Source organism: Diadema antillarum, unplaced genomic scaffold, assembly GCF_040938485.1.
Source record: "Diadema antillarum isolate AM-2024a unplaced genomic scaffold, OU_Dant_1.0 seq00000860_RagTag, whole genome shotgun sequence".
NCBI classification, from domain to species: domain Eukaryota; kingdom Metazoa; phylum Echinodermata; class Echinoidea; order Diadematoida; family Diadematidae; genus Diadema; species Diadema antillarum.
In genome coordinates this window covers 104,739-248,917 of record NW_027271730.1, presented here as the reverse complement: position 1 = coordinate 248,917, position 144,179 = coordinate 104,739, and the positions used below count along the sequence as shown (strand labels likewise).

The 144,179-nt window shown below is 38.9% G+C and overlaps 1 protein-coding gene across 3 annotated transcripts; it reads left to right on the top strand.

Moving 5' to 3' along the window:
* The first annotated feature begins 29,930 nt into the window (after positions 1-29,930).
* On the top strand, positions 29,931-126,585 carry LOC139740541 (uncharacterized). 3 transcript variants are annotated; one of them, XM_071651130.1, is made up of 9 exons: positions 29,931-30,071; positions 45,009-45,070; positions 70,030-70,347; positions 74,876-75,154; positions 76,593-76,763; positions 95,358-95,423; positions 118,372-118,434; positions 120,326-120,412; positions 126,116-126,585. In XM_071651130.1, the coding sequence occupies exons 1-9, from the start codon at positions 29,942-29,944 to the stop codon at positions 126,335-126,337; spliced, it is 1,398 nt and encodes a 465-aa protein (XP_071507231.1). In that variant the 5' UTR covers positions 29,931-29,941; the 3' UTR covers positions 126,338-126,585. The 3 variants fall into 3 exon arrangements, with proteins under 3 accessions (XP_071507231.1, XP_071507230.1, XP_071507232.1); XM_071651129.1 differs by lacking the exon at positions 118,372-118,434 and adding an exon at positions 79,594-79,692; XM_071651131.1 differs by lacking the exon at positions 118,372-118,434.
* Positions 126,586-144,179: the final 17,594 nt, after the last annotated feature.

Genomic DNA, 144,179 nt, shown 5'->3' with positions numbered 1-144,179 from the left:
TATCACTAACTCACATTTTAGAACTATTTTGAAGCACTTCAAAAGCTGGGTATTGGTTTCATCTGCAAATGGTAAATAATGCTTTTAACTTTCTTTTCATTTGCATTACCCTTTTGTTCGCACTCTCCAATCAAGGACTGTTATTATGTAGATAATTTGAACCACTCGCCCCGTGCACCCCTCTCCCTCACCGCTATCAAATTTGTGCAGCTCGTCTTAGATTGTTGCCATTGGGAATGGATGTCTGTCTACTGCCCCTCCAATGAACTACTTCCTATTAAACACTTTTCTCTCGTCTTATTTTCCGGCTTACCACAAAAAATATGAAAGTATATAAAGGCAAAAAGAAAAAGCGTTGCGTGTTGAAGCACTTGACATGATGACTTTGCATTTCGACACTTTATTCAACTAACACGAAAATCATTCTATCATTAGTTTCGTTGGGATGCCCTGTCTCTTTCCAGGGACTTTGCAGCACGCAATGATTTCCTACTCAAGACAGAAGAAAGCAATCCTGTGGTTTTGAATGGCTCCACACGTAGATTACGCCGTTTTGATTTGTTTTTATTTTTGTGCAGATGTTAACGTACATAAATGTTACTAAAAATCGGTTTTGCACATTTTCAGTATCTACCTTCTGCACTCGTCTAGTTGTATGCCACCTTGATGTGAAAGTTGTTGATTGCAATGGAAACGGCGCAAGTGTTACTTCGATTTTCTGTTCTTTCTAAACGCACTGAAAAGTTAACTATTGTGATTTGACTGTTCGCTTGTCCTAAATCATTAGAATCCGAACACCCGACTTCTCCAAATCTCTCAACAGCACTACCGTTTCACCGTCTTTATACTGTCTTTTAGATCAATTCTATTTGTAGGGTTTCCTAAAAGCTCTGCCATTATACTCCTTCTTCTCTGATACGAGACACATAAAATTGTCCTGTTAGGCATCTATAAAATGACCCGAGTGTTGTAATGCCAGGTTATTTTTGACCTCTATATACAGAATGGTCATTTCCTGTAGGTTGCATGGGCATTGTGAGAAGATGGATGATTGCTCTCGAATTTTTCTGAGAGAGCACAATAACTGAGATCTCTGGAAATTATTCTGTTTGACGATCGAGCCTGCAGGATGCCTGGCAAGTAATTCTTACATAACTCGTACTGATGTGTGTGTGTTGTCAATTGAACGAGTACAAGAATTTTTGTGGGGAATTTCCATGTATCGTTCATAATATTGACCGCGCGCGATGACACGTCCATCGATCATGCACAACACCTCTGTAATTGAAGGAGCAGGCGACGGCGCGCTGGTCACTAGCGGTCATTACGAGCAGTGCGCCGCGGGAAGTGGGAAGGCGGCGGTCTCGAAGAAAGGAGAAGGGGCCGTCATGAGCGAAGGGCTAAGAACTTGGACACAAGTATCGCCGAGGGCTTAAGTATTTCCGATGACGTCAAAAACATTTTGACACCTCTCTCTTTAACCAATAACACTCCATCATGCCCATACATCACCATAATGAAATCATCACCCCCCCCCCCGCTCTCTAGTTGTGTGGTATATCATCAGCTCCGAAACGTTTCGAATTTCCAAGTGTAATCATTTGTTGTTTTTCCACCAAGAAGCAAAGAAAAGTATAAGAGTAACAGATATGCCTCTAGCTCATTTCTTAACGGAAATGTCGTGTTATTATGCAGTCTTGAAAGTTGAAGACTGCAGACTTTGGTCAGCAGAAAGTAATAGCCAAAGTCTTAAAAGTGATGGAATTCAGAATTCCAGTATAGCATGTTAATTTGTACTGCCTTGTTATCTTGAAGAGTCGAGAAACAGATCACTTAATAGTTTTGCATTATCTCCCGTCATTTCCAAAGTCAAGACAAAAACGCTCTCCTCAAATATAACCAAAGGCAACATGCTGATTCACTCGTCATGTAGGCCCTATATAATGCTCCCTTCCGATGATGCGTAATTGTATTAGTGACATCAATGCATACAATTCAAAAGAATATACTTAATTATAAATAAATACTTAGATACATGTACAGATAGTGACCAAAACATCTTACATTGCGTCACATTAGAATAACAAAAGAGATACACATGATAATAGACGAATGAAATATTATGAAAGTAACTTTTTGTTTCTGTTTTATTGGGGGTGTTGAAGACGAACAGACGGAAAAGGAAAATACATCTGTTGATTAAAAGGCCTATAGGTTCATGGAAGCCGAAGGTTAGTAATTTTAGGGGCCTTGCAGTGGGGAAAGAAATACACATCCAACATCACATACGAATATCACCAGACACACACAACCACCATTGCACACACCATCTCTCTTTCTCTCTCTCTCTCTCTCACACACACACATATAAAACAAAAACAACACGCACGTGAATTGAGAGATTTGGAAGGGATTGATTTCATCAGTCATATCTCTTAACAATGATGATCACTATTATCATAAGGTTTGTGATGAAACTAGCATTGCAATTATTGTTACCTCCATGCTAACATTGAAACGTTGACTGACATCCTAACTTCGGCGCTATCAATACACTTTTCCCTCGTCAGGGTACCCTCTTAATGATAACAATTATGATAACAATCAGTGGGCACAATGTAGGTATATGCAAGTTTTAATGTAAAAACTGCCTTTCCACTCGTGCCGATCGCCTTCCAATCGCACTTATTTCTTCATTTTCCCTCCCTTTCTTCTTGCGGATGTTTTGTTTCGGGCGTTCTTTCCCACGTCCCCAGGGAAGGCGTCATGTGGAACGTATGCGTGGTATGGGGAAAGTGGCGCCTCCCGGTATACGGCCAGTCGTATGGCGTCGCGATCGTTGGAGCACGATGACCGCAACTGTTTGGGCCAGTCTCTTTCTTTTCTTCCTTGTATTTGTTGTTGTTGTTGTTGTTTAGGTGGGGGGGGGGGGGGTTCTATTTCTTAATGAAGACACACTCATGTCACAAATACACGCTCGTCGGAACACCCAACCAGTGGATAACTTGTACTCGCATCACAATGCCACTTTTGTAACTATCTTTTTTTTTTCAAATAAAAGTTGATAACAGGAATAATACTTGACGAACAATATCATTGATAAATGACTTACTTTACTACGTCATATTCCACACCCATCATACTTCACAAGGGAGTAATCACTTTGGTTATACGCAATTGTCATATTGTATACTTCTGTCGGAAATGAAATAAAATGAAATGAAATAAATGAAATGAATCATTATGATCTTCGTATAGAAATACAAATACATAGTTAATTATGATAAAGCCTTTGAAAATTGATATTTCATTTCATTCATTTTATTTCCGACAAAAAATTCGATGAGCGCAAACATTTACATATACATACATTACAAAATCAGTACTTACATTATTTACGTGATAAAGAAAAATAATGTGAACGGAAACACGATTATAATTTATGTGAGGTGACTGTTATCACAGTATCGGGAAAAAAAAGTTGTTGGAAATATAAAGATCATTGTATCTTGATTGTAATAAATTCCTTAAAGATCGAGTTTTGTGTTTGTGTGTTTCAGTTAGTTTTCATGCTTTTTTTTTCTTTTCCCGTAAGCAAAATAAACAGTTGATGAGAAAGTGGATCACCGATGCACGTATAGGACTCCCAGCTCCCAACACTAGGAAAGGAGGTTCGAGGACATGGTCAGACGTTAATCAAACGACAAAGAACGACCGAGAAAATACTTCAGTCACATCGATCATGTCATAGCGACGAAGTGGTTTCGAAATGAACGACGTATATAGTGAAATGAACTATTGTTTCGGATGGTTGCACCACAAGAAGGTCTGGACTTCCGAGTGAATCGCGCCTTTTGGTATCGATTCCCGATCTCCTCCGATCTAAGGTCACGAAGGATGAGGGGCGCCTCGCATCGACTGGATACCGCCTTGGGTCGATGAAGACGAGACATGATTATTCGAGCAAAAGGAAATGAAAAATCTCCTCCTTTTAGTATAAAGAATGAAACAAGCATGAGTGATGAAACAGCAATTTTTTTCTTTCGTTCTTTCCTTATTCCGCCATTTCTTTGTATTGCTGTGAACTAATTTGAATAGAATGGATTCGAACTGTTGCACTGTGCAAATTGACCGTTTATTGGCTTGTTGAATGTGCTCCCTAGGCTAACTAAATTCAGCTGACACCACTCATTTTGTTCAGAAAGTGACTTCTGTATACCAGAATAAAAAATTAAAATAAATATCACAGTTCTTAGAACTGAAGAAGCTTTAGAAAAATTATGTTTTTCTTTTGTTCGGTTGTCAATTCGTAATGCTCGGTTGTTTTTGCTTGTCTGTTTTTGATTCTGTTCGCATGAATCTATACAGGAATCGCTGGGGTGGTCTTGTAAAGGGGATTAGGGAGAATTATTACTCACTGCCAAGACTGATTTGTCGTAGCCGATGAAGATGCGGTGAATCATTATCGATTGATGACGTTGTATTCTTCATCCAGCTTAGAGAGCTGCAGTGACGCGGGTCCCAAATGATTTCCCCTCCGCAGTCAGTGGGATGGGATGAGAAGACCCCAACACTCAAACAAAGTTCCGCTCTTCCAGTTTTTGTGGTGGATCGGATGAAAACCCGACGGTTACAAATACATATACAAAAAATGCGATAAAAACAGTGATTCAGATACCGTTGTGCTCATTTCCCACTTGCAGTTCACGTGTGACTGTCATGAAATGATAATAAATACTCGAGGCAGTACAGCCTACATCTGAAAATTCATCAGCGTGAACAAAAAAAAGAAAGAAGAAAAACAAACAAACAAACCAAACCATACCAAACCAAACCAAACCAAACCAAACCAAACCAAACCAAACCAAACCAAACCAAACCAACCAAAATAAATTAGAAAAAAAAACACTAACAAGTCTCGTATACTGATGTGGGAAGAGTTGATTCATAGGGTTTGTTTTGTATACATTGTTTCACTGTTTGTTTTGTAAAAATAAGTAACTTTATCAATGCAAAGAATCACACGCTCTTTAACAGTGAACGCCTTAAACCCTCATTACTCGAATGTCAAGATATGAAATTAATAGTGTATGATACTGAGATAACAAACTGAGATAGTCATTATCTTTAATTCACCGTTGCAAGATTCTTGAATTGCCACAGAGCTGTGACACAGAATCATGTTAAGTCTCCCTGAGTGTATACAGGACCACCCTCAAACGGGAAAATCTAGAGTCCAAATATAAGTTAGTCTGATCAAAAAAAGTAAAATATCACGAGTTCACTGATAAAAATTTGACTAAAATCGGATGAAGAATAAGGAAGTTATGACATTTTGAGGTTTTGTTAATTTCTGCAAAACAGTTCTTGCTCAGTGGATATGAATATGCAAATGATTGAGCTAACCATGTCATACCCTCCCAATTTTCCATTGATCGTGTACAAAAAAACTGACAAAAATTCAATTATTTCTGTCATTGAGGTGTGAAACCTGAAAAATCAGCGAAACTTTGAAATGTCATAACTTTCTTGTTTTCACCCGATTTCGATAAAAATTTTACCGTTGAATTCTAATATTTTACTCTTTCTTATCAGACTTACTTATATTTGGACTGCATGGATTTCCTCTTTAAATTATCAACTACCACTCCATGCTCTTTATACGAAAGAACATTAGTCTCCCTTGATTCAGAGCATTACTGGCAGGATGCAACTTTTACAAAATCAGCCCTTTGATTGTTTTCTGAGATTTCTCTGTTCGCTTTTGTTTGGTTGTTTTTTATTGTTTAATAAAAGAAGAGAGATGAAGACAGTACTTCAGTTACCATTGTGCTTATTTCCCACTAGTAAGTAGTCCGTGGAAGTGGGAAGTATAAAGCATTTGTTTAACAAATATACCACAAACATAACAAGAAATTGAATGAGTGAATTGTCGAATACAACTAATAAGAGAATTGAGATATGCGAAATGTGAGGAATCCACATAACTATAAGCATTGTATGGCGTGGATTCCCAGAAGTTGATTTTTGTTTTCATTCTTACATGAAATTTAGAGTTGAAAAGGATGACAAAATAAGAAATGGAAAAATGCAAACTTCACGATTATGTGCAGCTCGTATCCCTCCTGTAATATAGGCTATTGTTTTGCGGCGTTTGTTTGGGAAAATGTATCCGTGCTATATGACCAGTAGCCTCAATGGATGTGTGTATAAGTATGAGTGATTATAAAACCATATCAATTTAAATTTCTTAATTTCATATTTCATAAGAGGTTTCTCATTATCTCACACAAAAAGTTTGAAACCTGAAGCCTCATCTCTACCAAAGCTATGCCATTCCTTTAATATCTTATTTGAAGTTTGTATTTCTTCTTTACTTTAAAACAAGTACTGTCCACTACCATGTAATTACATCAGTAACAAAATTCACCATCAATGCCACCATTGCAGAGTATGCTTTTGTTTTTCTCATTTATGTTCAGTCGTGTACATATTTTTATATTTGAAGTAGACATCGTCAAAATAGGGGTGATGTTCCTAATATTCCAAAGGATTGTTAATCCGAAGATCAAATAAAATTCGTTGTTCCCAAGGTCCGTTATTTCGAGACACACACATTTTCTATACTTACCTAAATGTGTTCGAACATTAATTTGTGGCATTATTCCGAAAATGCGAAGAAGGTGCGTACTAAGGTACGAACCCTATTTCTTTTTCGGATTAACGAGTCTTTGGAATACCAAACCTTAGGAATAACGAACCTCATTTTATTTTCAAAGTTCAAATTTTACAACTCAAAGTTTACATTTTTACACAGAAGGAACGATTCCTGTAGAGGAGAGCATATAAAATTTGGCGTTAACTAAAGTCTAGTACCTACAGTTCGGAAGGTTTGTTTCGGTAAAAGTGTCGGTTAATATGTACCGCTGGGCTGTTTAATTGATATTGTACTGTTTAACGTCTTCATTATTTTGTTGGCGACCTTCACGAAAGAGATGATGGTATTCATGTGTTGCGTGTAGGCTTACTGATGTTCCTTTAAAAAGAGTCAGAAAGATATCGCCCAAAGACGGAACAACTACAATTAGTGGGATCCACAATTTAAAACCATCTCTTTTTAGTGGGCCCCTCTATTTCTATCCTCCAATTTAATATCTATCACCCAAATGTCTCATCTCGTCATGCCCCGTCAAAAGTATACTGCACCCCGTTTTTTTATTACATATGTTGATATTTCTTTATTTTTATTCATATTGAGCGCATATTACATATGTAATTATGTTGAGATGGAGAAAAAAAAAACAAACTTCAAACTAAACTTGGACAAACTGAAAGGAAACAAAAACATACAAAAAAACCACAAGCAAACAAAAAACTAAGTCGTGACTCAAACTCTTATTTGTTTCAGTGGAGCTGCGCGTCTTTCAGCGCGGCCGTGGTGTGTGAGACGTGGTGGGTATTCCAGCCGCCCAGTTGGGAGCAAATTAGGCGGAAAGCCCACAGACGTGGGGCCAAACGAGCCTCCCGATATTTTGTCATCGCACGCATGTCGACGGCGGAGGTTGACGTCCTCCGCGGCGTTGGCACACAGCTGCAAAACATGCACAACATCGACTGAATTATTCACAATCATTTCATGTTATCGTTATCATTATTTACACATCAATATCATAATTATCGTCATAGGTATAGCGTCATTATCATAATTGATCATGGTTATTTCATCGTATGGTCCACAACTTTCACCACCGCAACTGTTAAGCTGCAGCAATAGTGCCAGGCATTATTTTAGTATCCATTTTTATCACTATTATTATTGTAGTTGAGATTATCATTATCATTATCATTATCGGTATTGTATCATTATCATCATTACTATTATCAGTAAATAGTACCTAGTTACCTTGTTTTTAATAATATTCGAATTACATGCGCAGAACCGCCTTATAACTCTGATGTTACACCTTTACATCTCCAAGATAGGCATGCCGATACACTTTGTATTGCAAGAAGCAAAGTTCCCATTGATAATTTTTAGTTCGGGAGATGTGATACACTGTGCTACCATCAGCACGAAGCTCAATTACCAGCCTTGGCGACGATCGGAAGCTAATGAGAAGTTCAAATGGAGACCCACTGATTTAATGTTAGCCGTTCTCCGCGATGGGAAAGCTGAAGTAGATTACTCGAGTACAATCCCTCCTTTTACTTCAACTTGCATAAGATGATATCATTTATGCTGACGTTTTGTTGACAGAGCAGCCTCATTCTTATACTCTTTTTATGATGATGATGACGACGACGACGACGACGATGATGATGATGATGATGACAATGATGATGATGATGATGGCGATGACGACTGTAAGAAAAAAAAAAGAATCGGATTCGCATCATAAAGATGACATCCTGCATGACTAGAACCTTGTTCAGTATGCTGTATACCCTAAAACGCTCAACTTTCGCCGAACACTTCTTTAAGCCACTCTCAGAAGTTCTCTCGACTATCGATAATCGAATGTCAAAAAAAGAAGAAGAAGAAGAAAAAAAAAAAAAAAAGAGAAGTAGTAACCATGATTGGGTATGCTGTGAGATAGTAGTACTTCCGACGAATCGCATTCTTTGGCTAATATCTCACATTTTCGTCGTTACCCAACTGAAATCATACGTTCTTTCACATGTATAAGGGTAAGTTCTAGAGCAATTCAATTCAGTTCATTTGAAAAAAAAAAAAGAATCAAGTCATGTATGGCGAATGTTAATCTCAATCACGATAGACTTCCAATCAAACATATAAGCCTACAATCTCCGTCTTGACTGATACCCACAAGGTTTCCCCATGCAGTGAAACCGACCTTGAAATATTTCTTCACGAGATAGGGCCTACATGCATTAGGAATATAATATGTGTACAACTACATTTTGGATCCATATCTTGAACTCAGCAGTTCTCTTGAACGGGTTGTCATGTCAATGGCATCCGTCATTTCGCTCAGTGTTGGAAAGTACCTCGGAAATATTAGTATTGCGCTTGGGTACTTTGAAAGCGGGTAATTTGTAGCCGGTTGTATCGTAACGTGTGCATGATGATTAACTACATAAAAAGACAAGGAAAATAAACTAGGGAAACAGTGTCTCAGTAGGCCGGCTTGTAAAATCAACATGTCGAACCATGCCTCGTCTGTATGTCTATCTGTCTGTCTGTCAGCGTTGATGTATTATCACCCGTCATATTTTGGTCGCGCGGTTAGGAGTTAATTGTCCGGCTACAATCAGTTTGCGAACTGGAGCAGGGGGCTGACGGGCGATCGCCATTCCGCGGCTGTCAGGGACCCCCGACGCGGCGGCTCCCGAGTCAGGGGCAAAGGGTGGGTGATGGGTGTACATGGGCGTGTCGGCAGAGAAATGGGCACGAAATCGAAGTCGTGAAGTATTTCATGGATGTTTGTTGCTGCAATGTGTGTGTGAGTGTGTGTGTGTGTACGTCTGTGTGTCCTGGTATGCCTGTGTGTGTATGTGTGTGTTTGTATGTGTGCATAATTTATCTCAATATATTGATAAATTACATTTCTAACGTTATCCTATCGATCAAAGACAGGCAACACACACACATGTGACGTAAATCATTCATATTCAACATCATAGCAATGGAATGTAGTATAACCACGGAATACTCCTTGGTATAACATTTACGGGTACCTCTCATTGTACTATTACCATCTCATGGAATCCTTATGCAATATTAATTTCGCCAAGTATGGTAACGTCGTGATTACGTTCTTTGTATAAGAAAGTGTGAAACAGGCGAATAGGCATGTTATCGTCACAGACGAGAAAATGCATCTGGACGAAATCGAAATTAGGAGGAACATAACATGTTTTCCAAACCTATCGAGTGAGTTTACGGCTTCACAGTGGTTTGATAAGCGAGCTTTATGTCTGCGACGCGAACGCTAAGACGACGCTCATTAGGACAAAAATGGTGGTCTGCCCATGCGCGAGGCAGCTGTTTCCATTGTCCAACCCGAGAGGCTGCGTCGTCTTAGTGTTCGCGTCGCAGATATAAAGCTCGCTTTTAGCAAAGGTGGCGCGTTAATGCATCAAGTAAATCGTGATTTTGAAATGAGGCTGTCAGTGGAATGTATAATGGTATAGCTCTTCAGACTGTATATCGGTTAATGCATTAACAAGGGGTGGGAGATTTCTTTTGCGTTTCCCGTGTATAATAGAGAACTTAGACGAAGACTGCAATGTTAAAGAAAATGGTATACACATCTTTTCTTTCTTTCTTTTTTCATCAAACAAACACACTATCAGGCAAACAACCATACTCAAGACAAGCATTACTGAAAACAGTCTTCAAGATCTTTACTCGTAATGGCGTTGATAGATGGAAATGTGAGAAAGAATGCAGACTTCAGAATAACATATACAATATGTACGATTGACACAAACATAGGTTAAGCCCTTCGTGTCCGTTTTGGAGTATTCTCGGAATGAGATCTATGGAGATTACGCGTTAAAGGAGAAAAATATCAAATGGTCTTCAATGGGTTAAAGGCGGAATGAGCTGGAAGGGGGAGAGTTTCCCATCTCCTCCAGCTTTCGCCCGTGTCTGCGCCGGCTGAAGACGCCACCAAGTCCTCATTACCCGGCATGCATTTCAGCAGCCTTATCAGGCAAGGAAATCAAAGCCGTGTTCTGTGTACTGCCCAGGGCAGGAATTAACACCCGCCGAAAGATCTCGTTGTTTCCAGGAGCCCTAAACTCCCTCGACTCGAAACTATTCCGACGACACAAATTGATGTAAAAAGTACGCCGAAACAAGCGGTCGCGTTACCACGACGTGTATACGCGATACCAACAACGGCGCAATGCGAATTCTGGGCATATTTCTACTTAACCCTACAAAACGATTTCATCGCCGATAATGGGTGTATCGGTGATAGCACAATGTAAAGTAATAACACCGTATCACGCATGCAGCAAAACGGCAACGAAGGGGACAAAGAGAAAGAAGAACACTCTATAGTATGCCAGGCGTCGGAGAGCAAACGTTTGCCTCATTTCTGCTTTACATGGTTTGACAATATTGTCCCTTGGAGAACGATTTTGTTAGCGGATCGAGTTACAAGTGTCGACAGTGGTTCATGTTCGGCAACATTATCATGATCAATGCCCCGGATTCAGTCAATGATTCACGCACATCGTCTCCAAACTGGTGTCGGCGCGAGTTCCGTGATTCGAAATCCTGAGCAGCGCAGAAATATTAATTCTCCCCTGCACGCTGCGGCATGCTATAATATGGTCGGTCGCCTGACTTTATAGTTCTTATACCAGAGAGCTGATGGTTGATAGCAAAATTCTCGACGGTCATATTTTGGGATTGAATCTCTTAAAAGAAATACCAAATAGATGGTTTCTCTCTGCCTCCCTGCTCCTACCCCCCCCCCCCCAATCGGCATTAAATCTATTCCCTTATCTGTCCAGCTCTGTCTCTGTATTTCTTGAATTATTGATTAGTCTTTCAGATCATAGTTATTTCTCTAGTGTCTGCCATAGATGTATCAATGTACGATATACGTGTATTATTGGTTGTACGCATGATTGTGTGTATTATGTGCCTGCGTACGTAATTATAATGATCATAATTATGTGTGTTTATGTGTGAATGTATATGTATGCTCTCTAAATTCCGTGGATTGAAAGTCAATCTAAGATTGTAGTCAGGGACCAATCCAAAATTGGATTGAAAGTTTCAATCGAATAAGACTGAATACTAACTCTATTAGATTGAAAACTTCAATATGACGTTTGGATTGGTCCCTGGCTACAATCTATTTCAATCTAAGGAATGTAGAGTGTGTGTGTATGTTTATATATATGTAATGTGGATAGTACATGTATCTATGTTTGTATGTTTGTATATACGTAGGCTACATACGTACCAACGTATTATGAATGCATAATATGTATGTATATACGTATATCTTTTACAAAATACTGTACCTATGATTTTGTCGCTAATGCTCCGACACCATCTATACTCCAGTTCAATTGATTGGCGGATGACGTCATCAAAGGTAGGTCTACTTCCACCAGTCCCCCATCTATCTATCAGTTCTTAAAGAGCATTGGTTGCTATGATGACAGTGTGGCTTAAGTGTTTGGTGAAACCTCTGCAACTGAAAGAAATTATTTCCTTTTAAATTTGTTTTGTTTTGTCATCAATGATTTATTGGGTATAGAAAAAGTAGAAATATCAATAACACATCATATCTTTTCAACTGAAAAGCCTTGCACTTCATTCAATTACGTTACTCCTTGAAGCGAGAAAGGAAGAAGAAATGCAAAAAAAAAGGACACAAAATACTAAGCCAACCACACATCCATATGTATGTACATGATCATGATTTTATAACAAGGATGATATCTATGTCTGCCTGTGTCCCTTTCTGTATAATGCAAAATAGTCCAGTTCCTTTTTTGTAATACTCTGCCTAATTCCCTGAAAACATCAAAACATCATACAAGAGGGATGATAGGAAGAAGGAAATGATTATACTCGCGGACGGAAATGTGGAAACGATGACCATCTCCCCAAATTGCTTTCAAACTACCAAGGGGGCTATGAAGCTATATACCAATGAATGGTTATGGGGGTTAATCGGATGAGAACGGACGCTATTCGCATTCACGATGAAAAGAGTGAGGGGCTAAACAACCAAACCCCAACTATATATACATGCCAATCGGATTTGGGGCTGAATGGACGCACGGTCATTGGGGCACAACAATATGATTTTGCGGCTTCCTCTCCCCTTTCTCTTTAAAGAGGAACAATCTTAAATCGATATATATATATATATATAATATATATATACATATCATATCAAGTCAAACTCGGTGAAACGTAATAGCAAAAAAAAAAAGAAAAGAAAAGAAAAGAAAAACAAAGGATTCAAACAAGAAAAAGAGACAACATAACCGGCATAAACACAATGTATTCCAAAATCCACGGAGCATGGAGAAAAAAATAAGAACAAAATGTTTCTATGCCGATCGAAGCTTACAACGAGCTGTTTACGTGTCATACAACATTTTCATGCAGAATTAATCACAAGCTCTGTTTACTACTTGTATTTCCTTTTTTAATTCAATGACAGGTCGGTCCATTTCATATTTAATTCTAAACAATTTGATCCTACTAAGTCAGTTGTATTAATTCAGTTTATCTCAAGTAAAAGTGATTTTTTTTAATTTTTTAAAATCACATTTTGCAAGTTCCAATCTAAAAACTTAGAAAAGCGATCAAACTTTAAAGGAGGCGTAAGAGCCCGTCCTTTTTTCCATCTTTCTGTTTAAAAAAAAAATTATGTTTTTATGTCGAATTTGAAATCAAGAGTGCACACAGATATTCTGTGCATTTTATTTGTTTTTCCTCTAGTTCGAGGGAAACATACGTCAAGCCTCAGAGAATAGTAGAGAACATTCCTGATTTTTTTTTAAATGACTGTTAGGAAAACATCAACATCGCGTGTAAGCAGCCATGAAAGGTCTTGACGGCATGATGGTGAGAAAAAATACCTAACAAACAACCCTGCGCCCTATACGTGGTAGCTAAAAAGGTGTACTCATCAGAGCTACGCTATTATGAAGCATGAATACATGCCTGTTTTCCACGAAGACTGAAGAAGGGAAAGGACTATGAAAAAAAAGGTCGCTCTAGGGATGAAATGATAAGCTGAACATGGCTTCTTTCTTTGCTCATGTTGTCTGTACACGTTCACTAATCATCTCACGATTAAACTTTGGAGGAAGCTCAAGAGACCGCTCGAGCGGTATATCTTTCTAATTATTTCATTGTTTAGCCGTAAATCAAGAACGCGCACAAATATTTTGTAAACATGTTATGTATTTTTGCGTCTTTGGTTCTAGGGAAACAGTAAGCCTCAGAAAATCTTATGCCCATAAATAGAATGATCATAGATTGTCAGGATTATTTTAATGGATGATCGCAGTGAGGAAAACATCAACATCGTGTGAAAGCAGCATGAAGTGACTTAATTGCATGTTTCATGGAAAATGATTTAAAAAAAAAGAACAATACAACCCTGCTCTATTATTGCTAAAAAACGATAATCACGGCTGTTGTGAAGCCCTTGTATGTCTGCTATCATGGAAGGACTGAAGAAGGGCAAGGCCTATCTGAAAAAAAAAAAATGGCATTAAGGGCTTTTTACACTTGTGTTTCTTAACCCCGGACTTTCTCTGACCCAGGACTATCGTTAGTCCCGTACCAATTTTTTCAGCTTTTTACACTCGCCAATTAGTCCCGTACTATCTCTTGTCCGGGGCTAAGGAGAAAACTGACCTTTTTACACTCGTATTTCTTAGCCCCTGACTTTCCAAACCACATGAATATTCATAATTACGCTGTGTACTGTACACGTACACGCACGCACCGGCAGCACTTGATTACCTCGTTTCTGATTGGTCAGTGAGGGTCGGACTTCGTCTCCGTCGCTTAGCCCAGGATTATTTTTTCGTTCTGTTTACACTCACTTGCTTGGCACCGCAATTGCGGTGCTAACCCCTGCTATTTTGCAGGGCCAGATAGTACCGTACTATCGGTGGGGCTAGCCCACTTTGGCAAAAACGAGTGTAAACAGAAAGTGGGCTAAGGATAGTCCCGTACCAACGGTGGGGCTAAGGCCCCCCCCCCCCCCCTTAGCCCCACCGTTGGTCCGGGGCTAAGCAAAAATTTACAAGTGTAAAAAGCCCTTTAGTGAACTGAACTGGTGCCCTAAACACGACTCTTTCTTGATGTGCATGTTTACCAAGAATCATCTCCCTGGACTGCCTGATGTTGAATTGTCTTGAAGTGCGCTATGCCAATAATTTTCTCTATTAAACATTCAGATATTATTATGAATGAAGTATACTCACAGTTATTATGAAGTTTGTATTTGGCTGATATCAGCTCGTATGCTGAGCTGTTATAGCATTCGTTATTTGAATTATCCAGAAAGAGGCAAGAATGGCAAGGACTATGGATAGATGTCGCTTTGAAGAACTGATGCCTGCATGCGCTGAACAGGTCTTCTTCTTCGTTCCTATCTAAATATTCATCTGACGAGTCTGTCTGTTTTGTTGTAAGGTCGTTCAAGATTTTTTTTTCTCCGACCGCAGCTGATACAAAATCCAACAAAACACCGAGTGTGACCCCTAACTTCGGAATTGCCCTCTCCCAATAAGAGAACAATATTATGTTAAAAAATTGAGGTTTTTATCGCAAAACGGGTAAGCACAATCTTTAAACACTACACTTTTAAAAGCAATGGATCTTTACAAACACAAGGCGCACATCTATACTGCCTTCCTGTACAGCTAAAAAAACCTACAACCCCGGTTTAACATAAACATGATAATCTATAATAAATATTGACATCAAGATCATATTGTATTTGTAATAATGATCGAAGATAATAAACCAATTCATGAAAGGTTAGCGTCATTTTTCTGTAACCCATCAAAACACATTACGAGTACTATAGTAAAACGTAAGGTGAAACCCGAGAAGCATAGACTTGTCAAACCAATATAAGAACAATGGTCTTTAAAAGCAAGCCATGAATTACTCTGCCTCCGAAGGGGAGAATGTAGTAGAGGTTGTTAAGGCATTTCGATGAAGTGAGCGCGCAGTTCATCAAAGATGAAAGGAGATGCAGATAACGCCGCACTTAAACGCTGATTAAACGGCGGCTTCTTTAACTTTCGCTAATAAAGTGAATTAATTGAGAAAGTTGCTCTATTAGTTCTTGTAATCCGTCCAGTCTAAACCTCCTTTTTTGTTTAATTCCTCAATTTTATCTCTTGGGCAAACAAAGCACCGTGTGGTAGTCCTGGACTACCCACGTATGCGTGCATTGTAATGCAGAGATTGGATCCGCGGTGCAGTTTACAGGAGTAATTAATGAAGGAAACCACTTCAGATCCTTTTCTCTTTTTTTTATCGGTCGGCAACTTCAATCGAGTTTACCCCAAGTCCACAAGTATAAAGAGAGTGTGTCTTTGGCGAAAGTCGTAAAAGTTCAAGCTTCTTCATCTGCGTAACCAGCGTATAAAGTATTAATGCATTCTCATCACAAAACTTTCCATTCAACTTTTTTTCTACCTCTACAAAGGGGATTTAGGCCGCAGAAAACAACACAGCACTTGCTAGCAAAGCCCTCCCCGTGTTCATCTTTGTGTCTCAATATCCGCCAAAGGACCTGCTTGCCCCTCGATATCGGATTATGGGTGTTCCTCTGAATGAGAGATTAAGGCGAGATGAAGTTATAAGGAACGTCTCAGATCAGATTTTATCATGGAAGCCCTGCGCCTTCTTGTGTGCTGGGTCTTTTAATGACGGTCACGTCTGTATGGCATACAACCCCGTTAACTGGCAGCCAATTGTGTGTTTATGGGGGCGATTAAAGGAAGCAAAGTGGTTTTTCATAGGCCGTATCATTGACCATACAAGCGTTAAGATCCTCCCTGAGCGATAGTATGCGGCCACATGAAAGGCATACCGAGCAGCGCGTAGACGAGCGAGAACAATAGAAGGCCAATCGAGTCGCAGAATTCACCGCCTTGTTGTTTATTCGCGTGCGAATCATTTTATTCAATCTCCAACGATGTCCCTTCATTATACTGGTTAGTTTGCCTTACCCCCTTGTGTAAGCTTGTTATGAACAGCGACTTTATGAAGACAAGATCAAGAGGAGGGGGGGGGGGGGGCTGATGGAAAGAGTGTGTTTGAGAGAGAAAAAGAAATAGGGAGAGAGAGAGAGAGAGAGAGACGAATGAGATGAGAAAATCACTGCTGAATAGTAGAAGTGAAGTTTGTTGTAGCTCTATTGTTGACATGGAAACAACTGCTGCTGAAATCCACCACGGTCCCCGTGGAATTTCCATCAGCCTTTTATGGATCCCTTAATGAACTCGTTTCCCTCGCAGTTCTATCCTCCGTTCTATTGACTGGGTAATTTTAGTAGATATACGGAGCATAATTATAGAAACCTTGCTCATCAACGGGGAGTTATCACCCCAAGTGTTTTGCGATAAACTCCTTGATCACCCTTGATAACGCGATCTAAATCTTTATCACGCAACAGCGATTATTGTGCGACTTTCAGGATATTATTATAGGGATCATTGTCCGGTCAAAAACAACAGCAGCAGCAGCAGCAGCAACAACAACAACAACAACAACTAGAACCGGAATTTGTCAACACTGACAAATTAGGTGATCCGATCTGTTCGGAAATCAACTGTTTGAGTCTCCTGATCCCAATAGGCATGACCATACCGGTTTCATCTGTGTTTAGTGGACATTGGCCGTGTGATGTTTGGATTCTCATTTAGAAAAGGAAGTCAGATCTGCCATCTATGGTACACAATTACGTGTACACTAACGAAGATACAGAATGAAGTATATTTGACCTTTGACCCCACTTTCCACGGACAAGATGACATCTGAGCAAAAAGTGATATTTTGTAAAATGATCCTTGAAACATGGTCTTTACGTGTACAAAATATGTTAACGAAAGAACATGTATTCACCAAGATACAAGATGATACATTTATGACCTTTGACTCTAATTCACATACCCAAGATGGCGTCCGATCAAGTAGATGTTATTTTATGAAATAATGTACTTGACATGACCTAAACATGTGCAAAATATGGTGGTGATAGGGCATGTTTTTCTTGAGTTATTGCAAAGAAAATTGCAAAAAGAAAGGAATATGAAAATACATCGAAGATAAGCTTTAATTTCAACCAAGTTTTTGGACGTGATCCCGACAACGTATGAAAAATTGAAGGGCACATTACGATAGCCCAAAGTCTCAGCTACAACATATCAAAATGTTGGAGATATTCACCGAAGCATAAGTGAGCTAGTGCTCGATAGAGATAGTAATGTCAATTTTCATTTCCATAAAAACTGCACTCCCATAGAGATTACACGTAAACTGGTCAAATTTGACAAGGTTACTTTCAATCCATTTTTACGAGGTGATGCCGTCATTTAATCAGCATTATGTTTAACATTTATGAAAGAACATTTCATAAGCTACAACATATTGAAATTTGGGTGAAAATTGGCAAAGGATAAGTGAGATAATCTCGAGTGAACTTGAAATTTGATGACGTCATTTTGAAAATTTACTTTTTTTACTTTATTAAGAAATTTGATATCTTTCAATCGTTTTACCAGCATCGTCAACCCATGAAATAACATGTCCAACTCATCAGCTTTTAGAATATGTAAAGAAAATGGGGGGTTACCTTCCATCCTGACGAGTAAAATCGGATTTAAAATTGGCGTTTTTTGGGCATCGTTGCACTGTATATCGCCATTGACGCGCGCGCGGAATTTCAACTTTGACGGGCCGGTATGACGTCATATTGAGTCGGATTGACTTGAAACTTGGTAGAAATATTCCTTGACATATTTAGGCATCCGATAAGTGTGAAAAAAACGGGAAATTTCTATTGCGTATGAGCTGTGTGTGCGAATATGTGCGCGCGCGTACGCGTCCGTCCAATTTTTTCAATTTTTCAAAAAATGCTCTAAATGGTCTGAAACGTGTGCAAAAAAAATTGAGCTCGATTTGAGCATACAAATATTTCAACGCGCACGTACGCGCACGTTTCAAGAAAAAATGTGAATTTTGAGAACATGAGTAGAATGCGCATCAGTTGAAATATATGTGACGTAAATTTCATTGAAAAATTCTATTCCATTAATGACATATGATTGAGAATGTGTTTTCATATAATGACGTCATAGTGACGTCACGATCGACCAATCACAATGATACATTAGATTTGTCGTCTTTGGGACATGATACATAATAAATGGTATGAGTTTGAAGTTGATACTCTGAGTACTTTGTGAGTACGTAGATACACAACTTTTGTCCAGAAATAAAGAAAGAAGAACAAAGAATCCGTACAGATACAGGTGATCCGAGAGGATACTCGGATCACCTAACAACAACAACAGCAACAACAACAACAACAACAACAACAACAACAACAGCAACAACAACAACAACAATAACAACATCAACAACGACAACTACTACTACTTTCACAAGAACGACAAGAACTTCAACAACAACAACAACAACAGTGGCGTAGAAGGGGAGGGAGGTAATACTATAGAGTTACTCAGTTTACTCAAGAATTTGCAAATCATAATTGATTTAAGATTTGACAATAACCAAATGTTCACCAGCAACACTATTTTCCTTCTCTCTTTTTTTTTTAAGTTTTGAAACCAAAATGTTTAGACGTAACTCTTTACGCTTTGCTCGCTTAGTTGCTGCAACCGTTGTAAGTGAAAGTATGATTATTGACTCCTCAACTCACTCCGTCTTCAAATTCATGATATTCTTCCGTCGAGGTGTTTTCATTGCAACTGATTGACAAATTGCCCTACATCGACGTAAATAAGCACTGAATTGATCAGTGTTCTGGTAGTAGCCATGATAAAAATCATGAGGGCAATTTGTCAATCAGTTGCAATGAAAACACCTCGACGGAAGAATTTCATGAATTTGAATAATTACGCAGTACCCGCTGCATGCTATAAGGTTTAGAACCAACACTTGCTGTCGGGCAAAAGCTCGGTGGTCTAGTGGAGATGACGCCTGTCCGGTGATCAGGAGGTCGTGGGTTCGAATCCTGCTCGAGTATGTACGCCCATGATTTTTTATCAATCACTCCGTCTTATCTTGCAACTTGATGACGAACTTAATAAGAACTCTGCTTTGTATTACCGGTGATTCAGTCTATAAAACTTCAGTGCCGATAAGATCATCGCAGTTTATCGTTGCTCCCATGTGTTTGATTCGCGATTTTAATACGTTGTGATTAATTTTTCGGGGGATTAAGTAATGCAAGCTGAGCTTTTGATAGGCTCCCCATGCACTTTGTTTCTTACAACTACTAGTAATTTACCATTTGTTGCAAATGTACAACTTATGTTTATCTGTTTCGATTATTTTTTGTACGTCAAAAAATAAAACTCAATTATATGTTTTTTTCTTATTCTTGTGAACACAAAGTGGAAATATAATTCAAATCAGTCAATAATGGGTGTAGACTTGATTTGATTACATGGCACTATGAAATAAAAATGTAATAGTGGTAGTAATACAGTAGTAATGGTTAATATTATAAAAATTATGCAATTTGTAGCTAAACGGTTGAATTGCAGAATTTTGTACATCCAGTGGAAAATGATCATACAATCATTTCAGTGATCAAGATATAAAATCATACAGTTATCATATTAATAAAAATTGGATAAGACAATAGTAAAGCGAATGAAATTTCAAACTAAGACCTAAGTCAATTATTCTTGTAAATTATACATTGACACCTATGCAGGCAAATTAAGTATTTCATAATCATATACGTGATTAAATATACACATACTTATTTTGATAACTAATGGTAGAATTCATCGTGGTTGGCTATTTTTGTATTAGCGCCATGTGACACAGTGCAACAATCTTTCATGCTCTTCTTTCATTCTCTTCTTCCTCTTCTCTCTCTCTCTCTCTTTATTGGTCTCTTCTATACTCCTCTCTGTCTTCTGTTCTTCCGTTGTAATTATGATACTTTTCCATCATCTTTTTTTTTGTAACACATGGGTTACACACACCTACATCCATCCACACACACACACACACGCGCGCGCGCGCGCGCACACACACACACACATTATTGTTTCAGTTCAGTACAGTTTTATTTCTGTATTCCATTCAATACACGACATAATTATTGTATTTTCATACATCAATAGTTACATTCAGACGGTGATCCTTAACCTCGAGGGCTAAATTTGAGTATAAGCGCTGGCTTTCATTCGTGATGTGCTCCCTCCTTTGTTTAATGTAATGAAATGTATTAACATTTTCCATGCAGGAAAAGAAATGATTTAATATGAAGTGAAATTCAGTTGACAAAGTAACATTTTTTTTTTGGTGAAAACCCGGGACGGAAGCCATAAATGACAATGTTTTACGTCGCAATCATATGTCTTCATTAGCATCATAACTGTTTTATCTTATAGGAGACCGTTACCAAGTAACTGTCAAATCAAGATGATAAATGAATGCGATGAATCCTTAGTATACAGATCGTAACAAGGCGCATGCATCGCAGACACAATTATACGATTTCGTCTGGTCCAGTTGCGGCCTACTATATAATCATGTGGGAGCGGGTGTGTGTGTTGGGGGGGGGGGGGAGAGGAACAATGTGCACTTTTTTCCATAACTTTTTTTTTTCATGTCACTTATATGTAAAACATTTACCTTCAAAATGTTTTGAATATGTCGGTTTTTGTTTTGTTTTGTTTTTTAATGCCAAAATGAAATAAATATTCGATCATTCAGCATCTTCCATTGTCTGATAGGTATGTGGTTCCATTTGACTGAGGTAGGCCTATTTGATCCATGTTCATCGTGTCACTGCCGGCAACCAGGGACAGCCTGGTGGTAGCGTCGCTGCCCGGAAAGCAGTTAGATGACATGTTCGAGTCCCACTGGTTCCTTTTTTTCCGACATGTTTGTTAATTTACAGATCAGCAGTTGCGATCTTAACAAATTTAATTTGTAGAGGGAGACAAAGTGAAGAAACTCGCACCTGAACCTTCACCCGTCTGAATGATATCTTTCTTTCATCTAACGTAGGCCTATGTTGCGAAGGCAAGTGGTTGAGCGTTGGTGAAGTCCACCTATAACGTTAGCTAATCGGACTTCACCATTATACCTAACATTCCTCTTGATGCGCTCCCCGCCTTTATTTGTTTCTGACCCTTGTCATTTCCACGTGCTACTTTTCACATTCTCGCGTGAAACTAGAAAAAGCCATCACTCCGTTAAAGCGAGATGTCTTTGTATCGAAATATTACTTCACCATCGGCCGAGCTTTTAACGTTAACTGTAGAGATTACTGCGCTTAGGGGAGTAATTACTCTTTAATTAGCACCGAGACACTGATTTTTATTGTGTACATACCGCGCGCAATAGTTTTGTCTGTTTTATTTCTTTTCTTCTGCCGGTAAAGAGCACGCCACCATACCAACTGACTCGCTTGCTCTGCATATTGACAAACCGCTGTCTTGTTTGTACTCTTGACAAGAAGGAACACAATAGGTGGGACTAAAGAAAGTTGTTGCGCGAGGGTCGATGGCAAAGTGTGAAATAACTCCTCACAATGGAGCGGAAATGTCTTCCTTTGACCGAGCACTGTCCTACCGAGGGACCCAATGGGTGTCATTCCCGATTTTCCTTTTTATTTGTCAGCCAAAAATCAAAAGAGGATGCAGGTGTTCAAACGTTGATGATTTCTTCGTCGTTTCTTGTCATTTAGGCGCTAATGCACTGCCCTATTCGCCTCCTCGAAACTGAATAATTTACATCATGTCTTTTCCCGCAAACTGTGTATTTATTGGCTTTTGTATTCTTTACATTCTCTAAAATTTCTTACGGTCTTGTAACGTCGACGAACGCTTTGTCGATTTGCCAGTATTTACAGGTTATTTATTATATAGTATACTCTTTTATAGTGGAACCTTTATGATGATACAACCGTATTGTTGTGGTTGGGCCAATGTTCTGCTCTCTCGATCTTTTTTTTTCTTTCTTGTTTGTCTGTTTCGCCTTGTGAATTCAAAACTTAGGTGAGTTTCGTGCTGTATTCCAAGAAGCCTTTAGGGGGATGCCTTTTGATTATAATTACCAGGGAACAGCCGCAATAAAAGTCTTCTGAAGGACGTTTTCCCCCTTTTGAAGAGAAAGTGATTTTGAATGATGATCAAAGAAACAAAAGCAGCACATCAATTAAAACCAAAAACGAACAAGAACCTGAAATCAATAAACATCAAACAATAATATGACTTGTCAAGTAAACTTTTATTCGCAAGTAATAAGTCCATGTAATGTTGCTTCATTGTCAGACAGTACACTGTAAAAAACATCGGTGTTAGATTCAACACCATGGGTGTTAAATCTAACACCGATCAATCTTCAATAGAGAACCACACCCACAGGTGTAGAAAATGTATTGTGACGGTGTTAAAAAGTGTTCACCTGGCACTTCGTGGTGTTAATTTGACACTGTAGCTGGTGATATTTTTGACACTGCGCTAGAGTTAATTCATTAATGACACCGCATGGCGTTGATTTGATATTGGCGGTGTTAATTTCAATGGTATAACACCCGTCCAGCTTCAATAGGAGACCACACCAACTGGTGTTACTGTGGTGTAAATTTGTTTACACATTTTTTCAAAAATCAAGTACTTTATTGGAAAATTCTTCATCGTCTTGTTGAAGTTCAGAATTAACAAGAAATTCAGTAACTAAGAAACTATCAAAAAAACAATTTGATATTTTGAAATGACACCCGGAGGTGTTAATCTAACACCATGAATGAGCACCGGAAATTTAGCACCAGCTCGGTGTTTCATATTTAACACCGGACTTTTTGCAGTGTACTGTCCGCTGACGTCTTCTGATATTTCATTTCATTTGTTTCATTTCCAATAATAGCAAAACAGCATATCATCTGCGTGTACAGTATTATACGAAATCAGTGAGACCCATTTCTATAAAAAGGGGAAGTAATTATATATGTAATGAAATTCAGTCACATATTGCGACTTCACTGTTTGAAAGAAAAGTTTTTAGAAATCACTCTCGCAGACCTGTCCATTTCCTTCATTTGCAAAAATTATTGTAACGCCACTACTGTATATTTATCAGTGATGCTATTCTCATTCATCCTCCCAGACAGATACCTTAACAATAACGAAAAAAAAAGGAACTTTTCGTGACGCGGACGTTGAGAGGAAAAATTGATCTTGCGTGGTCTTATAAGTATAGCTTTTACGAAGCGTTCTGTGCCTCTTTTTTTTTTTTCGTCCGCTCAAATTCACGACGCAGAGAGCTACTTGCACTGATGGGGGCGCTCATATCATAAGCTGCATCTTCGCGAAATCTAAAGCTGCCCGCGTCGCAAATCAAAAAGTTCCCTAATATTTCTTTAAATGTATGATGAGTATCTATCCATCTGTCTATCCGTCTATTTGTTTAACGTGTATACCACGCACACACACACATACACACACACACATTATAATAGTGGCAGCAATGGGTTATAACTGAACATGGTGGTGTGGTGCATCTTCAATTCAATTCAAAGGTTTTATTTTCACTTCTTTCAACAGAATGTACAAAAAATATAGATTCGACATGCGTTTGATGGAATGATACATAGATAGCAAAGAATAACATGATTTTGTCAATACTCATTACAAAATTAGGCATTTTTCATACAGACATGTTTATACATTCTGCGAAAAAAGTGGAAGTACCCACTCAAAAGACTATGCTTGTACAACGTGGGCACCTCACAGGAGGAAAAAGAAAAAAGGTGAAAACTTAACTACAAGTGTGCGGGATGAAAAAAGAAGTGGAAAAGGGGAAAGGGAAGAAGCAGAAATACAAGTAAAGAGACGAGACAACTAAGAACAAAAAGCCTAGATCAATCGGTACATTCAAGATCAAACCAACAGAGACTATTAGCCATATTAGAAGTGTAGAGCGTTGAAAGCGACGAGAAAGTGATGTATACAATTGTATGGAATTGCTGATAGCAGAACACATTATCTGTTCCGTGAAGGCACGTAAGTTTGCAATAAGAAAAACAGGGGATGCGATGCGGAATTCCGCACGGGAGATGTAGCTGCGATGTAGGAGTTGCAAGCCCTTTTATTAGGCTTTCGGGCTAATTGCCCTTCGTCAAAATCTACAATGACAATGTGCAACGACAACATTCAGCCAAAATTTACCACTGTGTAAGATGAAACTAAACTCCGATAATTTTAATTATACAAATTCTGTACATAAATTAAAAAACATACTAAGAATCTTCTGGAACAATTATATATATAACAATAGCCAGGTGACCAGTATCGTGTTGGCTCTGACAAACACAATATCGTGCCTATAGGCCCTAGTTAATAGAAGAACGAGAAGAGCGAGATCGCATTGTGGCAATTCAGATTTTTTTGTTTGTTTTGTTAATTGGTCCAATATGTTCTTTCGTTCGTCAATTTTTCTCCGAACAGTAAATTTATTTTGATCTAGTTCTTTCAATTCTTCTACTCAAAAAAGTGATTTGGACTTCCCTTGTTTTCATAATTGTTGTCATCATGAGACGGTCACCGATGTAATATACTGGATATTATTTTCTTTGGTTTGGTAGTTGGTTATATTGACAAAATGTTCCTTAAAAACTTATAGTGATAAAGGGTAATTCACGTTTTTGATATGCCTATCAAAATCCATTCTTATCTGCACCGCGCGCGCGTTTACGCACACACACACACACACACACACGCACACACGCACCAATACCACCACCACCACCACCACCACCACCGCACCGCCACCACTACTGCAAGGACCGACAATTAGTGAACACACGAATGATAAACCAAGGAGATAGGCTCCTTGATTGAACCAGGGAGGTGGGATGAGTTTACCTCCCTGATTGAACTTACGTAAAAAGAGAGACAACACAGACACATGCTGCACACGCCCTCTAAAAAGCCCATCCAGATGATTATAAAGTAATGAGGGCGCTATCAGTGGCAGCATCACGGTATTAAGCTCTACCAAGGAGGTCCGAGAACTTCAGTTCAACTGGCTGTAAGAAATAATTATTCATACGGCTGTCAGTTTTCTATGGATACATTAAAGAATTTCATGTTTGTGCCTTTGGTGTTCGATGTTTGAAGCTGCCATCGTTCTGAGCAATCTGAAATTTAATTTTGAGCTTTAATGTAATAATAATATATTTCGCTTGTTTATTCATTGAATGAAATTAGATTTCCCTAATCTTAAAACCTGCAAAATGAAAGTCAATCCTGTTTAGAAATATCTGCAAAAGTGTATATCAGAGCTGCATGTTGTGAAAGTGTTTGAAAGTATCTTCTCCTGGAAGGCTGATTTTATTACTTTTCTGCTTAATCCCGACTAAGAAAACTGATACTGCACTTACTTTTAGTAGGCCTATATCCTAATGTTCTTTGTGAATCAATATGTCAGATTACCGCCCGAACATTACCGCCCAGTCGACAAATGTCGATTTTCATTTCACCAATCTTTGCGCAATGTCTATTCGAGTATCCCCATGTATTTACTGTCATGGTTCAACTTTTATAACTATAGGGATGGCGAAAAGTAGTTATCATCATGAAGGTACATGTATATCTTTCCTATGTAGAGAGTGGCTGGTCTTCATGCAAAGAAACACGAATTAAGTATTGTCTTCTTATCTGTGTGGTGGAATTTGGCACTTTTTCAAATATTTTTTAGTTGCTAAAGTGTTTTTTTTTTGTTAATTCGTTGTTCTTATCAGTATTGTGCACTATATCATAATAATTGCTATTTCCTAATATGTCCATGCATCATTTTTTTTTTGGTTGTTATTTGTCTATGGATGAGAATCATAAAATTCATGAAAATGACATAAAATCAAATGTGTCTACATAACTATCAGTGGCGGATCCAGAGGGGCGCACCGGGCGCTAGCCCTCTCTTTATTTTTCGTTGAAACAAAAGAAATCAAAAGAAAAATGAGGAGGGGGCGCTTGCGCCTCCCTTTAATTTTGTAAAGGCGCCTCCCCTTAACGGAATTCCTGGATCCGCTTCTGACTATAATTATTATGCTGTCTTTATGAACGTGAATTTCCACGTTTATATGTTTTGCTGTTGGCAGGTGTGTTATCAAGGAAAAACGAATCTTCCGAACAACGCCAGAACAAGCCAGCAAACGGATGTTTTTGTCTCGAAAAGAAGAAAGCTTTTCGTCATTCTATAATGAAATACATTGTGAAAAGTTAATGTACATAAGCAACCTTTGGCAAAGGCGAATCAGGTGCGACCAATCTACTTCAATGAAATCCCCTCATCAAGAGGAAAAGAGGATACGATTTGTGAGACAAAGTGATGATGATATACAAAAAAAAAATCAGGCCTAACGATTCATTGCGAAATGTTAAAGGAATGGTATAGTATCGATTGAGGTGAGGATTCAGCTTCGTTTTGCGAGATATTTAGAAACCACTCTATGTATGTAATGCTAAAGAGCATACAAAAAGGGGAATTGAAAGTTTATTTCATGAAAATCCGTTTTGAAATGATTGAAATATCCAAAAACAGGGTAAAACAAAGACATCCTAATAAAAAGCTTGGCCTGTCGCATTTCATCGTGATCTCTCTTTTTTTTTTTTGATGTCTCAGGATCTCAAGACCAATTTTGAGGAAATAAATTGTGAATTCCTATAAGAATTAAAAGTTCTTTCATATTTCATAAAAGGTTTCTTTCATCACAATCACAGACACACACACAAGTTGGAGCAGCCCCATCTAAACCAAAACTGTACCACCCCTATTAAATGTAGGCCTATAGAATAGCTTATCTATTGAAGATTGGAAACCCATGAGAGTTACTAGCGTTCCCCTTATAATGTAAAGCAAACATCAATATATAGTAAAAAAGGACAAGTGTAAGAGGCAAAACACTCTGTCCCTCGGAAAGGACGTAAAATGGAGGTCCCGTGTTTGAGAGAGTCACAACTAATGCACGTAAAAGATCCCGCTTCATTCATTCATCGCAAAGAGCAGGTGTTTAACCCCGTGAAGTGGTCCCACCTCACATCCAACTGGACCCCATGGAAGACCAGCTTAGCGAAGCTGAATATGGGCTATGCAGCCATCTTCTCAGATGGAAAATGAACAAAACAGAACAAATGATAGAACCGTCGGGACAATTACATTTTCATATATCTCATGAGCATAGGCCCTAACTCATCATTACATTAAACTTCACAAATAATCATGTAGCCTGCAAAATACATTCATTCATACTTCGAAAAAAATTGTTGAGTTTTGTTTTGATGTTGAATAGGGCTTATTTCAGAATTAAAAAAAAAGTACAATTTAATTTTATAGGGCCTAATTTATCGATTCATCATTGATCGTCCCATATTATATCACAGCAGGCTTAACCGTGTTGCACGTGTAATGATAATTAATTAATTCATTCATTCATTCATTCATGATGATAATGAATGATAATGATAATGATAATGATAATGATGATGATAATGATGATAATGAGAATGATAATGATTATAATAGCATTGTTATTAATATCATTATCGTGACAAAAAATAATAACAATAATAATTATGATAATAATAATAATAATAATAATAATAACAATAATAATGCATACATACATACATATACATACATACAAACCCTATCACACGCATCACAATGTTATATACAAACTATACACAATAATGCTATAGCGCGATTGTCTGATTATTATAATACTCAAGGCGCCTTATACATCCAAGCAAAAAGACTATAAGTACATGTACTATAAAAGAAGAATTATTATCAATGATTATTCCAAGAAATTTGGTAGAATCAACCATAACTTGTTAAGTCTCATTAATACTTACAGGAGAAGGTATATTGATGCTGCATTTACTAAACATAATAAACATAATTATTCTTGGAAGTATTTATAGTGACATTTAATTGCTTTCACCCATTTCAGAACATTACGGTAGTTAATTCAGAATTCAAACTATTCGAGAGTGTAGTGCAGTTCTGGGGGTGTTTCATCAACGTTTAGCAAAATCCTTGGTTTTGATTGGCTGAGATGCTCTGGTCACTGACTGTTACTATGGTGATTCAAGTTGTCAGCGCTGACAAACGTTGATGAAACACCCCCCTGGTGAGACTAAAATACTTGTTGTGTCATCAGCAAGCGAGTGAAGGAAAGCGAATAACTCCATTTCGGAAAATCATTTACAAACAGCAGGAACACCAGTGGAGTGACCCCTGAGGTACACGCCACATGTGATAGACTCTCTGTAAGATTTGTGACCTTTAACGACAAATTGTCCCCTGTTATGCAATGAAACGAACATGCATTGTAATCAGGAGCACCGCACACATTATATCCTGCAGCAATCTGTAACGTAGTACAAAATTAAATGACCCAGGGGTACATGAAAAAGAAGATTTTGTTATACGAAAATTAGATTAGAGTGTATAATAAATCATTGCTCGCATCATTGTATTTAGTTATACATGTACAGTATTACTTTTATAGAGCTGCAAACTTTGAATCGTTGCCTCGCCATGTCTTTTGTTAGTCACATTAATATCACAGAAACATGCAGGGTATGCTGAGTTGAGGGGAAGGTACATTCCAATGTCTTTTGTTAAACATTTCAGTACTTCTGAGGAATATTGGTTTAGAAGTTTTTTTGTTTGTTTTTTGTGGGCGTTCCCAAGTAATCTGAAGAAAAACGGAAGAAAATATGCACGTGTAATTAAAAATATATGGAATGTTTCTAGATATCGTTTCACCGCAAAAGTGAGGTATCATAAATCAACACAAATCAACATGCATTTGGATTTCAGGGCCAACAACGGGAACATCAAGTACGCAAGCGGGAACATCTTTAACAAAAAATGTCTCGTAAGTCGTATGCGACATATAAAATTATTTTTTCTTTAAGTAATTGACGGAATCCCAGTCATGAATTATTCTGTTAATCCATTTTTGTCTGTAAGAGCTGAAGCACATTTTTCTTCTTTACCACTGGCGGATTGGCAAGCTTCTGGAGCTGTATCATCATGGACGGTCTCAGCAGAGCACAGTTGCGCAAGTGAGCTGCGATCGCGTGCAAAGGTACAGGTGGTGGGTGAAGGCGCGTCTAGTACATGATCGTACAGTACGTACAGTACATAGATTTGGCCGCGATCACAACAAACATGGCCGACGCGGAAGAGGAATTCTCCAGTGATGCGGTACTTAAATTCCTTCTTCATAACGGCGGACGGGCCACAAATATAGAAGTTGTGGGACACTTTGCCAAGTACTTAAATGACCAAGAAAAGAAAGGTAAGTTCTGTGGCGAAAAGTGTGTCATAGCCATACAATGTCGAGTTGGAGAACTTGTCTGGTACCATTGTGTAGTCCCATATACTCAAATGTGTGTGACAACACCAGACAATTTTTTTTTTTCAATAGTATTACTAGTCTAGATCTATTAGTATTAGTATTAGTAATTTGGTAATCATGTAGAAATGCACACCTACCGTTCGCTTCGCCGTTTGTCAATAAAATTTTATGCAGCTATTGGAGATGCTAAATTGAACCATATCAGAGAGTTTTCATGGAATTAGAAAGCCGAAAAGGTAAGAAAAATGAGAAATCAGAGTTGAAAAGTATGTGGGTCGCGAACATAGTCTCCGATAAGTAGTGCACCGATTTCGCGAGAACGATGTCAACGATTATGATTCTGGTAGTCTCTAATTAGCCGCTTAATAACAATATCGAACTTGACTTGTGCAATACGTGTAGCCCCTACTTTCTTTTTCGTTTTTTTTTTTTTACTGTTAGCTCACCTTAGTCGAAGGCTCAAGTGAGCTAGTATTGTGATAGTTCTTTGTTTTCATTGCCACTATCATGATTATCACTATTCAAATTATTGATAAGGTACATATCATTCATACCAGGATTTAGACATTGATCCTTTCTTTAAATATTGTGGCAAGTATTAATTTTATCATGACAAAAGTTGATAATAATAACTTAATTTGAATAGTGTTGAAGGGAATAGAATGAAGTTGAAGGAAAAGTGGAAGAAAAAGGTTAGGCTATTTATTACGGTATTAGAAAGGAGAGAGAAAGAGAGAGAAAAGAAGATGAGAAGGAAATTGAATTCAAAGGGGATTTGTTTCTAGTAATCTACATACTTTATAGGCCTAATTTAAATAATAAATTAAGGAGAATAGTATTACGAAAAGTGAATGTTATGTTATACAATCATGTATTAACGTTAATATTGTGGACTTCTCATAAAGTGCTCATTTTACCTAAAAAGAAACAGAATATTGAAATTGAAATAGTAATTTGTTTTTAATTGATAGGTTCAACTTATACTAGAAAGTAATTGTCTTTATGATAGTATTTACTTTTTCCATTTCATTTTTTAAATTATGTATACAAAAACTGCAACCCCAGTATTTGCTTTTGTTTTGTAGTAAAAATCCATTTGATTGTGCAATATTCATGATGGATAATTCCCATTTTTTCATATATCTGTTACCACGTTTACTGAAATTTTGTACACATATTATCTGTCCATCATTTAGTCAGCAAAAAATGTTGACAGATATACAGTCACACGCAGGAGAAAATTAACTAAAACGATAAAAAAAACCCAGACACATCAAGATCACTTTCTTTCTTCCACATTTTACTCTCGAGCCGACGTAATTATTGTGGTTAAATACCAAACAAGCGGCTGTATCACACACTACAACGATCGATTATCATCGTTATATCGCTCTTCCACATAATCGATCATCCATCATGCTACGCTGACACAGCCGTCGATCACATCGATCGGCGTACTTTTGAGTCAAAATTAGATACTTTACTTCTGTAATTGACTATGAAATTTCATGAAACCGTCAGATATGGTCCATCTTGACATTTCTGATGGCTACAATAAGTTTTCATTAACAAATTAAGGAAGAAAATGGTAGGTGTGCATGGTGTGCATTTCTACATGATTAGTAATTTGATAAAGGAATGAATGGGATCGGACCGCCTATTTGTTATCAATGGTAAGTGCCGGTAATTCAAGTGAATGTCCATGACAAGATGTACATACACATTGTTAATTAAGAATATGACAATCTAGGGGCTTAGGGGCCATGCACGTCATTGGCACGTCATTGTGCACAGTCATAAACTGATGAAAATCAGAAATGACACCAGACGTCGACCTATCGACCTAGGCTCTAATTAATGTCAGTTACCGTATTGTATAGAAATCTAGTTGCCACTTGTGTGTATTTCCTATGCACTCCCGGGTTGGCGAACTAAGGATAGGCACTGAATTAGTTCGCTGCTGATAGCGTGCCACGTATTTTATACCCACACTCCAATGTAGGCTGCATTGTGCATCATCGCGTTTGAAAAACTTTGTTAATCTACCACCTGAAATCCACACCTGAAATCCATTCGAAATCAAATTTTCAAAAACATTCTCGCATTAAAAATGGTTTTGTCACCTGTTACATATGGTAAAATTTGGATTACAATTATTTGTGTTTTTATGAAGGAAAAAGATGAATTAGGAATGTCTTTTGAGAGCAGTGAAAATCCGTCGCCCAGCTGATCTCCGATCGCGATGCGCGTTACATGCGATGTGAATGTCCGGCAACTTTAGGTAGTGGCAACTTAATGGTAATTGACATATACATGCTACAGACACAGCCTAGGCCTGCATTTAGAAAGTCTGTTTACGTAGCTAGAACCCTAAGTAAAGAAGTTAACTACACTACTTACTACTATACAAGTCTAGACCATCTACAGTTAACAGAATTGCAGAAAGAATTGTTGTCCCATATTCCAGTCCATTTACCTACCAATACCATGTACTTAAATGCATGGTTCTTGTTTTTCCAGCTTCTTAACCCATTCTTTCTGTGATTCTCTACGAACTTTCAATGCCCCCAAACAAGATCCCTTTTGCCCATCGACAAAGAACAGACAGGTTTGTAATCGGCCTGTGTGAAAGCAGTCAAGTGGTTACCTTTTCATGGTCAACTGCACGAGCCATCAAACAATGTAAATTGATACCAATCATAATCGATTATATTATGAATATAATGTGTGCTTGGCTCACACTGAGTCACAGATTGTTTTGTTATGGGGTATAACCTGACAAGGGCACCCGAATGGGGTCAGTGAAAGTCAAAATCTAGTGAGCTCAGCCGTGATTTCCACATACTTACACTTGTACATCTTCATACAACTGAGAGTTTTGCAGCAAAACAAGCACACTGTACTATGTTGGAAAAGGTTAATTACACCATCTTATGCAATTTTGAGAAAGAAAAAGAATAGAAACTGCAATTGTTTATAAAATTAAAGTAATTTTCCAACTCCATATATATCATTCAATACAAACAAACATGAATTAGGGCCATGGATGCAGACACTGTTGCGAACATTTTTGGAGCCTGGTTGGCCTATACCAGTTTCCTGTCTATGAGTTGACGCTATGGGAACCTTGTATACCAGGTTCCTGCAAGGATCGGATTAACAATACCATTGCCAACAAACTATGGCCATTAGTCATGAAATCATTTGCTATAAATATTTCAGGATGCATGCAGAAGTTGCATAATACCAATTTGCTACGCATCGCCACTTTCCGTATATGAGTGCATGCATGTATGCTTAGTGCATCTGCTTAAGTCAGATGAAGCGGGGTTCCCACTATCACGATTGACGCCATGATTGAAATCGTGGTCTTAATCGTGAAGCAATGGTGGTGATCTTATTAGATCGTATCAGATTGTATCAGATCTTGAGGTCAATCATGGCAATCGCGTTAATCGTAGAAAAGTTTTGGACGGTTCAGAAATGTTCAATGATGAACACGATTATTTTTTTATCGTGATCATCGCATCAGATTGTCTTGGATCGTATCAAACGCAGCAAATCTTATCTAATCGTGCACCACATGATTACTTAATCGTGTTGATCGGGATCGACTTTTCCACTTTCCTTCTGCTTATTCTAATTATTTTTTTTGCACATTTGCCCTTATTTTTACTCGCAAATCGTATATATTTTGTATTCCACAAGGTTGTGTAAGGGAGGGGTGGCACAATGAAATATAGAATAACAACACCGTTGAAACATCAACCAGAAGCAGAATGTTTCACATACCCCACAAATTAACTTTTGTGACTTTGAAAAGTGTTAGTGATCATTGTCGTGGATGTAATGTCACTCGTACATGACTATAAAGATCACTGTCATTATTTTTCACATAGCTGTTAGTCGAGAAGTGTAGCAATACCCCTACGAAATAATTTTGCTTTTTTTTTTTTTTGTTAAAAAGTGACATTATTTTAGGGAAGTTACCTTTCTGTTGTGTGTGTTTGTCAGTTTTGTTGAACACTGTTCAACAGAACAATAAATCAAGCCAAAGCAACCAAGCTTTCAATACCCCATGAGATATCGACATTTTGAAATAAACATAAAAATGCATATACAGATCTACATACTATGCTAATATGAAATCAAACACACAGCAGTGCTATCAGTTCGGCCAACTTTCTTATATTGAGAGCGTATACACATATTATGTTAGCATTCTAAAAGATCCCATCCTCTTTTTAGCTTCAATGTCATATTTTCTTCATGTATTTCAAAGGAAGGTGAAAACATTTATTTTGTCTTTATCTTTTTTTCTGGGGAAGATGGGCAATGATCTGATAACCCGTATTCGTTTTGTTTTTTGTTTTTTTTTGTTGTCGGGGGGGGGGGAAGGTGAGCACGTCGATTTAATAATCTATTAATTTCTTTAGGTTAAATTAGAGGAGGCACTATCTGAGGATGTGGCTGGCCTAGGTGATGCTTTCTATCTGATGATAACGTAATCGTCATTCGCAAAAGGTCACGTTGTCATCATCCTCAACCTGTCAACCCTTGCCAAAACCAATGGTTGTGGATAGTAGGACTAATCACTGGATGCAGAAGTTAGGGAAACAATGAAATCTATCGTCAGCCGGACTATAATATTCCCATTCGGGTCCAATCGCACCTTAAATGGGAGTCGCTTTTGATCCCGATTTTGAAAGATATCGTATCTTATCTCAACAGCCCGCATTGGTTGGCAATATTCGTATTGGAATGTATCAGAACGTAGCTGCACCCACCAAATTGGGGATCCCGATCATAATGATCGTGGTAGATCGACACCAATTATGGACTCAATCGGGACAATCCTATAGGATCGTATTTGAACGTGAGACCAGATCGTGACAGATCGTATTGCTTGAAATAGACCAATCGGGGCCATATCGCATTCAAGCGAACCAACACGTATTGACTCACATAACCTCATATCCAAACGTGAAATTTCAGACGAGTTTAACGAAACTTCCACGATCAGTTATGAACGTTCAGTTGTGGCGTTCGTAATAGATTGTACGATAGTGGGAACCCCGCTTAAGCCATCCACTGTTTGATAAGTTGTCAGGATAACGAATACATTGTAGGTGGCATCTCTGATACTCCTGAGCTATGGGACGATTGCTCTCCTTGATGGATTGATATTTGTGTGTTCTCTCGTTCACTATCTGAAACTCAGAGTGACCTAGAGAGGGAGAGGGAAAGAGAAAAAAAGGACACTAAACAAGTTTATTGAAGAACGAGGGGGGGGGGGGCTGGGGGGATTGCCACATTCATCCCACATCACAGTTCAGGAGCAGTGCAGCTTCTGATCTTCTTCTTTCTCTGGAAAAGCGCCCAAGGTTATAATAATATGATCCTACTCTTTGCATGGACCTACACATTTTGTTGTAAGTCCATGCTCTTTGTAAGGAATGAATGAAGTAAGATCATGGTTGGGTTTTAGCGTGCTTGGTTTATGACTCTCACACATACCCAGATGCTGCAAGGTTTTTCTTCATCCTGAAAATTCACATTCGGTAGTCACACTGGCACACAAACACAGCCTAGGAATCTAGACAATGCAGTTCTTGCACCCCCATCCTCAGGACATAGTGGTATACATGTTTTATTACAGTGTAAATTTAACATCTTTCTGGTGTCATTAAGACCAAGGTCAAAGGTGTCACTTCCATTGAGGCTACCATCTTTGATATCCAGGTTTTGCTTCCCAACTTTGGATATAATTAGCTTTAACGCAAAACCATGCACATACTGATTGATCACTCACATTACAAATGTATAGTACACCAGTACATTGAAAGCGTCATAACCTTTTCATAAGATTTGCATCGCAACAAAGTTTGCAAGTTTCTCCTCAACTTTGGAGACTGCATTTCTAGCATACAAATGCCTCTACAAAGTTTCATGGTTTTTATTGAAAAACAGAATTCCAAAAGGCCTCATACATTGCGGTCTCAGAATAATGTGGCACCAGGGATTCTATACTGTGGCATACAGTCTGTACAAAGAGTTAGTAAACCCCCCCCCCCCCCCCCCCCCCCCCCCCTCCGTTAGGAATCATATGCGGCAAAGCTAGTAAAACCTTATACCAGTATAAATATGAACACTCACAGGCAGGAGCATATATGCAAAGAAGTGGAAAAGAAGTTGGAGAGTGCTCTCCTCTGGTACACTTGTATCCAAAATAAATAATTTGTTATCACCCAAATTAACTACTTTGCTCGGTGATGCCAAGCTGTATGAAGTGGAACTAAGTCATGATTTGTTTTGTGTAGCTGCTTGTGAAGCAATGATTGCTCTGAGGCAAGAGATTATGAGGCCAGTGGCTATTATATCCCCTGTGAAGGATTTTACTATGTGAAAAATTATGTACAATGTAGCTTAGACACCACAGAATAATTCAATTAATGATGTGCTTGAAGGCGGTAAATCAGTAATTTTTGTGTTATGAAAATGTTATGTTGCAAAAAAACAAAAAAACAAAAGATGTAGAGAAAATTGATTATGGCATTTAATCATGATGTCCATACTGTTCATGATGTATGAAGTTTGAATGGACCAAATTGAAAAGTATGCTAAGTTTTGAGATACCATCTGCTGTGAGGTATACATACCTTGGACAGACTGCAAAAAATGTGATTACTGTGACAGTTTTGTCAGCCAACTTAATGCACATTCACCACTAAGTCTGAAAGTGATAAAAAACAGTGTTCAATAGAAATTTAAGGACAGTTATCTTTTCTTTTCAATATCATTCTATTCAATTGTTCACATTTGCAAGAAATGCTTATACATTTTTTTTTCTGTTTTACCTTCATAAACTCTATCTTGATACATGTACATAGATGTCAGTCCAGTGTATCATATATTCGCCCAGAAATGTTAGTTTTGGCATAAATTCTAGAATATTGCTTATTTGAAGCATTTTTAGGGTAATATTATCTCTCATTAAAGGGTTCTTAAAGATCATATTGTACAGGGAGTAACACACACTGGAAACAGAAAATAACCCAACGTCCCTGAAATGTATCCTTTTACCATGGATTGATACCCATAAGATTCAATCATCCTCTGAAATCTCGATGGCTATGAAATTCCTCACCAAACTGATGGACATGTCCACTGTCCATGCGCATGTTATATCCATTATAAAATTCAAATAATGTCTGCTAATGTTTCTAATGTTTGTTTTAACACAGCAATTATTGATTTCTGTAACGAAGAAAATTAACGTAGTGCCGTTTGTTTATGCTATCACCAAACGTTAATTATGGAAACCTTCCTTTGGTATGTTTACATAGTAATTGCTTAAATCATACTTCATGATTTGGTACAACTGTAGGAATTGTCAGTATTTCTTTTTGTTTTCAGTACATCCTTATTGTTATTCTGTGAGAAATGGTACCTCTTTGTTTTTTTTTCATGTACACTGTACAAATGTAGGTAACTGCCATTTACAGTTTACAAATGTACATATCTGTGATATCCACTTTACTACAATTATCCATAGCTATGAGCTTTAAATACAGTACATTAAGCACTGTCATGCCTTAGTTTCTGAGAGCTCTATCAGTAACACGTACAAATAGAATTTATTCATTTCCTGTATGGCAGTTAAAAGGAAACAGTCAGAACCAGAACGTGGTGGATGTGCACGCACTGATTCTTCAACTACATTGTATTAGTGCATGTCAGTCAAAGTATTAAACATTCACCACAAAGCTAGTCTAGAAATGATATTTAAAACACAGTGTTCTTTGGAAATGTAGCACGCTGTTCTTATCTTTTCTTTCACTTTAGAAATAATATATTTTCAGTGAACATTTATTTTACCTTATGTTATTACACAGTTGTATGTAGGTGTTAGTCCAACCAAATATATGCTCGCCCCAAAATTTAATAGATTGCATGTTTGAAGCAATTTTAAGGCAAAGTTGATATCTCTCTATTAAAGTGCCCCCAAAGATCATATTGTATGGGGGGGGGGGGGGATAATACACAATGGGAATGCGACATCCCTGATATACTCCCTCTTCCTGTGGAAATACATATTATATATTGTGTTATCAAAATATATTTCTGAGTATTCCATTCTTGTTCTGATCTGCATGCAGACCTTTGACAGAATTTGTATTTCACCTGTCTTAATTCTGAACTAGAGTAACCCAACTGAGCAAAGTTCTACTTTCTGTTGGAAGGCCGATGGCTGTAGACAGTTTACGACATGTTCAGAATATTACTGAAGGGGACACATAACAAATATGCAGTGTGATCTTGTCACGTCCATATTTGAGGAAAGTTTGAATCTGAAATGAAATTTCCCATTGGATTCATCAAGCATGTCATTTTGCATGCAGATATGTCAAAAAGCTGCCATGCTCACATACAGCGTAGCGTTAATTAGCATTCATTATTTATATAATATGTCACGTGTCAAATGATAAATTCATTGATTGTGAAGAAAACAAATGTATAAGAGAGAGAGTTGCAAGATATATATTGTATCTGATTATATTTCATTCTATTTATTAATTTTTATTTATTTATTTGATTATTTACTTATTTTACTATTATTATTTATTTATTTATTTATTTATTTATTCTTTTTTTTTGGGGGGGGGGGGAGTGTTTGTGCGCATATGACATTTAGTCTTGAATGGTTCATCAAGGATATTATGTTTTGGCATACTCGGGAGCCTCTACAGCAGATACAGTCTATTCATGTATTTATCATATTGCACAACCATCGTCCTTCTTATCTTTAAAAATGAAGTGAAAAACATTGTGTAAGAAATGTCACGACCATGTGATCAGTATGGCTTCTTTTTTGTTTTCTTTGAAAGGTTTACATCACGTAATGAATCTGACGTACAGACATCCAGATAATTGCAACTTTATAGAATATTTGTGTATTTTTGTTCAGGTGATATCATCAAGGATGTTATGTTTTGGCATACAAATGTACTCGAGAGTTTCTACGTCAGATACTGCACAGTCTGTTCTTTTAATCATGTTCTGGAATGAGCCATTTCTTTGCGTTAAAAAGGAATTGAAGTGCATTTTGTAAGAAATGTAAAGTCTATGTGACAAATATGGCTTCTTCTTTTTTTGGCGAGGGGGGGGGGTGGGGTTTCTTTGAAAGGTTTACATCATTATATCATGTAATGAAGCTGACATACAGACTTCCAGACAATTACAACTCTAGAGAATGTTTATGTATTTTCATGCAGGTGGTTGCACAATTGCTGTTTGATGTGATAGTCTTTGTTCAAGACTCACTACACCTGTATGTGAGCTCTGCTGTCATAAACGAGAGCTAGATCCGAATCATAGATTGAGGAAAAAACCTGTGGGGAAAATCAGAGCGAGAATTCAGATTGGATAAATGTGTGTCTCAACTGTTCCTGGATAAATTTCACTTTATCAGGGACTCCCCTGCTGTTGAAGACCCACCACATTGTTTGGCAAATATTTTATTTAGGAGCGTCCTGAGAATTCAAGACTTTCACATTCAGATTAATGAGTAAACCCAGTATTTGATTCATCTGCACTTCAAAAGTGAAACCACTTTATAGTTGAGTCACGTCTGAACGTTTGGGCATGTCCAAAACTTGTCATTTCCTTACACAAAACGTGTGCTTTAAACAGAGCTAATTTTGTGTCTCCTGTTTGTGAAAAAAAAAGAAGAAGAAGAAATCTGCAAAATTAGTTTGAGTTGCAGAGGGTAGATTTAATAGAGGAAGAAATAAAACCCTGCTATTGCAGCACGGAGCAGCGTAGATATGGGCAATTCCATGAAAAATGTTACCCGAGGGTGGAAAAATGAAAATCAAGAAACAACTTTGTTTTACCCTGGAAAGTATTCAGGAAGGGTCATATCAATCTGATATGATGAAAAAATTTGGTACAATTTGGAAAAAATGTAATTTTTTAGATATTGAAATTGTGTGTTTTTTCTAAGATATTGCAGAAAAATTCAGTATAATTTGCATGTAATTCTTCTGAAGTAGAAATTTTCCCTATAAAATGACTTTCAGGCAACCATTTTTATGCTATGATAAAGCTGATGACTCATTTTTACATCATCCTTCTTGGTATCGAAAGAAAGTAATTCTTACTTAAAAGATGAGCATTTCAATTTTTTGAATTTCCACCTCTTTCAAAGTGTAATGTCCGTAACGTTTTAGATGTAAAAGTTCTTGTAACACACTGTGTTTTGGTCTAATATTGTTCTAAATTCAAACGCAAAGCTAAAATGTGATATCACACAACATATCCACACAGTTTTTCGGGAACCTGCATAATTCCTTTTAAAAAGCGTTACGGACATTACATAACCAATGCGTTACGGACATTACACATTTGTGGCAAAAGTATTAGCTACATATGATTGTTAGGAATAGTTTGGATTCTACCCTAAAGTATTGATCTGTCAAAATGAATGCCCTAGCCCTTGCATGAAAATTGATTTGGGACTTTACTCAGCAACGAGTACAGTGTTTCGACAAGATTTTGACTAAGAAATAAGATTGTAGAGGAATGCAGAAGATTAAATCTTCTGCATTCCTCTACAATCTTATTTCTTGTGTCTGCTTATAATTCTACCATGATATACATGAACATGGATGGATGCAAGCTATCTTACAGCAACAGCACATCAAGTAGAGTAATTATACTGTGATGGCAAGAATGTATGTTAAAACATTGTTAAAGAAGAGAAACAGTCAAAAACATCTGTGGACAAGGCCTTTTACACAATGTATGGTCAGTTGCAGTCTGACTTCTCTGTTAAAGAAATACAGTCCAACCTCAATATCTAACCATGTCGTGAATGGTAGCCATCTGGATAAAATGATACCGCTGGATAAGGGAGATATGCTCATATGTAAGCAAATTTTGTAGTATATTATTCATTGACTATTCAATATTATAATTTACATGAAAATGTAATGTTTTTATTATTCAATAATGTGGAAATCAAATGGAATGTGAATGAAATACACTTCCTCATTATTCCTTCTAGCAACAGTATTTTGGTTGGTAGAAATATAATGTTGTACCATAGCAATTAACATTTATGTCCTGAATCACAATTACTTTGTAAAGAGAAAAAAGTGTTATGTACTTTCAGTCATATTTTGCACCGAATTATGCAAAGAAAATCATGTGCCAGTCCATTCGGGGATATGGATAATAGAGCAATCCACAAAAGTGATTGCTGGATAACTAAGGTTGGACTTTACAGTGTATGTAATGAGGATAGTCCATTGATTATGGAATTTCTGAAAAGACAAGAATCCATGAATATTTCTTTGAGTGTAGTGAAGGAGAGCCATTTTTAGAAACAGGAAGGAATCATAGTATTAGATCCTCTCCAACAATTGGTCAAGAACACCTTTCTTGCTTCCAATGTGATTTGGAAGCAGAATAAACAACATTCTCCAAAACAGACTTTTCTGACCCTGGAAAAGACTGATTGTATGTCAACAAACTGTAGGGAAAAAAAGAAAGTAAAACTATTTAAACATTCATTGTGTACAAATACATACTGAGCATTTGTTGAACCATTATTTCATGTGATTTTGATTATGAATTAGTTTTGATTAAAATAAAAGTTGTTTATTCATGCAGAGTTATGCTCAGTGATGGCTATGTAGATGTGAATAAAAAGTGTAATGTCCGTAACATTTCTTTAAAATTACATTTTGAGTAATTAAAAGTTTGAATATCATAATAGAAAGTCAAAAGGCTGATCTATATGCTATTTATAGATCACAACTGTATTTCAGGCATTAAATAAGTTGATTAAATTCCAAGATGATAGAAAAGTCCACAAATTGTTAAAGTAGGGCTCCATACTGATCAAATAGTCCTCAAATTGGCAACACCTGAAATAAAAGATCTCATGAAAGGGCTATAGTAGCTTTGTCCAATGTGTATTGATTACCATCCAGTGAAAAGGATAAAAAATATTAATACTTGCATGTGACTCCTGCCACTTAATGAAAGTGGACAAATCTGTAATGTCCGTAACGCTTAGAATGTAATGTCCGTAACGCCACAATTATAGCTCTAGGAGGTACATGTGCCATCTATTTCACTAAATTTGATTTTATTTTCTTTAAACATTTCTTTACCTTCCAATTTATTCCTACATTGGTCTAATTATGTGCTTAAACTCACAGACTTTTCAATGATTGTATAGGCATGCAAAAAGTCATGTCCAAAAAATGTAATGTCCGTAACGGCCAACATTTTATGCAGTAAGTGCCATATGGTGTGGTGAAATGGATTGAAATTTTCACTGTTTATGATTTAGTCTCATATGTGAGTGATTCCATTGTATGAGTTCAGAATGAAAATATTTTGTTATCTTAATGACCTTTTGAAGTTGCAAATTTTGTCTGAAATGTAATGTCCGTAACGCTGGAACTGCCCATATATATAAAATATCCCATTCATCAACTTTCGTGCTGGCCGGACATTGCAGTGTACAGACAAGCATGCAAAGGAGGGTCACTCGAAAGTGAAACACATTTCCCTTCTCTTTCTCAGATGTTCTGTTTTGGGCTTGTTGTAGCAACTTGTGGGAGTTATCCGTTTGCTTAGTTTTTATCATCTTCTGACCTTGCATGAGTTGTTGTTCAATCAACAAAAATAGATTCTAATTGTGAATGAAAGCTATTCATTAGTGATACTGTGCAAATCCAAGTTGCTGTTGATATCAATCTTTGAATCAGTTGCTAGACAGAATACTGATATGACAGACTATGTAGAATATGCATTCAGGATTGAATAGATCAAAAGAGTGAGTGTCTGTAATAAGCGTCATCACCCACATTATTACTTTTCGGTATGAAAAAACCTGTGAAATTTTTGAGACTCCCATGATTTTTTCGAAGCGCTGTTAGTGGTCACAGGTTGTGTGCGCACATGTAATTTGAATCTTGATTCTAATGATACATCACTGGAATCATGATTCAAATGATACATTTTAGCCATGTGCTTGCAAACTGGAATCGCGGAGGGTGATTTATTGAATCATAATTCCAGTCGTGATTCAAATGACGGTCCAGAGGTATTTTCTACTATTTCCAGTCACTCTTCTCTGGGATTATGGAACGAAACAGTCATATGTACAGATTGACCTCTAAGTCATGTTTTGGGAGGCAGAGTGTGTGTAGAATATTGTACATATACAGCATTAAAGATGATATAAAGTTTTGGTACCTCAAAAGTTTCCCTTAATTTCCTTGTCTTAGTTTGTGTGTCAGGTTAAAGTACCTTTCATATAACTAACACTGTGAGACTTACTCGCCCCAAAGTGCTCTCATGTCTTAGTAATCGTGCAATAATGGTTTCGTACCAGAGCCGCCGCCGTTTGACGGCGAGGTAGTACACGTATTGTACGAAACCATTATTGCATGATAACTGCGACCAGCAGCGTGCATCCCCATACAAAACACGTGTACGCATAGCTAACTGCCACCAGAACTTCGCATTGTAGCATTCAGGATCATGACAGATTTAGTATTGCGGGTAAATATCAACTTAAAATCCAAACATTTCTTCAATATGAAGACTTACCAATTAAATTGAAGTATTGAAAACAGGCTTTGGGCAACGTTTGGTTCTGCCAATAGCCCCTTTCTGTTCAAATTGATGACTGAATGTGACTCGGTCGAGAGGACCTTGGGAGAGCTACATAATACACTGAATACTACGGCCAGCGCATGCGCACACATCACATGCGCACAAATTTCAAATCCATGAACGGATAAGATATTTGTGTGCGCATGCGCTGGCCGAAGTATTCAGTGTATAGCTCTCCCAATGTCCTCTCGACCAAGTCACATTCAGTCATCAATTCGAACAGAAAGGGACATTGGCAGAACCAAACGTTGCCCGAAGCCTGTTTTCAATACTTCAACTTAATTGGTAAGTCTTCAAATTGAAGAAATTTTTGGATTTTAAGTTGATATTTACCCACGATACTATAGTCTGTCATGATCCTGAATGCTACAATGCGAAACCCCATTACGCTGCGTATGGGGCTACTGGTCGCAGTTAATTGCATGATTACTATTAAAGACATGAGAGCACTTTGGGGCGAGTAAGTCTCACAGTGTCAGTTATATGAAAGGTACTTTGACCTGAAACACAAAAATTCAGGGAAACTTTTGAGGTACCAAAACTTTATAATATCTTATAACTGGTAGTTGCCTTCCCACATCTATTTACTTTGAACATATTGATTATTGATTTGTGCATTTCATTCTAGACGGGATGTGTCAAAGGTCATGTGGCCGTGGTCAAGATTAAACTTTTCTTTAAAAATGACTTTATGCCATATGGGAGTCAAAAAGCTAAAGTACTAGCTGTCAAGACCTAAGTGCAATTAAGTCTGTGCTGCCAACACCTCAGTATGAGTGCAAAATGTAGGCTACATGTATGACAGAGCTGCAGTTGGAAATGTATTATTGAATGCTTCGAAAGAGCAGTAAACTATGAACATTGAGATATACAGCGTACCATTTTCAGTTTTCCTGTAGACAGCAGTGTAAGTAGTAGAAATGATTTTGGAAGCAGTGTGATAGCATGGCGATATCGAGTTTTACGTATGGCTTTCAAGGGACAGCATAATTTCCAGAACTTGTGTGTGCTCGAGTGTTTCTTGATCCATTTGAACATCATAACACAGCTGGATCAGCAAATAAAAGGGAGAGGTTTTTTATGTTAAAGCTACAGAAATGATTAACAATATCTGCTCTGAATTGATCTATGTGGGAAGTTGAATAATATGCATGTTTTTTTTTCTTTTCTTTTCTTCAGTTCTGAACAGACAGAAATTCAAAGATTACATCAATGAGGTGGCAACAGTGAAGACAGAAAAGGTAAATTTTGTATTCCTTTTGAAAGAATCATAAAGAAAGGTAGTGAATTACACATATGAAAATATATGAGTGGAGTGTGTGAGCTGAATGAAATATTGATTATTTGAATGTGAATGGCACCAAGCTGATGTGATACGTGTACTGCACACTTGAATGTTAAAAGTGAAATACATCAAACAGGCATATTCACATGCACAAAATTTTCTTGGCTAACAGTTTGGGTCTGAATGTATCCCTGGCCTGTGTGTGTATGTGTGTGTGTAAATATCCCTGAACGACAATACCTCGTAATCATTGAGGAGCATTCTAATGACTACAGCTTGGCGAATGTCGGTGATGTAATCAAGTCCACACATGTACAGTATGCAGCATTCCCATATGGGGGAAGTCAATTTGAAGCCTGCATTCGGTGTTCCAGATCTTTGTTGTCGTAGGGGCTCAAGTATTTGTGCCATTCTGCTCTTCTGATCTTGAATCAGTGAAACACAATCTTTTAATTTCCTCCAAAGAAATCATGAAGCGGGTTTGTGTCTGGAGTAATGGGCAGGAAGTATTGAGTTACACAGGCCACATGAACCACAGCTTCGACATCTGATTGAAGTATATGGGGTATTAGAGTTATCTGTTGCGAACTAACAGGGTATAGAATTTTTGTCTTTCAAAGAAGTTATGCGTCCCTTGACACGCTCCCATACGTGAGGAGGGAAAGAGAGAGGGGGAAAAATGACGGGGATGTGTATTCCAAAACAAAGAAATAGAGGGAGACAATGAGGAACAGAGTTTTGAGAAAGCATGCCTTCAAATTTTCTTGGTTTAAGCCTCCTGTCCGTTCAGACTTATATCACCGAACAGCATTGAAAGCCGGGAACAGCCAACATTCGATCCCAGCTGATGATTTCCCTCTTCCTTGCTCTCCTGGACCCGTTGTCAAGGAGTCGCTTGGAAGCATGTCACAACAGATCGACTCCTGCGTGTCTTGTCCGCCCCCCCCCCCCCCCAGTCCTACTCGATGCCAGGAGCGTTCTCTCAACTCCACCTTGCACCCTCATGCACCCTAGGAGAAGAAGCCCTTGGCCCTCACTGGCCCAGCTGCCGGAGTGTCTCCCGCGTGAATGGGAAAGACAAATTGCCGACACTATGAGTGAGCGTCAGATATGGGTGTGGCTTTTTCTTTTTTGGTGTGTGTGTGTGTGTGTGTGTGAGTACGGCCTGAGGTTGTCGAAATCACTAGGTAGATGAGGGATTTGAGTCCTTTTATGCAATGGTGTTGGTTTTGCGCATTATGTCACAAATGGTGAATCTACCCCTTCACTTGGCAAAGATTCCAAATACCTCTACAATACAAACTTGAAGTCTGTGTTCAATAGGCAAAGTTGTTAGAATGACCAGTCGTGGACTTGATGACAAATTTCAAGATTGGGACTCAATCGAAAAGAATGGCTTCATTCTCTTGTTCTCTCTCACTCTGATTTCTCCTTGAAATGCTGAGTGTATGATGCAATATGCTGATATTCGCAACATAAAAACAGAAGCGTTAAGGCATTTTTCCCTTGAGAACATGTACATGTACACTGTTCCTTGTATCTTCTTTAAAGGAGAATAAAAACTGAAATATATGTAGATTGAGTGAATGCAGTGATATTTAATAGCAGCACACATTAGGGAAGTTTGAGGGAAATCAGAATGTCCATTCTAAAGTTATCAATTTTTAAAGTTTTTGTTTCGCCATCGCTGAATGAGAAGCACTGACCGCACAAACTGTTAAAACAAGTAGTCTTCTCTTGCAACGATGGCAGCACCGAAACTTTAAAAACTGTAAAACTTTTGAACAGATTGTCCAATTTTCCTCAAAACTCACTGTATGTTCTAGTAATGTTGCTGCATTCACTCAATTTACGTGTATTTGGGTTTCATTTCCCTGTAATCCGTTTCATGAACGATTCTGAAATCCTTGGATGATTTCCATGTGATCCAGTGGGTTACCATAGGGAAGGGATTCACACTGACATTTACACTGATTACCCGTTTATACAAAGCAAAAAGGGAGTTCTGAAGCCTCCTACATTGTACAGCTGTATAGCAGCTTCGAGCAGCCTTGCAGCTCAATATGAACTGAATTTCATTTAAGAAGATCCTGTCAGGTCAGGTTCTGAAGCCACCTATATAGGGGGTGGTTTCAGAGCCTCCTGTAACAGCCTCAAAGAGCATTGTCTGCAGTATAAAAGTTAGGGGGTTCGAGAAGCCACTTTCTTTGCCGACCTGAAAGTTATCTCCAAAGTTCATCATCAGCTAATGTAAAACAAACCAGTCATTGTGACCAACTGCCGCTGATAAACGCTGTACAACTTGCACTTTTGAGGTCAATCACATTTGTTGACGTTATGTATGAAAGTCAAAAGCCCACACCACGTATTGAATGGGAATTTGACTACCATGGGAACGGAGCCAGTCGGGCCTGCTTTGGGCAATCCAGCCGAAGCAGTGTAAACAGACAAGAGACCACTTTTTTGAGCAGGCTTTTGAACCTCCTCGAGGAGTCTCTGAAACCCGCCTAAGGCATAAACGGAGTGTGAATGTACATTCATGCTGAATATACAAGTTGTGCAATGTCAAGGCACATTATTATTATTATTTTTTTTTTTGACAATGAATACCAAGTTTTGCAGAAATTTGTTTTCAGTGAATGAAATCATCCTGATGTATTCTTTATCTCATAGCCTTCAAAGTTAAAGAAGAATTGAAGAAGAACAGAAATATTCCTGGCAGAAGGTACCAAGACAAATATGGCCGTGCATGATATTATAAGGACATTGTTCAACGGTGAGTTGGCTCAGTCAGTAGCGCGTCTGCCTCACGATCACGCGGCCCGCGTTCGAACCCGAGTCTGGACTGAGCAATGTTGTGTGTAAACATACCGTCCCCTCTAGCAAGAGGCAAAACACTCTGTCCCTCGGATAGGACATAAAATGGAGGTCCCATGTATGAGAGAGTCACAGCTCATGCACGTAAAAGATCCCGCTTCATTCATTCATCGTAAGGAGCAGGGTGTCTAACCCGGTGAAGTGGTCCCACCCCACATCCAACTGGACCCCATGGAAGACCAGCTTAGTGTAGCTGAATATGGGCTATCCAGCCATCTTCACGGATGGAAAATGAACAACAACAATATTAGTAAATGTTAGTAATGAGATTATCAAAATATTGTCAATGCCAAATTTCTTGAAAAGAAAAAAAAAAACCCTCTTTCTGCAGAAATTTTCAAGTCACATTTGCTAGTTTTACAGACAATCCTGAAAGGTGAACACACTCTACTGTACATGTAGGTACAGGCATTGTGTAGTCATGCAAACTAATTGGTCAAAATTCAATCAAAACTGCTTTCTTAGGTCGGCAAATTTGGTCGACCATGAAAACTAGGAAACATCCTGTGAATTATTCTCTCTTGTGGATACTGCGAACATCTCTTCAATACATGACATCTGTGAAAGTTTTGATGCACATAATGATATCTGGACCTTGAAAAAAAAAAAATCAAATAAGTTTTCCGGGACCTGCTATTGTGTCACTCTCGCCACAATTCTACCGCCGGAGGACCTCCCACAATGCTTTTGGCATTGTGTGTGTATAGAAAACGGCCTCCGACTTTAAATGCATCCATGCTGAAACAAAACATTTTGACTAAAAGTTGAAGAGTGTTCCCTGTGTGAACTAGTGAATCATTCCTCTCCCCTTTCTCAGCCCTAACCCTCTACCCCCCCCCCCCCCCTCCCCTCCCCTTTTGCATATATTGCGGTATGTGCAGTGATCCGGGCCACTCCGGGCCCACAAGAAATGATATCAATTTCCTATTGAGATCATTCTGAATCTGACTGGGAGCTCGGTTCGGCAAGTGCTCTGCTTCTGCCGTGCGCCCATGCTCGTGTTTGCCAGTGTAGTCCTTCCCCCCCCCCCCCCACACTTTTTTTTTTGTTGTATCAATGGGAAGAGTTGAGTAATAATGGTGGTTCCCTCTGCAAAAATTCCGAAATTTTGGTTGCCATCAGGGTCACTTCTTTTTCATTCTGCATTCTCACTGTAAAAAATTTCAAAACTTTTGGGGTCCCTATAAAATTTGTCAAGAGCTGACGTGCATATCAGTACATGAATGATATGCTAACTATGTCACAATGCCAATTCAATATACCAGAGCGCACTGGTTAATTGTAAGGTTAGAGTAAAGATTAGGGTTGGGTTTAGGTTTAGGTTTAGAAGTTTGGGTTAGGGTTAGGTTTAGGTTCAGGATTACGATTAGGATTAGGGCCACGGGGAGGGTCCGGGGTAATTACCCAGGGGATAATTGCCCTAGACCCCTAAATACAAGTACTAGGCCAAGAAATCTTTTCCTTGCAGAGAATTTAGTACTGGGATGAATTAAAAAAAACAACAGATAAATGACAAAAAACAATCAAGCAAACAAGATCTTGACTATTACTGTGAAGCAAAATATATTTGCAGCATGAAATTTTTTTCAGACTGGTTTTTTCGCAGCATGATATTTTTGCAAATTGCCTCTGACATGCAATGCATATAGTTGAAACAAGAACTTTCATGTGGACTCTAATTAGCGAATCTTGGCTCGGAAAATTAGCAAAATTAAAATGCATATGAAATTTTCTTTGTTTTACGGTAGTTATCAGCTATAGCAATACTACCTAATTCAGTGAACATTTGGGAGCAGTGATTTAAAAAGATGTTCAAGATATCACGTTTGACGCATACACTTGTATGTGTAGGTCTGTTGTATCACAAAACATCCTACTATATAAAATTTTCGCAATAAAGCCTAAAATATAAGAAGATATTAGCATTTTTCTCAATAAACCATAAAGTCTGTAGATGGTTTGGTCTGGAAACATTTTTTTTTTTTTAATAGCTATTCACATTTTGTGTATTGAACAATACTTGATATCGACTATATGGATTCAAATTTTTACAGTGGTTGTTTCTATCCATAACTCACATTTTTAAAGTATTTTAAACACTAATGCTGGGGTTTTTGTTTCATCTGCAAGTGGTAAACTATGCCTTTAAAATAATTGGCACAGCTGATATTTGTTTTAGATATTTTGAATTTAAAAGTGTAAACTATCATACATGTACAGTATATGTGATACAATACAAAATATTTCAGATAACCACTCAAAAACTGGCATCGCAGATTGTGTATGATGTGAGTTGACAGATTATTGATGTAATTTTCTTGTTTTGTTTACATTTTTAAATGCTTTTTTTTTTTGCGTAAAAGGTAATACGTATGTCAGTATGATATAAAAATGTGGATACAACATCTGTTTGCTCAACAGGGTACCTGCATACTTTGCATCCTTATATCCTCTTTCATATTGATGAGAAATAAAAGTATGTATATTGGAGTTTATTACGGCATACATGTAGCTAGGAAACAATCCAATATTGTAATTCAACCCCCAAAGTACAGAGTTTGATCTGTGCAGTGGTGATATTTTTCAGAGAGTACAAACCTGTTTTTGTGATCAGGGAGGTGAGACGAAACCTCCCTGTTGTGATGTATCCAGCACAGTGCTATGAAGAAAAAAATTATTTCCTTTGGAGAAATTGTGAAATGCCAGATTTTATTACACAACACAGATTCCATGCAGTTTCCATGCCAGTAGTGTCACTAGTGATGGTAACACTGGCAAAAAATTAAACTTTGAGAACACTTTGCGAAGTTTGCTCGTTCGTCCAGACTGGCGGCCAAACTTTGCGAAGTTTCAGTTTTAAGTTTGGGTCACTGGTGCGTATGTGCAACAAAGAAGAAAGTGCATGCTGTCTGACAGCTGATAATTGTTATGTAAGTAGTGCACTCACATATGTACGTCCCAATGAGTGCGCACTTCGGAGGCACAGCGCACATAGGAATCAAACTCATTTCAGCTGCTTGCATTCAGATTGAACAAACTTTGAGAAGATTTCCCCTAGTTTCAGTGGAATGTTTTGCAAGAAGTTTTTGGGAAGTTTGCAGTCACACTAGGAAAAATTTGAGAACTTCTAAGTTCAGAAGTTTTGCGAGGGTGCCCGTAGCCTTTTGTCAAGGCCCTCTCGCTGTATGGTGAAGAGAGCCCAGCTGAGTGGGGTTGCGCGAGGGCTTTTTGAGATCTGCTTGGCATCCTTTTGTTAGCCCTTTGAATTACTGACTTTTGCTCTGCGATTTCAGGAGCAAAAGTCAGCCAATCAGCGTGTCTGTCTGCTCGAACCCGATTTGAATACAGCGAATGCACGCCACAGACCTCCACGGGCAGTCAGTGAATGCGAATAGGCATGATAGAACCAAGGCTGAGGATGTGAGGAGTGCGCCATTCCATTGGTCGACTGGAACCCATTAATATGAATATTCAGTAGGGTTCATGTGTCATGAATAATAATGTGTGAAGCAGATCTCAAAAGGCTCTCGCGCTGTCGCGCTCGGCTGGGCTCGCTTCGCTCGCCCATTACAGCGGGAGGGCCTTGACAAAAGGCTAGGGTGCCCATGGCTACTGTCACCTGAATGAGGCAGGTTTAAACTAGAGGACACCATCACAGATATTCAGAGAGTAGTGACTTTTTGTTTCCTTTTTTTTAAATGATTAGCTTTCTGGCCAGGTTGGATCTAGAAAAATGTTGCAATGGATTCTGCTTTGGATGAGACTTCCCTGCACTGCTTCAAATTCCGTGATCTCCTCTAGTGTGAAGTCTTGACCTCAAGCAATCTTAGGAACATGAATGTGTTAAATTTTTCCTGATAGGTACAACATGTGCACCTTACGCTGTACTGTTCATTTGAAAGAACAATAAACGACTGCAAGAAATATGATGCAAAAAGGTCAACTTCTCTCTTTGATTCCACATTCCTCTTTGTTTCATTATACTGCCTCTTTTCTTTTCGCTTTTCTTTGCTGATTTTCCAGTGCACAGGTGTGTTCAAAGTTTAAAAGTGCAGCTTCCCCTCTTGTGCAGACCAAATGCGACATAGGTAGGCTATTTGTGGTACGCAGCAGCGCTCGGTACCGAATTCCGCAAAGGTCTAATGCCGTCAACGTGTAGCGAGTGATTCATGGGAGAGGTTCCCCCCTGGCGGGCGATCGGAGACTATGTCAAACATCAGAAAAATAATTTTGCACCATGTAAAACAACCTCACCTCTGGGCAGGCGTTTCGCTGAGTGAACAAATAGTTATTGTACAAAGAGATCAAGATATTGGGGTTATTGCATTCTTTCCCTGTAAAAGCCTTTCTTGGTCTTATTCATACAGCTTTTTGTTGCTGTTGTTGTTGTTGTCGGTGTGTGAAGGAGTGTCTAAACTTCCCGAGTGAGATTAGCCCTGGAGATCGAACGCCGAGATACGGGGGGTGAGTGCTCGAAGATCAGACGTAAGAGATGGGAGGGAAAGCGAGTGTAATTCAAGCTGAAAAGCAAGTGATTCTGTTTTTCCTACGACTTTGATTTGTCGTGTTTCTCTTGTGTCGTCCGTGACGGGGTCCCCCAGCTCACTCATTGTTTTCGGCCTTCCTGACAGAAATCATAGCAGGAAATTTAATTGCCCCCGGCGTTTTCATGCCGTCTCTTGCCAGATCACACCAAGCAAAACGTGGCATTTATTAAGAGAGGTGAAATGGTATCTGGACAGGGGGATCTGTGACATATAGGTAAATTGGCCCCTTATAGGTGTGTACATGTGTGTATTAAACAGAAGTGCTTCAAACTGCCATGAACTCTAACATTTGCCGGAGCTGTGAGAGACACACATTTGATGATCTAGATCAATTTGCCGCAGTTTCTCTTTCTTTTTCCTCTCCTTTTTTTTCTCTTTGTTTTTCCACACGAACTGGTTTTCTAGGTGATCAAACGGTCATTTCTTGTACAGGTTTCAATAGATAATCGCGTGCAGACTGGTGAAGTTTTACTTCTGTCGTTACAATCAATTATGATATCAGATGCGCAGAAACAAACACTCCCACGTCTAGTTTAGAATAATGTGCGTACCGATCGGTTGTCAAACAATCTGATGAAAGTTTTCTTGGTGGACTTTCGTTTTTCTGTTTCGCTGTCTAGAAACGATGATGAAATTTCTTTTTTTTTCATCGAGGAGTGGTCGATAGACAAGGGGGGAGGGGAGGGTGGGCAAAACCAACTGTACAATGTAAGTCATGCTGCTCTGAGTTTGAATTGATGTCTTGCATCTAGAGTGTGCTGAATTTGGAAGAAATGGCTAGCAGTGCCCTCCGTGAGGTCCAGAATATCTGCTGAGTATGCGTGTTTTTACAAGTGAAAGCCAAATTCTTTGTACACAGTTCTTTGTTTCTTCAGAGGAATCCAGGGACCACAACCACAACTGTGTTTTGCATCTTTCCTGTAATGTATCTGGATACAACTCAAATTATCGTGCTACAATGTATTAGCATCGAGTGTCATCAGCACGATCATCTCTTTCTTCTTTTCTCCTTCTTGTCTACAGATTATACATCTGTATAATCTCCTCCTTTTCCTCCTCTTCTTCTCATATTTCATCTTTATCTTATTTTCTTGTGTTCTCGCTCTTTTCCTTCCACTTTTATTAGAATTTTTCCTTTCCCTCTTCATCTTTGGCAGCTTCCATTTTCTTTTTCATAGTCTCTTTTGTTCTTTGTGTAACTTTTCCATCTTCTTCTGCCTCCTCTTCCTCTTTATCTATTTTCTTCCCCTTTCTCATCATTATCTTCTGCATCTTTATCTTCTTTGTCCTCTTCCCTATCTTCTTCATCTTCATCATCATCATCATCATCATCATCACCATCATCATCTCTTTCGTCATTCTTGTCTTCTCTTTTTCTTGTTTCTCTGTCCTCTTCTTAACCCTCCTTCTTTTATTTTGTTCTCCTTCTTCGTGCCTTTACCTGAAAGCAGCATGTGTTTTCATGTTGTAGTTCTATCAAATAGAACACTTTGCATTTTACGGTGCTTGTTTCACCTGTAGTCTGTCCAGGCCCACGTGTGGAAATCAGTACCTGGGAATTCATGAGATAGACCCCGTTTACAGTGCAGGGCTGGGCCGAGCCGCGGCTGAGCCCAGCCTCAATTGCGGGGCCGAGCCCCGCAATTTTGTCCGTTCACACTGCCGGGCTGGCCGCGCTCTTAATTCAAACCTTTCAATACTTTGTCGTAGTGGCGCTCTGCTCGTAAACAAATGCAATTTGGTATAGTCTGGTTTTCAGACCCTTTACCAACTGGATTCCGTGGCGACAAAGTCGCCGTTCGGGCAAAGGCCTTTGACGAAGGAAAAATTCTTTGCAGGACAAAACCACCTTAAACTATACTAGTTTTCGACGTTGAGGGGGTTAATATCATGAATAGCGAAATAGTACGGGCAGAGGGTCTGGAAGCCAGACTAAAATTGGCCGCGCATTTGGCCCAGTTTGCGCTTACACCAAGAAGAGGCTGGGCTCGGCCGTGGCTGAGCCGTGGCCGAGACCACCTCCAGAGTGTGGCCAAATGCGCGGCCAATTTTGGCCCCGCATTTGGCCTTTTGCGTGTTTACACTGAAATGAAGGCGGGCTCGGCCGCGAACGGGCCGAGCCTCGCACTGTAAACGTGGTCTTAGTGTAGTTCCAAAGCTAGTATCCTAAAGGTCTTTACTTCTTCCCTGCTGATTTTGTCTAAAATTGTTTAGCAAAGTTTTCTTTTCGCAAAAAGTGTGTTGTATTGCAAAATGTCAAAACCCCGAGTCACTCTGCTGTTGGAGGTTTGAAAGCAGTTGATCCTTCATATTCTGTAACCTCATCCTTTTACATTTGTCACTGGAGCATAGTAGAGCTATGTCAACCCCAAAACATCACCCTTTAGAATAATCAGTTTTAAACAATCAGGCATGTCTCTGATGGCAACTCACTATAGCAGTAACCTGTCTATAAAGGCCATCTTCAATATATTCGTGTGCATGTGTGTTTCAGTGATCATTTTCCACAGGTTTGAGAGTACAGTGTAGGATCACTACTATGCGTAATCAGTGAAATATTACATTCATGGAAGTAATCGTAGGATACATGTAATTACTGAACAACTTTTAAGATTGAGGGACCCTGTTCTGGAGCATTTATGATTGATACTATAAAATGTACCATTTTAATACTGCCTGTATGATTCATGTAAATTGTAATTAGCCAAACATCTCTTTCTATCCCTCCCCTCCCTTCCCTTGCCCCCTCCCCCAACCTATGTGCTCTACACAGTCATGCTAAAGAGAGAAAGGAAGAGTAGTTTGGAGCATAATCTTCACATCATAGACAACTCTGTGTCATTCATTTGCCTGGGGCATTCATTCATTCTACAGCACATTAATTGTGGGATCAGAAAAAAAGCCCGTAATGATTTGTACGACGCAAAACCACTCACCGGATCACTGTGAATCAGAGAAGAAGTCACTCCTTTCACTCATGAAAGTCCAGAAAAGTGATGAAATACTAGATAATTTGCCAAGACAGCATAATAAGGAGCACATTTGAGCGCAATGTTGTGGCTTTATGAACAAAAAAACCATCGTTTAGGATCACTTCCTCCCTGAAAGCCCAACCGAAGGCGCTGCTGAAACAGTTGTTAAAGCCACGGTAGGATCCCCCAGCGAAAATCCTCAGCGCCTCCCAAATCTGGAATCACTAAGTCCCGTGCCACTATCGATAACCTTAGAATTGGAGGTGATGTTTTTATTGCTACCCTGAGATTAGGGCGCCTGTACCGGGAGTCCCGTGGAATCAGTTGTATTTGGGGGGACCACATCTTGCACAAATCTCTCCCTGTTCCTCCCAAAGACACAGGGCGTTAAAGGCAGGCTTTTTTATCTCTGCCGCGAAGGATGGCGGCTGGCTGGGGCATGTCTCCTCACGAAGTATCGAGGGTTCGGAATCAGAAAAAATCAAAATCTAAACAAATCACGCCCCAACGTCAACAAAACAAAAACCAACTTTTATAATGTCAACCGCAAAGCATTGGGGACTCCCACTAACTCCAGTCAGAAGTTTTGCAAAGTCAGAGTAAGTGACTACAGAGGAAAAAATCATTACAACTACAGACAGGCCTATACGTAAGTGAACTTTTGTGCTTCCCATGCCAGCTGCTTGGGTGCTGGTTTAAAGTCGGCATCGGTTTTGTGTACATCTGGAGCAACTGTCATGTATCTTTGCTTATGTGCACAGAGCATTTCATTCGAATTCTGGTTTTAGATGGGGTTTTCAGAATTTTTGCCTTGTTTCCTATAGATACCCAGTTGACCGTGCAATAATATCATTACGTGTACATCACTGTGATATCAATAGTCTTTTGCAAATAAATTCATGGAATGTATGTTTGCTGGAACAACAACAACAACAACAACATGAAGAAGCAATGACAATGAATTTATTAACAGACAGAACAAATGTCGCATGCATGAAGAAAACAGAGAAAATCAGAGGTGCTCTTCAATCGTTACAGTCAATTTTACTGAAATTAAAAAAAAAGGAAAACAAAGGGAAACTGACCAGAAATGAATTTAATTTATGATTTATTAGTGGAAAAGAGAACGAATTAAGAGCTCTTTTGTCACCGACAATGACACAAATATTGCAGATTGTACTGTAAGTCCCATGTGTCTGCAGCGTGCAATTTATAATGTCTGTAGACGTGTGTTGACCAAGCCATCATACTACAATGTATGACTGTATAATGGATGATGTCACACACACACACACACACACACACACACACACACACACACACACACACACACACACACACACACACACACACACACACATTGTACATTTTTTTATGTGAAATATTTGCATGGTATGCTACTACAGAATCTTATTTTGTTGGGTACAAATCTTGCGTCGCGAACTCCTCCCACAGTTTTTGATCAATTTTTATGAAATTAGGTACAGATGTTCATCTGAATATGTTAATGTGCAAGACACATATTTCCGCAGTGGCAAAAAGTGTGTTGCCATGGTAACGGCATGTTATTGGTAAAATATAGGGCAAAATGCTTCATGGCAAAACTGCTTCATCAGTGTTCTTCCAATTCTCATGGAATTCATATTGAATGTTTGTCTTAGGATATAGGTCAGTATGACACATTTCTTGACAGTGACAAAAAGTATGTTGCCATGGTAACAGCTCACATATTATGAGCCAAAATGATGGAAAATTTTGTGTTGCAAACTACTTCCTCAGTTTTTGCCCAATTTCCATGAAACTTGGTAGAGATGTGTGCCTTTGGTTGTAGATGTGCAAGACGCATTTTTCGACAGTACCCAAAAGTACGTTGCCATGGTAGCGGCATATTAATGGCAGAAGATCAAGGAAAGATCTTGTTTATTTTATATGATGCAGAAATCAAGATTTGACAGAATGTTTCATTTGCACATTGCATTTAACCCCACTGTAACTAGAGGGAAGATTATCCCAGTGATAATCTGCAACACCTTGAGAGAGTGACTGTGGCGGGGTTAATTGTGTACTCCCTCCACCCAGTTTGGGGTGCCCACAATGTGTGCTCATTCCTGAACCTGATCTCCACAGTCATCGATGTTTTTTGACGACAGGTTATGTTAGACCTTCGCTCAAACTCGGGATTTCCCCTGGGGCTTAACATTCTTCTTTCTTATCCCTCAATCCCCCTCCCCTTCTGTACCTTTAAAAAAAAAAGAGTAATTCTTGTTTTATTTTCCCCACAAATGGGTTTCGGGACCTTTAACGACAGTAGTGCAGGGTGTGTCCGCCATAACACGAGACATCCATTTTTTTAAAACATACTATATTGCAAATACCTCAGCATGCGTCAGTTTTGGAGGTTGAGGGGGGAAATTGGAATGGGCACGCGAACATGCAAACATTGTGCGGAGGATCACGATCGGGGAGACGGTACTAGATTACTGGCATTGGAATCGTGTGATGATGTGTGTGAAGAAAATCATTCGCACATTCATCATGTACCACAGGGTGGATGTTGGAACATGTTTCCCCAAGCACACCCACGCTGCCCACTTCCTCCTACTCCCCCCCCCCCCCATACATAGATACGCCCTCAATATTAAAACGTTCGATAGGATAAGTCACGCCACAACAGTTTATTGGTAACATGGGAACAGCCCTAGCTGATAGCATGATAAGAATTATTTGTGCTAGTGTTGCAATGATCAGCATGACAAAAGCCAGCATATTGCTGTTAATGATTAAAGTGAAGCACTACTTTTAACCCATTGAGGACGAGTCCCGAGTATATTCGGGCAAGTGTCTATGGGAAATGCGTGTTGTAGCAAAATCAGTCCGTCCTCATCGGGTTGAAGGCTATTAAATTACTGCTACTACTTCTGCTGCTTTTTGTATTCTATGTATTTCTGCTGATTACTACTACTGCTTCTTCTACTACTATTGTTACTGGTACAACTGCCACTATTATTGCTACTACAACTTGTATTATTTTGACCGCTACTGTTACTATTACTACTACTACTACTACTACTTCTACTACTACTACTACTACTACTACTACTACTACTACTACTACTACTACTGTCTACCACAGGTACTATCATAAGACTGCTTTCAATCCATGTCAATCATGTCATGAAGTATATACATTGTATGACAACTTGCTTGTAAGAACACTCACATTTTGTACTTTTTAATCAATACATATACTGTACTATGCATGTGACCATTTCTCATCATACCGCAATGTCTACTACCTTTGCTACTCTACATCTGTTTATATTGTTGCTGCTATCACTACTCCTGTTACTACTAAAGTACTGTCAAAACTCTACCGCCACTACATGAACTTCTTCCACTACTACTACTACTACAATGTAATACTAGATGTACTGCTACTATTGGTACATGTACTACTGTACAGTACTGCGCTAAGGTAACAGTGCACTTATGAAGGCCTCTGTGTCAGTTCGCGAAAACTACATCTCGCGAAAATGTCTGTGACCTCTTCATTGGCGAAAATATCTGTACACGAAAATAACAGCATATACAGTACATTATGTCTAACGATAGTAGTATGCACATGTATGTAATGTAACTTTCCATTAATCCATTCTACTATGAATCCTCCCCCCCCCCCCCCCAAAAAAAAAATGAAAAAAGAAAAAGAAAAAGAGGGAAAAACCTGATGTCTTGGGGGATGTAGTTTAGGTAGATAAATGGATAGAACATGTGCAATTAAACTTCTGGCTTTTAGATGTGATTTTGATAGAACTGTGTATTGAATTGAACAAAAGTGAAATGAGAGAATAGGAGACTGGGGCGAGCCGAGAGATGTGAGCTCATGCATCTTTGACAAATAGCTGGAGCTAATTCGAGGGGACAGTGAGGGAGGTTTGAGAAAAAGAAAAAAAATAGAAGAGAAAGAAAAATATCCAGAAAAATGAAGGGGAAAACCAAACATCAAGAGTCCGATTGCCTAATATGATCCAACTCCAATCGATAAGGTGATAGAGAGTCCAACAAATTGCAAACTACTGCTCCGCAGGAAGTCACATTGCATCATGGGAGTCGTCAATCATCCGTGTGTGCTCCATCATCCAGCCACCTGCATCCAGCCCAACCCCTCCCCCTCCCCTCTCCCTCCACCAAAAAGAAGTAAGATAAAAACAGAAAGAGAACAAGAAGGGAACGAAACATCGGAACAGGGAGAGAAAACGAAAAATGAGGACCGGCGTGAAGAGAGGGGAAAGCTCAGAGAGAGGACCGGAACATTCCTGGGGTCTTAGCTCGCACCTGTGGAGCGAGAGAGAACGATTGATCATCGGCGGGGAAACCGTCATATCCCAGCCCAAAAGTGACAGAGAGAAATTAGCTCAACACATTGGCGTTTATCGTTGGCATGTATGTTCGTGCCCCCCTGCAGAGCGCCCAGCCTGCATATTGCCGGTTAGTTTTGGAGCACGCATCCCGCTCCCCCTACCCCCTCGATACTGTTCCCTTCAGATCGTGCTCGCTGGTGAGGCGAGGGTTGCAAAAATTGCTCAGCGCGGCAATTTTTCAAATTTGTACACGTCAGGGATTTACATCTGTAGGAGTATGTCGCCCAGAAACGACGGGGACTCCTTCGGTTTTCGCGGCACTCCCATGAGCCTCTGGCTTCGTGACAGCTCCTCGGAACGGACAAGGGAGGAAGCCTTAATTCACAAATCCATCTTTCTGTACCCATCATTCCATGTGACAGTTGCCATGAAATCATAGGGAGCAATGTACTTACAGCTCTGCAGCACGAACAAGTCATGACTCGGGAGCAGCGATGCTATGTGGGGTGTCATTCTACTTTAATGGGGATGCAAGGCACAGGGACTTCCGCGGAATGGCTTTTTTCCAACTCCAGAGGGCGATTTTGAAGTATGAATGCATGATATTCATCAAAGCATACGTCAGAACACAACATCAGAAGAGCAGAGAACAATATTTGGTGCCTTCATTTCCTTGGTATATCCTGCATATTACAGTTGGACTTATTTTATATAGTCAGAAATTTGTCTGCAAGTCAGCTCTACCAGAAAAGTACAGTGCAGTACTATGCAATTGTTTAATGTGTGTGTATATCTCAATTCAAATGTGAGTGGGAAAAGGAAAAAGAGAGAGACCAGGGATGGGATGGGAGGTAATAAAGCACAGTAATATGGATTTATTCTATGCAATAGAACAATCTCACTCAATGTTTGTGTCTTTACAACTTCGTGATCCCGGAAAGCAGTAGATGATAGGTTCGATTCCCACTGGTTCCTTTTTTTTGACCTATTTGTTAAAATGTCTCTGCAGTTCCGATCTTACAAATTTCATTTGTACAGAGGGCAGACAAATTGAAGAAAACTCATACCTCATATCTTCACCCCTCTGACTTAATAATAATCCCTTGCTTTCAACTTCGTCATCATTGGATGAGCAAGTCTCAGTTTTTGACTGGTTGTTTCCAAAGTATGTTGCTGTGCACCTATTGGGCCGAATGCATAAACGCTAGCAATTGCTTGTGCTAGCCTTTTACTCGAATCCGTATGCATAAAAACAAGCAATTGCTTGCAAGCAGAAGCTTTTGCTAGCAAGCACAAGCTATTGCTTGCTGCCTGCAAGCAATTTCTTAGAGACCAAGCATTTGCTGAAAAACGTATGCATGAAACATACCATTTGCTAGTTCTTGCTAGCAATTGCTTACGATTTTCCAAGCTCTGTAAAATGAGCTTGAGCTTTTGCTTAACCGAAACGTTCCCTTTTAAGTATCATTTTCATATTTATGAAAGAAAGAGCACACTTGTGAAGGAGTGGTATAAATCTACAAGAAATTACTCATAAGTAGTGTAAGAAACTTATTCATTTCAACAACGGGAATGTCCAGTGTTTAGCACGCAAAATGTGATGAAAAACAGGTAGGATGTCTGACTTCGGTGGAGAGCGAGGAGACCTCTCTCCACGTGCGATCTGGCAGATCCGGGCTGCTGTAAGCTGCAGTGATGGGAATCAACCAGTAATACGTGTGTGTGTATAGATGTGAGTGTATGTGTCTGTGTGTGCATTTCATAGCTCTTCTGCTATGTCAGGAAATGTTTCCACACATACATGCCCTTTCAAATACATGCTGCCACACTCGCCTTTGTTCTTGTGTTCGCACAGGCGTGACATCCCTTTTGTTGAAAACGCAAGCAATTGCTTGTGCGGGACAAGCAAAAGGTATTGGCATAAGCAAAAGATTATGCATATGGATTTAAGAAATTGCTTGAGCTAGACCTTTTGCTAGACGAGCTTGTGCTTTTGCTTGAAGCAATTGCTTACCAGCAATTGCTTGTTTTATGCATTCGGCCCATTGAGTGGAAAAGTTTGTGACATATTTTATTTTACAGAGTGAGAAATTAATACAGTAGAGTGTGGAAGGGTTGATGGTTAGCTCTGCCTATTTGGAAAAACTGAAGGAATCATTCTTTTTATTCTATCAACTTTTCTGTGAAATGGCAAAGCTTCAGCATAGCCCAAAAAGTGTTCTTATACCTTTCTGGATATTAGTTGTGACCCTGCACCACAAAACAAACAAAAAGTCGCCAGACATGAATTTTTAGTTAAGACCATATTCTGAAAGAGCAGACTTTAAGCTTTAAAATGATGTATAACTCAAATCAAATTGACTCTCCTAACCTATCAAATTATTGGAAAGAAAGCACAAACTCAGGAAAAGTGTGAACTGAGAAAAGAGGCTCTGAAGTACAGTGTCTATTCAAGTGCTTAATCTTTACCAAACCGTGCTGGCTGTGCGATGAATGGGACAAAAAACAGGAAGTAAACCACCAGAGTAACAACAATGAAGGGGTTATCAGATTAAACTGAAATTAAGCATGCCTTATTAACACATTCTGTCCATAATTAATCCCAACTTTCAAAGCAGTAGCACTATCTTTTCAAAAGTTATTAGAGTTGAAAGTGAAGAGTGTGTACAAGGTTTTTCAGAAATGAAAAAGGGACTCTAAAGACACGCCTAATCACACCGTATTCTACCAAAAATGTTCGTGATAAACTGCTAAAAAACACACTTTCCCGCCCATTTTATGATACCAAATTTTAGCATAATGTAAAAGAGGACTTGCTCTTTCAGAAAATATGAAAAAGTCAAGATCGGCTGGGTTGACCCATTTCACTTATTTTCAGTCCTCACGCAAAATTAGTGTGTGCGACTTTATGTTCGTTTTGTGGTGCACGGTCACATAAACATGTATGGATATATATGTATATATTCTGTAGGTTTGTGCCATAGCACTGAGCTCAAACACAGTCCAAACATTGAAGACCTGCTAGCAGTAGGATTCATGAGTGGTCAGATTCATCCACTACCCTCTGGGGTACATTAACCCTCTGTCTGCCACATCTAATTCCTGTCCGTATTGTAAAAGGTTTGTGTGTGACATTTGTGCACATTTGATTCGTTGGCACAGAAGGGGTTAAAGAAACAAACAAACAAACAGGAATACATGTACCACCTGTCTGTGAAGTTTCAAAGCGTGTGCTCATCTTTAAAGGTGCATGGTCCCGGTGTTTTAGTCAAATGCGTACACGGGCGCACGGCGCAAGTTTCCTATAGAGACCAACGCTATCAACTCCTCTTAAGCACTTACGCTTTGGCCCACTTTCCCGAGTCCGAAGAAGTCCAATTCACTGTAGTCAGTGGTCCGATCACAGTTCGGCTCATGATTCGGCTGAGGGGGAGGACAGCTTTAGCAAACCTCTTTTGTGATGTCATCATAACAAGCACATAGGCGCGCACCCTGGCATTACTACAGACTGCGTGATGCGCAGAGAAGACAACGAAGGCAACGTTACTTAGCATCACCTACGCACTTTACTCTTGATGACAGCTCAACTTCGGTAATCTTTGTATCAATGCTGACAGTGATCGGCAGTATCATCAACAGCGCCCTCTACACTATAGGGACTATCCACCTTTAATCCGTTGAAGACGAGTCGTGAGTATACTCGGGCAGGTGCCTATGGGAAATACGTGTTGTAGCAAAATCAGTCCATCCTCCATGGGTTAACGGTCAACTCAAGTCAAGATCCTTTGACTGTGTGTGTACTAATACAGAGATCAGTGATAAAGCTATTTGCAGATCGATACGGGGATTCTCGAAAATATCTGATCCTGGCCAGCCTTCCCACTCTGTATGGTATCCCCACTCTACCGGGTCTTACGGGACTCTTTGAAATTGTGGAGGCTCAAATTCAAGACTTGTCTTCCCTTGCAGACAGAGCAGTATGATGATACTCAAATGCATAAAAAAAAGTAGAAAACCCAACACTGATGCATGTATAGAAAACATGAATTTAGGCCACCATTGCGCAGACACCCTTGTGCTAGGGGACCTGGTATACTGGAGGAAGAATGGGTTAAATGAAAAGTATTGCCATGTGTACAGTATGAACAAATACAAATGTATTTCTCTGATATAGAAATATTCTAAGAATTGTGGAATTCAGGTGTTTTTTTTTCTGTGGTTAATGATCTCATACTGTACATGAAAGATAAAGAAAGAAGTCCTGTGACTAAATGTGTTGGATTTGTGACACTCTGCTGTATCATTCCTTTCTGGCATGGCTATGAAGTGTGCACAGGATCAGAACTTCCAAGTCCACAGAGGGAATGAGCTATTAGCTGGTGTCACCTGCCCATGACAGTTAACTTCCTCCTTCAGTTTCCGAATACTTGATTGAAGTACGATGAAGAAGTGAAACACAGAGCAATGGATCAGGATCACCATTAAAACTATGAAATTTTGGCGCACAGAATTTATCACTTTCAGTGAGAAATGAAAACAGGTGTAAACGGCCACAAGTCGGTTGTTGGAGCATCGGTCTTTGGACAGATTCCTTGATCTAGAGTGGTTTGATCGCTTTATAATAACATGGCACCCCCACCCTCAATCTCTGATCACCCTCGTTTTGATGCACTTGATTTTGAAGTCTGCTAATTAGCGCATCACATGTTTTCCATCCTCTTCAAATATGGGAGAGATGTTGTCGGTGCCCCGACTCTTGCCGCGTAATTTGCTCAAGGTTAGGTTCAGTCGTGCGTGCATGCTTTGCGAGAGAAGGAGAGGAAGGGGGCGAAGCGGTGCACATACAGGCAGGGGTGAGAACTGGCTTGGCTGCACGAGGGCAGGGGGAGGGGGGGATAGGACCAAGTCGGGGGACAAGCCCAGCGATCTTCTCTGGCCGCCCATTTGCGGGCTAAGTAGTTTCGACAGCCTACAAACGAGGCCAAAGTGCTTGTATCCCCCAGACTTCAATTTGTGGGCTGTGAAGATGGGCCCGGGAGCTGTTCGCCGGAGAAACGACAGGCGTGTTCGCACTGGGCTCCCGCGAGCGCTTTATATGAAAGCACTGCGCCATCGGTACGATCACGTCTGGTATGTTTCTGTTGTATAGCACAGGCTGTATCTTCATGGCGCTAATCATAACTTTGGGTAATTATGATATTTCCTTGTTATATCATATGTAGCAAAAGAATCATGTGAACTTTAAGTCTTGAAAGATGTTCTCCATTTCAAAGATGGACCACGGGTGAGTTTATTTTCAGACAGCCTGTATTTTTGGTAGACTACTGAAGACAAAAGTGAGGTCTTAGCAACTGAAAATGTCTCTAAAATCACTAAATGTGGTGACCAGCACCCTCAAAATTGTCATACTGATGTTTTCGTTTTGCGCATGTTAAATTTCTATAAGTTTTTTCTTTACAATCTTGGATGGAGGAAAAAGCATTTTGTCTTGTCGTGGAGGCGGAGTGAAATGCTATCATCCATTGAGTTCAAATTATGTGGTACAGAGTACATGTACATTTTGTTGTAAGATTAATGTGTCATGCACCAAAAAAAAAAAAAAAAGAAGAAAAAGAATAAAGATAAGCATGGCATTATAGACAGCACAGCCACTTGACTGAGATGTCCCATTGTAGATCACATGACCCACGATGAGAGTCCGGCAAGACTTTATCCGTTATGCCTCATGTACTGTGCCTTGATTTTAGATTGTGGTTTTTTTTTCTGTTCTGTGATTTCATTTGTCATTACTACAGTACCTGAGTAAACTTTGACAGATCAGCCAAATGTTTATACAGTATAGATCTCTTCTGCAGCAGTTTGAATATGCACTTCTATGAATTGTCTTGGTTGTGCTCACTCACATGCGTAGATGGAATCTGTACTTTACTTTGATAAAGGCAAAGTATCAAAGATGAAACAGGCTGTCTCATTTGCTGTAAACGTCCATATTTTCGTGCAATTAATTTTTCTTGCTGAGCAGATCAAAAACATATTCTCGGGTTTTAGAATTCACGCTAGCCGAAAGTAGCACGAAATGTGTGAAAATTAATGTACCGCGAAAATTTCACATTTACAGTAGATCAAGTTGTGAGCATCTTACGCCGTGGCGGAGAGAGAGAGGGCAGTGTGAACGCTCAGTTGTTTTTCCCATGGTTCCACGCCAAGTCTGTGACAAGTGTCAAAGGATTTGTCATACTTACGAGAGAGTTCCTCTCGACTCCACCCAGTGGACGTTGCGCCCGCTTCTCTTCCCATTTCGCTCTCTCACCCTCTCGATTCCCCCTACCCCCCTCTCCGTCTTTCTCCTCCTGCATTTTTCTCTCATTTTGTGCGGAGTGTTCGTCGCCGGAACAGAGCGGAAAATGGAGAGTGACAGAACTGGTGGGCCGAGATGACATTCGTTTTACACGTGTAAAGTTTGCTTTGAGGATTATTGGAACAGGAAGTGGCATATTTGCTCGCCGAAATTGCATACCCTTCAGCTGTCTCTTTCCTTTAGCCCCCCTCCCCCTCCCCCTCCTTCATCCTATCCTCGATCCTGTCCATTACAAGCCAAACGGCCAGGATGTAGCTGTTGATGATGATTTGAGATGGTGTGCTTGTGGGTGGTGGGGGGGGGGGGGGAATGAAAGGCATACGCACCTCTGCCCAGTGTCCTGCTACGCTCATGTCCAAGCACTTTTTTTTCTTAACAGCCAAAGTTAAAAGATGCCTTTTGGATCATCTGAAGTACTTGGGGGAAGAGGGACGGGTAGCCCTTTTGGACCTCAAGAAGGTACCAATCCAAACACAGTGATTTTATTCGTGATTAGGAAACTTTGGTCATTCCCTGAGTAGTGGGCAGCCTGTCCCTCCGGTGAGCTGACTTTATGGCCTAAAGGCAGGGAGTGATTAGTTATGTTCACATGCAGTTGCCAAACTTGAAGTTTAGGTGGAAAATTTAACTGTTGATGATAAATTCCGCTTGTGAATTCACGAGGCAGGTTCATACGCGCGCCTGAACTTTAAGATACAACTTACGAGCGAATCCTCCTTGATGATCGTGCCAGAAGTGCAGAGTCTTCGCTATGACCTTATGCCCATACAAAATAGCGCAGCTAGAGGTTGACCCGGTAACGCTAACTCAGAAGCTTGTTGATTATTGCGTCCACACGGAGCGAAACTACATGTACAAAGGACCCCCGTGACTCATAGAGCATAAACCCTGAGATGTCTTGTGGTTCTACTCATTAACTAAACTTGAAGATTGCTAACTTAAGAGTTCGTCCACACGGCACTAAACTACAAGCTAATAATTGCAAGTTAAGTTTAAGACCTAAACTGAAAGTATAGGAACAGCATGTGAACGTAACTATTCTTTCAATGCTAGGGTGGGGGATGGGAGGGGGGGGAGGAGGGATACTGGGAAAGGGGTATTGGGTGGGGAGGGAGACAGACATACAGATATGACAGACAGGGATTGAGAAGTACAGTTATAAAAAGTTTGTTGTGAGTTCTAAATTACCACGAGCACTGCAGTTTGGGCAGGAAGGTATTGTACTCTGTACCATGTTTAATTCTCCATACTCTACATCATTTGAGGGATCGCATATAAATGTACACAATCTGTCGCTGGCGATTGGGTCCATATGTTGGGCGTATGCTGTGTGCAGACTAATGAATGAGGTGATGTTATCACCTGCGTGCAACACAGAGAATCAAATTTTCACGGTTCATTCTTACACTTCTGGTAATGCGAATTTTCTGTGCAGCAGGCATGGCCAAAGTGCATAAATATGCGGTAATCATATCTAATTTCCTCCTTTTTATCATGACTAGAATATTCTCGCTTCACAATAGAAATGCATTATCAGAGCGTACAGTTGAAATTTCTTTTCCCGACATGTAGGCTCAGTTACTCAAAAAACCTACAAAATTGCAACTGATTATTCAAATTGCCCTACATCAATGTAAAATGTGTACATTTTACGTTGATGTAGGGCAATTTGTGCAACAAAAACAACTCGATGGAAGAAATTCAGGAATTTTGATAAAATCTGCAAAGCTATTGCAGTTTTTGAATAGATACCACTCTGTGTTATTCCTGCATGATCAAATAGAGCTTGTGCTGTCCACAGGCACAACTTTGTCGACTCAAGAAATTCAAATAGCACCCCTGCTGTTTGAGTTTTTTTGAATGCAGTGGTAAGAATTTTGAGAGAGGACTTGAGTTTGAGTGAGGACAGTTTTTGAATACATGTATGTACATTGTACTGTATGTGTATTGGTATTTATATGTCTGTCTGTCTGTCTCTTTCTGTCAATCTATCTCCCTATCTTATCCTCTATATTTTTAAGAAGTAGACTTTATAATGTATGTGTGTATGTATGAGAAACGCATTTTCTAGTTGGGGAAGAACAATCTCCATAAGGGTTCACAAAATGACATTCTCCATTGTCCTAGTCCCCAAGTCATAATTCATGGCATATACGATATATTTGTTTCTGACACTCTTCAATTGTATTAAGGATTATGATACTTTGTGACATGACAGTTTGGCAGAGAACGATGTAAATCAATGGTAATAAGAGATGACTCTGTGAGCATGGATGCTGCATTCCAAATATATCTCCACCCTTTCTCCTGTGTGTTTTAATTTTTTCATTTTTCGAGGGGGTAAATTGAAACCGCAACACACAACAGCTGGGGCCGTCCAACCCGAGTGCCCAGATTGAGAGGTGCCAGAGTGCAAAGTGAAGGATTAGGGGAAAGTTTTCATGCCCAAAGTGCCTAAAATATTTATAACAGCACGATAGAACTGCAGAGAATGAAATGGTCGATCATTTGTTCCGTGTGTGGATTTCACATTCTTGAGATGTCCCACAGAATTAGAGAGCAAATATCGATTGTGATGGAACAGGTTTGTTGGTATTAATGTGGCTCGAAGATATGCATGATATGCTTCGAAGGTAGATTAAAGCAGGAAACCTCATGTGATATTTCTATGGTTTATGGCAGCACACATCTAGTTTGCCAGATGATAGGGCTGTTTATCCCATAGTGTTACATTGTATGAGTTATGATCTTTCCATTTCATTGAAAATCTATGCACCTTTCACCTACAAATTCAATTCATTAAGAATAGTAATTCTGTTGAAGTATTTAAGAATAATCTCAAGAAGTATTTGTCGTATTTGGCTTAAAGTGAGTATCATTATTTCATATAAGTATCTCCTGTACTGTTTCACTGTGTTGTTTTCTTTCTCTTATGTACCTGGTTGTAATGTACAGTGTGGATGAATGTCCCCTGAAAATTACGGTTCTATTGCAGTTCACAAGCAGTTAACCCATTGAGGACAAGTCCCGAGTACATGTACAATACTCGCGCAAGTGTCTGTGGGAAATGCGTGTTGTAGCAAAATCTGCCCATCCTCAACGGGTTAATACTGTAGAAGAAAGTGTTTATCAAAATTAGGGATTCCTGCAAACATGCAGGCAGCTTTTCATCTTTAATAAACAAAAATAAACCAATTTGTAAATCTTTGGTGTGTCTTTCGTACTGACTGTGCACTATTGTATGAGAGTGGCACTGTGTACCTATGACTGTATAAAACTCATTGATGATGACAGTGCCCACAAACTATGGTGTACTGAGAATTTATTTCCTGGAGTATGAAGAATCGTTGGGTTACTTGCCAAAATTTTAGCACTTTTGGGTGACTTACTTAGTGCATCTCATTTGTGCAACCAACTTCCTTCGCCTTACCCTTGCTCCCAAAAAGAAAGAGAAATGCAGGCAGTTGATAAGGCTTTAATAGTCAGTCCGATTCAGTTCAATTCATTTCTTTTTATTGCTTCTCATATTCCAAAAAGGAAAAAAGTATTAGTAGCAATTTGTTAAGCATACAGTGATAGTAAAACATTTAAAGGAAGGGCCTACCATAGTATGTAAATTGTGATAATACAATTTGGATGAATCAGTGTCATGCAGTAGTATACAATTTCTAGCAAGTGAAAGCCAGACAAACAGGGTGAAACCTATGTGAAAGAACCAATTTTTTATCTGTCTGAGTTGAAATTACTATTAATTTTCCTTCTCTAATAAAGTTTTGCTTGTGTGAATTTGAATCTCACAGGGGGAGAAGTACCTCGTGCTGAAGAATGAATACTTGTACAAAGAATGGATCGAACCCAAACATGTCATCATCCGCTCGGCCCAGTCCCAGGCGCCCAAGGCCTCCTGGCCACCTCCGGCCGAGCAGCCGAAGGAGAAGGAGCCCGACCCCGTGCCGCCGGCCCGCCGAAAGAAGAAGAGCCACCACGACCAGAACGGGTCGTCGGAAGCAGGCAAGGGCAGCAGCGGCGGGGCGCGGACCAAGGGCGGGGGCAGCCCTCGTCCCACCATCTCTGCCCCCATCTACACGGGTCCTGTAGAACAGAAGTCGGTCGTCAGTGTGAGTATTGTTTGTCTGTTCTTCTGATGTCTCCAAGAAACTGGGACGCGCTTGCATTCTATTTCCTTTGATAGAACATTTGAGTGGTCGGCGGATATCAAAGTAAAGGGCGGCTCCCTGTGTGACACATTAAACCTACATTCCTTCATTTTCCCCCTCTTCCCTTGATCTCGTGAGATATCACTTTCGATCATTAGTGTTTGATAAAAGCGACTGACTCTCATTGTATAAACACACTGATAATACCGACAGCAGGACACAAACAGGGAAAAAAAAATCATACGGAAAGCATGATCTGACATTACTGTGTAACAATCACTACAACTCTTCCATGATACTGGTAAACATTGTCGTCAGTTCTCATTTTGCTAACAACAAAACAAGCAATGTACAAATTGCTATGGAAAGTATTGTATCAATTCCACCCCTTATGAAATTTAGGTGCAGTGATGCTGTCATTAACTCATGATTTATAAAAAAAAAGTATAAACACATCATGAAAATTATGCTTTTAGTCGATAATGTTCAACTTAAATTTTTCTTCTTCTTTCATGTCAAAAAGAAACTTGAGTATAGATTTTGGATGTGGGTAAATGGAGACTTTAAAGACAAGGACATAATCTACGCTACTAATTTGCATATGTGGTTGCTACTTATATGACTGTTTCATGATAACTTGTCAAACTTTGCAGTATCTGAACTCTCCCTTTTCGGTTCAGTTATGATAAAACTTCAACCAGTCTGATTGTCAGATTTTTTTTTTCAACTCCCTACCACGATAGAAGCCATTTGATCGTGGTGTGAAATCGCTCTGTATGGATCTGTCACAGATCACAGTGAGGATAGAACGTAGCAAGGGAGACCCCACATCGAATCTCGCAAAAGCCTTGATTGGCGCAGCAGTGTGCGGCGTTCTCACCCGCCGACTGACAGCCGGCTGTCAGTCGCGAGGCGACTGCCAATGATTAACGATCCCAGCGTAGAATAATGCGGGGTTGAACAATGTGCATTCACGGGAGCATCCAACCAAAACAGGACACACAAGAAAATGATCAGCGAATGACAAACAACTTGTCATCATTACGTCGCTGAAGGTGATCGTAAATGGTGTTTGTCTCACCCATGTTCTGTGAATTCTTTCATCGCATTTCTTTTTTTTTTTTTTTTTTATTTGCGCACGTGTTTTTGTGTGTGTTTGTTTGCTGCCCTCAGGATCAATCATGACCAAACCCACTTTATTTCATCCTCAACAAAAGAGAAAACCCCGACAATAAGCCCTGAATGTTTCAGTCAGAGGCACTAATCCTAAGGTACTTCTCTGATGTAATCTGGGATGAACAAACATTAATTCATTCAACTCATGTTAATTCACGTCGAGAAACACAATTATGTTATGTACAGAGTAGGTTGAGTAGTCCTCGAACACAACCACCCTGTGAATCAGTGTAATAGAGCTGGCTAGTAGATGGCAAGTGAAAAGATAGGCACATTGAAAGGCTGGTTATATAGATAGATGGTTAGATGGATAGAGTTAGATGAAATACAGATGCACTTGTATAGTGCTTGTGAAACCCATTTTTAGAGTTCAAGTTTCATTATTTCCTGACATTCTGAACTTTGTCTGAGATGTTTTTGTTTTATCTTCTGATATCGCTTCTGATATGTAGACATTATAAGAAAAGCTTGTTCCATCTAATAATATACATTTAAACAACTATGATAATAAGTAATAGATAAATATCTACATCGATAAGAATCTGCATATATCTGTGTCTTTATCTACCTGATATGATGATATGATATACAAGCATATATGTGACCCTGCATCACAAAACAAACAGAAAGTCACCAGACAGGAAATTTAAGTTAAGAGCATATTCTGAAAGAGCAGACTTTAAGCTTTAAAATGATGTATAACTCAAATCAAATGGACTCTCCTAACCTATCTAGATATTGGAAAGAAAGCACACACTCAGGAAAAGTGTGAACTGAGAAAAGAGGCTCTGAAGTACAGTGTCTATTCAAGTGCTTAATCTTTACCAAGCCGTGCTGGCTGTGCGATGAATGGGACAAAAAACAGGATGTAAACAACCGGAGTAACAACAATGAAGGAATTATCAGATTGAACTGAAATTGAGCGTGCCTTATTAATACATTCTGTCCAGTATTAATGCCAACTTTCAAAGCAGTAGCATCATCCTTTCAAAAGTTATTAGAGTTGAAAGTGAAGAGTGTGTACAAGGTTTTGAAGAAATGAAAAGTGGACTCTAAAGACACACCTAATCACACTGTTCTACCAAAAACTATTCAAAATAAACTGCTAAAAAACACTTTTTCCTGCCCATTTTATGATCCCAAATTTTAGCGTAATGTAGAAGAAGCCTTGGTCTTTCAGAAAATATGAAAAAGTCAAGATCGGCTAGGTTGACCCATTTCACCTTTTTTCAGTCCTCGCACAAAATCAGTGTGTGTGACTTTTTGTTCGTTTTGTGATGCGCGGTCACATATATAGATATGCTGTATATAGGGCTCAACACTAACTTTTATGTCTGATGGTCCATTTGGGCCACTAAAATCTTTAAATCTGAAATTTTGGTGGCCCGAAAAAGATATTTGGTCACCCAAAATAAAGGCAAAAGTAACAATTCATTTTGAATCTGATAGCTGCCCAATTGTTCCACCAAAACATAAATTTTGTGGCCTGACGTTAATCTTTAGTGGCCCTGGGCCACCAGGCCACTGCTAATGTCGAGCCCTGTATACACTGTATACATATATACGTATACAGCTGTATGTATACGTGTATACGTGTACATATATCATACACATAAGCTGACAAACACAAAGATAGATGCGTACATAGATTGGCAGAGATAGGAATATGGTGTATTTTGAGTGCAGGCATTAGTCTTCTAAAGCTTATTTCATAGCTCATTAATTGAGACTCTGCTTGGTCGATGTGGCCAAATAGAGCGAAACCAAGCGGTTCCCTCTCTTTCTCTTTCCCCTGCCCATTATAGTTCAGAGAGGGGCGTTTCGAAAGTCATCAACAGAGGGATCGGAAATACTGCCTTAAATACCTGCCTAATCACCCATTCCTTCCTATCTCCATTATTGACTCCTCGATTTCCTTGCCGTTAAATGGGCAGAAATATTGCCGCCAGTTAATGTCCTCTCTTTTTTTGTGTTTGTTTTTGTCTTTTGTTTGTTTGTTGTTTTTGTTGTTGTCTTTTTTTTGGGGGGGGGGGGGGAGGGGGGCCTCCTCTCAAATCTTTTGACCTCTATGTGATGAAAAAGTTTGTATCCCATATTTGGGCCATTTTACATTGTACCTCATGTTTTCTCTTTGTGGCCAAAACAGAATACATAAATTACAGATTTTTGTTGTTGTTGTTGTTATTGTTGTTTTTTGTTTTATGGTCTGACCTAAAGTTGTGTAAACAAGTAACTCATAAAAAATTGACACCATACACATTTCCGTTGTCGTATCGTTTATGTATGGATTGGGGACATCGGATGTTATGTAGCCACTGCTTGGGGAATTTTCGGGGGCTGTTGGGCGGGGCCTAGAAGAAGGCATACATGTAGTGACACTGTCATGTGGTATGTGCATGAATAAACGATGTCGGGCAAAGAAAGGATTAATTTGTTTGTTTAATAGGTACATAGCCGACATTGTAGTTTGATGCAGTACAGTGTACTTCCTGATCCGTTCAAAATCACAACCTTTTTGTTTAAGGGCAGAAATCAAGAGTACCATAACATGGAGGAAAATACAATGTAAAAGCCAAGAAAAAAAAAATCAAAATATGCTTTTAAAATATTGATATCTCTCAAAAACAACATCTTTCAACAGTCAAAAAGTTATCTTGGATTCTTTAACCACTGTAGCATGCGTGGGAGTGACTGTTTGGAGTTACGAAAGGTTCATTTGCTGATGAATATTGGTGAGAGTCAACATTGTGGTGCGGCTTTCCTTGAAGAAGGAAAAGAAAAACAAAACAAAGTGGAAATCATTCAAGATTTGTTTAAGTTTTCTTGCCCACCATAATATTTTCTAGCCTTATAGTGGGCAAATGGGGATAAAGTACTTTGGGTTTTTAGTAAAAAAGAAATACAAATGTATGTGTAGTATGTGAAAAGTTCAATGTAAAAATGGATCAATACCATTTACAGAGTTTTTTTTTTCATTTCTTTTTGGGTCAGGTCATCATCAAATAGAGAAAAAAAAAACAAATCTTTTCAATGACACTGCACTTGTTACATTACTACATGTAGATATGTTTTTGAAGATATTATGAAATTATTACACATATCTTGATTATTATTTTTGTTTTTCAGCAGCTTCAATCTCAAATATCGCAAGTTTGAATTGTCTTTTTCAGTTAAACTCTTCTTATGTTGATGAGGGTTTTATGATTATAGAGTCTATTTACATGTACCTGTATCCATCTCACCAAAGGACCATTGTTTGTCTCCTCTCTACATCACTCCTCTTTTCCCCACAATCTCCCCATCCCCATCTCAGACCGTGGCTGGTGAGAAGGTGATCGAAGAGCTCAGCCAGATCGAGGGGGTCAAGGACGCCAAGGAGATCTTCGAGCAGGAGTCCCGACTCCAGGCACCGAGTCCCATGGTCAAGCCACAGGCCTCCTCCCCATCCCCATCCTCCTCCTCCTCCCTGCCCCAGGCCTCCGCACCCCCATCCACCGCCGACTCCGCCCCGACCCCGACTCCATCGGAGGGCCTGGCATCCGTCGTGGCCCCTGCTGCTGCTGTAGCTGCTACTGCCGCTGTCCAGATACAGGTAGAGTTTAGGGGTATTAGTCTACTCGAGATCGCAGTTTTCTGGAACAATGTCTGACCCACACATGTTCAGGAGAGAAAGTTAGAGGGGTGGGATATCATTTTGAAGATTTAACCCTTTGCTATGACCTGACAGTTGTGAAGCTAATGTGAAGGCTTTACCACTGAGTGTAGTGCCATACCTCCTTGGGACCTGTCTTTGTGAATGTCAGTTTTCAAATAGAATGAAACTCCATGAAATTCATGGCAAAACAGTTACTTTGTTTAATATAAGGAGGGTTTGCTACATATCAGTGTTCTTTACAGTAAGAGTCCAGTGTCGTGTATTCCTTTGCTGTGAAACTTCTCTTACACTGCAAACTTTGCCCTATATCAAGGGACAGATACATGGACCAGAGCATGCAACTGCGACTTGTTTCGCAAGTGGTTGAATTTGTGGTTCCGCAGTTAGGTGGACACGACATGGATAAAAGAAATGTGCCTCTTTATCTTACTCTTTAAGTTAGGTATCAGCTTATACCATGGATGTCCACCAAACGTTGAAATTCACTTAAATGCAAATTACAGTGGATTCCTTTGAAAACTCTTCCTCAAAGTTTTGCTAAGGGGTGAAAGATGAATACAATTAAATACTCCAGAAGTCATGTGACATTTTGTCAATTACAAAAGGGTGAAAGGACCTGCGGAGTTACTCTGGACAAATATAACGTTACTAACCATGCTTTTGGGGGTCTTACTCTAGCTAATTATTGGTCGAACTGCTAAGAATATTTGCATGAACATTTGTCATGATGCAATAATTGAAATTAATGCAACACTTTGTTTGAAGCAAGACATTGATTTTTTTGTCATGTCCTTTGTTCGTAACGTTACTAACTTGCCCTTTTTGTTGCCATAGCAATTCTAATATTTATTGGATTGCATTCATTCTTTTCTATATCATAAACCTGGGAAGGATGAACATGTTTTTAACATGATTTTGACTTGAAATGAAAAATTGGTGATTTAGTAGTAAAAATGAATATATAAATTTTCTTAAATGTAATGTTACTAACTGCGGAATTGCCCAGATGCAACAGAATCATTATCACTTTTCAAGCTAAAAGTTAATTTAGGACAGGTTTCATCTCCACAAAGTTGAAAGTAAGTGATAATGTACTCTTTGTTTTGCGAAGGGTTTATGTTTTTGAAAGATATATTTTACAACTGTCACTCGTGTTTTTATCATCTAACCAGGATATGTGCATGGACTAATATCTCAACTGTTACTCTACACGCTAAATGTCGGTCAGTTGGGACACGGTTAGAGATTAGTGGTCACGCATCTAGTTGTACAGATAGACGGAGCATTTGTGCTTTCCTGGTGCTTAAAACTCATGTATTCTTATAAAGATTCTCAATAAACAAAAGTATTTGTCCTTTTTTATGTATTGCTTTAGATAACCGATGAGGATGCGAAAGAAACGGAGCCCAAAGAGGAGGAGGCTGCCACGGCAATGGAAGGCGTGCAGGAGGGCGGAGAGAAGGCGGAGCCGGAGAAGGCGGAGTCTGAGCAGGGAGCGGAGGCTGCGACCCACAGCAGACCCGTCTCCACCATCACATTAGTAGAGGTATGAGAGTGTGAACGCAGTTGAGAAACCTGGTGTGGTGACCGGGGCAAGTTAGCATTGGCACGTATCAGAACGTAAGCACGTTCACACTTGTGCACTGCAGTTGAAGACTGATGCCTCTTTTTTTTTTTTTTTTTTTGCCGTCTATATTTACGGGTTGCTTGCGTTCAGGCCAGCATGAGTTCTAACGCAATTTAGTCTACTATATTTGTCTCATTTTCCTCTCTTGCTCTATGTATTTGTGCCAAGAGATCTGGCAAATGCCAGTACCAGTGATCCAATTTAAGTCTCAGGAAGAAAACTTTGTCAACTTGGACAGCGGGAAAGTTGATTATTACAAGCTTCTTCATCACAATTTTTGAGTGAAATTTTCACAGAATGGAAAGAAAAATAGGACCTTTTTGAAGAGATAGGCAGCTGCTGAATATTGTGGTTAGTTCTTTGTTTACACTTGGCAATGCATTTCATCAGAGGGTTAGATTATGTCCTGCCAATATCACCATCCTGGTCACAAGTGTTAGCTTTGACGGAACTCGATAGCAGAATCATTTAAAAGAATAAAGAATGCATTTTTTCTTGCTCTGAATTTGAGCAAAGAACACTTTGTTTTCAGTCCAGTATACATTGTTATTTAGTGACAGGCTCTTACAGAGTGCCACCTGGGCTTCCAAATGTAAAACTGAGTGATTAGTTGCTATCAACATTCTGATAAAATCCTTAAAGTTCTGAGTTCTGATCGGTTGACCCCTCGTTCTTTATGCCTGCTATTGCTCAGGGTCTACAGAAGTTAATAGTGTTATATCAAGACACCTACATAAATTGGGTTTGCAACATGGCCAGTATTTGATCTTGGTCATAATATCATGATTTGAAATGGATTCAGCATGCTAGTCTTGCATCAAGTCACCAAAAAGGATAGAAAATTGAAGTTTTAAGGAATGAAGGAGCTGGAATGTCTTGAGACAGACCATGGTGGCAGTATAAACTAAAAAGTAGTCACATGATCCTGTCAATTTAGCTCAAATGACCCCCCCCCCCCCCAAAAAAAAAAAAAAAAGACCACCCCCCCCCCAAAAAAAAAAAAAAAATGTCTCAGAAAGTGAAAAAGAAAAAAATTGGGAATGATAGTCTTAATCTTACTTCTTGCACCTCTATGCACCTGACAAACTAACAACATCCACTACCAATCTGCGTCGCCATCCGGCAGGTAAGGCACTCGCCGGTATGAAATCTCTCATGCCACGGCGCTATCTTGCATGTCTTGCATGTCATGATCTGCATGTTGATTTTTATTACTGCCTGACAGGGAGTACAGGTTCGGTGCATCATCATGCTGGGGGGAAAGTGTTAGCTCTAGCAGAGTTTAACACAGTCATCATCCTCTCGGGTGATTGATGGCGTGATGTGCTCTGTACATGACACCATGCATGCTTTGCATATGCGTCCATATCATTTTGAGAATTTCCTATGACATATGTATATATTGCACGACAAATACGAATGTGGATGAGGGTTGATATCGTTTACATTATCCAGTACTGCTCTTTTCAGATGTAAAGTCAGTTTAACAATAGTACTTAGCAAGGCATTTGGTGTGTGTTCAATGTTTAATAACACTGATTATCTTAAACAGGATGGGATGTAGAATTGATGGCTTTTCAATAAATCAGATGAAAACAGTAAAATTTGCAATTACGTTTGAGTGTATTATATATCTATCTAACAACGATAAACAGAAGAAAATCTGAACAGAAATGAATATAATTTATTGATGAAAAAATGAGCAAAGAAAATAGTATTCTTTGCTCATTTTCCGCTAATATATCTAACTATCCGAATATATATAAAGAGATTGATGTAGATATTTAGTATTTATAAATGGATCTAATATATAGATTCAAATATGTACTTAATTGCATAACAGTCTCATGTTTCTGGCCTCAAACACATGATTGTTGAAACTTAGCAAAGTATTTCAAAAATCCATAGCTGATGATATTGACCTATTTCTGTCATTGCTATGCAAATTATGCCAAATATTGTGGATTTTTTTTTTTGTCACACTAGAAAGGATATAAAGATCTTATTGGTTTTTAAAGACATTTGGTAATGCAATTGAAATTTTGATATTTATTTTGCACATCTCACCTTATACTCCTGAATCTACCAACAAATGTAATCCAGCTTATTTGTATAAACCAAGCCTATGCTGTAACATTCATTTAGCCCTATACATTTGCCTTTAATACACATATTCTATTCTATGCATGAAAAATCTGTCATAACTGTATGCAGTGTTACACTAGGAAATTTGCCACTCCAGAAGTCACAGGATAGAACCCTTTTCAACAGTTTTATTTTTCACATGAATTATATTTTTTTTTTTCATATGACAAAGGGGAAGGTGTAAAAGATACTCTTGATGATTCCTTACATTTAAGATGGTGCTTTCTGCACATCAGTGCTTACTTTTGATTTATAGTCAATTTGATTCTGAAATTCATTTTAGAAAGATCGTCATTTCGGATATGAAGCAAGTGTAGCCTTGATCACAGCTTTCAAAAATTATCATCAAAGTTGACACGGGGGTCAAATGACAGTTTTTGCAGTGGCATGTTTCTCAGTGAAGTGGGGAAAAAAATACTCAATTGTTGATTCAATGTAATTTGCTGTGTCTTCTCTCCTAACTTTTGCTAATTTTTATCTTTCCCTACCATGCAACCCTAACCCCCTTCTGTCTGTCTCCTCGCTTATGCGGTGCTTTGCTGTTTGTTCCCAACCCGTCCTTCCCCTCAAAAACCCTTCCTGCGGGGCCGCTTGGTTGCCATAGAAACTGGACGAGTCGCCCAGTGTTAAAATGGCGGCGAAAATGTTTGAGAGCCAGGCTGAAAAAGAGGCGGCTTCTATGACCCCAAAGCTGGGCGTGAAGGTGAGATAAAACGTGCTGGGGCTGAACAATATCGATTCCGTATCACGGGCCAAACGATGTCTTTTGATTGGCATGTGGTCGTCATGTGACGTGATGGTGGGCCGTGGTTTATTATTCAGTGCATGGGCTTGGTGATGGGTATTCTGCAGAGCAACTTGTTATAATTATGTTCATTGATTGTGCAAGAATTGTTGTATTCCATACATGTATCTCATGCCAGATTGTACAGTTTTTTGTATATTCCATTGTCTTGCTTTCCTAATGATTGGTGTCATTTTGTATAAATACATGTACATGTGTGTGTTTGTGTTATCTATGAATAAATGTACATGTATGTATATATTATGTAAATCTATACACATGTATATATATATGTGTGTGTGTGTGTGTGTGTGTGTGTGTGTGTGTGTGTGTGTGTGTGTGTGTAGGTGCAGTATTCAATTTGAATAGCTTGACTGATATTCTAATGAGAGATAGAACAAAAAAATGGATACGATCCAGGAAGTCATACTAAATGGCTCACTATCTTTCTTTTTTTAAGAGAAAAAGAGACATACTTGTAGGATCATATGAAACTACTGGATGCTTTCGTTCACCTGTGACAGAAATTTGGTGACAGAAAAGAAAACCATCATGAAAGAGTAGATATGAATGTGTGTGTGTATGTGTGTGTGTATGTGTGTGAGAGAGATAGAGAGATAAAGGAAAAAAAAAAAAGTTACAGCCAAATAGTGATTGTGTGGTGAAATTGTAGAAGACTTTCACACCTAAAAATTGCATCATCAGTATCAGCTACGATAGTGGTGAGCTTGAAACGAATAGGATATCTTTGCCTTCACCTCCCCGCATCATCAGTTTATTGTATTTGTTGTTGTTTTTTTTAGGTCAAGTAAAAAAGAAAGAGAAAGAGAGAGAGAAAAAAAAAAATGAGAGCACCAGAGTGTGATCTCTTCCAAATGCATCCTAAATGGTGGCATGCTATACATGGCTCTCCTGGGATAGGTTGGCAGATATCAGATGGGTTGAGAAGATAATGACCATGCAAACCAGATTCAGATTTTCCTCATAATTTTTTTTTTTTTTTTTTTTTTTTTTTTGCTTGTTTAATTTTCAGATGCCTGCCCATTTACATGGTTATTCTCTGATGTTTTGTCCTTGTTTTAGAGTAAAGACAGTCAATCCCTAGGGTCTCTGAACCTGGATTCATGAAAAAAAAAAAGACACACGCACACACACACCACCACCACCACCACCACTATCAACAACAACATCAACAACAACAACAACAACAACAACGACAACAACAACAACAACCACAACAACCACAACAACAACAACAACAACAACAACAACAACAACAACGGCAACAGCAGCAGCAGCAGCAACAGCAACAACAACGCAATACAAATTTAGGGAGATCTGTGCTATGAAATAAACATTTTGATAACAACAACAGCAACAACAACACAATACCAATTTAGGGAGATTTGTGCTATGAAACAAACATTTTGACAACAACAGCAGCAACAGCACAATACCAATTTAGGGAGATTTGTGCTATGAAACAAACATTTTGACAACAACAACAACAATAGCAACAACAACATAATACAAATTTAGGGAGATCTGAGTTATGAAACAAACATTTTGACAACAACAACAGCAACAACAACAGCAACAACAACACAATACCAATTTAGGGAGATCTGTGCTATGAAACAAACACTTTGCAAGGATACCAGACTTATACTGGGCCTCGTTTGGACCAATATTTTGTTTCCTTCTTCTTCTTTCATGTTATTATACCCCCGCCAAACGAAGTTTGAAGGGGGTATATAGGAGTCAGCGGACGGTCGGTCGGTCGGGCGGTCGGTCCGTTGCAAATCTTGCGTCGCGAACTACTTCCTCAGTTTTCAACCGATTCCCATAAAACTTGGCACAGATGTGTGCCTTGGGTTGTAGATGTGCAAGACGTATTTTTTGACAGTACCCAAAAGTACGTTGCCATGGTAACGGCATATTATGGGCAAAAATGGGTACAAATCTTGCGTCGCGAACTCCTCCCACAGTTTTGGATCAATTTTTATGAAATTAGGTACAGATGTTCATCTGAATATGTTAATATGCAAGACACATATTTCCGCAGTGGCAAAAAGTGCGTTGCCATGGTAACGGCATGTTATTGGTAAAATATAGGGCAAAATGCTTCATGGCAAAACTGCTTCATCAGTGTTCTTCCAATTCTCATGGAATTCATATTGAATGTTTGTCTTAGGATATAGGTCAGCATGACACATTTCTTGACAGTGACAAAAAGTATGTTGCCATGGTAACAGCTCACATATTATGAGCCAAAATGATGGAAAATTTTGTGTTGCAAACTACTTCCTCAGTTTTTGCCCAATTTCCATGAAACTTGGTACAGATGTGTGCCTTTGGTTGTAGATGTGCAAGACGCATTTTTTGACAGTACCCGAAAGTACGTTGCCATGGTAATGGCGTATTAATGGCAGAAGATCAAGGAAAGATCTTGCGGATTTAACTACTTCCTCAGTTTTTTGACCAAAGCTTATGAAATGTGGCACACACCTTGATCTTGGTGGGAAGATGTGGAAGACATATTTTTCGGACGTGTCGGAAGCTGCGTTGCCATGGTAACGGCATATAAATGGCAGAAGATCAAGGAAAGATCTTGCGGATTGAACTACTTCCTCTGTATTCGACTGAAGCTCATGAAATGTGGCACACACATTGGTCTTGGTGGGAAGATGTGCAAGACATATTTTTCGGACGTGTCGGAAGCTGCGTTGCCATGGTAACGGCATATAAATGGCAGAAGATCAAGGAAAGATCTTGCGGATTGAACTACTTCCTCTGTATTCGACTGAAGCTTATGAAATGTGGCACACACAATAGTCTTGGTGGGAAGATGTGCAAGACATTTTTCGGACGTGTCGGAAGCTGCGTTGCCATGGTAACGGCATTTAAATGGCAGAAGATCAAGGAAAGATCATTCCTTGGGTAAGACTGTCGTCACGGGGCGGGGGTATTAATCACCTTCAGTGATATTTCTAGTTTAAAGACATGAAAGTATTTGGGATTGCTGCCAGAGAAGATGATATACAAGTGTTGCAAAGAGGATTGCTTGTGAAATGAAAGAATGTGAGATATTGAAAATGTTGATGCACATACATGCAATGATTATCGCAGAATTAGACTACTGTACGGCTTCCAGGCCTTTCCATATTTTTTTTTTTCCATAAGAGTTATTGAAAATTAACCCATTGAGGACGGTTTGATTTTGCTACAACACGCATTTCCCATAGACACTTGCCCGAGTATACCCGGGACTTGTCCTCAATGGGTTAACATTATAAAAGATCAAGATGAAGTCTCAAATGGCACATCAACATGCACATTTGTATCGTGAAGGACAATGTACACGTAGGGTACATGTATTTACCATGACAAATTAGGTATGTTTTCCCCATGACAAATAGGGTGTATATATAGACGTCAAAACAACTGTCACACATTTTTACATAAGCGTCCTGCACGTGACTGTAAGAAAAGTTTTCGCATGGCTTCAAATCTCACTCAGAGATTTTTCTTCAATAATGGAAGAGTTGAACTGTTGGAGTGATGTTGCTATGCCAGGCATGCATTTGTTGAGTTGATCCCCAAACTGCCACAGAGACAGTGTGTATATAGAATCCGGGTGTAGTTATTTTTCAGCGTTGGATGCGCAGCAAAATCTTCAGCAGTCCCAGGAATTTGCACCAGATATCCTTTGACACTTTTTGATTCACTACTTAGCAGATCAGTCGTGGAAATGTGAAAAAAAAAGAGAAAATGTGATTATTTTAGTGGTTCCATGGTTGTCAGGGGGGGGGGGGGGGGGAGAAATGAATAGTCCTTTGTCTTGATTTTGTGCATTGTATGTGCAGGAGATTCAAGGTCTAACGCAGTTGTCCATGGTTTTCTGTCAAATCTACTGTCTGTAGATGCTGAATTGAATGCAAAAAAAAAAAAAAAAGAAGAGGAAAATGTCGCAGAGAATTTCACTGTGAAGAGAGCGCTGATATTTTGCATGTGTGTGTAGGTTTGTAAGTTCTTTGTCTAAATGTGTTGCATGTATGCTTGAGACAAAATTGTTGCAAACATTGTTTGTATTCATTAATGACATGCTGCTTACTTCTGAGAAGTTGTGGTGAAATCAGCAGTAGATAGTAACATACCAGGAGAAATGTTAATGTGAAAAGCCTTCAATTTTCGTCTTGCCCCGTCAGTATGAAGGAATCCGAAAGGTGTAAATCTGTTGGTTTTGCTGAGAGATGTAATTTATTTCTGGTCTTCATATGTGAGGAAAATACATGTATGTACAGTGTAGGATATTTGATGCACTATACTCCTTAGTACATGGCTTTACAATACCCACTGCGTGCACTTTGCTTGAAAACACACATGTGAGCAATTTTGTCAAACTGAGTTTACAGTAGGTATTGAAGACATAGTAATTACACATACATGTGTAACTCTAACAGTAATTCACAGTAAACTTGCTAGTCAAATCCAAGGGAACAGGGGGGTGTTTCATAAAGCTGAGCTGTTCGTAAACTTACGAGCGACATGTGATCAGTTGCGATGTGCTATACTTACTAGAATTTCAATAATTCACCACAAGAACTGATCACCAGTCGCTCGTAAGTCGTTCGTAACTTTACGAACAACTTTATGAAACAGGGCCCAGGTGGCATTATGTGGAGCAGGTATATCTTTAATTATCATAAGGGGCTTCTCTTCCAGATCTAATCTTGTAAATGTTTCTTGTACTGTTACTCTCCACAGGCAAGATTACATGCTTGATTAGTATTATTGTTAGAAAGACCAAGCACAAAAAAAGACAGAAAATAAAAGGAGAAACCAGCCACATCTTGCTGAGTCCCTTGACAAAGTTTCCCTTCAAATATCCAGTATAATGCACTCTTTTTGCATTGTTGATAGAGAGAGAAAAAAAAAAAGCAGAAGAAATATGGCACATTGATGATGATCTCTTTCTGTCCTAAGAAGATTTTTTTTTTTAAATATGAATATTTGGATCTTCACATGCTAACCCATTAAGTCACAAAAATGCAGTACCTTTTTCTATTATAATTGTTAACCATTCTTTTTTTTTTTTTGGTATTCAATAAGATAATAAATAAAAACATCTCATTCATCTGAGCTCTTTTTGTGGTCATATAGCATTGTTTTTAAATCACAGAATCTTTGCAGAATGTCTAAAGGCTCTGAATTGCTAAATTTAAAATCGATACTTTACATAAGTTGATACAGATTTCATGAATTGAAGGCAGTTTTGTGCAGTCTTTTTCCAATTCAGGATACACAGTAAAATTTGGAGTTGCCAATTTGGTAGGGATGGGGGATAATTTCAGCAACAAAAGTACCTTTAAGAGGACTTGATAGGTGCAGGTGTAAATCTATTTGCCACTGACTCTCAATAGAATATTAAGTAATATCGTTATGAGTGTGCTGTTCGCAAAAATTGAGAGATTGGCATTTAAGAGTCAATGAATTCAGATTTCTTTTTGGAATATGCTCACTTTAGAAAGTGCGTGTTTGACTGTACTGGTGCTGCGTGGGATGCGATTACCATGTGAGGTGTCATGTGGGTTAAAGCTATGAAGGCAAGCGATAACTTTGATTCCATCCGGTGTTTCTATGGAAAGATGAGGGTGAGACCTTGGGCATCTCTCGCATACATCATGCAGTGTGATCACACCGTCAAAACCGTGTTGGAACATGGATGCATTGGTCTTATATCGTCTCCTGCGGGGTTGCCATGGCAACGAGACTGGTTTTGTTGTGTCCTTATCCTTTGAATCCAGCAATCTGTGCCCAGGTGTTGTCAGCGATTCCTGTGTCTTGCCATTTGTAATCCATCTGAATTTGTGTCAGATTACATCTTTGCATAATAAAAAACTGTTATTTTTTAGCCAGTTGAAGGGAATGATTTTTGACGGGTTACTGTGAAAACTGCATCATTGTGCAAGTATGATCTTTTTTTCTTTTTTGACATGTATATCTTGAAAGTGTGCAATGCACAAAATCATCCCTGGTGAATTTAATCTTCGCAACATATTGGTCATTTTCCCCTTTTATAAACTTTTTGTTAGTCCCACATATTGCATCTTATATCTGTAGCAACAAAGCGTGTGACAGGTGGCTTTGTAAGAGGTACAAAAACATGAATGTTAACAATACAGCTTCTTCATTTGTGTAAGCCTGCTCTAACTTTGCTCAGCTGCTTGTGTGGTTTTACCAGGACAACAAGCACAGATGAAATGCCAATTTCATCTGGCTAATTTCAAGTGTGTACACAACACATTTGCAGTGCAGACATCCATTTGAATTTGTGTGGTGGATAAAGGGTGATCAGTCTCAGTAAGGCTTTCTGTGGATTGTAAAAGGATGTGTCTATCATGTTATTGTGAAACATGGTGTTGTATGCATATGGTCTTTAAAAAAAGAGTTGGTTTATGTGTTCTTGCAGTTCGATGAAAATTCATGCAGCTGACAGGACAATCTGGTGCAAATTGTGTTCTTAGGATTCCTGTTTTTTTCCCCTGAAAGTGTCAGGGAGATGGTACCATTTGTTCCTCCCCCCCCCCTTCCCCACCCCCACCCCCAAATCACCACCACCCCACTCTCTTCTTTGAGGTGCAAGAGAGCTGTCGAAACTCAATCTCTGACGCTCGGGCAACACTTCGATGTGGGGCGAGACTTCTCCGAATCAAAATCGGTGTTGGAAAAAGTAGACAGCTTGCCTTTGCTCTGCCATCTGAACCATCAGGATCAGAAGTTCTCATCCCCCCCCCCCCCCCAAAAAAAAAAAAAAACCAACAAAACAAAACAACAACAACAACAACAACCCATGAACAGCAATGACAGATTGTAGCAGATCAGGATACTTTCATTCAGCCAACACATACAGAGATGTAGTTGCCACTATCTTCTCTATTTCCCTAAACTTTAAGCCTCAGAACTCTCCACATGAACAAACAATACAATAGCTTCATATATGCACTGCATATTCCACACTGAATAGTGACAGATGATATATTCTATCTTGAAAGGAGAAAATGCACCATCACAAGATTGTATGAAAGTTCAATCTTAATTTTGAGATAAGGAAATTGTCATACAGATCAATTGTTAGGCTCTGTCCATTTCTGTTATTTTTTTTTTTTAGGTTCTGACAGAAACCATTCTTGGACAATTTATGATTCAAGCATTTATTTTTGTCACACATTTGGTTCATCATTTATTGCATCCACTGGCTACTACTTCAATTTGTTAGTCATCGATAGAATTTATAATATATTCATTTCTGATATGAATAGTTTTTTTTTTTTTTTTCTACCAAGTTTATCCACTTTGGAACAAAGCTGAATTTTCAAGATTCTTTTGCAGCTTGTTTTCAAAGAAATTGCAGCAAATTTCCTGTTGAATATGAAATCTTCATATAGATCCTTTTTTCTGTGTGTAATTACACAGTTTGTCTTTACAACATTGCATGTTTTGTGATCATGAAGTGAAGTCTTCAAGGTTAGTTTTAGGAGGAACAACTCTTAAATTATTGCAAGTATATTTCTTTATCTTCGTGACCAATAATATTTTCCTTCACGTTGAAACTCATTCTCTTTTGTATCATTTTCTTTTGCACATTAGGCCATCAAACCTCACCCCATTTTTTTCAGTGAAGATCATTTATTGCCATTGTTATTGTTGTTGGTCTTTTTCTTCCTGTGACTGGCAAAAGATTGGTTGCCCTTGGATTATCAAAATACAATACACCCAGTAAGGATGAACCTTGGCACAAGTATCTAGGAAGCTAAAGTGCCTAAATTAACCAATTCCAATTTGTTCAGCTGGAAAAATGGATACCTCCTTACCCGCTCACAGATGAATGCACCCATGAAATATCCTTGCCACCCCTTTATTTCAGATATGCCTCTCTTGTCTGTGGCACAGATGATGGCACAAGATTTTTCTCTTTATTCCCTTTTTAAAGAAAAACTCCACTTCCGTCGCCATGACAATGTCAGGAGGGAAGAATGGATGTCAAAAGCGAATCGTACGATAGTTTTCTTTTCATTCTCCAACACAAGCTCTCCCATTACAGGCTTTAAAACGATGATTGAATGTGAGTTTTATTACTGATATTATCACTATTACTTTCTATTAGCTGCTACAGAAATTGCTTCTAACATGTGACTTCATGATTTCTTTTAACATACATTATCAAGTTCTTTATAAGTGGATTTTTTTTTTAAAATCTTGAAATTCACTTCCTAAGAATCCTTTCCAAGAAAAGTATTCTATATCTGTCACCATATATTCTGGTACTATGCTTTATTTGAATACTTTTGTGCATACACATATTCGTTTCAGACTGGTGAATAGTTTCGTTGAGCTTATCTCATAGTGATAAATTTCGATGAGCTTTTAAAACAAATTTTTTTCCCATTTTGAAGTAAGTGGACGACTTTATCCACATCTCTCCTACAGTTACATGTTCTGAAGATAATGCATGGTGTGATAAATGAAAATATTAGATATTAAAAAAACAACAACTAAATGAAACATTCACATGTACTTCATAACAAGTAGATATCAAGACAAAAAGATGCTTTTGTACATTTATACTTCATTCATCTTGTTGAGGGAGAATGTATTCAAAGGGAAAAGTTTTTATAAAGTGTATTGAAATGAGTGAATGAATGCAGTGAAATACACTTTTGTAGAAGGAATTAGCTGTAGAATTATTGAAAGAATGGAAAGAGTAAAATGAAATATGTAAAGACAAGTCTTTAAAATTTTTGAAAGAATGGAAAAAATATTATATATATATATATATATATATATATATATATATATATATATATATATATATATATATATATATATATAGATATAGATAATCAGGAGAGTTATTACCTCTCATCACCAGCAGATAGAAGCCTAAAGTTTTAGTATATCATAATCTCTATGCTCATATTAGCTACATATTTGTAAAGCAAGAAATTCTTTCGGCATTAAATTTTCATGATCGGAGCCAGCGGCCTCTTTCGTAGCATGAAAATTTCGTGAATTGCCATGAACTGGCATTCATTGCATGTATAATGTAGTATAGACAGAAACTTAAGCGTGCATTTCAATTTTGCAAATCTTGGTTCTTGCAAAATTTGTAAAATTAAAATGCACACAAAAATATCAGGTTTTACAGTGGGTACAATTGAACATGTATGCCCAGACAATATGTGCACATACATGTAGGTGTTGATTAAACCTATGGATTTTTTTTTTGGGGGGGGGGGTGGGCAGGGGGAAGGGGATACATTATAAGGAAATACTCTGATCACCAATGTATTGCAAGTGGAAACAAAATGATTTGACTTTCTGACTTTTTTTTAAGATGTTTTTATTATTTTCAGTAGTGTAAAGTTATAGAATATCCATTGCTTCATTGTGCATGTGTACCAACATCACCTCTTCTTAGAAGCCCAAAACCAATAATTGTTAGGAATCTTGAGTGAAATATTTGTTTCTGTGTGGTTTGGACTGGAGATTTATGTGTCCCTGTCCTCAATATTTGTGTGTTGTATTTCAAGTTAATGTGGGACTATCTTTCAGACTACTGGCTATTGTGTGGATAAGCCAGCCATGTTGTATTATTTTGCAGGTGAACGAAGCAAATGTGCAGGTAGTTTTGTGGAGAGAGAGAAAAAAAAAAATGGGAGAGTGAGAAGGAGAGAGAGAGAGAAAGCAACCATCACATTTGAGAAGAAGAAGAAGAAGAAGAAGAAGAAGAAGAAGAAGAAGAAGAAGAAAGGCCAATTGATACACATAGACATTTCAGATATGGGTGCTGACTAGCTTAGTGAGCAGTTGAGCACCATTGACCCACAATTGGAAGTGAATTGGCTCTGATGCTACACTGTAGGAAGAGATATATATAAGAGGCCTGGAAAAGTTTAAAGAGAAAACAAAAGTTCTCATATACATGTACCTGCAGAACTGCTGTTTTTTTTGCACCATAATGTTCACATACAATGCATGAGAAATGTGTGAAATAATGCTGTAATACTGTAAAAGTGGAAATTTTCGTGGTGTGGAAATTTGCGCATTTCGCGCAACCAGACGCTAGCGCAAAAATAAAAGCACGCGAACATTTTTGCATGCCATTTGTTCCAGTAGTAAATGTCCTGATTCCCGCGGAATTGAAAACACCCGAAATCCATCTTGCCTGGCCGAGCGTGAAAAATTACTCGCGCGAAAATATCCACCTTTACAGTAACACATTTTTAGTTGGGTGACAACAAAAATGCAAAATATTAGCCCATTTGCAGGAAGTACCTCAATCTCAGAGCTAACAGCATGTGATCATGGTTGCTACATAATTTTTCATAATTTTTCATTATCGATTATTTATAATCGACAAATCAGGCCACAGCAAATTCTACCGATCTTCCATGCTAGATGAAATTGCATGCAGCTTGTTGAAAAATATGATTTGCTAGGGCATGATCGATCTTCACGTAACGTTATACCTACCCACGACTAAATCGGGAGTGTGCTTCAGGGATAAATGTTGTGTACTACGATCAAAATTATTTTACACCTTTCTCTCAAAATACTCCAAAACAAGTGAATGTCCTGGCAAATGGTGTTAGCCAGAAAAGTTTCTTGGTAAACCCTTTTGATGTAATGCAAACAAATGAAATTCTAAATGATGGAAGATGAATTTTAAGCCCTTCCGAAAACTATGGTTTGGCATTAATACTTCTGAAGAAATTGAACCCTTCTTTACACAGGCATAGAAATAAGCATATCTGTTGCTTCAATCCTTTTTTTTTCAGCTTCCTCTTTCTGTGTTTTTCCCCTAAACCCAAATCACAGATTTAAAACCAGTTCAAAGCCAATTTAAAAGTTGAAGCAAATGAGAAAAGTCTTGGGCCAATACAAGTGCAAATTCCTATGTAATAGTATTGAGAAAAGTAACAGACATTTACAATATTTTTGACTGTTTCTGTTTCCCACTGGAAAACATGGAGTGTAGCACTCTGTGGTATGATCACCATGCAAAAAATATTCAAAGCTTTCCACCATGAACTGATCATTTCAATTTCAATTAAATTTCGTACTTCATGATAGAAAATACATGAAGTATACAAAATCTAATGATACATAATGTCCAGTTTGGATATACAAGGAAAAAAAATATACTAACAGAGAGCATGGTGGTCGATGTATCAGTTTTGATCAAAGTAAAAGAATGCTATAGAGAAATAAGATGGAACCTTCTTAAAAGCAAGCTTGTTGACATCGTGACAACCTGTTTTGAAAAAAAAAAAATACTGGTCACTAGACTCCTGCTTTGATGTCTATTGAACAGTGAATTTGATGATTGATGTCAATGACCAACTATATGTATGTGTGTATGTTTGTATGTGTGTGTGTATGTATGTATATGTGTACGTATGTATATGTGTACGTGCGTGTATGTATGTATGTATATGTGTATGTGTTTTATTTTTTGTGTGTGTCGGCGTCTGTGTGTGATTGTGTGCAATGGCTCTCCCTACCGTCATAGAGGTGAAGTCCATAAAACACACACAAAAATGTTCATTCACTGTCCAAGCATCAATTACAGCTTTTAGGGGTTAGGTGTAAAACACCAACCACCCATGATGGACAGGGCAAAGCAGAAAGGAAAATGTGGAAAGAGAAGAAGAGAAAAGGTAAAAACAAACAAACATGAAAGCAAAATATTTTGATAGCATTGGCATGTAGAAGATTGGAACTGACCATGTCAGGAAGTGTGTGTTTGTGGTCGTAACTTATCACATTGCAAGGTCATACAGGCATGATATCTCAAGGGTACCAGTATCGCCACATTTCCACGTCTACCCCCAACTATCCGTAGTCTGCCTCATACATGCATATTACGAAAGATAACGGGTCCTTGATAGCTGTGTTACCTAATGTGGCTCATTTTGACACAGTTCTTCCCTTTGTTTTAGCCTTTGAAGTCCAATCTACATGAGTTTTGAATCAAATTTTGAGCAGACGGATAGGAACTGTCTAGTTTCTAGTCTTCCAACCATAACAGCACCTAGTTTTTGAACACTCGATATGCAGTCCCACTTTATTTCTCGCCAGTTCTGTCGGACAGACGGGGATATCTCGTTGCTGACCTGGAACGTAGCTCTCTTTTACACCCTCATGATAAGTTGGCAACACTCATTAAAGTATCCAATGTCACATGTTGCTTTGGCCGGTGAGATAGCAAGAACAGAGATGGAGATAAGGCTTTTGTATGGAGAGTAAACCTGTCATGGTGCAGTGTAGCAAAGCTGTGGTCAGTTTTTGTCGTAATCTGCAATCTGAAAAAAAAAAAACATTGGTCAAACACCTTTATATTCCGTTGTAATGGGAGGTAGAATACTGTGATGAGCGTCATTGAGTGAGCACTGTAGCAGCATGCCATGGCTTGCACTGAGTTGCTAGGCAGTGTGGATTCGAACATGAGGTCCAATGATGTTCTCGGCAGATTTGGCAGTTCGGACCCCGAATGTCTTTCGCCCACGTATACGGACGTTTCCGAAAGATCATGTAGTGAATCGGATGACATGTCGGGTGTATTTGACTGTGCACAGTCAACACTGGAGTATGCTGGTGATGGATTGCGTAAAGTGAGTACACTATGCATAAGGAAAGATTCAGCTGTTTTGAGACTCTGTGACATGAAGACCCATGCAATCCAATTTGTGTTTGTTCAGTGTGTGGATTGTTGTTGAGTCACATTTGGTATTCATTGTGCAATCAGTTCCAACTGTGTATGATAGCGGAATATGGCGTTCATAACCCAAACGTTCTTGACATTGTCTAATGAAAGGGTTACTGTGAAAAGTGGTTTATGTTGTTCACTGATAGCTCTTCCATAGCAAAAAGACAACTTGCTTTGTAGGATGCATATGTGTTGCCATGGTAACTGACAGCTAAATCAATTTCTGCCCAAGTAAGGCCTTTCTGTCAAAGAGCTCTGGTCACTTGGGTCAGTATTTAATCAACATGCTGAGTCCAGTGTGATGAAAAAAAATTGTTTTATTCTGCTTTTGTGTGTTATGTGTTTTGTAATTATGCAAATATGGCAACTGTACGGGGAGATTCCTTGTTTTCAGCAATTCCTGATCTCTTTTCGTCTTCATGAATGTCGCTAGTGATGAGGTTTGGGTAAAATAATGAGCAAGAAGACATCCAGGATACTGTTCTCTTCTCTAGTGCGTTAAGATCTTCCAGGGATTGCTCGTTTTCTGTTTTTTAGTGAGTGGCTGGAAATGTAGAGTTGTACTGAATCTCTGCACGTGAATGTTTAGATATCAGGGATCAACTGTCATAGGATTGCTATGGTAGCAACTCTTGCTGCAACAGCAAGTTTTATCATAATGGCAAGAATCTTCTGCTTCCTGATTGGCTGTTTTGTCAAGAAGTTGCCATTCTAGCAACAATTGCTATCATTACATCATTTGTGAAATGAGACCCCGATACATGTAGTTCTGGTTATGCTACTGAAAAGAAATGCTTTTATAATGTATACATGTAATTCTTCTGTGTGAAGTGAAATACATTGTACATTGTAGCTGCAGCAGTTGACTGTTATTGTATGGGATAGACAGGCGGTTTTGTGATCAGTATTAAGTTGACCGAGAGATTGCATACGGTACGGATGCAAGTGAATGAGGTTTACTCTGTGTATGTGTATGTGTACATGTATGTGTGCGTGTGCGTGTATGCGTGAGTGTGTGTGTGTATGTGTGTGTGTTTGTGTGTGTGTGTAACTATGAATAGCGTCATAAGGCTAAAAAAAAAGGCTGGTTTTTATCAAAAGTCGTTTTTATAAAATAACAACCATTATTGTGTGGAGTTTGGAATATTATATTATACAGGTAACTTTAGTTTAATTCTTTTCTTTCTGAAATAATGATTACATGTATATGTGAAACAAAGATACATGTAATGTATCAAGAGGGCAGGGTGTTACCTTTGACAATGTAACAATTTTCTAACTGACCTAACTTTAAAATTGGTGCAATTTCCATCAGCTGTTGACTAATATCTGGCTTTTGTTTTGCTGCATTTATAAAAAGAATTAACTGTATTTGGGTAAAGTCTCAGAGTTTAACAAAAAATCTTGTGCGCCAAAGTTTTCTATTTATTGTGCAATGTTTAACTTTTTACAGATTGTATGATGTTGTGTGTAGTGATTGCACAAAATCTTAACCCCAGCCAGCAACCAATTTGTGATGGCTTGACGTCTGTCATGAAATGGTGCCAGAAGTAGAAGTAAAAGTAGAACATGATTGCCTGAAATCTCTGAAATTTATCTCAAACCTTATGCACACTGATAAAACCTGTTTACATCTGTTTGTAAATGACCACTTTCAGAGTAATGTAAAATGCAATATTTGATACTGCAGATCTGTGGTGATATTGACTGTGTTACTGCAAAATAATGGGATTGAATTTTACCATCAGAGATTAAGGCACAATAATGTTCACTGTATACAGGAAATCCTACAAATATTAAAAGCCAAGATTAGAAGCAATGCTCTCTCTGAATTCAAAATGGTACTAAGTATTTTTGAGGCGGGGGTTAGGTTGACCGACTTTTAGAATTCAAGCACACGATTGAGTCCAAAAGGCATGTATTGCATTCGGTCGTCCAGTATACCAACACATGTGCCACCATCATGCAGGGAAATACATGTACATGTAGTGTTTGTTGAGCTATATACATTTGGTAGAATGTTAACCCCTGACAAATACTGTATACGCTGTTATTTTCACGAGGGTTTTATTTTCGCGAATTTCGCGAGCTTTGGACTGATCGCGAAATTAAAGACACGCGAAAATATTACCCCGTCATACCTTATGTACAAATTGATGACAAAATCGAGTACGTACAGTGCGACAGATTCTGGAAGTGCAGTACGATGATAAACATGCATCAAAATCTGCGATCTCTGTGCTACGTTACCCTACGCAAACAAACACCGGCTTGACGTGGTTGTTGGGTGAGGCCTAGGGATGCATGTAAAACTTTCGCTAGCGCTATACACGCTCTAATGCAGCTCTGAAACTTTGTAGTCTACATCTATTTGTTGCAACATTTGGTAGGCACTTGTGAGTGCCGTGTGTGAGTGTCTCACTGCAAATTCCTGTAATTATTGTTTCATTCTATAAATCTTCTACTAACAGTTAGCTGTGTCTTTTCTATTGTCATGTTTTGGAAGTCACAATGCAAATGGGAAAACGTTCCGAGTACGTTGGCAAGTCGTTGAACGTGTTTCTCCGGCTTGGCAGTAGACCCTACTACTACTAGCGTCAATCGCGAATTTAACAACACGCGAAAATGCCACTGATACCGTGATTCGCGAAAATATCTGTACGCGAAAATATTGGTGTATACAGTAAACAGACCTATATACTTGTGAGGTTGATTCTCAACACCTCTTGTGTTTTGTTTGAATGTTCATATCGTGTTTTATGTCTTCTTTTATGATAAAAATAAACTGTTTCCTTATGTTGTCTTCACACAGAGAACAAACCTTGACCACTCCCTCCGAAGTCACCATGACGATGATGACCATATGCTTATTAGCTCGGTGAGTAGACTTATTAGAAAAAAAAAGAATGTTTGTACAAATTCGAATATATGCATACAAATCATCTGGCTCTTCTTGATGTGTGATTGTAACCATTCTTTCCTGTTCTTTATTGCATAAATAATACTCAAATGTGTTTTCAACAAAATTTTTGCTTTGCTTTTCCAGACCTCATCGGCATCTGTTTCGTGTAAAAATGTGTGGACATTGTAATTCTTTCGATTTTGTTATTGACCATAGACATGAATTCACATAAACCAGACCTCCAAACCACTCTGAATTTGGAGGAGACAAATCTGAAATTTGACCATTTCCAGCTCTTGTTCTGGCAGGAGTTTCCTATTTTTCTTGATAATTTACTACACACTCGTATTGGAACTGCTCTTTCTTTTCTACTCTTTAGCCAAATCATCCCTATTTTTGCAGTCAGAAAGGTAGGGAGGTCTGCATACAGGCCATCAGTCACTGATCACAACTAAATGCTGTCTGATTCAGTTAAGGTGTGAGTAAATTACCATGCCATGTTTAAGCTGATGTTATTCATGTGGATAGAGTGAGTTTTATACCACCTGAAAGGTAGAAGCTTCATCAAGATTGGCCATTAATCAACAAAGTTGTGGAAGTTTGAAGTCTATGATTCTGCTGAACCACAAGCAAACTTCTATTTCCACTGAGTGGCGATCATGAACGAAGAAGCATTTTGATGACAGGCTCTCCAAGATAGACAAATTCATTGTTCATTTTTGTATAGAAGATAACACACTTACAGGCACAGACACAGACACTTACACACAGGCAAAAGGATGTAGACAGACAGACAGTTGAACATACATACAGTGTACCCATGCTAAAGAAAATGACCTACAGAGGAGGTACATTCAGACTGGGTGATGTCTGGCATGGCATATACAAGTCAATCTGCTGCTACATCTCTTTATGCAAGAGTGTACAACTCATCTCTCTGGGACCAATTTGCCTGGAGTGAAACACAATTTTTTGTTGAATGCGTTTAATGATGCACTTTTTGCTTTTGTTGTTGTTGTTGTCTGTTTCTGTCTTCTGCGCTTTCTCTCCCGAGATCCCGGTCAGCGGACAAATTAATATAATTGGCTATTCTTCCCCCTTTTGTATGGGATGTCCCAACTGTGACATTCTGTACTGGTACCCTGCGTGCTCAGATGACTACGGCTTGTTCTCAGGCTGCTGGTACAATTGTGGCTCTCTCTCTCCATAAATGGGGGGTAAATGTTTCTGGGCAATTGCTCTGGTGAGAGGGGGTAACTAGACCAAAAGTGGTCTATCAATTCACCGTTATTGTGCAAACTCGGGTTAATACAGAGATAAGAAACATTCATCTTATCTCACCCCCTCTTAAATTTCCTTTTCTTTTCTTTTATTCTGCTGATGCCATGGAGCTGATTATCACAAATTGTGGTCAATCCTATGCCTCATAAATTCCATTCCACTCACTTCTCTAAGGGTGAATCTCTCAAAATCTTCCAAATTTGGCAGAGACGTTCCACTAGTTACAAAATATGTTCTCACTGTAGAGAGACGGTGAGCAAATGCGCAGTCCTGAAGCTGGCAAATAAAGTGGCAGTGGATTGGCAGATATGGTGCACCATTTGCCCAATAATTCAGAAAAACCTACTTTATCGGTTGATATACTTTGATAGTTTATTGCTGAAAAATTCAGTTTATCAATTAATAAACTGAGTTTTTGAGAGAAACTCTGTATCTCGAGCAAAAATATAAGTTTATCGGTAAACTTTTTATGTTTTTTCACTTGATTGATAAACAGAGTTTATTGATAAACTTAGTTTTTCATACAATAAACAGAGCTTCTCTTGAAAAACTTAGTCTATCGACTGATAAACCGAGTGTTTTGGCGATAAGCTAAATTTTTCAGAATTATCGGTCAAATGGCGAGCCATAGGCAGAACTGGTGTTATGGGAGGGCACCTCTGACGCAGTCCTTGGGATCCATGGTGGCGTGTTCGCCTCGCAGAGTGCTGGGAGGCGAAGCCAGAACCATTGTGTCACCCTCACTCATCAATCTTACATTGACCTACCTCTAGCTCGTTCTCTGTCGCTCCTAGCTCAACATTGACGTAGCTTGATGCTCCCGACATTTGTCTTCTTTCTTTGTTGTGTGGCCTGACAATGTTTTACAGACCATCTCTCCATAGGATACAAGTCATAAAAGGGCATGAAAAGAAGAGAGGGGGGGGGGGGGAGTTGGAGGGGAGAGGGGAACAGGGAGGGGGAGAAAAAAAAGTAGAACGTCATCCATGTTTATTTGGTGTTTATTGATGAGAGCTTCACACAATTGTCTCTAAGGATAATTTGTTGTGCTAGATTTGGCTGAAAGACATCCAAGCATTCAACGGCAGTCAAAGGCAGTAGGCTTTATGGAGGCTTACAGGTTTTCAGAGCTCGTAGGGCAGAGAGTTAGGTTGAGATGGGGGAGAGAAAGAGAGAGAGAGAGGGCGCACCTCTAAGCCAGATTTAGATTTACATCTGTCCGACATTTTTCATTCCAAATACCTCGTTTGTATCAGACCTGACACACATTTATCACCATGTGTCTAAAAGAAGGGCCACGGGGGTAACAGCGTGCGACAAAGCCGGCCATTGCTGGGGTGAGAGACACTGAGAGAGAGAGAGAGGGGAGCCCACTGCAATGGCCACAAAGGGCTTCTGTTCGGCTGTCCCGTGAATCGCGGAACGACAAGTTGAACATGCGGGGACGTGTGATTAATCTGATTGTCCCTGCTGAAGACATTGATTGCAAGAGACGTTCGGGGCTTTTTTGATGGGCGAGTTTGGCATTGTCCTCGGCCGAGCCAATGCCCTTCTCTACATGCCTCTTCCCATTGTGATTCGTGGGTCATAAACCTATGTACACCTCTATTACTTTTCATCTCTTTGTTATCTGAATGTCATTGACAGCAATTGAGATAACCTCTGGTACAGAGTGTTTCATCAGAAGAACAAAACTCCAAAAGCTTCTATCAACTTTCAGAATTCTATAAAAGGTGCATAACAACCCAGATCTGTTGCTCCTCAAGTTACCAAATATACCATTCACTCATTACTATATCATCATTGTTGTCATTGCCATGGTTACCATCATCATCATCATCATCATCATCATCATCATCATCATCATCGTTATCATCATCATCATAAGCATCAATACCACCCTCATTGTTGTCAGTCTCTGGTAGTGTAAATCATGTGCGATAAGATATCTATGCACCTCATGGAAACAGGAGAAAAATTGATTGAGAAAGAGCAAATGACGATTCACATGCAAGTGGGTCAGTTGGTTAGGTCCACCAGCGACCCATTCACAACACCATTAGGAAGGTTTACAGTTTGGCAGAAATTAAAAGTGACCTGTGGAATAAGAAATAGCACACATGACCACGCCCATGTGAACACTTGAATGTACAACTTGAAGGATGTCCTTATTGTGTATGCAGTGCATATGTACAATATTGCAGTACTACTGTGGAATGCCGTCTCTCCTCCTGAGTGTTTATATAGTATGAAAGTTTCTTTAATTTTCAATGGCACAAGTTGCCTTGTTGATATGGCTTGTTAACCAATGCAAGTTACAATGTACCTGGCCCAAACCACAGGGGTCTGTTTAGTGGTATGGGTATGTGTGTGGAAGGGGGTGGGGGGGGGGGGGGGGGAAGGGACCACTTCGATATGTTTGCACCCCGCTCTGTGCCATGAATGAAGTACGATATTTAGATGCAAAAGTTGTGTCTCTCACATATGATGGAACTTTTTTTTTTCATTGGGGGGGGGGGGGGGGGGGTCCTATTTGAGGGACAGAGGATTTTGCCTGTTGCTAGAGGGGGTACTGTTACTACATTACTCAACATTGCAAGGCACACATGCTTATGTGTACAACTGAGCCCCGTGCATGATGTATTTATGTATGAAACTCATATAAAATCAATGTCAATCATATTAGGAGTTATTTGAGCAAATGTACATATATATAGATTGCAGGATAGATAGACAGATCGATCAAGTATCAAGTATGATTGCTTTGCACTTGAATTTGTCTTTCGATATGACATTCAGCTGAGAACTGAGTTTTAAATCTTGAAATGCAGCGTTGCTCGTTGTGCCTTTTTTTTTTTCTTAGATCTGTCCTTTTTTTTTATGAGACACCCTGTGAATGAGGGTTGGTTCATGGGCTGGCAGTCGGTTCTCATTCCTCATCCTGTGCTTTCCTTTTCTTTGATACCAGAGAAGACCTGCTGTGGAGGATAGTGACCTCTTTTGATGAGAGCGAGACCCCCCCCCCCCAAAAAAAAAAAAAAAATGAGAAAAAAGACAATATGCACACACACAAATGAAGCTATTTGTCATATCCGTGGGGAGATAGTAAATGGACGCCTAAAAGCTGTAAAAAATGATGTTTAAGTTGTCACTTCTTGCTCATTAAATCTCTTCCCTGCGCACTGGAGAATGGTAACAATTCAGCGGAGTCCAGTGTCCCCATCACCGCCACCCCACCCCTCCCATAGTCATACCCACCAAAAAGTTCATAGACTCTTCCAAACTTTAATACCAGTGACCGTCTTTTGTGATGGTTTCATTATCATCAAAGATCGGCTTCTGTCTAAAGTGGGTATCTCATTGGCCTGGAGACTAGGAGGCGACCTAGTGGTGACTCAATTATCCGCTGGTTTGCAAAATTGTCTCAGCGATGCCTCCTGGAGACTAGATCCAGGTTTCTGGGGAATCATGGAAAAATCAGACATTTTCAATTTTTTCAGAGACTTTTCTTCCAGACTCTGTCTGGTCTTGGAGACATCTCTGTAACTTCTCAGTGATGCCCTCATCAGCTGTGGCCACGTCTTCGCAATGTCTCTACAGCCCCTGCGGTGACCCATGGCAAACCCATGGTGACAATGTGGAGACATCGCAGAGACACCTCAGCAGCTGAGAAGACTTTGCGGAGAATTTGCAGTTGAAATCAAAGGAGTCATGAAAATGTGACATCTTTAATCATTCAATCTTTTCTCTTACATCCAAAGAACTTAAAGTTGATATCTTCAGTTTCCAGACTTAATTGCGTTGAAGACATTTTGATTGACAATTAATTGACGTAGCCCAATTGAAATTTTCTTGCTTTTTCAATTAGTTTGCGAAGGAACAGGTAACTCTTCCAAAGTTTGTTTGGAAAATCACGCGCATCCACATCCCAGACGATAAGACATAAATTTGGGGATATTTAATGCAAGCATCCCGTAAAGAATTGACATAATCTAGTCTGTACAATGTGGGTATCATCTCCTCGAAACCCTATGCTTTGAATTTACTTTTTGCTACAAAAAAGTTGCTTTTGTTTTTTGATGGCATTGCTCGATAAAATATGTTAGCCTGGATTCCAGTGCTTCTCTTCTTGTTGCCTTTGCTGGTACAATTTTGTGTCCAAATGGAAATCCAACTTTTTTTTTTTGTAGGCAATAGCTTCTCTGGCAAGGCCAGATTCATCCCAACCCAGTTTGCTTTCAAGGCAGAACTGAAGATCTGTTAGAATAGCGGTTTGTAGCTGTGGTGAACCAAAAGTGACCCCCACTGTCTCCAATGAAACAGCTACTGGTAGCTTAAGGAATGTGTGAAATGCAGAGATTCACACATAACTGCCAAGAAGTAACAGAGAATTTCCCATTCATTCATTATTCTTATTCTCCTTTTTTTCTTTTCTCCAGAAATGGAAAGGCACTTGAGGTGTTTTTGTGCGTCCTTCTGTCGGATCCTTTTCTTCCCGAAGGGATCCGTCCCAAAGTTGTGTCCTACACAGATAATCTGCCCTTTCAGATGGGACCAAAATAGGCAACACATCTTAAAATGCCCCCAATACCAATCGGAGACATGTGACCTTCTATTACAACCACAACAAGCGGATGATTAAAGCAGACCTCCCTAAACATGTTTTTTTTTTTCTTTCTTTTTTTTGTCCCCCATCTTTACTCTGATCAGCTGCATGTTTTTTGTTTGTATGTTGTGAATTTACTCCTACAGAGAAAACTATTGTGTACTTGTGAATGATTATCAGATTTTCCATAATCGTAATCCCTGCTACATACACATGCGCTTGTTCCCGTTCTGTGGGGGCGGGCCATAACATCGGCGCTGGCTCATGGCGTGCGATCCTTCACACTCACAAACAAAAATGAGGAATTCCAATTCTGTTCCTTCCTCCCTCCCCCCCCCCCCCCCAGTTCTTACACACTGTTTACCACAAACATGTGGGCAAATGTTTGTTTATTTATTTGTTGTTTTCCTTTCTCGATTCTTGATGGTTTTATTAAACAGTTGAAAACTCAGTAGAAATTTGAAATGATGTCCGAGCCTTTTGAGCTGTTATGCATCTGTATCAGTTTCCACACCAGTGGCAGTTTAATGATAAATCGCAGATTCTAGCTTCTCTGCATACAGTGGGAGAAGCTTAGGTGTAATGGCATGTGGTGTATCATGTGGTGTATCATGTGGTGTATCATGTGGTGTAACTGACCCCCCCCCCCATGTAAAAAAAAAAATCAGAGGATGCTACTGTCCTTTTTGGTATCCCAAACACAAGTATTTTGGCTGCACTGAATCATTGATATTTCCATTTATATAGCAGAATTTACATTTCTGGAGGCAGAAATTTGCAAGTGTGCTGCTGTGTGCATTGCTGCTTTGATTAGTTTGAAGGCCAATTTTCACTGTAAAAATTTGATGATGGTAAAACCTTCTAAAGGGGAATGAAACCCCAAGTATACACATGTGCATTGAGTGAATGCAGCAATATTAGTTGAACACATCAGTGAAAGTTTGGTGAAAATTTATGCATTCAGCAGTAATAAATTTTGAAAGTTTCGGTGCAGCAATCGCTGGATGAGAAGACTGCTCTTTGTGATATCATGTATGGACAACGGTATAAAAGAAATATAACGAAATTCCACAAAGTTTTTATGAAAAGTACATGTACATGTACATGTACACATTTCTTTTGACATATTACTGACATACAATGTTAAGGGTAATATTATTCCCCCTGCATTCTGACAGAGGTACAATTGTAAGTCAAGTGCTCTTTCGTTATGCTAGAAACATTTAGATATTTTGGTTATCTTTTATAATTTCTTTGTGTTGTTGTTCATACATGAAGCCACAAAATGTTGTCTCTTCATCAAGCGATGGCGGCACCAAAACTTAAAAATTCATAACTTTTGAATGCATTGTCTGATTCTCCTCAAACTTTCACTGATGTGACCTACTAATGTTGCTGCATTCCCTCAATCCGCATGTATATGTCAGTTTCATTTTCCTTTTCTGGAGACCTCTTCCACTCATTCTGCAACGACATATGGCAGTGTTGCTACACTCGACAAAACTCATGAGCCTGTGGCACATGGTAGATGCACATGCACAACTACAATATGTAGCATGTCATTCTCTTGGCATCTGCACACTGTAATGTGCCAAGTGAGCAATGGATAAAATCTTACGATTCCGATTTTGTGAGTGACTGTGGATGGTGATCTAGGTTTTGGTTGATAGTTGGGTGGTAGTCATGTGATAGGGAGATGTCTGTGACAATGAGGTTCTGTCTGCAACTCACAAGGGCTAACTTCGTGCGAAATCAACAAAATTGCTCTATTAAGATGAGGTGATTTTTTTTCCTGAGATTTGGGATGGTATTTGATGCAATAATGGCTTAGTACCTTTTACTTGAAAGTTGCAAGTTCCCAATATTACTTTGCTTTCAAATTTGAGTATCCCTTCTGGTGATAGTTTGCCATTTACAACCTCCCCCCCCCCCCCTCGAAAAAAAAAAAGATTAAAAAATGGTCAATTATATCAGCGTCCCTGAAATTTGTGTCCAAACTATCTCTGCCACTTTTATGTCCCCTCATATCAAGTGCCCCCTCTCCAGAGAACAAGAGAGAGAAAAAGGAGAGAGATGGAAGGAGAGAAAGCAACTTGCTGCAATTATGTCCGTTTTGTATTTGGTGGGGATCCGAGGCGAAATAAAAATCAACCTAGTCCTTGTTTTGGGGATTCTCAAACGTCGACCAGACCACACATAAGTTGGTAACTTTTAACAGCAGAGAAGGGCTGTCACTGCGTCTACTGATTTACGCGTCTTCGTTTTAGTCCTTTTTTTTCCATCATCGTCTTTTTCTTTTGTGTCCTTTCCTTTGTGGTGAGAGAAAGATATCAGATGGAATTGCTTTTCAGCCATCACAAACGGGCAGTTTAATAAATGAAAAGATGCAGTGGTGAAAAGCTGGGGATGAGCACGATTTATGGCTTTTTGGGGTTTTTTTTTTTGCTTTTTTTTTTTCACCAGTAAAGGCCTTTTTGTATCCACCTGCATTTATTTTGCATTCATTATCTCTGACAAACCATCACTTTGACAAATTTACTCATGTTAGTAATCCCGACTTTTGTTCGACTCCCCGTGACGGGGTCTACCCTCCATTTTTTTTTCTCAGCCCCGCGACAGTCACAGCCATATTTTCTCTGGGCTGCAGGCGAAAGATTAGCGCATGATTAATGTAGTCGCCATCAGTCACGGCTGTACAGTGGCGATTTTTTCTTTCTTTTTTTTTTGGGGGGGGGGGTGTGGGGGGTTGGAGGGCTCCATTACAAAAAGACGTTTGTGCAAAACCAGTCTTCTCATGAAGCCACAAGCCCCGCAGCTATATTCCTGATGTCAAATATGAGGAATTAGCTTATGATCACAATGGATGATATTCTGTATTCTTCTCATTCTCTCCCTCGTTTTTCTCCACTTATCTTTCTTTTTTCCCCCTCTTCTCTTAGATACATAAAGGTGGATCCTATTGTAGGAATGCAGTGAGATATTGAAATTCCTAGTAGCGAAAGAAATGGGGAGAATGATGAAATGTAATATCTCATCGCTTAAAGCTGCGATACCATGAATTATTAAGAGGCTTCTCATCTCATATGTATTGTTCACATGTTTTATGAGTGCCAATACTCTAGGTATTATAATGGTTTTCTTTTAAAAAGTACCAGAAATATCACTTCAACCAAATGAGAAGTTTGAGTTTTGATGTATGCAGTGTATATTGAAGAGCAAGTTATCCATACACTCTATTTTTTTTTAAATAAATCGCCAGCAAATCAATGAAAGCTTGAAATGGACTGAGGCAAGATGACCATTTTTATTGCCTCAGTCAGAAATATTTCATACACATGTAAGTGCTAAAAAAAAAATGGCATTATTACAATCAGTAACCTCAAACTTTCAACTTTGTGTGGATTGTGTGATATCATTTGCACAAAGTTCTCATTCTGAATCTTGATGTAAATTGTAGTGGACTATCAACCTCTTATGTGCTTTGAGTGTCGATTGGCACAGAACACCCCATAGCATTGTACACACTGTCCAAAGTCCCGGGCATAGAAGGGAGTAAGGATAGTAGTACCATATCCTTACTTTAGCAGCAATGATTACATCAGAAGTGCAGTGCATGACGCATCATCTACTGTATGTGGTAAAGCAAGAGCCACACGGATGTGGTGGCAAACTTTTTCTGAGTGACTTGCACCGCTTTGAATTTTTTTACAGGCTGCCACCGCCGGAGATGTACTGCAGGCATTCACGTGATCACAACTTTATTTTTTGCTTTTGCCCCATGGTTCGTCTAAATTAAACAATTTGTTAATCTTCGTGTTTACATTGAACAAAATACAAGCAGCTTCAAGGGGTAAAATTCCCATGTGATGACACTTGAGTTGGAAATAGAGAATCATTTCTTTTCTGTGGCTGTTATTAGGATTGAATGCATGCTGCGATTGTATTATCTTGAAACAGAGGGATGGCAGTGGGAATATTGATGGTGGCAAGGTTACATTTCATAAATACTTGTGAATCGATACGATCAAGCCCAAAATCAGTGGTTATGTTCATGCATATTGGTATAAATCAAAACTATCCCATTTCTGTAACTCTGGATTGAATGGAATCTGTGTCATCGGCTATCCTCAACTGATGATGTGAAAGTTTGCTGAAAGTTTGGTGAGATTGGGGTTGGCTGGTTTGTGGAATACAAGTTGCTTTGTGTTTGTGTGTGTATGTCTGTGAGTGAGTGTGTGTGTGTGTGTGTGTGTGTGTGTGTGTGTGTGTGTATGTGTATGTGTATGTGTGAGCGATGAAAGTTTCTCTGCTTTGGAAGAGAGAGAGAGAAAAGATGAAGAAGAATGGGAAAGAGAATTATTCAGTGCGTGGAAGGATATAACAGCAAGTGCTATGAGTTTGGAAGCAGAATGGGCATTGATACTGTTGGAGTTTGATTAGAGTTGATACTCTTTTGCACTACAACCTTTGATGTAGAAAACCCAAGCAGAAGGGTGGATGATGATAGGAAATAGACTGTTGCATATGTGGGTAGATAGCTGGCTAGCCAGCTACATTGTAGTAAGGTAGATAGGACAGGAGATGTAGAAGGAACATTTAGAGATGATGGGTTCATTCACACACATTGAAAAAACGTGAGTCAAATCGCGATTCAAATCGTGCTTGCTTATTACGTACACAGGCAGGAAAAATCACGATCTAAATCGCATGAGTGCGAGCGAGGCCAATCTGCTCATGAGTGAGTCTTGGAGTTTGACCTGACTTTGGCCCACCTGTCCTGCGCCGCACCTTGCATAATGGGATGTAGAAACCAGTACGATTTGGAGGGGGTTCCTATACACTTTGCACTGCAAATGATCGCGACTATTCAGACAAATCATGACTATTTCAGAAATGTCACACTTTTAGTGGTGCGTGGATCATGATTTGAATCTCACTTGTGAAAAAAGTGTTTGCGTCACGATTCAAATCGCCACCCGAGTAATCACGATTATTGGTGGCCATGTGAATGGGCCTATGATCGAAGAAAGAGCGGAGGAAGAAAAGGTGAGAGAAATATGGAGAGGAAGAGAGAGAGGAGACAGATAGAACTGGCTATCAATCTTAGCCAGAAGTTTTGAGCTCTTTGGGTTTTTGAAATCCTGTTAAGGATGTCTACAGGTCTCTCATCACTGGAGTAAGCATGATTTATCCCTCTAAACTCCATTGTTTTGCCCCGATTTAACTGTGCTCTGTTGTACCCAAACAGACAGATTAATGGTGGAGAAGGAGGAGGGGGCAGGGATTAGGGGGCTTAATCTTGCCACAAAGTCTGATCCTCCCTTTTTTTTCCTTTTCTCTTTTTTTTTTTTTTGTAGGGGTTCCGCCAAAATACGAGAAATAGCGAATCGGTGAGAAAAGTGAATTGTTGCAGAGAAAATAGATTCCAAACAAGTGGGAGTAATGGGGTCATTGAGAGAGAGAATGAGGGAGAGAGAAACCCCAAAGTGGTCAAAGTCTCGGGGTGCAACTTCTCGCCCCAACGTTTCTCTCGAAACGAAACGGGTGCGTTGTTGTCGCCTCCGAAGAATGCCCAGTAAGAGTTTGTATCATCCCGACGACGTGTGCTAATCGTCGTAGGGGTCCCGCCATCATCCCACCTCCAAGGGCTCTTGTAGCTTTCTCCCCCTGAAAGCGGGGGCTAAATCTCAAGAGAGGGATGCCTCCGATGAATGCTGCCGATCTCATGATTGCCGGAAATCGTTCCGGACAACATTATCAAACCTGAAAGAGAAGATTATATGACCGCACTTCACAAAGGGATGGCTTTGAATCACAAGGTCCTTCAGGGCTTAATTCTTCCTCCTATTAAAACATATCGGAAGCGGATTGCTTGTTCCTCAATGGAGCTGAATTACAGAAAAAAAAATGATTTTAAAGTCCACATGTAGACATTTTTAGGAGCAGTCACTACAACACTTTTAGATCTTACTCTATAAATTTGTAGGCAGGAGAAAGAGCAGCACATATGCTGATATCGATATTCAATATCTACATGTATAGTATGTATGTGTGTACATTTGTCTATCTATCAGTCTATCTGTTCAGCTATGTATTTATCTCTTTCTCTCCCCTCACTCTCTATCTAATTGTCTATCTACAGTATCTATTTATTTATCTATCTATCTCTATTAATATATACAGTGTAGCATATATACACATGTACAATGTATGTGTGTGTGTATGTGTGTGTGTGTGCATATGCAAGAGAAACTGAAAGTGAGTTGAAAATACAAATGTGTGAAGGTTTTGAAGGTGAAAGATGATAAGAACATATTAATGGAATGTTAGTTGTTGTAATCACAAAGATGAATAAGAAGTTACTGGCAGTTTCTATCATATTAGTTTTAAAATGAGTTAGTAGCCCCCATGTACTTGCAAAGCATCTTGGAAATGCAAGAGTTTGATGGGGGGGGGGGGGGGGGGGGGGAGAGATGTGATCACCCAGAGAAAACTAATGATCATCACAGCAGGAAAATATCTGCGTAATTCTTGCTTATATACAGAATTAGGTTATTGGCATGGCATGCTTCAGTTTGATGATTTGATGTTGAAAATAAACTGAAGCATGAAAAAAAAACAACAGAAGAGGGGGAAACTTTTCTTCATCTGCAAAAAAAAAAGAAGCAAAACAAACAAAACAAAACAAAGCAAAAAACAAAACAAAACAAAACAAAAAACTAAACTAAACTAAACAAAATAAACAAAACAAAACAAGAATATGCCACAAACACCCCCAAAATTTGAAGGGAATATAGGAAGCAACACAGGTGAATTTCTTTAGGAGCAAATCGGAAGATATGGTCCTCTTCAAACTTACAAGTATTTCTTTTTGTTTGAAAGAAAGTTTCTGATTGCAGATGTATTCACTTCCTTTTTCTTGTTTGAAGGGATTTGTAAAATAAAGATGCTGCCTTTGATTTTTTTCCCCTTAATCCTCACAAGCTGATAGCATTACATCTGAACAAATCCCGGCACAATGTATAATGCCCAGCCTTCAAGTCTGCTATATACAGTGTGTGCTAAGCTGCTCTAAGGCAAGGTGCATTTCTCCTTGTAAAAAAAAACCAACAACAACAACAAACATTTGTCAGACACCAGCTGCAATTTCTTCAAGCTTGATGATAACATGGTTTTCCTTGTGTTTTTGAGCATATGGACTATCTCATTTGAAATTGAAACAAAACTAGATAGCTACCATTCATGTTGAAAAAGAAAGACCAGTTTCTTTCCATGACTGTCTATACTCTCCTCTGTGCTGCTTCTCTTTTTGTCACCAAAAACAATTTATATTCACAGTGAAACTGCTTCAAGTGTGTTGGTATTGAAAGTACATTGTAATTGCTTCCATCGACAGAGTTTACTTGCTTACTTACATTGTGTGATGTGTTCTTCTACACCAATGTGACATTGAATATGGCAGAAAAATTGAATCTCCATTTTTTTTTTTTGTGCATGATAAATGGAAAATTATGAGGTGATCGCATCATAAGCTTGCTCATTTGCATATCAACAATTTATATCAACGGTTCAAGAACTGTTTTGCCTAATTAACAAATCTGTAAAATTTCATTACTTCCTAACTTCCTAACTAATCTTATTTTGATTGAATTTGCAATGTTGTGCTGGAAACATTTTACTCTTTCTTCTCAGACTAACTTGTAACTGGCTCGGAATTCCCCTTGTAGCTTTGAATTGACACCCGTAAAGCCTATTCTCATGATAGATATCGCAACATTGAAATTTGCAATGTCTAACCTTTCCATTCACACCGCTGCTACAAAAAACACTGAAATATTACAACAGTTGGAGAAAGGAAAAAGAGTTTTAGTCGTCGTAAGGCACATGTTTGATTGGCCTGGCATTCTGCTGCATAAATGCCACCATGGCTGTGATGTTAATGAAAGCCCGCCGGCTGGACAGCTTAATGTTCTCTGCTGGGCAGTGCGGAGTAAGCTTAACACTGATTGGAGGCGAGGTGATGACAATCGTAAGTTTTCTGTGAGGAAAACTTGCAGAGCAAATCGTCAGAGCAAACTTACGCAAAGTTAGGAAACTCACAATGTAATTGTCCTGGCATTGTCTCCAGTGACTCTTTGTACAGCTGCCTATCAACTTTTCCTGCAATTTTGTCATGTCACTATTTTCAGCTGTCTGTGTGACAGGGCATTTTACTTCGTTCTAAACACAACAGATCACATGTATGACCACATGTATTTAGGCCAAGGGTGTGCTGACATGTTTACAAGTTACCATTTGTGGTTGTTCAATATATTTGGTTTTCAGGTACCATGCGCTAACCATAGTGTATTTGAGGATGGTGCAGGTGGACGAAATCATGGTTTCTGAGCTTGCTTTTTGAGTACCTGAGATGAAGAAGAAAAAAAGAAGCAAAAGAAGAGGAAATGAAATAGAATGAGATGGGGAGGAAGAAAGAAAGGAGGGAGTAGAGGAAAATGGGAAAACAGAAATCATTAATTTGTATCATTTGATGGTGTTTAGATGGTGTTTAGAGGTAGGACTGTCTGGGAATGCCTGGATTGTGCCAATAACTCGAGTAGATTCCTAAACTTTTGCATGGATTTAAAAGCAAGTGCTTTAGGTTATAAAGGAAAAAAGTAACTGCAGCTGATGAAAAAAGAAGTAACTGCAACTGAAGTGTGCTTCCCCCCCCCCCCCCAAGTGAATACAACTCTCTTCTTCTTCAGTCAGTACTAGTTTCCTGATTGACAATGTTTTGTAGCGACAAACAGAAAATTTCCCGCTAATGGATGTAGGATAACAATTCTGATGATAAGGTACCGAGCTTGTCTTTGTTTATGCTCATTTCAGTTTGTTTTCTTTATCATTATCATTTCTTTCTTTTTTTTTTTTTGGGGGGGGGGGGGGGAGTGGAGAGGGATGAAAGGATGAAAGTGGGAAAGGATCATTATAGCTTCAACTTCACAATGTTGTTTGGATTCCCTTCTAGTGGCTTGTTGCGACATTCTTGCTCCGATCTGATTTGCGCCTTGAGTGCCCCGCAGACTGCTGGTATTAAGTTTTCAGCCACTTAATCCAAATTACTTGGTGATCATCATTAGTGTTTTGAGTAATGAAAAGAAAAGAATGGGAGGGAGAGAGTGAGAGAAAAAAAAGAAGAAGAAGAAAGAAAGAAATCAGGGCTCTGATACGTCTTTCAGATTCAAGGGCCAGAGGTGATTATCGTCAGACATGCACTCCGAGAGGTTTTTTACTAAAAGACAGCTGAAGGAGATACCAAAAGGAAAAAGAAACAACAACAACAACAAACCTGGATGGTGACAAGATGAAGATGGGTGAAGCTCAAGCAAGATAGCCTTGCTTCAAGACTCAGAGAATTTTTTTTCCTTCTATATACAGTCAAACCTGCCTTAGCGGCCACCTGTCTATAGCAGCCACCTGTCTATAGTGGCCACTGAGAAATCCCCCCCTCCCCCGAGAGAAAAGCCCTGTTAAAGACCCTGTGTATAGTGGCCACCTGTCTAACGTGGTCAGCGGCCACAAATTTTGTTTCCCACGGTAGATTTTAACCTGTCTATAGCGGCCACAGCCGTAGCCGAGCCGATAATTCAGCGTGTTTTTCTGCTTTGTAGCCGTGCCAGTCATTCATGGGCAACGTTCAGTGATCGCCAACGTTGCATTCATCACTCATTCCGTCACAATGGTGCACTAGTGTTAACTGTACACATGCTATACTGTGCAACAATTTCATAAACACAGGCATTTCTCAATGTGTGAAACACACGTGTGCATATGTATACACATTCCTGTACATGTAAGTACTTACAGATGTATTCAACAATGATACATGTACATGTAGGCAATGCACACAAAGTTGGATAACCTGTCTATAGCAGCCAACTGTCTATAACAGCCACTCTTTTCGTTTCCCTTGGGTGGCCGCTGTAGACAGGTATGACTGTACAAACATCACCCAAGTTAGATCGATACACTGGTCTGGCCTAGTTCCTAGCATGTGTTGATCCCGTAAGATGTACCATGGATGGACAAAGTTACATGGGGAATTGTCTTGAATCAAGACTAATGTAGATCCAGGCACAATGGTCTGAAAAAAAAAATCAACCAGTATCTCAAAAAAAAAAGAGAGAAAAAGACAACAGCAAAAACAAGCTTCCAAAAAAGGGTAAGAGCTGTTTTCATTCTTGTTGTTTTGTCTTGTTTTCTTTTTTTTTCCTAGTGTATTCTGGTCGTCATTATGGGGTGGGGGCACAATTAGAAAAGATTTTACCTGAATACTTGAAAGAAATGGTTATCCCACAAGCACTCATAAATCTTCCTGCTGATGGACATGGTGCTAATGCTGACAAGTAAATGAAGAGGAAGGGAGATGCATTTGCTGGCCATTAGAGTGACGTGTTCGTGCAAAAGCAACAACAGTATGCTGATCCCGACTGAATGCGAATGATAAAAGATGATCTGGAGACGTTCAAACTTCCAGGTCAGGCCCCTGGAACCTGATGCATTCTTTGAGACTGCGTAGTAGATCAGTGTATGGATAGTGCATGTTGTATCTTGGACTCAAATACACAGACAAACACACATTAAAACGTGGCCAGACCTCTTTTTTGAGACAAAAATCCCTTGATGACATTTTACAGGTTGTCTTTTTATCTTCTGTATTTGAAACCAAACAGATTGCCAAATTGAGCTTCAGGAGCCGTCTCCACACCATCTCTCATCCTTAAGGCATCTAGGCGAGTTTTAACAAATCGCCTTCTTGCTACTTCGTTCTAGGCATCCATATTTTCAGAATGTACTATTGGTTTCAGGGGCAAAGAATGCAGAGGGGGGGGGGGGAACATGTACTTTTACCCTCGTTAGAATTTCCAGAGGATAATTATGGTGCTTAGAATGGAACTGGTCATGCTCTTTTCCATCAAAAGAGAGCTCTTCACGATTTCTTGGGCGCAGTGCAATTTTGTGTCTTCTAAATGCCAGTGATGGCACAGAGGTTCTGTCATTTGCTATTCATCACATCACTTTTCTTTCATTGTTTATTGGACAAAATAAAATCAAACAATTGCAAGAAATATAGCATATATACATGTATTACTTGAAGGATCAATATGTAATGCACAAGACTTAAACAGATAACAACACATCACTCTTGTGATGTGGACTTCTTGACAGTATTGTTCAGCATCCATTAATCTCTCCATAACAACAGTTATGTTGAAAAAAAAAAAAGAAGAAGAAGAAAGAAGAAAGGTGGCAAACGTGACTGCCATTTACCCCTCCTCTTGTGTCAAAATTACTGCTTTGCAGCACATCGTATATCACTCTGGTATTGTTATGGATCAATGTCCCGTGATGTGCGTTTTATCTTTGTCATCATTTTTTTTTCTACCCTGGCGGTTTTCTTCCCCTATCTTTGGCCTCCATTGCATTCTCCTTTATTAGCCCCTTCAAATCATCTTGCTGCTCCGCCATTACACCAACCCCCTCCAACTTTTAAAAGAGTAATGGGAAGTTGAATGAATGAATGTATGAATGTATGAATGTATGTTGGAATGAATGAATGAATGAATGAATGAATGAATGAATGAATGAATGAATGAATGAATGAATGAATGAATGAATGAATGAATGAATGAATGAATGAATGAATGAATGAATGAATGAATGAATAAAGAAAGGAAAGAAAGAATGGGTAGATGAATGAATCAGTGAATGAATGAATGAATCCGTGAGTGCATGAATGAATGAATGAATGAATGAATGAATGAATCAGAGACAAGATGGGAACCCATTTCCTCCAGTGAAGATGAGTTATTCTCTTTTATCAAATTAATGCAGAGAAAATAGTTAGATGTAGCAAGCACTGCATCACTTGATTATAGTAATGGATAATGATAGCATTACTGAGGTTAATGTATCTGTATTCTTCAGGAAGACAGAATAATGTTAAGAGTGTTTGTTGTATAAGGTGTTTATCATCAGGTATTTGATGACAGGTGTTTGATCACAAACAGATAACCGAACACATGAAAAGTCATTTTGCGATACTCTATTTAACAGTTTTAAGTTAGAATACCTAGAGGTCTGTCTGTTAACATATCAATATGATAGGATATCATATAGTATGCCATTTCTCTTTTCCTCACACAACGTCAACATTGTATGAAGGGACAGATCGAAAGGACAAAAATTTATTGAATCCTTACAACATTTTCCTTCCGGCATTTCCATTTTCCTCACCTATGTACTTTATGTGCTATCTAAACAAGTTTTGGATTTTAGTCTTGAAATGAGAGACTTTTGCTAGGGAGTTAGACCAAAATATGAAAAAAAAGGAAGAAGGAAATAAACATTCTCTGACCAGGGGGGTGTTTCATAAAGCTGTTCGTAAAGTTACGAACGACTTACGAGCGACTGGTGATCAGTTCTTGTGCTGAATTATTGAAATTCTGATAAGTATAGCACTTCAGAACTGATCACCAGTCGCTCGTAAGTTGTTCGTAACTTTACAAACAGCTTTATGAAACAGGGCCCTGTTCTCCACCAAGATTATTGTCAGTGCATCATATCTCCTCAAATGTTTTACACTCATAAAGCCACACTTTACTATATAGAATATGAGAGGTACTAAGTATATTCCAGAGTATCGTATTATTTGTATATAAGCCTCGCGTAGCTGTATATGCATTCAATAGAAGTCAATATTTGGATATTCACATTCAAGCAAAAATGTTTAAAGGAAGTTATGCTCACTGATTGAAGAGGGATGAAAAGAGTACTTTTGACTGGTCATTACGGAAGTTGTTATGTAAATTTAGCCTGAAAATGGCAGTTATCATCCCAAAATTGTTTCCTGCAAAAGAAGTAGTTCTACCCAGGTGCACACAAAAAAGAAAACAACAACAACAACAACAACAACACACCTCTAATGGGATTGCTTGTAGATCTATATCAATGATTTTCAATTTTGTGATGTCACTACTACTAGCTGTTAGGTGGTTTCTATGAATATTCCTCATAAAAAAAAAGAATTAATTCAGAGCTTTGTAATCAAACCTCTTTTGGCTGCACTTGTTCTCATTCACATGTTCCGAGAACGGTCAGTAGTTCTGTTGACCGGTGGAGCCACCCCAGCCCCCCAAGACCAACTTCTTTGGACGTTGATTACAGACGGGGTTACAAAGGCTGTCGCCAAGCTAAAAAGCACTCCTTCAATGAAAATCCCCCCCTCCTCCGGGCCACTTGGCTCGGGATGAATGGCATTATTGCGCCAATGGAGGATATTCAGTTCCGAAAAACATGCTCAAGCCCTTAATCTCATATAATTATAGCACTCCGAGATTACACAATCTTGCTTTTTTTTTTCTTCTCTTTTTCCCCCTTTTCTTCCACTGTGGTCTCTTCGCCCACTCCATCATATGTCATACAGTCTTCAGCTCCTTAGAGTGTGTTGCTATTAGTCAGATGAGCTAGGTGGAAATTTATGAGAATTAGAAAACTCGGCAAGTCCTCGAAATTAGTTTGGTATGGACATGTGTTTGTTGTTGTTGTTTTTTTCAGAGGATGGGCTCTTTCAGTATGATTTAGGGACCGTTTTCCAACATCATTGCCACTCTTCATTTATTACAAATTGATGTAATGTGTAGAGAAAAATCAGGCGGACAGACTGGCAGAAGAGTCATTTAAATGGGACATAATGTAAAGAGCTATGCAAATCAAAAAGTCATATGCATTTTCATGAAATAGTGATTTCCAAACAAACATTTGTCATGCAAAGTATATGAGGCAATGAAATCATTTGGTTTTTGTGCAAAAAAAGAAGAGTTTGAGAACAATACTCCTGTATCATAAAAACTAGTGAAACTTTCCTCTATTGGTGTACATTTAGTTGGAAGTCTATATTAACACACACACACACACACACACACACACACACACACATTCACACAATTATGCATATGTGTGTGTGTGTGTGTATTTGCAGTTATTTTTATACCAAATGCAAGCTTGAGATTCAATGTGATGCACCACCATGAATTGCCTAGAAGAAATGGCTTTGATGCATCTTAAGAAAATTTTGAGATGAGAGCAAAATTTTGAGCAGTGAGTGAATTTTGTGCAGTGAAATTTTCTCTTGCTCTGTCTGTTCAGGAGCAAGGTACAACTTGTACACTGTTGTACATGCCAGAGCCACTCTGCCACACCTGTCAATCAGGACCAAAGTTGGGGGTGGCCACTGTACCCCCCTGCCGCGCCCCTCTGACGCCAATGTGTCACCCCACTGCTTCTTTTCAGCATCCACTTGTAACTTTCTCCCCACCCCCCACCCCCATGTCAACAAAGTCTGACTTACTTTGCATCTGCTGCAAATTCTACAGTGATTACCTTTAGATTACTTGTAGAATTTTTCTCTTCATTTATCACTGCCTTGAATGAAAATGGGAGAAATTAGTGGAAAACATGTGTCATGGCCTTGCTTTTACAAGCTCTGGGTAAAGCACGTTCACATTTTTCTGATATTGTGTGCAAATTCTACTTAGCTGCTTAACTCCTCATATAAGATTATTCATTATCATAGATTCTGACACATTTGCCTAAAAAATACAGGATTGTTCATCCGTAAATATGCTGAGGAAAAAAATATAGAGTAATATTGCTGCTCATGAGGCTTGTAAAAACTTGTCAATCTGAGCATTTTCTGGAAATTTTCAAGGTTGAAATTCATACTCCCAATTCATACTGTTATGATTATAACAATCAAGTTGATTGAAAGGCAATTGTTTTTAAGAAGACAAAGCAGGATTCACTCTTCTGCTGTGAATGGAAGTTAGGTAAACAGTAAGAAGAATGAGAGAAAAAAAAATAGCGGAGGCTTAAATGTTGAAAAGGAAAGGGTAATATTTTGCATCCTCTGAATCTTGTATGTTGCATCTGTCAAGAGTTTGAGTTGACAAATTATGAAGGAAGCCAGAAAGTGTTGTCATTGTCTAGCAGGGTTGTCATGCAGTACAGCACTTCTTTCCTTTTGACTATTGGTATTCACCCAGGTAATAATGATTTAGGAAGCAAAAAACATTATTTGCTATCCTTACGAGAAATGAACACTATTTAGGAATCATCTTTGTAACCTTATCAATCATGTGATGCACAGTCTATTCATGAATTGTCATGATGCTTGTTTCACATAAGTTGACATAACATGATAGGATGATATTATGAAGATTCAAAGAAAGTATATTTTGATCTTTCCACTGATTTTCTTTTTCTGCCAGTGCTTTAATATTTTTCTCTTGTGTATATGTGTCTGACTGAAGGATAGAAAGGGAGAGAGAGAATGTGTATTGTGTGTATGTTTGTGTGTGTATGCGTGTGTGTGACAGAGAGAGGGGGAGGGAGAGAGTAAGATTTAAAAAAAATGTGTGTGTTTGTGATACAGAAAACAATATTAATGGAGAGAGTAAAATGTAAAGAATAAAGGAGATAGAATAGAAGAGAGGAGAAGAGTATCTTCTAAGTATGTGTGTGTGTGTGTGTGTGTGTTTGTTTGTGTTTGTCTGTGTCTCTGTGTGTGTATATGAGTGAAAGTTCTTGCTGTGAGCACATCAGCCTTGTCACATTGGTACAAGAGTCAAATGCCACTGGATTACCATTTGGGGTGTGCTTGGGTGGTAAAGCCATTGTCATCAGCAACAATGTAGTTCATTATCAGCGTCTAACGGTGAGGGCTCCAGAAGATGTCATTTGAGGGATTATTCAATCCATTAATCCCATGTCTGCCCCCCTGACGAGGACTGATTTCTGATGTGAACAAAGCTTGTCACAATCATATTAGGCTTGCCAAACACATTCCATTCTATTACATCTCTTCACAGGTCAAAGAAGGGAAAAACAAAATGCAAAGCCCCTTAACAACAACAATGACAAAAGGTTTGCATATAGCCAAAAGAAAGCAGTAGACTTTAAAAAGATTCCCCTGTTTGAAGGAGTGATTTAAACCCCTGTAGGGCAATTGATTTACAAGTTTAGGAGTGGGACAAATTTTCGGCTTATCATTAGGGGCTAATGACCCTCATATGACAGTGATGCCCGGCTTTGTCTTGGTGCGGGTCCTCTTTCTTGGAAACCACTGGGGCGTGTCTTGGGGACAGCGCTTGAAGAGCATTCCCTGAATGGATGGTGCCAGAGAGGATAATGGTTGGAGAGCCGGAGCTGCTTTTGGATTGGGGGGTGGGAGGGAGGGGGACACCTAGAGATTGGTAGAATGAAGGAGAGTAACAGACATCTTTTTCTCTGGATGGCATTTCCTATTATCTTGATTTTTTTTTTCAGTGTCTGTTGTTTGTTTGTTTTTGCTTCTTCTTGTGTTTTGAATTCAGGGGGCTGTATACTACCAGCCTCATTCAAGAACCTTTAGGAATTTACAAGGTCATTTGGATGTATAAGATATATATGCATTGAAATGCCTTGTGAAATATCGTTTGATGTGATGTTATGTTCACCTGCAGTTTTGTTATGTATTTTTCCACATCTCTGACAGGTGTTTAGCCCATCACTTTGATACACTGCAATGGGCAATAGGGGGCTCCCCTGTCAGAAGTTACATCACACAGAAGCAAAATAGACATAGTGAATGTTTAGGGGAAAATCATTGCAAAACGAGAAGAATTGATATAATATCTGAATAGACTTGACTGATTTATTTGTCTCACAATTCGATGATTCAAGAGCTGAAATATATCTACATGGCATGCCTTGCCGTCTTTGTGCAATGTGTTGTGTGCATTTACAGAGACCACAATGATCAATACATATCAGTGGAATTCCTTTGAAAATGAATTTCCCATGTTTCAATGTTTAAATGAGCTCTGTCCTCAACAGTTTGCTATACATGTATGTCTGAAATCCATGTGTGCATGGATAATCCTTTGATTCAAGTTGTCCACGTTCACCTTTGTTCACCTTGTGTTTCTGATGACTTTTCAAACGGCCCCACATTAGGATATATCGTCCTCCCAAGATGGTGGGAGTACGGAGGACCTGTACCCCGATGTGCCCCAGCAGGTAAACCTGTGCTCACTGATCTCCATCTGAGGCCACTATTTGTTTGTGTATGCACTGTATGTGTGTGTGTGTTTGTGTGTGTGTGTGTGTGTGTGTGTGTGTGTGTGTTTCCCTTTTTGTTTGTTTGTTTTTGTTTTTCCTTCAATCAAGCACACGCGCATGAGAGGAGAGGAATTACTTGGAAGTCTTTAGTCCCATACATAGGGCAAGCAGTCAGTGTACCACTGTGTGAAACTAACCAACAACTCGATCAGCACGAGGTCAAGTTCAGATACCCATTCTATGGTATCTGTGCATGTGGCATGAGAGAGAATGGAAATATACCATTTTTTTTTTTTTTTTAAATGAGCAAAGGGTCATTCATTCCTACAGTGAATTTTGCAGTGCTTTTGCTTGCATTTGTCATGGATACGATAAGGCAGCACATAACTGGTTTTCATTTAAAGGATGTTGCGACATCTGCTCTACAGGGTTTCAGCAAAATACGAGGACATGTGATTTGTGGAAATCATTGAAGTCTCAGTATTTGAAACCAATGTAAAATGCTTTTAATCTACTCTCTAAAATCATGGTATTCCAAGACTGAATAACTCTTCTTCAGTTGTCTTTTCTCCTGTATTCTTCAAGCAGCAGCAATGTTCACCTATTTGGGGGTTCTTTTATCATTACTTTTTTTTCTAAGTAATGCACAGATTGCAGTCCAGGATTTCAGTGGAGCTTATGCACCTTGTTTGCATATATAATGGTCATAGAAGTGACAAAGGCTTCTATGTTGCACTGTGATTTTGATATGTATTCTGTCACCTTGAAAGCAACATACTAACATTCTGCACTTTTGAATCTTGTTTCTTGTTCCTTTCTTTTTTTCTTTTTTTTTTGCTGTGACATTAAAATGAACTTAATGGACAATTATACAGTGTAAATATTGATGGTACATTGCATTCTGGGAGAAAAAAAAATAAACAAAAAGGCATGTTGTAAGTTATTATGAGTGGAATGAGGTAGGGATGTTAGGGGAGGTTGTCAATTACTAGTAGCTAAATGAAGGCTTGCCATTCTGTTCTTGTTTAGTAGCCTACCTGGGCATGACAAGAAATGATAGAAACACTCAATGAGAACAAGAGTGAAGCAACAACAGCAAAAACAACACTAATACATAAAGTACAACCACATTGGGTTTTCTACAGCAGAGATCTTTGCGTTGAGCCGTGGTACTCAATGCATTCTTGGTTGTGTTCTGTTTCACAAAGTATCCATAATTTAGAGGACATTTTTGCATGCAATCATTCATAAAGTCTGCACTTCCACTTTAAATATGCAAAATTAATCATATATACAGATACATGCACATTCATGCACACACACATGCACACACATATGTGTATTCTAAATATATGTGTGTTTGTGTTTATGGATGTAAGTATATATAGAGAGACTTATGTGAATGATACCCCGTATACAACAATGTACATCCTTTCATCTATACATACAAGTACATATATACACACATAATTATTGAGCTCTCTGTTTTAGAGAGGGGGCCAGAGAAGTGGAATATATGAAAGGCTATGACACAATCAGTGCAATCTTGTGTAACAAACATATCTTTCTCTCTTTTTTTTTGTGAGGAAAAATAAAAAAAAAAAAAAAGGTTTCCTATCCTTTTTCCTTTTTTGGAGTGTACGCTTGTAAGAATATGGATAGTAGTGGAAGCAACATGGTGAAGCAAATGAATTGTAGACTTTTGATTTTTTTTTTTATTACGTTCTTGGATTTTTGTTGTTGTTGTTTGGTCACTGTTGATATTCCCACAGGTAAATGTGTGTGTATGAAGTGTTTTTCTCACAGTTCTTCTTCTCCTCCGTTTATGCATGCCACTCACATTTGAAAGGATTTGGCTGGGTCAGCCTCGACGGACACTTTACGTTCCATAAAATCCACAAGTAGCGGGAATTCGTTCCCAGAAAGCAGACCCCAGGTAACAGAGTGGCGCACCCACTTTTTTTACAATTTTGTTATTTGAGGTGGTTGTTGTCCCTCTTTTTTATTTGTGGCTCTTTTGATTTTCTCAATTTATTTTTTGTTGGCTCCCAATCAAATTGCCCCTTCTGATCATCATGGCAGTGTTTTCATGTTCTATTGTTTTGTGTTTTCTTTTGAGGTTCTTAGTTTTGCATAACTTGGCCAGCTTTCACTTTTCAGTTAGATCAGTTTGGTGATGTGTTCTCTTGAAAGCAGTGTGTTGTTGTTGTTGTTGTTTTTTGCTTCTTCTTCCTTGTGTTGCAAACTTTTTTTTCTCTTTTCTTTTCTTTAGTTTTTCTTTGTCAGACTTCTTGCAAGCAGAAGTACTTGATTTGAGAAGCAATAATAATTTTCTCTTGATGCCCTGCTCTTTCCTCAATTTTTACCAGAAGTGCCCATCATGCCCAATGCATTCTTGAATTATACCTCGTGCTCACCTTGTTTTCCATTCTTCAAGTTTCCTTCCAGCCGCTAAAAGCAGTTTGCTACTGAATCAAATGTTGATTAATCTCATTTGCCTTTCTTTTACTTACTAACGATTCAAATGCCGTTGCCATCATCAAAAATTAACAACAAACCAAACCAAAAAACAGTTTCTCAGAAGTTTTCATATGTTCTGTTAGTGCTAGAATCTTCTGTTGAAAAGAGATATCCCTCTGCTTTGCCATGCCCTGGTGATTTTATGTGAAAATGCAGAGTAAATGTAGAGCATGAGGTGACTCTCACCCATATTCATCTTTTATCTCATCTGTCCTTTCCTTTGATATTGATGAATTATGCTCCAGCACTTGTTTTAATCATTAGTCATGCCTATTGACTCTTGCATTTAGATATGTGCTTTATGTTCCCCCTGTAATCACATTAAGTTGGAAGTATATAATTATCAAGCTCATGTTGAGTCTGCATATGTCTCAGTTTTCTGCAAAGTCTGTATTGTCGATGGATTTCAAAACAAAGGTGTAATGATACTGTTTTTTATTGACAAGGAGACATGACCTCGGTAAATATCAAAATGAAATTCAAGACTCTCACAGATTAGGTGCCCACATACATATCTGTATCTATTTTCTTTCTTGTTCATACACAAGACATGTTCATCACTTACTGTACGTGATACTGCTTCCATGTAGCAACAGTTACACTCTAATTGCTGTTGCCAATATGATTAAGAATTGTATCTTTTAAAGCTATCCTTTGACTCTTCCCAGTGAATTTCTATGCATGCATGTTTGCCAAGGTGATCCCTAATTTTGCAGTGTTGAATTGTTTTTCTGTAATTACATGAAACATTTTTTATTTGCTTTTCCATCTATATTTCAAACACATCCCCTTTAGTTTACTGACATCTATTTCTCAAATCTCTACCCAGCCATTTCTCTTCTCTTGTTTGTTTTATTACAGTGAAAATGCCAGTAATGAATTAAATGTGAAATATATGCTCTCTGTGAGGCATAGGTGATAGAATACATTCATGTTGAAATTTAGATATAATGCTTAATACTGATAACACATAAACTTGATAATACTTTTTTTTTCTGAGCAAGATACTGTTTTTGATTAATCTCCCTTTTCAAACAAATTGTGTTTCCCCGAGTTTGATGACTAACTATGTTTGTAATGACATCATTATCCTTTTTCACTTTGCCTACATTCAATGAAAACATATGACTCTTTAAATTTAAGAACTTTCTTTTCTTATATGTAGTTTAAATGGTGTTTTTATAATTATGTTTGTTTTGATTTTACTCCGGCTTTAAAAAGTCAACTTGAACATGTTACAGAATTGTACTTGTCAAAGACTAAGTTTGTCAGTGTAAAGAAATGTGGCCACACTATTATCAAAAAACTTTCCCTCGTAATATGAAATATGTGTTTATTCATATTAACAGGAAGTTAAACAATTAAATTGGTATAAATGTGGTAAAGAACTGCTGTATAGATTTGTACTTTAAAGGTTACCTTTTTTTCGGAGTAAAGTTTGTAATGTGTTTCAACGACAGGAAAAAACAATTAAGTGGAATATGTGTTTCAATGACAGGATGAACAATTAAGTGGAATATGTATGTACACCGGTACTGTAGTGATATTCTCTGTGGATATGTTGTTTTCCCTTTAAACTCCAACTCCACAAGAAAACAATTGAGTTGATAAATGAGATTCATGTTTTTCAAAGGGTGCATGTGTCATCATGATTCGTTAGAAAGAGAAAAATCATACTCCAACTATCTCAAAGAGTATAAAACATGTTTAGCTATAACAACATCATGCAGATAAAAAAAACCATTATGAGAGAGTGTAGGACTCTCAGTCCACACCATTATCAAAAGGAGGAAAAAAAAGGTTTACCTCACAATATGAAATATGTGGTCAATATTGCATTTTCAATCAAATCCTCTGTATGAAGTAATCATTTCTTTTTTAAAAGTGATCACTCACATTCAAAACCTGAGAAGTTTTACAATTCATTCATAATTTGAGTGTTATTGTAAATTAAATTTTACACAAATTTTGTATATCTAACGTGACAGAATTGTGTTCATTGCACAAAAACATTGAAACTGCTACTAGGAAATTAATCCAGTGCATTGGAAGAAATCAAAGTTGCATGCATATCTTGTATAATTTTCTCTCTCTTTTTTAAAGTATGTTTAAAGCAGCAATGAAGGTACAGCATTTAAAATGTAATGAAATGTCAAGAATTAGACTCTATATCTTCAAGTATGTCACATATTATGTAGTCTTGATGGAAGCTTTTATAAATGTGATTCTAGCATGTGGACTTGTCTGCATGTAGGGTTTGAATTGGTACACATTCTTCAGCACTACAAAATAACACAAACATTTTCTCTATGCTTTTTCTGTATGATTATGTGTGTGTGTATGTGTGTGTGTGCATGAATTTTAGCATGTTGAAAGTCTTATGGTACCACACTGAATATGCAAAGTAAATGTGACCTATGGAATGGTGTGTAATTTTGGGGCACCCATGAAATACATGTATGCATGATAAAGAATTTATTTTTTATTAAAGAATTAATTTTTATGTACACTTAAGGTATCATGCAGCTCAGTTATCACAGTTTTGACAATTTTCACTTGATTTTCACTGTGATATGAGCCACTAAGATATCAAATGGCATCTATACTCCAATTACCTCACAATGTTATGGTTGTCAGAGTACCTACACTGTACATATGGTGTTTACATGTAGGTGGTAGAGTGTGTAGTAGCATGTGGCTGTCAGCAGTAGATATGGACACACTGTGTTACAAAAAATGAATGTAAATCACCACTGTTTTTTTTTGTGTGTATATGTATGTGTATGTGCATATGGATGTGTATGTGTATGACTGTGTGTTTGTGTGTGTGTGTGTGTGTGTGTGTGTGTGTGTGTGTGCTGGCATGCACATGTATGTACATTTTATGTTTACATATCTTCTTTTTTCTTGTTTAGTATTTCTCTGTTTGCCTAGGCATCTGTATGAATATTTCTATTCTTTTGTCAAAAGTATCAAATATATTTAGTGAAGGTTTACGTATATGCTTTTATTCATATATTTCGCACACCCTGAATAGTACGTTGAGCACATGCACCTGTGATGTTCTTTGATGGCATATAATTCATGTGCCTTTTATTTTAATGCTTTCACTTCCTACTGCAGGGCTTCGCTTGGAAGTATGAATGTTTGAAATGTCTTCTTTTGACTGCAGAAATGTTTGTGTTTTCGCCAACAGTTTTTCTTTACTTTTTTTTTTCCTAATGGCTTTCTATGCAAATTTTCGCCCTCTTGCTGAGCGCAGGTTTGTTTTGCATGCTATCTTTTCGGATTCATTGCTTTTTTCATCTTTTTTTTTCAGTGGCATTTTAAAGAGTAACTTTACCCATAGAAAAAAGAGTGAAAATTTAAAAGACAACCATACCAGTACTCCATCGCCTGCAAGATTCGAAAAGCTCTGAAAACTTCGCACAGGAACCACCATGTTTGCGTAGTCAGTTGGATAATTTGCGAAACAAATTTCATTGGTTTTTAACTTGAATTATCACAATGTTCACAACTATCATGCCAAAATATGTGGATCTTACTGGTAGTCTGATGTTTTGTGTGTTTGAATTCTGATTCCACTCATTCTAAACTTAGGCTTATAAAATTTCTGAGTGTATGTTTTTGTGGACTTACTTGAAAATGTCAATAAATTACATTTACATGCTGAAATGCACAGTATACCAGGGCTTGCTTAGTTGAAAGAGATACTGATTTGGTTGTTACTTGCCATTTTCCATGAAAACATGTTATATTGACTTTAAAAATCTATACCTCACATTTCTCTGTGAGCAATGTTAAAAACCATTTAACATGCTACAGTATATATTTGGCATAAGTGGGCAGTGACAGTAATATAATGATAGACTAGAAGTGGACATGATTTTGCTCTCTGCATGGGTAAAGTTACTTTTGAGCATTTTGTTTTTGAGGATATGGGCACCATTGCAATTCCCATCTCCTTGTTCATTCATCTCCTTTTTATTTCTTTTTTGGTTCTAGCAATCCCAGCATTGATGTACAGTGACTGCACAGTGTTTGTATATTAATGCACATTTTCTTTGATATTGCAATTTACAATGTGAGATTGTAGCAAGAGATGTTTTACTTATGCTCATTGTAAAACATGAAATAGATTTGTTTCTTTGTCCTACAAAGGTGAGTATTCATATATCTGTTTGTGTCCAATGCACATGAGGGCGATGCACTATTGGCTTTTAGTGAAAAGAAAGGTTCATTATGGCATAAAGAGGTTGCGATTTTTATTAATTTCTAGCAGCTTTCAATTTATCCACAGTCATGTGTACATAAAACCTAGAAATTAGGAGGTTTGGTTTTTTTTTTTGTAGACAATGCTCCAAAAAATCTAAACAAATGAATACAAAATTAAGAAACTTGGCCACTTTTTCCATTCCACTGATTGAACTAGAATGTTTGTGCAATTCTTAAAGAGAAATATTGTTTTTTAAATGGGATCTTGTGCAAACATAGACAATTCTATGAAGGGGGCTGCTATAAAGGGGACTGCTTGGTAAAAGTTACTTGAAATCTATTAGGCCAGCCACAGTGTAGACTGGTGTGATTTTTGTTACTTAAAATCCATAACACATAGACTTGTGACCCCAAAAGTATAGATGTGGCCTGAGTTTCTAAAAGTCCTTCAAACTGGGTAACATCTCACATCTGTTAATAAGAAGAATGGCAGTCAACCAATCAGTTATGTTTCTCTTCCATGTTCAAGATCTTCCAAGATTTTGTCGACTTGAGCTGACACATTTTGAAAATGTTCTTATAGTAGTATCGCTCCTAATTTAGGAGCAGAAAGGCATAAGTTCACAGACTTGGTTCTGATGATGTCACATTTTGCTGCACTTGAGGTACCCATAAATGACTTTAACAACTTCCAGCTCTAAAGAGTACTTAGCCAAGTGATGATGTCACCGTCTTTTGTTTTAGCTTGGATCAGAACCAGGCGCATGCATAAACACTTGTGCCGGATGAGGTTGTTTAGAACCAGTTTCCATGGCGATGAAAGGCTATGACATCACACTGTGGTACTCTGTTTGCTCTGCGGGAGAAACGGAGGCTAATTAATTTGTGTATCTGCATCTTACAGCTGGAACCCCTGGAGAAGAGGTGGATGATGGAGTCAGCCAAGGCCAACATTCCGGTCCTGTTGGAGCTGTTGGACCAAGAACCTGGGCTCATCGGCAAGAAGGTTAGTTGGGCTTTTATGTGGTGCAAGAATGTCTCAAGTGAGTTTGTATGTGTTGGTGTGTGTTCAAAGTTTCATGCAGCTACTTGTATGTACATGTACACGTATACAGTATGTGTATGAATTTAATGTCTGTGTGCATTCTTTTACTTGGTGTTTGTGTACTATTGTTTGTATGTATGTTTATGTGTTTGTGTGTGAGTGAGGATGTTTGTATAAATGTACTTTTCTTTCTGTGTTGATGTGATTGAAGTCATTAGATGGTGCTTGTAGATTAAGGAGACCTGATTAAGTACAGATTGCTGGAAAAGCAGGAAAATGTTCCATGACGTCTCCACATGGATATAGATACAACGTACACTCCCACACCACTGGACACACATTCATACATATTCATGGGATATAGTTTGGAAAATTGCAGAAATATCCTGTGACTCTTTGCTGTCTACCAGTACATACACTTTTTAAAAGGATTTTTTTTATCCGAATTTTGTTCCATATCACAATTGTTTCACAATGACATGAATACAAGCTATGATTTTGCTTAGATCCATCCAAACAAACAGAAGACTATACTAGTTAAGGATTTTTTCAAATTCAAATTTTGTTTAATATCACAATTGTTTTCACAATGACATGAATGCAAACTATGATTTTGCTTAGATCCATCCAAACAAACAAAAGACTATACTAACATCTACAAATTTGTATTGAACAGTGTTACAATACGTAATTATGTGTAAAAATGTAAGTCTTCCAGTTCAAAATTCACCTTGATCAACCTGGTCAAGCTTGGAGCTATGATGGTAGCATATATGTGAAATTGTGAGTTTACGTTTGAGCAGGATTTGTACTTTTATGTCTAGTTCAATATTTACCCCCTTATTCCTGTGCAAAGTAAGTTGCATACAATACACCTGTGGCAAATCAATATTACCTTAATCCACAAGTTTGAGATACACTGCAATCTATTTGTCTTACATCTGTATAGTTGTACTGTGGCTGTTTTGTGGGTTAGATGCATTCCAGAATCAATTATTCATCGTACAGAGATTCCAACATTGCCCCCTTGCAGTTCTGGGCATCGTAAACAGGTTCGTCGACATGCCAAATCAATGTGTTCTGTTAGGAAACATTCACCCGTTCATAATACCTCCAATATTCTTCAACAGCCCATCAATATCGGTTGTATATACACGCATACCATTCCATTGAAAGCCACAATGTGATGCCCCATAATACTTTGATCAGTGTAAACAACATGGAAAACATTCCTGTTTTGTTACATACTACAACAAATCAATGTCCCCGCCAAAAAACCTATTGTGTACCATTGTATCATTGTATCAATCTTCTTTTCTGTTGAGATGCTGTGTTGATTCGCCAGTTTTTTTTTTTGTTTTTTTTTTTTTGTTTTTTTTTTTTTTTGGGGGGGGGTTGTTGTTGTTGTTGTTGTTTTTTTTTAATCCAGCCCATGCAGCAACAGGTGACTAACACTTCTCCAACATCAAATTCCTAGGACAGATTTCTAAAATGGAGTGCCCCCCCCTTTCCCGTTCTACCTTTGTCCTTCCTACCACTACCCCCAGCACCCCCCCCCCCCATTTTTAATGTGTGCTGTATTGATTTGCTCTTGAACTACCCCAAGAGAGTACCAGACAACACACACCTCATTGCTCACCCTAATTATCTACCAACCTCTGGTATTGTTAGCCTCTTCCAGAGGAAGAATTCCCATGTCAGGGGAACGAGACTGTCTACCCCATCTCATTGATTTCTCCATCTCTCTGCCTTCTTCTTCCCCTCTTTCTTTATTCACTCATCTTTTTTTTTTAATGCAGTCTTGTGAAGAAAATGTTTTTACACCTTTACTTAAAAAAAAAATACTCCTTTTTGAAAAAATGAAATGTCTATAAGAGGTCACTATAATGAGTCTATTTGTCAGTGCAACCCATAGAGATATATACTAAGAACACTAGAGGGCGGACTCCGTAAAATCCCTGTGACCGATAGAAGGAGGCGTTCGCCATTTTGGTCCGGGCAAATTTCGACGAGCGACCGTACCGATAACGTGTAGCGCTATAGCGGAGCATGCAGGGAGATCGACGACGGGATGCAACGGCAGTAGGCTAGCATCTATGCCAAGGTCTCCATCGGAGTTTGGAAATCGAAAATGTTCTTAAATTCGCAAATTCTACTTAAAGTAGCATAGATCTATGTTGCAAAATGCCTGGTTCATGTGCTGCTTCTGGATGTAGAAACAGGAGAAAAGGGGAGCGGAGTTTCCTTTCACAAGTAACTGAAATTACATTTATAGTGTGTGTTAAACAGATCAAAGAAAAAGAAAAAGAAAAGAAAAGGTCTTGCAAAATTCGTCAGGGGCACTCCGCCCTCCCTCAGCTATTCTCGATCTATTGCTACTATATATATAGCTAATACAGTACATAACTATATGCAAGGTCGGCGGAACGGGGGGGGGGGGGGGGGGGGGCATTTGCCCTATTTCCAAAATAAAAACAAAAAAACCTCCCCTTTTTAAAGTTTAAAAAGTGCTCTTTTCTAAGTGCCCTATTTGGCCCTTGAGCCCCCCCCCCCCCCCCAAAAAAAAAAAAAAAAAAAAAAAAATCGTTCTTCCACCCTTTGCCATACCAGCAGTTAATTTCACTATGGTGATAGTGTGAGAAAAGCTCAGAATAATATATAAAATTATGCCTGGTGACAGGACATATGCTCCGGCATTGATATCTTTCTGAAAATAGAATTAGCATCATGGGTCTGATTGGGCTTTTGGTTCAAGGCAGGGTGAGGATTTAGGGTAAGGTGTTATGATTTGGGTTAGGGTTTATGTAAGCTTCAACATTTAATAGCTTTTCGAGCTTGAACATAATATGTCATGGAACCAATATGCCTACACGTAATTACAAAAATGATTTGTTATTTCATTTCCACCACCACCACAAAAAAAATAGAAATACAATGAAACACTCGAATACACAGATAGGACTATAGAATGCAGTCCCCTCATACAGAAAAAATGTAATAGCAAAAAAAAAAAAAAAAAATGACGCAGTATACTGTATCACAAGGGGCATCCGGCTGTCTAGAGACCAAGAGAACCCTTTGTATTGCATGGACCATGGTCGTGTTGGTCGGCTTGAAAGTATTACCTCGTTGAGAATAAAGTAAAATTTTGTTTGATTTTCATTTTCTTTATCACTCATAAGAGATTGCTAGCAACTTAAATTTTTGAGTTGTTTCCTTCTCTCATCTCCGACCCCCTCATCTTCTTGCTGAAAGCCAATACGTGTTTGAGCGCTTGTTGTACGTGTTTACGTGTCCACCACTGCTGCGCTGCCCGGACGCGATGTTTGTTTTTGCCCGGACAAAGATGGCGCGCGGCCTCTTCATCTCGGCACACGAGCACTGCGTACGCGCCACACGCAGTCCGCGCTCTAGTATATTATTAGTATACATCTCTATGGTGCAACCCCTTACCATCATCATCGAAATTCTTAAATGCATTTGCAGATGAGAGCTTTTGCCCACTCTGGATGATCTTCCTACCTTTTGCAGAACTGATGCTCAATTCAAGAGTGAATATAGATTTGTTTTTTTTTGTATCAAAGAGAATGTGCATTTCTTTACCTGAAATTTCTCTAGCATCCTCCGTGTGTTTGAGCATTCATGTGTGTGTATATGTGTGTTTGTGTGTGCGTATGTTCTTGTTCAGTTGGTCATTGCAGGGAGGGACGCCTCCCTGGTCATCGCATGTCTTGCAACATTCAAAACCATGCCACTTGAGGATGAAGTGTGGTCTGTACTAAGAGTGGGGTCAAGGAAACCTGTTTGTAAACATGACTAGACAGAGATGATGAGAGAGAGAGAGGTAATTACAAGGGCAGAGACAGAGCCGACCAAGTAAAAGAGCTTGGATAGAAAACCTCATTCTATGCAAGGTCACTACCGCTGCACTCTAATTTCGCTAATGAACTTTTGAAAAGGGGGGGGGGGTAGTGGGGGTTGAGAGAGGATGATTAGCGGTCCTCAAGTGGGTTATCTCTTGACTCCTTGATACTGGAGACAGGTGGGGAAGATGTGATGCCCCTCTCCTCTCCCGTAAGCTTTATCCTAATGTGCCAAGAGCAGGTGACTGTACCGTCCTTCCCCTTTCCCCTCCACTCTTTCATTGTTTAGTACCACCACAAGAATTGAAGAATGAGACCCCCCAAAAAAGAGAAAAGATTGGAGAATTAGTCTGGACTGTCCTTTCCCTGCCATGCCAGCCAGTATCTCCCTCTCAAGGAGAGAGGCTCCATCGTAACTGTCCTGTGGTGATGATTTGCTCTCATGATCCAGGCTTAAGAACGACTGCACTTGACCGCTCCTTATGTGCTGACTTGACCATACAGTTGTATCTTTTATGCCATGACAAATCGGTGTGGTCGAAGGAGTGCTTCTGCTGGGGCAGAGATGCCTCACTCTTCAGAGTGAAGCTCCTTCACTCCATGTTTGAAATGATTGCAAGGAATATAATCGAGCTCTTTCATGCAAAACAAAAGCAAAAGTTTCATCGAATTTCTGCTAAAGATTTACCAAAAGTTACAGAATTCAATAAATTTACCAGTCTCACACATTTTCACAAAATGATGTACATTTGTCTCTGACATATATGTAAAGTGAACAAGGAGCTGATGATGTTGACTTGTGACACTCCTAATGCCTTACATGCAAATATCTGCTGAATTTCCCTTTTTTGTTGAAAAAAATAGAAACAGAAGAAATTTTGCACTAAACATTCTGTATTTTCAATGTGTATGTAATGAAAATTTCCTTTCAAGTGTGAGTTCATTGATGCTTAATCAATGATGCACCAAAAAGAGAAAGAAAGAAAAGAAAACCATCCACAAGAATATAGTTTTGATGATATGACAAACAAATATCAAACTTTCGAGGCAGTGACATCATGCCTCATCTGGTTGACATAATTAACTGGGGTCAATGTCACTGCTTGGTTGGAATGTGTGAAAAATTCAGAAGTCTGTATTAAACTGTAATCCACCTCCAGTAAAACTTTCACTGTTTTTTTTTTCTGCATCTGGCTTCATGCTTCTTGATGAAAAACAACATTTCCAGGGAGCAGAGTTTCCACGAAAGTGATTTCTGTATGCCTGAGATTAGGTGGTCGGTGTTGCTGTCTCCTAGAGTTTAAGCACTCCATTTGGCGTCAGTATATCAGTAGCGCAGGTATAAAGACTAATCATGTGTTATTAGAGAATGGGATCTGCCAAAATTAATAAATGACTGAAAAACATGAAGAAATGAATAGATCATTGGAGAAATAGATTACTATAATAACATAGATGAATGAATAAATAAAAAAAACAAACAAACAAACAATGATTTGATGAATTGATGAACAAATAGATAGTAGATTAGCTAAATGAGTTTAAAGATAGATAAATAAATAGATAAATAAACACAAACATGTAATATAACCTGTTCAAGACTAGTACTCTTGCAGGTGTCAATGGGAAACGTGTGTTGTAATGACATCAGTTCATCCTCAGTGGGTTAAAAAGTCATTTTCTTTATAAACTCATAGAACTGCAAACAGCAGGGAATTCTAGGACTGGAAAGAGTGTTTGAGCTTTAGGGTTTAGCGTTTTCACTGTCCAGTCATAATGATTTCGATTCCTCCATTCCACACTAGTACTTTCAAAAGAAATAAAGAGATTGAATAGGAATCACTTGATTTAATATTTGACTTAACAGTTATACTCTTTGGTATATTGATCCAGTATTAAAAAAGATTTTTTCCCCTCAATGAAACTTTTTAGTAGGCATGCCTACTCCAGTCGCTGATCTCACAATGACTATATATATCCCTTGTGATTTTCCTTCGCATTTCTGTGACATCTCTCAAAGTTAACGTGTCCACAGTGATGAAAGGTTCTTGGGGAAAAAGAAACGGGAATCAATACATGTAAAGATGCTTTTAGCAGCTAGGCCTTTTACCTGCTTCTTTAGGAGTAGGGAAGTTGCAGCCTGTTGTGTATATTTATCAATATCAAGTGTCTGGTGGTTTTTTGAACATCTTTCTTGCATGCTGTATCGAGGTTCGACAGATCAATATGTTCAGAAGCTGCAATTGAGCCATACTGCATTTATCACTCCTCTCCTTTGTATTTACAAAAAAAGTATTGGAAGACTGACTTACACATTTAAGGTGATTCAGCCGTGCATTGTATGAAATACGCTGAGAAATGCTGGCTAGCTTTCACCGTGATCTCACCACCGTTCTCAAGTGTGGCGAGTTGAACTCTCAAGATCTTTTGTCCGCCGTTGTTAAATGCTGAGAGCATTTTTTTTTCCCGGAAATATTTCAAGCATTTTCTCCTGGAGATGGATAACATGTTGTGAATGAGCAATGTCAGGAGCACTCATCGCGTCTTAGTTCTTTGTGTGTAACTCGGGAAGTATTTTATGTAATGCCTGAAAAAATTGCTCGTGAGCGAAGTTACTTCATTTTCGCATTAGGAGGAGCTACCGCACTACACATGACTGGAGTGTTGATAAGCTCAAAGAAGCTTTTATGTGGCCCTTGCAGTTGGCGAATGACAGCATTTCTTCCAGAGTGACAAATATTAGACAGAGTCTACTTTTTTTCACCAGGAAACTGGAAATATGTTGAGTTTTGGGTAGAAAAACTTGAAAAGTGAAATTCAGGTAATATTTTACATTTCTTCTGACTAAGTGTATCAAGCTTTGCATTTTATGCCAACTTTTTTTTTATGATAAGTGCTGTATTCTGACAAAATTTAGGTCACCTTGATGAACTTACAAAAGAATAAGGCTATCCCCAGTGCATCTGATTTTCAGTTAAGACAGAAGTTGGGCTTTCAAATGAGGTAAAAAGAACAAAGGTAAATAAACTTTTATCTCAAGGAAGGACTACCTTATCCAAACCCAAATAGATCATTATACGAGCAAGGCGACTGGTGTTTCCATTCTTTCAATCTCTCTTCGATTTCTTTTTCTTTCCTTTCTTTTTTTTTTCAGGTCAATCTTGACTCTCATGAGGGGGTCCTTTGTATAGATTTGTGTAAGATTATCAGACGACTTGAGATCGATCGGCGCTGGTGCGAAGTTATACACAGTTGCCATGGCGATAGTGATTTTGGCAGATCAATGGATGAAGGATGGAAGGCCGCATCTCTTTCATCTATCTTCCAGTAGAGGACTTGATATCATTAATAATGCAGGTCTCATTGAGGTAAAATTGACCATGTCACGTCAATAATTAATCTTCGCCGTCGAAGTGTCGATTGTGCACCTGCCAAAGAACATTGTTCGTCTAAACTTTCGGTGCGAGCAGCACCCATTCTTCTCCTTGCTCTATTCGGCATTTGTCGTCTTCCCTTTTGCTGCGCTTTGCTTTACTCCCCTTTTGTTTCATTGTGCAACCAATGCTGTTTCTCGTGAATAAATAATGGTTGGATCTCGGATGTCTACCTGTTGGGAGGGCCATTGTTCTCCCCCTGGTGGATGTCGGCGGTATTGATTTGATAAGCCGAGGGGTTAGTCGAGTTGCTCAATGGAAGGAACAAAGCTGAGCTTGATTCTGATTGTGGCGCCCTCAATGGCAGTATTGTCTCTTTATTTCCACCTTCTGGTATTTATCTCAACATCAGTTGTAAGGCGAATGGGGATCTCCTTTGCCGGGCTGGGGAGAAGTTTGAATCAAACTTGGATCGATGCGAGAGCACGAAGCAGTGTCCCGGGGATTGGATGAAATCTCCCTCTTTTGACATCCTTCACACAGTCTGGCCCAGATACAAAGTCATTTAAGACGAGATGGTCTTGGCAGAGGAGTAACAATATGGGATGCTAGGATTGCAGGACCCTTTTCAGATTGTAATCTTAATATGGTGTTTAAGACTTTGTTTGTTGTAATCTCAGTGGTGTTTTGCTGGCAAGCAAGTCATTAACCACACCTGATCTTTATTCAGAAGGGAGTGTCGCAAAAGTCTGAATGATTTTCATTTGACAAAGAGAAAATGGTTTGTTAGTGCTGCAAAATTTGTGACTAAATGTGTTATCAAAATCATTTTTCCACTTATTTTGCGGTAACATTTTTGAGATACGAATGTATCTCTGTAACAGTCTGAGTTACCCAATGAACAATAAGGTACAAACAGTTGGGTTCCTCAAAAATACAAAATGGATTTGAAAAACAAAATGAAAGAGAGCATATTGTCTTTTTTCCTGTGCATTTTGCAGTACAAGTCTGTGAATTCATTACATTCTATTTTTGATATGATGCTTCTTGCATAAAAGGAGATAAAGGATTTTACAGCTTCATCTTTCAAAATAATAACGCAAAATATGGCAGTAAACATTCCAAAGATAGATTGAATCTTGCCTCCTATCTGAAGCCATGGAAGTCTCCTTGAAATCTGCACCCATGTGTATATATATATAATATATTATATATATATATATATATATATATATATATATATATATATATATATATATATATATATATATATATAAACATATATATATATATATATATATATATATATATATATATATATATATATATATATATATATATGTATTCTCTCTCAAGATAGAGAAGGTGTTTCCATGCACATATTGCAACTTTAGTGAACATTATCACAATTGAATTGCTTTCATCTTTTGTAAGTGTCATTCATCTGTTAGCAGTAGTGCCTCACTCGTGTGTAATTGTTTGTGTGGATTCATTTTGTTTGTCCACGAAGGAATCACTTGAATGCTATTGAGCATTCTCCTATGGGATTGATGGCTTTTTAAAGTCCTCTCAAGAAGACCACTTAAATAGTAGGCCCGAAGGCACAACCACCGCTGCCAGGGGATTTGAATCACTGACCTCATGATTGAGAGACTTCAGTCTTATCCACTGAACCAAAATGTTTTACTAACCGTCCTGCTTAAAGGGAATGGCTAGTAACCGATCAGTGGGAATCAGTGGGAATGCTGAGGGATGTTTGTTCCAATCCTTGTGGGATTCATTTAAGAGTACATTATATATCTACTGTTGTGTGAAAATTATTTGCTTCAGAACGGTCTCATATTCAAGTAATGTGCAGATTAATGCCCCGTCACTGACCAGGGACGCTTACCTGGAAACATTAAACTGCACATTACTTGAATATGAGACCATTCTGAAGCAAATAATTTTCACACAAGAATAGATATATAATGTACTCTTAAATGAATCCCACAAGGATTGGAACAATCATCCCTCAGCATTCCCACTGATTCCCACTGATCAGTTACTAGCCATCCCCTTTAACTATAAGTATAAGCCTTGTTTTAAACCTTGTTGAAATTACAAACCTTTACTACAGATTGAAAAGAAAAGACAACAACTTGATGCAAAAATTCATGAATTTGAATTAAATAAGCCTTGTTCAGCTTTACAGATACTAATATATTACATATCTTTCAGCGAGCTACGTAAATGCAAGCTGGGGAATATACTGGTAAGACAAGGTATTTATTTTTTGTACAGTGCCAGTTTTATTTTATAGATTGAAGTTATTTTGCAGTTTGTAACATTTTGTATGTTACAGGCAGTTCTAATTGCCATTGACTGTTTTTTATGAAAATCATTATTTCTAGAAAAAATTAGAATTCTTTAGATTGCCCACCTAAGCATTCATATATTTATGAATGATTAGATGGATGAATACATGAATTGATAAAAGGTATATAAAGCAAGCATACTATGTTTCATGTATATATGCACATACTGTATATGCCATTTATTTTGCAAGAATGATAATATTAAAGTGAATTAGGACTTGTAAGGCAGTTTCACAAGTGGTTGAATTGATAATGGAAAGCTCATGCAACAGTGTGAGAAATAAGCATTATTCATTCTCCAAAAGAAAATTTAGCTACTTTGCATCCTAGAGACGATATTGCATTCAATTTTGTAATCTGATTCCAGGAAGCAATATCTATGTGTGGTTTCCATTTTGTGATTATCAGTGGCTCATGAAATTTGTCAAATTGAAATCACTGCAAAATATATGGTTTATGATATAAAGTGTCATGTTGATAGTGCTGCTAAACCAAACCAATACTTATTGAGATTGATCGAATTTAGAAAGTTCATCAAGAGCTTACTGCCCTTAACCAGGGCTGCCAACACTGGAAACTAGTTGAGAGTGAGACTCCCATAGGCCAATGCTATAATTTAGGAGTCAAAATGAGTGAGATCAATAGAAATGCATGCAAATGAAATAAAGTTTTAGAGTAAGAAAGGACCAAAATGTGTGAGTCTCACGCTCAATGCGTGAGAGTTGGCGGCCCTGCCCTTAACTATGAGTAGTGCACTTATTTAGTATTTACAATGTCATTCTTTTCAAAGCAATTGTATTCCAAGAAAGAAAATAAAATGAAACTTTTCTGTGACCAGTTAAAATATGTCTACAAAGTCTTGCATCAGTACATTGAAACCTGGAGGAAAGTTTTTGTTGTTGTTGTTACTATGAGAACCACTAACATTTAGAATTTGTACCATACACAGTAAAAAAAAGGTGAATATGATAGATTGAATATTGCAATAACCATGTGAAAAGCAGTCACCTTCGTGGGGTATTTCAAAATAAAGAAAGAAGCAAGTACAAAGTAGAAAATAGAATTTGATATTTCTACACTCCTTGCAATGTATGTAATGTTTTACCGGGGAAGAACATACATTTACTTTTTCTTGTGTAAAAGAGCTTCATGTAGGGACATTACATCACATGTCATTCAGTCTCCTTAATCCTCCTCAATCCTCCTCAATTTCCTCTTTTTTGTTCTTTCTCTCTTTCTCTCTCTCTCCCTCTCTCTCCCCTGTTGAATCTACATAATTTCAGTCTCTCAACTTCTCTTAAAAAAGAAAAATTTATGAAAGGGGAAGGGGTATTGTATACGTCATATATTCAGCGAGTCTAATTTTCGCGAATCGGGACTTCCCAACGATTTTGCGAGTGGTTAAATTTGCAATTGTGGAGTAATGCATTAAATGGAGAAATGTATACCTGTGTGTCATGTTCATATCGGGATCAGCATCATTATTTCTGCGTGTCTTTAATTACGCGAATAACACCCGACTCGCGAAATTTGCAGAAATAAAAACCTCATGAAATATTCGGCGTAAATAGTATGTGGAAAAGGAAATGGTGGAGCCACAATTTGTAGATATGTAGGTTAAGTAATTGAAGTGATGATTTTTGCTCAGTTTTGTTTCCGAATGTGAAAGGGGACTGACATGGTCCAAGCAGTTGGTCTATTCAAGACCATTACTCCACAAGGGCCAGTGGGTGTGTCTTTTCCTCCAACAATAGCAGATTGGCAGTAGATGGCACCTCTGGGGGTCCCAACCTTGTAGGTCTCACTCTCTCTCTATACCTTGGAGTCTGACTAGAAAGTCTGCCAATAATGGCTTCTGTTTTAAGAAGAGTAAATCTTCAGATCTGTGCGGGGATGTTTCTGTGTTGTCTTGCTTTGTTTTGTTTTCCCTTTTTTTCTTCTTCTTTGCCTTTTCTTTGTTCATGTTTGCAGAGTGGCCCCTGGGACAGATTTTGGCATCAGTCCCATGTGGTACTTGAAAGAGAACGAGTAACCAAAAAAAAAAAATCTTTTAAAACTCATGTCCTTGGCAAATGAAGAAGGGGACTTCAAAGGACTAAAACGTCAAAAGAGGAATCAAACCATACGAAGGACAATCTCAGATTGTGGCATCATCTTGCTGGTTTAATTGTCGGAGACAGGACTCATATTGATTGTTTGATTGATTGATATCTGTCTTCTTTTCTTTTCCTTCTTTCTTTTTTTTTTTTCCTGGTTTGATGACAGAGAAGCTAGCTGAACTGGAAAGTGGCGGTTTCTCTGCAATGTCAGTAAAATGAAAAGATTTGTAAACTATGGTTGAAAGCTTGAGAAATCTTTGTTCAACAAAAAAATTATATTGCCATCTTGAAGTTGCTGTCCGTGTGATAGGACTGTGATAGTTTTTGAGCAGCTTCCCATATTTCTTTCACTCTATAAATGTGGAAATTGTTGTTGCTGAGGATATTGCTTGACAGAAAATTTGACTGACATTACCAACAAAACATCTGTCACTTCTTTAAATGCTACAAGAGATGTATCAAACATTTATGTTCTATTTGTATATGATACATTAAACACAGAGAGCCAGGATATTCACATAAGATTTTCTTTTACACATGTGTTGAGGAACCTTGATCACGAATCAATTTTGAATCACCAGATCAAAAGTGCCACTTAATGAAATGCTGCATTAAACTACTCTTCTGTCATGCTTCTGGTTTGCCAGAGTTTGCAGCCATTCCCATTGATTTGTCACCTCTCTTCTTTTTTTTTAAAGAAATATATATTTTTTTCTCGATTTCACCGGATCATATTCACAACAATCTCCTCTCTGGGGATATTTTTTTCCTCATTCAAATTTTGGTGGTGTAGGTGAGATATTTTCTTCCACTCTCAGGAATTTGAGAAGAAAAGAAAGTATGCATTGCACTCATTACCCTGTATGTGACTAAGATATGACTGTTCTCGTCGGGTAACGTGAAGGTGAGTTGTCGGTTTCTGCTTCCATCTGCGCTCGTACTCGATTGTGTGAAGGCAGTGATGGCGATGGGTTTCGAAAATTAGGCCCTGTTCCCGTTATGAGAGACCGGATGAGAGGCACGATATAGGTGGAGATGTGAAGATCAAGTATTACATTTCAGGTCAGTCGTGAAAAGGGGCATACTTTATTTCCAGCCTTTCTTTCAAAGCCAAGCAAAAAACAAACAAACAAACAAACTTAAGCAAAAAACAAATATTGATTTGTATTCATAGTATTAACCCATAATGCCATAGGTGATGTACGACAGCAGCACCGATCACACTAATCTTAGTGTCAATGGGGGGAAAAAAAAAAGAGAGAAAAAAAAAAGTATTGTGGCAGGGAACTTGATGCTTTTCTGTGACACACTTTCCTCTGAGCCATTCTCATGAGAGTTGCAAAAAAAAAATGGGCTGATGGGGGAGAGGGAGTATCTGTTCTCATCTTGGTTTGGTAGCCCAAGCACCATTATCAAACAAATGTGCAACCCCTCCAAAAATGACTTGTTAGATATGATAAAGATGTTTCCCATGTTTTTTTCAGTATTTGCTCGCTGGTTCCAACATTCTGCTGTAAACAGGAATATGTTACATTTGTGGAGCGGGAAAGGGGGGAGGGATGGAAAGAGAATGAGAAATGAAAGAAAGACGAGAAACTGAAGGAGGACGGTGAAGGAATTAAGGAGAAGAAACACAGAGAAGTGGAGCATATGAAAGCAGAAAAGGGGGGATGGGAAGGGGGAGAAAGAGAAAGAAGGTATATTTCCTTTTTTTGTTCTTTAATTGTGCAAGAATTGTCAGGTTTCCCTGGGATGACCACTTTTCTAGCCCCTCCCCCCCCCCCCCCCGAATCCCTGGAGAAGAGAATTTTGGCTCATCCTTCTCAGACCAAGCTCACCTCACGCGTGATAAATGAGACTGGTAATCTAGACTGTCAGTGATCACTTTTTTTCTTCTTCGTTTTTTTTTTTTCTTTCTTTTTGCACCATCAGAGAAAAAGTTTCTTCTCTTATTTCATCCCCCTTCCTTTTTACCCTTTGTCAGCGCTGCGGCCCAAGCAGCTTTAGACAGCCCACATGAATAAGTGATAAATGGCTGCCTCGCCACTGCAAGAGTCTACATGTGTTAAACACGGGCCGGAATCGGTGGGAAGAGAGCTGCGCAATGTCGCATCCGCAGCGCCAGGAAATCGGCTGCTCCTTGCCACCAACGTCTCAGAGCAGTAATGACATCGTCGCTCGAATTTACGCAGGCCCTATCCGGTTTCACCCAACCCGGGGCAAAAGAGAAAAGAAGAAGAAGAAAAAAAATGCCAGGGTTTTTCCCCCCAATACGGACATGCCTTCGGGACATCCTGTATCGTATCATAAGTTGACCTTTGACATTTGATGTGTTTTGCGATGAGAACTGCTGTCATTGTGCCCGCATCCCAGGTTTGATGAGATTAACGACACTTTAGGGAGTGGCTGCACGCTAGTCTGATATCACGGCCATATATGCAAAAGTGTTCGTTATTATTCTTTTTTGTGACGCTCTTGAATTTTTTTCCCTTTTTTCTGTGCTTGTGATCTCCATAGATATCTGTTTTCAGTGCTTATCTTCGTGTGAAACCAGCTTAGTACGTGCATCGGTTTTGGAATGGTATGACGCATCGTCCCGTCATTCGAATAAGTGCAATCTCCGGGTGCGAAAATTGGAAAACTGGTAGTAAGTGCAAATAACACACTGATGCAGTGGGAAAGTTGTTTGGAGTCACACCTCTGATCTTACGTCAGTCTTCAGACCCATGATTTATGTGCCCATGATTCATCGCAAGCAGCTATCAAAATCTGGCATGTGTCAAATGTTTCTCTTTTCAGTTCTAGGCTGATCAGAAAATTGCAACATCTGACATTTTTTTAGTTTAAATCTTGGGCAGTGGCATGTTGAGTACAGAATAACAGTGTGGTAGAAAAACAACAACAGCAACAACTCATGGGTGATTGTACTTACCTCTTTTGGGTTGTGTATTTAACTTTTATAAATGAAAATAGCCCTTCCCTAACCCCCCCCCCCCCCAAAAAAAAAAAAAAAAAAAAAAAAAGAAAAAAAGAAAAACTGTTGGAAAGTAAGAAAAAGAGCTCAAAGAACGCTTTGTAACTCAGTGTGAAATTGGTTAGGAGGTAGTCCCGTTTTCTGCAAGACTAGCCAGATACAAGTGAAATGAAACATTGAAGAAAGGGATGAAATCAGAAAGTTGCCAAAGGTGACAAGAGGCTATAATTGCCCGGAACTGGCAGGGTGTCAATAAACAGGAAGACACTTGCCAAAATAGGAATAGCAGAGGGGAAAATGGAAAGACACAGAGCAGAAAGAAAAAAAAAATGAAGTGTGAGAAATCAGATTGGCTTGTTTGCTTTGAAGCTCATCCCTGGCACCCCCGCGAGATCTCCGAGCTGTTTTCTTAATATTTTCACAACATGGCCGGCCGATGAGATGGGGGGAAAGTATGTGTTCACTCGCGTGATTTTCCATCCAATTTCACAATCCTGGTATGGGATCTGTCCTCCGACAGTGAAACAAAACTAAACCCTCCCTTCATATCTGACTATCCTTTCCCTCGCCCCCTCCTCTGCAAGCACATATGTGCCTTTCGCAATTAAACAGATTCCAGCTAGATGAATGGAGGCTGTGGAGCTGGGGGGAGGGGGGAGAAGGGGAAAGGGAGTCCCACGGGGCGAGGTGGCAATGTCGATGCGCATCGCCCTCGCTTGGCGATTCCAAACGTGTCGGGAGCTCATCATGAGCCTGTGTAATCGCGTGGAAGGTGTGTGGGGCCGGGGTTCCACTAGAGATCGGCTCTGCTGGGGCCAGCGAGACTACTGTATATATCAAGGTTGGGAGGGATGGATGCAAAAGGAATTTTTTTTTTTTTTTTTGGGGGGGGGGGTGTTAATTGGACAGGAGTGTTTTTAATGCTGAAGGGGTGATTCCACGCATTCACAACTCTTGTAAATGCATGCAGCATATGTCCTTAGTTGGGATATAGTTTGTATGGACACATTTTGAGGGGTTTTCGCATCAGTTGGATTGATGTGTTAATTGACCATTCAGCAACAAAATTCACCACCTAGAACAATGTAAATCCACATTTTCTTACTCCATAGTTCAGGAAAATGTTTTCACTGGGAGATGTCATTCTTTTGGACACAAGATTTTCAATGCAAGATGGGTATTTGTTTCTTGTTCATTAAAAAAGAAGAAGAAATGATGACTTTCATGGCAAGTGAGGAGAAGTGCCAAACCAGTTAGCTACATCATGTGATCATCTGGCACATGATTCTGTTCATGTACATGTGTACATAAACATCGTTTTCAGCTCAGAGAGACCTGTGAAAAATTGTTTCGTTTTAAAAAAAAAAAGCAAGGCACTGATTATTCAAGTAAAATTCTCATGTGTTTGCCAATCTTATGTTTGTCTGTTCTCTTTCTGTGCACACCATGGCATTAACACATTTTACAGTGTGAGAGTTCAGGGGCAGTCTGTTTTATACAATTTATTTCTCAAATTGCCCAAAACAAGCCAAAGTTAAAGTTTTTCTCCTTTCAGACCGAGAAAACAAGAGTTGACAGAAAGGGAGAAAAAGAGAACAGATATATGTCAGGTACTTTGGACTTCATTTGTTGCTGTTAGCAATGATATTTCAGCTGCAGTTAATAAGACCAATCATTCAAAATCTTGCTTGACGGATGATTCTTAGGGTGGCAGTTTGTGCCTGGGTGTGATTTTTTCATATATCCTTTGAAGTTTTTGAAAGAGACATTTGTCACACCCTTTTTGACACTTTCCATTGTTCACAGCCTCCATGAGATGCACCCTTTCACTTTCTATAGAGTCTGTTTCTCTTTAATTTTGATTTTTTTTAAGCATCTTAAGAAAAAAGAAAACTTTCACTACCTGTGTATTGATGTTGAAATGAAAGGAGCATCTTTGAAGTCTTGCCGTGCTACTGCTATCATTTCATTTCATTTCACCTTAACAAAGTAGCTGTTAAAGAAAAACAGGCAGTGGAAGAAGATCTGGGATAGTTTTTGAATCACTCGATTGGAAAGAGATGCAGTGATTAAAGTAAAAAAAAAGGGGGAGAAAAGAATGTATCTAGCATCATCTTTGAGAAAGTCTCAGGCAGGTGTGAAAAGTCACTACCTCACCTTATCTCCCTCCTTGATCATTGATCACATGACAACATCTCACTTGTCCCTTCCTCCAGCCAACGAGGCAGGAGCATTGAAGGTGGGACACGCCTTTCAGGGAGGGTGCATCTCTGCACACATCTTCCACCTGCCGAGGTCTTTGGGGCTGACATCTGATGCCACGGCCGTTTTTGTCTCCCCGTTGTCGCCTCAAACCCTCCTCTCCGGGCCCCTTCCCGGACGTGGGGCATTCAGTGGTGCGTGCGTTGCAGAACTGCATGGTGTGCCACAGGGGTTAACTCATTCCTTGTCCATGTTCTCCTGCAACACTTTCAACCCTGGAGCCTCCACATACCTGGTTTGTCAAAGTGTGGGCAGGGGAAGCTGCAGCAGCCGATGAGTTAATCACCCGCCACCAGAGTCTAGAGACCACTTGCTGACACCAGAAATTCTATTCATCCCATTCACATGGAGAGACTGCCACCATCATCTCCTTATATTCCTTTCTCCCTCTTTCTTCTCTCTCTCTGTTTGTTCTTTCAATTACACAGCACTTTCTTGCCAATATCCGCATGACACTGCCTCCCCGTGTAAGCGGCTCTCGCATCCGGCGACCATCTGCAGAAACCGATAGGTGTCCGACGTGACTGCGGACCCGATTTTCTGCGCGCGATCGCTGTTGAATCCCCCCTCTCCTTCGCCGATCGATAATCGAGGATAATTGAAGCGCCAAACGCTAATTGTTTGGACAAGATTCAACAAGAGAGAATCCTGGTGTTGCTATGTGCCGTGTTCTCCCTTTATTCACGGCAGGCTTTATTAGGTTGATAATGGCAAGTGGACACTATATAAAAAGACCATTGAGAGTGGAATCAAATTTCAGGGCTAGGGTGTTGGTGGGGGCGTCATGCAAGGTGCAAGACCTGTCAATGTCTCCTTTCAGTTGCCTAACCCACACCCGTCACACTGCCGTCCGGAGGTGAGCGGGATGATGGGAAAGTCTGGGCTCGGAGTCGAGAATGGTACTTTTTGCAACTCTTACGCTCTTATCCGGACATAGTGCAGCCCAATTAGACATCGACAATTCTATCCGTGGCAGGCAGCTGGCATCGAGAAC

Bases quoted from the DNA above. Each gene is read 5' to 3' on its own strand.
- LOC139740541 (XM_071651129.1), top strand. From the start codon at position 29,942: ATGGCCGACGCGGAAGAGGAATTCTCCAGTGATGCGGTACTTAAATTC. The intron at 30,072-45,008 runs GTAAGTTCTGTG...TCTTTTCTTCAG, and splicing joins AAATGACCAAGAAAAGAAAG to TTCTGAACAGACAGAAATTC. The intron at 79,693-95,357 runs GTGAGATAAAAC...GTCTTCACACAG, and splicing joins CCCCAAAGCTGGGCGTGAAG to AGAACAAACCTTGACCACTC.